At 34.7% G+C, this 121,896-nt stretch overlaps 6 protein-coding genes and 2 long non-coding RNA genes across 8 annotated transcripts; 5 read left to right on the forward strand and 3 right to left on the reverse strand.

Annotated features, from left to right (window-relative positions):
• Positions 1–6,166: 6,166 nt before the first annotated feature.
• On the reverse strand, positions 6,167–6,606 carry LOC123654422. Its single transcript, XR_006743241.1, has 2 exons — positions 6,262–6,606; positions 6,167–6,196 (listed from the first exon to the last, which is right to left on the reverse strand). It is a non-coding gene; the product is annotated as an uncharacterized LOC123654422 (long non-coding RNA).
• A 9,159-nt stretch (positions 6,607–15,765) lies between these two features.
• LOC123654424 (ADP-ribosylation factor-like protein 8) lies at positions 15,766–22,064 on the forward strand. The gene is made up of 5 exons (XM_045590329.1): positions 15,766–16,016; positions 16,598–16,678; positions 19,844–19,917; positions 20,863–21,024; positions 21,746–22,064. The coding sequence occupies exons 1-5, from the start codon at positions 15,894–15,896 to the stop codon at positions 21,867–21,869; spliced, it is 564 nt and encodes a 187-aa protein (XP_045446285.1). The 5' UTR covers positions 15,766–15,893; the 3' UTR covers positions 21,870–22,064.
• A 7,164-nt stretch (positions 22,065–29,228) lies between these two features.
• Positions 29,229–40,643, reverse strand: LOC123654423. The gene is made up of 6 exons (XM_045590328.1): positions 40,541–40,643; positions 39,688–39,867; positions 31,781–31,969; positions 30,994–31,280; positions 30,325–30,487; positions 29,229–30,019 (listed from the first exon to the last, which is right to left on the reverse strand). Exons 2-6 carry the CDS (start codon positions 39,859–39,861, stop codon positions 29,327–29,329), a joined length of 1,506 nt encoding a protein of 501 aa, XP_045446284.1. The 5' UTR covers positions 39,862–39,867; positions 40,541–40,643; the 3' UTR covers positions 29,229–29,326.
• A 10,079-nt stretch (positions 40,644–50,722) lies between these two features.
• On the forward strand, positions 50,723–53,165 carry LOC123654778. Its single transcript, XM_045590663.1, has 4 exons — positions 50,723–50,889; positions 51,186–51,306; positions 52,606–53,095; positions 53,158–53,165. Exons 1-4 carry the CDS (start codon positions 50,723–50,725, stop codon positions 53,163–53,165), a joined length of 786 nt encoding a protein of 261 aa, XP_045446619.1.
• A 68-nt stretch (positions 53,166–53,233) lies between these two features.
• On the forward strand, positions 53,234–54,092 carry LOC123654425. Its single transcript, XR_006743242.1, has 2 exons — positions 53,234–53,274; positions 53,698–54,092. It is a non-coding gene; the product is annotated as an uncharacterized LOC123654425 (long non-coding RNA).
• Positions 54,093–58,273: 4,181 nt separating this feature from the next.
• Positions 58,274–62,431, forward strand: LOC123654779. Its single transcript, XM_045590664.1, has 4 exons — positions 58,274–58,310; positions 58,375–58,450; positions 61,378–61,633; positions 62,336–62,431. Exons 1-4 carry the CDS (start codon positions 58,274–58,276, stop codon positions 62,378–62,380), a joined length of 414 nt encoding a protein of 137 aa, XP_045446620.1. The 3' UTR covers positions 62,381–62,431.
• Positions 62,432–69,405: 6,974 nt separating this feature from the next.
• On the reverse strand, positions 69,406–105,108 carry LOC123654780 (dual specificity testis-specific protein kinase 2). The gene is made up of 9 exons (XM_045590665.1): positions 104,968–105,108; positions 82,889–83,040; positions 76,349–76,550; positions 74,848–74,933; positions 72,041–72,170; positions 71,801–71,926; positions 71,570–71,685; positions 69,973–70,768; positions 69,406–69,924 (listed from the first exon to the last, which is right to left on the reverse strand). Exons 1-9 carry the CDS (start codon positions 105,106–105,108, stop codon positions 69,406–69,408), a joined length of 2,268 nt encoding a protein of 755 aa, XP_045446621.1.
• Positions 105,109–106,138: 1,030 nt separating this feature from the next.
• LOC123654781 lies at positions 106,139–107,161 on the forward strand. The gene has a single exon (XM_045590666.1). It carries the CDS (start codon positions 106,139–106,141, stop codon positions 107,159–107,161), a length of 1,023 nt encoding a protein of 340 aa, XP_045446622.1.
• The last annotated feature ends 14,735 nt before the right edge of the window (positions 107,162–121,896 follow it).

A 121,896-nucleotide genomic window follows, 5' to 3' on the forward strand; every position in this document is an offset into this window, starting at 1 on the left:
TGACCATTGGGTCCTTCAGCACCGTCATCATAAACCGATTTAGGTGGCACCTCAACTTCAGGTTCAAGATCACTGATGTTATGTGTTCTGCAGATATTGTGTAAAACTGAAGTAGCAACAATGATGCTTGAGTGGTGTGTAAAGACAGTCGGATTTTCAAAGACAGTACTGGGAACCGTCTTTTCCAAACTCCAAAACATCTGAAAAATGTATAGGAGTTAATAATACAAGTATAATATAAGAGTTACCTGTTAGCAGTAAAGATAAAATTACCTATCTATATAGGGTTCTTTATTATATTGAAAACAATATATACTCGACAATTTATAATTTTACACGCTTAAGATACAAATATAACACAATTACAGTTCACAGAGTTCCGATTCGATTAACTTATTCACATTACGAGTTTACATAGTATTTACGGGCTCTCTTCTACGTACAGACGTTTATTCCGCGCACACAACTATTCTCTGACTCAACGATTCCCTGACTGACTACTCTAACAACCGGGCCGGGATGCGCCGGCGTCTACCGCGGGAGGTGCAGGGGGGAGAGGGACCGCGCATGCACGAACTTGTCGAAGAATTATTACGCGCTATATCCTCCCCCTCCAAGCCAGCAGGAACAATGGAGGCTGGCTTGGGACCTGTCGATTTGGTTCGTGGCCGACCCTTCTTACGACTGTGGACGACCACGTCGGTATTCCCAACATAAGGTGACAGAAGGCTGACATGGTATTTGCCACGTGATGTGTGTTCTTTATCTACAACCTCGTAAGTGGTAGGAGAAGCTTGTTTGCTGACCCGATAGGGGCCCTCACGCCTAGGAGCAAATTTACTACTAAACCCCTTGGCTGCTTGACTAACACGATGGTTCTCCACAAGGACGAGGTCACCCTCCTCATACGTAGGGCCGGGACGGCGGTGTTTATCAGTGGCCTCCTTGCGAACTTCTTGCTGACGTTCAACTCGCCATCTCACTTCCTGAAGGCGGTGTGCAAAGGTCCGGAGATAAGGCGTTATTTGAGGCACGTAGTTTTCCTGATCAACAATTGTACGCAAATCGTTGACTACATCCACTGGAGACCGGAACTCACGCGCAAAAGTAAGGTAGGCAGCCGAGTGTCCGGTGCCATGGTTAGGCGCCGTATTCAGTGCGAAGCGCACCGCCGGTAAGACTTCAGGCCATCGACGGTGCTCCGGGTCTACGAGCATGGCCAACATCTGTTTCATATCCCGGTTCTTTCGCTCTGCAGGGTTACATTCCGGGTGGTAGACTGGAGATAAATTTTGTGTTATTCCTAAAACGTGCATAGCCTTCTGCATTACGGCAGATACGAATTGTGGACCATTGTCTGAGATAATTCGTCTTGGGAACCCGTAGCGCATGAACACTTCTTCGATAAGCGTTCTGGCACAGTTCTCGGCGTTGGCCTCGACCAATGGGAACAGCTCTACCCATCTACTCGCAGTATCTTCGACTAAGAAAATCCACTTCTCGCCTTTACTTCCTTCGGGTAAGGGACCGAACAAGTCCATAGCGAGGACTTCGAAGCGTTGCTGCGGAACAGGGGTCTGTAATAGGCCAGCCGGCTTTAAATTGGTTGGTTTGAACTTTTGACACAGTTCACACGCTTTTAAGTAATTAGTAACATATGGCCTCATGTTTGTAAAATAGAATCTGTCCTTAATCCTCTTTAGGGTACGTTCCACACCTAAATGGCCAGCGGTTGGGGCATCATGGAACTCCTTCATGATCTCGTCCCGCATTGCCTCTGGTACTACTAATTGTGGTTCTTCAGACTCCCCGTATGGATCAAAGCGAAATAAAACACCTTGCGATACATAGTAACCACGATCTGCCCATCGCGCAGCAGCATCATCATCGTCTTCAAAAGCCGTAAGTATTTTCTTTACTTCAGGGTCTTCGAGTTGAGCTGTCCGTAAATCTTCGGAACTACGATGGGGTAAGTCTACTGAAATTGGACAGATGTTGCAGGTGGCGGCCTCATCTTCATCAAACTGACGAACCGGACGACTCAAGGTATCAGCCACCACATTCACTTTACCAGGTGTGTATTCTACCTTTAGATTATAAGCTTGTATTTTCAGGGCCCATCGCGCCAGACGACCACTTGGAGTCTTCAGGGAAAGCAGCCACTTCAGAGGTTGGTGATCGGTTGCGATGAGAATCTGGGCGCCCTCGAGGTATCCTCGGAACTTGTCTAGGGCCCAGACTACTGCAAGCGCTTCCCTCTCCGTCGTAGAATAGTTCTTTTCCGCTGAGGCAAGTAATCTGCTAGCGTACTCTATGGGTCTCTCGGATTTCGAGTCTTGACCTTGCATGAGTACCGCGCCAATCGCATACGCACTAGCGTCGGTCCGCAAAATGAATGGTTCAGCAAAGTCAGGTTGTCGGAGAATCGGAGCCGACGATAATTTTGTTTTCAGGACCTCATGAGCTTCATTTTCTAATTCTCCCCATTTCCAAGGCCTGTTCTTTTTCGTGAGATCAGTCAGCGGCCGTGCAACTTCAGAGAACTTCGGGATAAACTTACGAAACCAAGCACAGGTTTGTAAAAAGGTTCTCAGTTCCTTCAAATTCGTAGGAGGTTTCATGTCCATTATGGCTTGTACCTTCTTGGGATCTGGTTCAATACCTTGAGTGGTTATAACGTGACCTAAGTAAGTCACCTTCTCTCTGGCGAAAACGCACTTGTCTCTATTGGCTTTTAGGTTAAACTGACGAAGACGATCAAATACTTGTTTCAGATCACGTAAATGAGCTTCAAATCCATCTGAAATTACCAGAATATCATCAAGGTATGCTACGACTGTCATCTCCTGATATCTTGATATCGAACTACCATTTCCAGGTTGTCTGCTTCTCAAGCCAGAACGAAAACGATCCATTAATCGTTGAAAGGTTGCCGGCGAATTCTTCAAACCAAACGGCATGCGGCGAAATTGGAAAGTTCCGAACGGCGAGGTAAATGCAGTCTTGTGCCTGTCTTCTGGGGCTACTTCTACGTGCCAATATCCAGATTTTAGGTCGATGGTAGACATGACGCAATTAGGCTTAATAGAGGCTAAAAGGTCGTCGATTAGTGGAAGTGGATATTTATCCGTTCGTGTCACAGCGTTTAATTTCCGGTAGTCTACACAGAAACGAGGTTCTCCATTCTTCTTTGGTACCAAAACGATTGGAGACGCCCATTCTGACTCGGCCTCCTCTATGACACCAAGCTCCAACATGTTATCAATCTCTTTCCTGATTAATTCTTTCTTTACAGGTGTGACCCTATATGGTGGAGTAGCAATGGGTGCAGCATTTCCTGTATCTATCTTGTGTACTGCAAATGGTGTGGGTCCTCCCCCTACACCGAAGATATCACTGTTGTTTTCCAGGAGTAAAGCCAGTCGTTCCTTTTCACCCTCAGCTAAGAGAACGCCCTCCCCCTCGCGGAGGCCCACCGCGGAGCTAACAGCCAAGCGGTCATCGCGTTCGTATCGTAATTGATGGAAGTCTGAATTGCGTATAGAATAACGATTATTGTTAAAGTCTAATATCATGCCAGCATCCTGTATAAAATTAATGCCTAACAACGATTCAGTAGCACCGGGTAAAACTAGAAAAACAGTCTTAATTGCCACACCCTGCACCTTTACAATTATGGATGCCGTTTCAACAACCTGAACACGGCGAGTACCATCCGCGAATTTTAATTCCGTTTTAATGCTATTAAATTTTTGTCCGTTAACACGTAAATGTTTTGTAAGGCTTTCACTCGCGACACACTGTTTGGCACCTGTGTCCAACAGTGCGGTACCTACAACACCGAACACTTCAATATTAAATATTGGTCTCACTCGCGGACTCAACACGTTATTGTCCAATGATTGAAAAACCGAGCCCGCCTCCGGTGGCACGGAACGCCTCTCCTTGCAGACTGCACAGTTGGATCTAATCACACCGGGCGCACCGCATCCGAAGCAAGTTATCGACGGGCGCAGCTCCGATTGTGCCGCAACTGGTTCGCTCTTAACGGGTTCTGCAGGCGACTTTTTATTCAATAGCTTCCTACAATCCTCTTTGATGTGCCCAAACATTTTACAGAACGTGCATCTGGGTCTGTTACGGTTTTGAGTCATGGGAGGCATTTTATCGGTACTGGTCACTGAAGACGCACCAGCTGATGTTGATGGCAGTGGTAACGAACCACTGTTGTTATTTGATGAGGCAGGAGTAGGCGCGTTATACCTTCTCGCAGACGTACTAGTCTCATCAAGAAGATCCTCTGCTACTCGAGCGTGTTTCAGCATCTCATCAAATGAATTAAACGCGGCCCTAGGCACCCTCTCTCGTATCCTTCTATGCAGTAGGCCGTACACCATATCAAGCTGCACAGGGTTCTCAGGCAATGTGTTCGGCGCTAACTGAGCGATAAGGGCTCTAACTCTACAGACAAAGACATCTGTCCGTTCTACGCCTTGTTCCTTACTAAAAATTTCTCTATATATGCGGTGAGGAGGGAATCGTGGTCCAAACGTTTGACGTAGTAAATACAACGCATTTTGCCAACTGTTGACCGAATGTTTTACGCCTTGCCACCATGTAGCAGCAAAGTCAACCAATAACATGGGTAGACCCCGTAGAGCAATATCGTCCGTTACACCAACACAGTCTTTATAAATTTGCACCGAGTCAATAAATGTTGTGACGTCACCCTTACCATCAAACCTCGACGTACAGTTAGATAAATTACTACTTACAGTTTGTGGAACACTCTGTACGTAGGTTGTCGATCCGTCCTGTACTGGTGGTTGCGAACGCACCGCTTGTAACAAGCATACCAGTTGTTGGTCCGTCATCACAATCGGTTGAGGCGCGGCGGCGGGCGGAGCGTGCCCCGGCTGTGAGAAGCCAGGCACCTCACGCCCGTCCCGCGTTGAGGCGGCGGGCGGAGCCTGCCCAGGCTGTGACAAGCCAGGCATCTCACGCCCGTACTGCAGCAGCGACGGCGACGGCGGGTGTGAATCCGCGGCGGACGACGGGCGTCCAGCCAGCGGCGGCGTCGACGAACGCATGTCGACGAAAAACGCACCTCCCGCGGAAGTTGACGGTACCGAATCGTCAAACTGTTCACCGGCAGCAGAGTACATCTCTGAAGGCTGTTGCGTAGCACGCGAAACACTGTTAGGTCGAGATCGTACCAGCACCATTGACGATTATTCGCTGTACTATACTACTTTAGTTCCAAACACACACTAATAAAGTTTTTAGCTAAATTAGGTTATCTAGAAAACCTAAAATCTAAAGACTAGGACAACTGTTCAAATTAATTACTCGATAAGTATAAGTTCTCGAGTGCTAAACATCGTCACTAAGTCTAGACTTCGAATAAACACTAGGTAAGTACCGACAGAAAGTTCTCGATTGCGAAACAAGCACTAGGAATATGCAATACAAATTGCCCGCTATTCTAATTGTCGTTCGAATAGGTATCCTAGGTAGGTACGCGTGGTAACAGTGCCTAGAATGTAACAAGACGGCGAAAAAAACTTGCACACTATCTTGAAAATCCCGAAATATATCACTGTTTTTCACTGTACACTCTCTGACATCGAGTTTATGTGTTTTCACGTAAATTATAAAGTCTATATCGCGAAAATATGGCCCTTTTACTTAGTAATAGCCCGCACGTGGGACGCCAGATTATAGGGTTCTTTATTATATTGAAAACAATATATACTCGACAATTTATAATTTTACACGCTTAAGATACAAATATAACACAATTACAGTTCACAGAGTTCCGATTCGATTAACTTATTCACATTACGAGTTTACATAGTATTTACGGGCTCTCTTCTACGTACAGACGTTTATTCCGCGCACACAACTATTCTCTGACTCAACGATTCCCTGACTGACTACTCTAACAACCGGGCCGGGATGCGCCGGCGTCTACCGCGGGAGGTGCAGGGGGGAGAGGGACCGCGCATGCACGAACTTGTCGAAGAATTATTACGCGCTATATCTATAGTATTTCTTGTCTTTATATGTGCTTCATTATATCGATGCTCTGGAGGAGATGTAGGATTGAGTAATGGTGTCAAAAGGTATGAAGTGCAAGGATATGCATTGTCCCCAATAAGCCACCTATTGCCAAACAACCCTTCTTCACACTGCACTGCAAATAGGAATCTATTATAAAGCTATATTACATATTTACTAAATAATTAAATAAAAACTTACTTTTTAGCACTGAGTTGTTAAATACAGTAGCATTGTGAGAAGACCCGGGCCATCGAGCAACAACATTCATAAATAATAAGTCTGCATTGCATACTCCTTGAACATTAATAGAAAATATCCCTTTCCTATTTCTATATTCTTCTCCTGTATTTAAGTCTGAAAATATAGGTAATTAGTAGGTATTTTAAAGTTATTTGCAGAACCTATATATTTTTTACTATTTTCATATTAGACACTTATGTATAAACCTGGCGCAAAACAATAGAATATAATAATATTTTTATTTGCAAGAACATGGTGTACAATGGTTTTTCATATTTAACAGTTTCAATAATTCTACTAATGTTCGTGTGCAAATAAATTTGTAATAATATTGTGTGTTTAGTATAAACAATCAAAAGTATCTATTAGTTATAAGTTATTTAGATTACATTCTTTTTTACATGTTCAGTTTCAAACAGTTATAATGGAAAATAATAATTTCATTTTCAAAATAATTAATTAACATAAGACAATATTAATAAAATAATTTGCAATAATATTAGAACTAATATAAACATATAACACGCACATTTTCATTTATTATTAACTATTAAATTTTTACTATAAATATACCTATATAATACTAACCAGGTGACTGTATAGGGACATGTGTGCAGTCAATTGCACCCAGTATCCTTGGGAATCCTGATATTTCATAGAAACCATTTTGAGTGTTTTCTAAGATCCTTACATATTGAGGATATAAGCCAGCTATGGCTCGAGAGACATCTGACACAATCCTGCTAGCTGATGTTTTTTATACCCCAATGAAGTCGGCTACCGATACCAGCATTGTTCCCAATGCATAAAACCTCAGGTTCAGCAATAATTGGTGTAATGGCGATACGTCATTATTCCTATATAAAATGTAATATAAACGCAAGGTATTCGAGTTATAAATATTAATAAAATAACACGTGAATCCACGGCTTTCGTATGTACTTACCGGGAAGAATGTACTCTCAAGTCTGGCATTATTTTTATTAATAACTCGTTTACCAACATTTGGGTCTTTTGAACCAACAATACTGTCTGATTCAAATACTCCAGCTTCAAACATTTCATTATCACTTTCATTACTGAACAGATCCATTATTAATTGATTAGATATTATAAATAGACAAAGATTCATTTGATTATCCTACAAAATCGAGCAATATGTAAAACTGTAACCAAAAAGTCTACCATCTAGTAATGTCAACGAATAACAGTTAACTGCTCTTTAAGCTCTTTTGTTAACTGCCAAAGCGATATTGAAACAATGGTATCCCGGTATACTTACAATTGTATCTTTTTTTAACCGACTTCAAAAAAAGGAGGAGGTTACTCAATTCGACCGTATATATATATTGTTAGCATAATATCGATTATTGTAATACGTTTCGTGACGTCGTGCAACAGTGTTAATAAAAATAGTTTCCTACCCGCTAATACGTTTTGTAACGTCATGCAACAACGTCTATAAAAGCAGTCCCTACCCGTTCAGAGGGCTCTTTTGCTTCTCGGCTTTCGGAACGATAGGTCGTTGTTTCATGACGAGTGCGTTGATCATTTTTATATTCAAAGTAACGGTTGTTTGCTTGGTTAATTTAAATTGTTATTCTCGGTCATTATTTTCGATTAAGTTAGTGGTTAAGGTTAATTTTTGTGATAATTGTTATATTTGTAAAAATGAGTAATAAATAGAAGATAAGTGTTCGGTTTTCTGTCTTTTTTTTTAAATAAATAAGTTTGTTTCTCCTAAAAATATATATTTTTTTATGTATGTTCGGAGATAACTTCTTCGTTTATCAACCGATTTTGATAATTCTTTTTTTTGTTGGAAAGGAGATATCCATAGTTTGGTACCATGATAAGGAAACCAGGATCTGATGATGGGATCCCAGAGAAATCGAGGGAAACTTTCAAAAATCGTAAGGGTGACTAGTAAATTTAATCATGTTTTCATTAAGTACTATAAAGCACTACTATTTTCACCGACTTTAAAATTATAAAATATTTATTTAATCATTTCTGATTAACTAAATCAAAATACGAATTACTTTGTACTAACAATAAGTAAATTTATTTTTCACTTTTTAGTTTCCTTTTTGAAGTCGGTTTTTTTTTTTGTTAATTGCATGAAACTACTTATCTACGGTAAGCAGTGAGCCCCCGTTTAGGGTATATATGTTCTGTGAGTGAGCCATCCGAGAGATAAATAGATCAAATTTCTGGGTTGACATTTCTAACTATCTTTGTTTATTGAAACGCAAAAATGCGCTGACACATATCGGTGGTATGTATTTTAACTTTTAGTAAAGAATAGATAGGTTATTGGGATCGGCCGTTTAACTGTCATTTTCATACGAACTGTTATCTCTGGTAAGCTATCCTCCCTCTCGTCGATAGATAGCTTTGAAGGATAAGATTACCTACCCCACCCCAGCCTGCAAAATAATATTTGTAATAAAAAAAATACTAATCGATAGATTTCCAATAGCTCAATTCAACTACGTTCTCCTTTTAAATTGCTCACCTTAAACTATTTAATTCAAAATCAAAAAAGTCGTTGAAAAATATTCATTTATCAATAATTTCAAACTCCTATATCTTTTGATGTATACAATATTTTTAATTGCTCAATGTGTTAAAAAACTGCTCAAGTTGTAAGATTGCCTATCGTCGACAAGTTTATTGGGTCAGTAAAATGAATGATAGATAGATATTTCTGTCTCTAGTAGGACATAACCAGAGATAGACTGAATATTGGGTTCGGCCGTTAGAGGAGGCCTATGTCGAACATAGAGCAACACGGAGGGAAGTAGCCATTGCGTTTGTTATCGATACAAAGCTGTCTGTCATTTTTTGCGGGGGGGAAATTACACACATGCACACTTTACCTAATTCCCACACAAAAATAATCGTCTGTCACTACGAAACTCACACATACTAAATTAAAATCACACTTACATTTTTCACAGACACCTAGATACATTCTGTGTCATTACAGTCATAGATGAAGTAAAAAAAAAGTAGATAATGCGCGGCCTTTGTTGTTACTGAAGCCACAAAACTCGGCTCCTTCAAGTAAACACACGCACTCACGCACACATATGCATCAAACTACGCTCATTTTCGTTAGTATCTCACGGGGCCTCGTACAGTAACTTTGCCTATGAAATGCCGTTCTTTTGTAATTAAATGGTGCAAAAAACAAAACCAAAGTGAACAAAAAGTCTGAAGAAATATCGTTTCACACGTAAGTACATACAAAACTTTATATTTTTTGTTATTCCAAAATAATACTGAGGTTATTCGGAACTTATAATTTCTATGCCCCGAAATGACGTACCGAGAGAGTGTTACCAGTAATTCTTATTTCCATTAGCCCAAAATGCGGGTAAGTAAATTGTAGGCAATCATAGAAAAATAATTAAGTAGAAAGTCAAAGAGCAACACGGAGGGGAGTAGCCATGTACAGGCGTTCCCCTCTGTCAAGGTATAAGGCCAAATGGCCATATGCAAACAATAAAACTAGTTGCAGCCGCACTGACCACTAGACTAAATCTAGTTGCGCGATTGAATCAACGTCCTTCAAAAAATGCCAAATTGTTCTGTTTTTTGCTGCAAAAAAAGATCTGCCACGTCAAATTTACTAAAACATTGCGTTACCTTTCATACGTAAGTATTTTTTAATCACATTATTACTTGTATACTTCTTTTAAACCTTTTTTAAACTTAAAAATTACAAATATTATCGTTCGTGTTGACTCTATTTGTTTACAAACACAGGCCGCTCGCCCGCATACAATATGCGGATCGGTCGAGCGACTGATCGGAGTCTATTTCCGATAAGTCACTGTCGCCGAGCGTTGTTACCGGTTTGTTTGTAGATGGTTATCGATAAAAACGGCAAAGGCAAAAGAGGAGACAGACATTTTTGAGATTTTGATTTATTTAAAATATTATATTGCTAGCTTTTTTTAATAAACATAGTTATATAATAAAATTGCATTAAATTAAATATAATACACGTATTATGAGTATTAATACATTTTACTAGAATTACTTAATGTGAACTTCCACCATAATGTTTTATATAAAAATTTGGCAGGTTTTCTAAAAATCCCAATTTAAGGGATACATGGAAAAAAATGGTAATAACAGATTAACCTGGACGCCCACAAAAAATAGTGTAATTTGTTCAGATCATATCAATACCACTAACTTTCAAGTGTTGGCGAACAATAGAAGGATTAGTCGAGGGCACCAAACCAACACTAACGCCACACTGTTTTTGTCCCATAATTTTTTTTTGTCTCATGTACAAGGTAATCAAAAATTAACAATGTCCATCCTTTCAGAGTCATCAACAAATCATTTAATCTAGCAGATGACAGGCTATCATCTTATGATGCCATGAGTGCTACGCTCCCTATTCCTGATTCGTTGACATCACAGTGTACATCATCAACTCCTCAAAATGTGGGTTAATTTTAAATCGTTTATTGTAGACTGGCATTGTTTGGCACAACAACGTTGCACCAAACGTATTGTGACATAATTATAATAGTTAGACATATGCTGTCGCGACACTTTTTAACCGTCTTCCAAAAAGGGAGGAGGGTCTCAATTCGAGTGTATTTTTTTATGTATGTTACTTCAGAACTTTTAACTGGGTGGACCAATTTTGATGATTTTTAATTTAATAGAAAGCTGATGTTTATCATGTGGTTGCGCTTAAATTTTATCGAGATCTGATAACAACTTTTTGAGTAACCTTTGATAACGCGTATATATTACGTATATTATATTAGTTGTCGATGTAATTGAAGTCAGTTTTGTTTTCGTTTGCGAGCAAATACAATTATTGTAGATAATGATGTGTTGTACAAAGTCTTACTACATTATATATTTCTATTATCATTAGTTTTTGCAGCGTACGCAATGTAAGGAATTTTTTAGGTTATTTTTTTATCCCTTGGGTTACATTATTGGAGTTTTAGTAAGGATCCCTAATATTTTTGAAAATATAGTATAACCTATGTCGCTCAAGGATTATGTAGCTTCTCAACGGTGAAATAATTTTTTGAATCGGTCCAGTAGTTTCGGAGCCTATTCAATGCTAACAAACAAACAATCAAATCTTCACTCTTTATAATCGTTTATTTTACATGAAGATGTTTGATTTGTAGTATATAATAAATTAAGTCTATTTTTATAATAATATCTTACCTTTGTATCACTTTAAAAACATTATTTCCCTAACCGAGTAGTTGAATTTATCGATAATGCATATCGACAGTTGTTACAACCACGGCTGTTAGCAACTTTTCAGTGTAGTTGCGGCGTGTCATTATACTGTAATAACACAGAATGTATCTATGTGTGTGTGAAAAATGTAAGTGTGATTTTAATTTAGTATGTGTGAGTTTCGTAGTTACAGACGATTATTTTTGTGTGGGATTTAGATAAAGTGTGCATGTGTGTAATTTCCCCCCGCAAAAAATGACAGAAAGTTTTGTATCGGTAACAAACGCAATGGCCACTCCCCTCCGTGTTGCTCTATGTAGAAAGTGGACATCATTATTGTGTTATTTTTTTTATCGTGTGATTTTATTTTATTTTGATTTATTTGGAAAACGGACAGTGTACAGAGACTTAGTTTAAAGCTAATTACATAAAAAAGAAAATAAAAATACACCATTTAAAAGTTTTCTCATATGGTATGTTAACCCGTGTAATTTTTAACTCGTTTGTGTCTGTTTAAATTTGTGAATTAACTACTCATATTTTACTACTAAATATCATGATTTTAGGTTTTCAACGAATATTTTAATAGGAGATAGATAGAATAGGTAGCTGCTGTGCGACTGAGCTGAAATGAACTACAACGACAGCCATCCTCATCTAGTGTGGTTTGTTCAAACCATTTTGATAAAGCTGACATGTACGGTACAAAACGTGGACTTCGCAGAGTACCATCACGTATATACTACTACTTACTACTAGGTATTTTAATGTTGAATTTTTTGTTCTAGGACCTACCGGATGAGTCTAAAATTAGTCGTTAACCAAGATTCAATCTTTGATACACCTAGAAAACATAAACTAAGAGAAAAGTTAAAAAAACAGGAACTTTATTTTAAAAAAAATGTAAAAAAATTAAATCGTTACAGCAAAGAGTTAGACGTCTTTAAAACAGGAACTTGCCCTTCAGAGGAGTCATCAATTACTTAAAAACGTAATTTTCATTGACACAGATTTATATAATTCATTAAATCAAAACATGGCTGCAATAGATTTATTTAACAATTTGAAGCAAAAAAGGAGTAAATATATTTAAAACTATAAACAGATTTTTATTTTCGCATACCCATTTTACCTATATTAAATTAATTGTGTTTAATCCCATTTATTAAAAATTTTAGGGACTTTTTTTAAAAAGTGTCAACACTTCACTCACTCACACATATTTAAAAAAGTGGCTTCACTTTTTTGTTCTAAGTGCGTTACCTATCTATTTTTTTTACTTGATCTATGATTACAGTATGATTACAGAATGACACGCCGCGCCTACACTGACAAGTTGCTTACAGCTGTGGTTGTAACAACTGTCGATATGCATTATCGATAAATTCAAGTATTCGGTTAGGGAAATAAGGTTCTTAAAGTGATACAAAGGTAAGATGTTATTATAAAAATAGACTTAATTTATTAGATACTACAAATCAAACATATTCATGTAAAATAAACGATTATAAAGAGTAAAGATTTGATAGTTTGTTTGTTAGCATTGAATAGGCTCCGCAACTACCGGACCGATTCAAAAAATTATTTCACCGTTGAGAAGCTACACTATCCTTGAGCGACACAGGTTATACTATATTTTCAAAAATATTAGGGATCCTTACTAAAACTCCAATAATGTAACCCAAGGGACAAAAAAATAACCTGAAAATTCCTTACATTGCGTACGCTGCGAAAACTAATGATAATAGAAATATATAATGTAGTAAGACTTTGTACAACACATCATTATCTACAATAATTGTATTTGCTCGCAAACGAAAACAAAACTGACTTCAATTACATCGACAAGTAATACAATATACGTAATATATACGCGTTATCAAAGGTTACTCAAAAAGTTGTCATCAGATATCGATGAAATTTAAACGCGACCACATGATAAACATCAGCTTTCTGTTAAATTAAAAATCATCAAAATCGGTTCACCCAGTCAAAAGTTCTGAAGTAACATACATAAATAAATACAGTCGAATTGAGAACCTCTCCTTTTTGGAACTCAGTTAAAAAGTGTCGCGACAGCCTATGTCTAACTATTATAATTATGTCACAATACGTTTGGTGCAACTTTGTTGTGCCAAACAATGCCAGTCTACAATAAACAATTTAAAGTTAACCCACATTTTGTGGAGTTGATGATATACACGTTGATGTCAACGAATTGGGAATAGGGAGCGTAGCACTAATGGCATCATAAGATGATAGCTTGTCATCTGCTAGATTACATGATTTGTTGATGACTCTGAAAGGATGGATATTGTTAATTTTCAAAGTTGATAAATCAAAGCTTCATTTCACTACTATGACTAAGGTGAACCATATCATATTTACCTTGTACATGAGACAGAAAATAACTTACGGGACAAAGACAGTGTGGCGCTAGTGTTGGTTTGGTGCCCTCGACTAATCTTTCTATTGTTCGCCAACACTTGAAAGTTAGTGGTATTGATATGATCTGAACAAATTACACTATTTATTGTGGGCGTCCAGGTTAATCTGTTATTACAATTTTTTTTCCTTGTATCCCTTAAATTTGGATTTTTAGAAAACCTGCCAAATTTTTATATAAAACATTATGGTCGAAGTTCACATTAAGTAATTCTAGTAAAATATATTAATACTCATAATACGTGTATTATATTTAATTTAATGCAATTTTATTATATAACTATGTTTATTAAAAAAAGCTAGCAATATAATATTTTAAATAAATCAAAATCTCAAAAATGTCTGTCTCCTCTTTTGCCTTTGCCGTTTTTATCGATAACCATCTACAAACAAACCGGTAACAACGCTCGGCGACAGTGACTTATCGGAAATAGACTCCGATCAGTCGCTCGACCGATCCGCATATTGTATGAGGGCGAGCGGCCTGTGTTGGTAAACAAATCGAGTCAACACGACCGATAATATTTGTAATTTTTAAGTTTAAAAAAGGTTTAAAAGAAGTATACAAGTAATAATGTGATTAAAAAATATTTACGTATGAAAGGTAACGCCATGTTTTAGTAAATTTGACGTGGCAGATCTTTTTTGCAGTAAAAAACAGAACAATTTGGCATTTTTTGAAGGACGTTGATTCAATCGCGCAACTAGATTTAGTCTAGTGATCAGTGCGGCTGCAACTAGTTTTATTGTATGCATATGGCCATTTGGCCTTATACCTTGACAGAGGGGAACGCCTGTACATGGCTACTCCCCTCCGTGTTGCTCTTTGATGTCGAAGGACAAGCTGTTTGAAACCGATTGTCGATAACAAACTAATATAAAAATCTTATTATTTCTATAAATTGTGGAACAGTAATAAGGGCTTACTTTATTTTTTTATTTATTTTTTATTTAAATGTTATTGTAAGTAAAAAAAAATGAAACAACGAAATGATTAGGGCTTTTTACATGCTTGACGTTTCGGATACTTTTTAGCAACCATGGTCACGGGAGGATCATGTCGTCATGTCCAGAACCAAATAAACCGCGATAAAATCTGAAAAAGTTGTTTCATTATAATGAGAGAAATTGGCGTAAACATTAGAAAACAATATAAAAAAAATAGATTAAAAACAAATTGATCTTTTATACCATTATATCATTTTAATTTACCAACAATATAAAAGTTTAAGTTAAATTTTCTAACCAGAATTTTAATTCAACACATTTTACATTACATAATTTAAATTTCTGGAATGTACTGATTGTGACTGTTGTTTTCTTTTTCTTTTTTGGTCAAAGATATGTCCATAATACCACTTTGTTAACTTTAGGGAAACCTGTTGTTGGCTATATTATTTGTTGTATGCTTTATGATAAAAAATATTACGTATAAGCTGTTGGTTTTCTGAATAAATAGGTAAATAAATAATCAAATCGATCAAATATTCTACAAACTTGAATCGATTTATCATGAGTATCGAATACCGAGTAAAAACGGGATATTATTTTGTGATGACTATAATTATTTATATTTACGTAATCAAATTACTTATTTGCTATTTTCCTAACATTTCTTTTATAAATTTAGTCTTATAAAACAAGATAATACTATTAAACAATATAAATATATTAAATTATTTACACTTTTAAGTTTTAACTTCGAAATATAGACCTTTCAGACGAAATATTCATAAATAATTACATTAACTAGGAAATAGAAAACAGAAATGGTTTAGATACATTATCTGTGAACGAAGCAGTAACTGAACGCAACCGGTGACTGTCAAATTGTTAAGACGAGCGATTTTTCTAAAAGGCGTATTAAATTTTACTTTTTTCATTCATAAAACGATAGATTATTATCAAAAATGTTAGCTTTAATCAATCGTATCCTTGATTGGATTAAAAGCTTGTTCTGGAAGGAAGAGATGGAACTAACACTGGTCGGCCTACAGTATTCGGGGAAAACAACTTTTGTTAACGTCATTGCCGTATGTATTATCACAAAACAATTGTTCTGTACTAAAATGATGAGTTTGAAAATATTTATCAGTAAATGTAAATCCATTTTTTTTTATACATCGAAAAAATTTTTTTTTCTAGTTGATAGATTTAATTTTATTGTGTGTTAGGAACGTAACTTACGTTTCTCATATAAGAGTCATTAAAATAATCTGTTTCCTTTGTATGTTGATATAAGGAACTGTATAGGATATTTATAAAACGATTATTACCAATAATGATTTTTTCCTCTAAGCTTATTTTACTTTTCTAAATCAAATGAAATGGCACCTACTCACCTTTCATGATTAATTGGTCGATTTTTTAATACTATTTATAAATAAACTTTTATGAGACACTGTCTGTTCTATAGTTTGATAATGAAAAACAAATCAATACTCTTTTTCTTAGGTAATTGCTTTATAACATATATTTTCAATCCAAATTTTCAGTATTGCTAATGAATATTATAAGTAATTCATAAATTTATATTAAAATATGAAAATTTTGTTTGCTGTATGAGACTATCATTACATTTAGATTTACTTATATATTATTAATTTAATTTCAGTCGGGACAATTCAGCGAAGACATGATTCCAACTGTTGGTTTCAATATGCGCAAAATAACAAAAGGGAATGTTACTATTAAAGTAAGTATTTTTTCATTTTTATTGAATGTAAACACAGTGGTCTATTCCTAAGATAAGCAACTTAATAAGTATTAATGCTGACATAATACTTTTTTATATTATTTTTATTGTTTATAGTTGTATTGTTTAAAATTAATTTATGAATACTAAAGAGAGCATGTAGGAGTAATCAGCATTTTGAGTAAAAAGGACAATCTCAAAATATTTTTTTTGGCTTGTTAAATTATTTCTTAATTAGTTTAAAACCATGTATTTTGCCTACATGAGCGAATAGATGCAGAAATTATCAGCATTTTTAGCTGTAAAATCTAAAAAAAATGTCAAGTAGATAAGCAGGGTTGACAGTTGCCAAGTGATTACGGCCTCATTCAAAATAAAGAAAAAAGTAGTGTAAAATCTTGTTAGTTTGTGAGTAACAGGAAAATCAACTTACATTAGGGTAGAATTAGTGACAGTAAAGTAAGTAGGGGTAAGCTATTTTTGTTAGTTTGAAGGTAGGTTTTAGAATAGAAATTGATGCCTAATGTTGGTAGGAGAGAATTTTTATATCACCTTACTTATATTGTCGAGAATTAAATTATAATTATTTAATTAAATAATATATATTATTATGTAATTTTTGGTACTTGCGAATGAGTAATGATTTTTTTTAAATAATCTGTTATATATTTAATACAATGATCAGTACCACAGTAGGAGTAAAGCATATACACTGAGTCAAATGAACTTATGGCGTTACCAAAACAAACGTGTATAGTGCATTATTAGCTCCTTGGCACAGTTTGCTGTGACTATTGTTTGCTATGGGGTTGTAGGTTTGATTTTCGTTCGTCTTGGTGTACTACATATTTCAAATTTCTGTTCATAATCAAGTTCCAAAAAAGCAAAAGGTTCTCAATTTGACTGCATTTTTTACTGTGTGAACTGATTTTGATGATTTTTGATTGAGACAATAATGTGTCTTAAATTGATTTTTTATGTTGTTTTACTTGTTTATTTCATTAAAATAGGTTTTTTCCATTTTTAACCGACTTCAAAAAAGCAGCAGGTTACTCAATTCGGTCGTATATATATATATATATATTTTTATGTATGTTCGGGGATAACTCCGTCATTTATGAACCGATTTTTATTAATTCTTTTTTTGTTAGAAAGGAGATATCCCTAGTTTGGTACCATGATAAGGAAACCATGATCTGATGTTGGGATCCCAGAGAAATCGAGGGAAACTCGAAAATCCGCATAACTTTACTGGGTGTACCGATCTTAATGATTTTTAATTTAATCGAAAGCCGATGTCTATCATGTGGTCACATTTAAATCTCATCGAGATCTGATTACAACTTTTGGAGTAATCTTTGGTAATGCGTATTTACTTGATAATTTTTCGTCTACCGTACGTTGTATTACTTGTCGATATAATTGAAGTCGGTTTTTCTTCGTTTGCCTGCAAATACAATTATCCAGCAAACAAATATTATATTTATATGTACATTTAAAACACAAAATTTAATATTAATGTGTCTATATTAATCAAATGTTTCCGAAAGTACAGGTAATAAGTTACCTTACCTTGCCTAACCAGACTCAGGAACACATAAAAAAGTTCGTAAATATATCAATGTGAATAAAATATATTTACTTTCCAAATTATATTGAGCAAGTATAAATAAGGGGCAGGGAAATTGCTAATATTAGCAAATAAACATTTGAGTATTTGTAACAGATTACACAAATCTCAATGTGACCTTTGATTATTTATACTTCATGTTTTATCTGCCGGGAAATGTGTGTATAATATATAATTTTTAATAATATTTTATTTATTTGCCTCTTACAAATACAACAATTTAACTGAGGTGAGAAAGGTGACCAGAGCTCCTGGAGATCTGCTCCATTGGGGATAGGGTATGCAACACGCTTGCGATGCTTTGGGTGTTGTAGACGTCTATAAGCTACGGTAATTTCATACCATCAGGTGAGCGTATGCTTGTTTACCGATTAAAAAAAAAACGAATTTATTTCAAAAAAATTAAAAAAAAAAACAGTCTTGCATTTATATGTAAAACAAGATTATATTTTGTTATGGGGCTGTAAAATTTGTTTGAATGATCAAATGTAAGGTCTTAGGAAACAAATGGAAAATATTCTTTATAATAAACTAGCTGTGGCCACGATTTCATCAGCGTGGAATTTAACAAAATACTTATTGTTCAATTCGCAGAGCTATAAAAAAAAATCTAAAATAAAAGTAGCCTAAGTTACTCCTTATTACATCATATATCTGCCAGCGAAAGTCTCGTCAAAATTTATTATTAGCCGGAACAAAGAGACAGACAGTCACAAAAATTATAAAAAATGTTATTTTGGTATATGCACCACACGGTTTTTTACTAAATTCAAATATACATACCACCAAATCGCCAACCGCTTTTTACTAAATTCAATTATACACATATTTGAATTTAGTAAAAAGCGGTTATTATAATATTACAAAAAGACACTTCATATTTTATTTATTTCTATAGATAATCTGATTATTATTAAAGACACAAATGCTATAAAGTATGACTCCGAGACTAAGGAGCATTTATGTTAGCCAACTTGACAAGTATAATTTAGTAAGAGTCTTTCATTGTTTCAATCAAACACTTCAGTTTTATATTATTAGTCAAGATGAGTAAACAAAAGGTTTGTTTATGATTGATATTAAAAAACAATGCTTGGTATATAAATTAACCTAGTTTAATATTTTTATCTTTGTGCAGATAACTACACAAAAGTTTCCTACTTTGTTTATCAAAGAATAAACGTAAACATATTCTCTTCTGTAATTTATTTTGGAATAATAATATCATTCAGCCAGTACTGATGGATAAATTGATCAATTCACCCTATAAAGCTGCCCACCCACCACTGCCCCACTGCTGGGCGTAGACATTTTTTTTTCATATATGAAAAGATTCAGAGTTTAATCAAAAACACTGCTACACTGCTGGTAGGTTTTTATATTAACTACCACGAGTAACCACCAGAGCGGTTATTAGCCACCATTGATTAATACTTATTTATGTTTAAAAGGGCATTATTAAAGATAACGATATAGTTAATGATTTTCGTTAAAATATAATGATGTATTAATATAATTATTTTATAATTCTGCAGGTATGGGATATAGGTGGCCAGCCAAGGTTCCGTTCCATGTGGGAAAGGTATTGTAGAGGAGTCAATGCTATAGTGTAAGTATATTTATTTAAATATAATTATAAATATTTTTACGTAATTTATTCTTTATAAAAACTATTTTTTTGATAAAAATATAGGCAGTAATAATACTGGCTGCCTTGACGGATTTCATACAGCCACATTTTTTTTTCTTCATGATAAAATATATTGATGATCTTGTGACAGACCAACATTGAAATAATAATTATTAAATTTGGAACAGTCGCCTGGAAGTTATTTAATCAATCTTTATAGTAATACTAGCTGACCTGGCAAACTTCGTATCGCCTTATTTTTTTTTTTTAAATATAATAATTACATATATCAAAACAAAATATACCCTATCTTTCAAGTTGGATCAAACTGCACACGGTGTGCAAATTTGATTAAAATCGGTTAAGTAGTTTAAGAGTTTATCGCGGACAAACATTGTGACACGAGATTTATATATATTAAGATATCATATTTGATTCAACATGAGTATTTTCAAATGAAGTCAGAGCTGAACTGAAACTGAACTGTTTGAATAAATTATAGATATTAATGTAAACTTATGTTGACAATTTTAGATAATATATTACAGATGATATGCATATTTAATATTATATTTTATGTATTACACTATATAAAAGTTTGTTTATTTTTTGAACATGTAAATTTATACGGTAAAAACTTTTTTGTCAAATTATTGTTAGAAATTTTTATGTTTTTAATTAGGAAATGTTACACTATACAATACGATGGGGGTAAGGTTACCAGTTCCTACATATTTTGTATAATTATTTTATGGTTTGACTAAATCTGATTGATATCTGTAAGGAAATGTATATGATAGAAGCGTGTGTGATGTGAGCACTCTCGTGCTCCGTTCGCCTCGCCCGATCACACTTTTCGTAACACTCTCGTCACGCATTAACCAGCTTACTTCCCAAGTCAAGCAATGAAACTTGTCCCGGTAGGTACATGGTGGACGCCGCGGACCCGGACAAGATCGAGGCGTCCCGCAACGAGCTGCACAGCCTGCTGGAGAAGCAGCAGCTGACCGGCATCCCCGTGCTCGTGCTGGGCAACAAGCGCGACCTGCCGCACGCGCTGGACGAGCACGGCCTCATCGAGCGCATGTGCGTGCTCTGCTTACCGCGTGCTCGTTGTTCACGTTTGACGAATATTACATTATTGCTTAATGTACACCACCACTCTTCATCATCATCATCATCTTCATCATCATCATCATCATCATCACCACGACCACCACCACCACCACCACCACCATCATCATCATCATCATCATCATCATCATCATCATCATCATCATCATCATCATCACTTCAGCCTATCGCAGTCCACTTCTGGACATAGGCCCCCGCAAGTTCGCGCCAAAAATGGCGTGAACTCGTGTGTTGCCCATAGTCACCACGCTGGGCAGGCGGGTTGGCGACCGCAGGGCTGGCTTTGTCGCATCGAAGACGCTGCTGCCCATCTTCGGCCTGTGTATTTCAAAGCCAGCAGTTGGATGGTTATCCCGCCATCAGTCGGCTTTATAAGTTCTAAGGTGGTAGTGGAACTGTGTTATCCCTTAGTCGCCTCTTACGACACCCACGAGTAGAGAGAGGGTGGCTATATTCTTTGCTGCCGTAAATTACACGTCGCCAACCCTCGCCACGATCTCTGGTCACCTTGCTCACCACAGAAACACAACACTACATAAGAGCAGTATTATTTAGATGTGGTAGTCTCTAAGGTTGAAGTAGCTCCCTAGACGAGCTGCTCCAGATTTTGAGCTGTAAAATTCCAGCTGTGCCCCACTTCAACGATGACTCATGTAAAATTTGTCATTTCTAGGAATCTATCTGCGATCCAGGACCGCGAGATCTGCTGCTACTCGATCTCGTGCAAGGAGAAGGACAACATCGACATAACGCTGCAGTGGCTCATTTCGCACAGTAAGTCGGGCAGCGCGCGCTAGTCCGCAGTCGGTCCGCGATCGGTCCGCGATCGGTCCGCGATCGGTCCGCGATCGGTCCGCGATCGGTCCGCGATCGGTCCGCGATCGGTCGGCAATCGGTCCGCAACCAGTCGGCCGTCGGTCCCGCTCAGTCGCCTCGTCTCCCGCCGGATGCGGACTCCTCGACCGCGATCGTTTATCGTTCGAACGCGAAACGGTATCTCTGGTAGCTAGTTTAAAAATATAGTCCGTTGAAATAGATCACTCGTTTTACAAATGAATTCATTAACTTGTTTCGGACCGTTTAGCGCCGTCTTGTGTGGGATTCGACTGGTCTTAATGCGTGAGCGCCTTTTAATCAAATAAATTTCATCAAAGTACGTATCAAAGAGTACGATGTTGTTAATCTTTGATACGCATCTTGGCGTTATTCTCTCGTTGAGTTACAAAAAGGCTTAACTAAATGTCTAATACCACCTATCTAGTTTAATGTATGCTCAAATTCGTGACACACGGTCCGTTATCTGCGCAAAAATGAAATTTAACCTTAAAATTGGTTCATATTTAACCACATATGAATTACCAATCAAAATGGTACCTTAAATACAAGTCTAGTCTTTTTGTAATTCGATGAGATATAATTGAACACTTAGGAATTTAATTAGCTTGAGTCGGTGAACTCTCTAAATTATGTGGCATTATTTTGTATTCATTGATTTTTTTGGCGGTTTTTATACGCGCCGAATTTTTTGAGCGCTTGTTTACTTAAATTAGCATGAACGCAAGGTATTGCCACATTGAAAAATTATATTATCCGAGTTATATTAGCGGCTGTTAGAATGTTATAATTTTTGTAAAATAAATACAAAATATCTCTCATTGAAATAAGATACTTTTGTGTGTCATACGAAGGACGTCTTAGTAATTTGATTGTAATGAGTCATCAGATTAGCTCAATTTTTCGCTTAATAATCATATTGCTTTGTAAGAAAATAACTTTTTCACTATTCATCTTACAAATAAAATTTTCGCAAAAATACTAATCGATAATATTGCAATTTTTGGCAAACTAAGCAACTGCAATAGTCAACTCAGGAGTCAGTCAAGTTTACTATTGGCGTGCAGTAGTTATCCTAGTCTTTAAACATGACCGTAACTGTAAAATAGCCTATTACGCCTAATTTTGTCGAGTGAATAAAAGTGTTGCAATATCAAAAATGATCTATCAGTCGCAATATTAAGGATTTGTATTGTATTAGATTATTTAGATTCTCTAATAATATTAGCATATATACATATAAATATACTTATCTCATATTGTTAGTTAAAATAAGTTAATATAGTAATTATATAGTGTGAGACTAATTTTGCTCGATGATAGCTGTATATAATATATATATAAAAAAAAAACAATAAAATTTTGTTAATATATATGTAGTTTATCGGTTAGATATTGTATTTATCTAAATATTTTAGGGTTGCCATTTTTGTGTATTTTGTAATATAAAACAGAATATTTTCCATTTAAATCTCATAAAAATCGTTTCATGCATGTTGCTAAAATTTACGCACTAACCAGACGTATCTTAGATATATAATTAAAAACGGTAACCCTACATTAGGTTTTTACGATAAAAGTCAGTCACTAGATCATTTTATAACTTGCTTTTTGCACATTGTGTTGTCTGTTAAACGGAGCTGTGTTTGTTTTACACGCGTCAAAATTGGCGCTAAACGCAAATGTTTTAAAAATGTACATTTGAACGTGATATTGGTGATAAGAATACATTCTAAATTGTTTTGTTTATTATATTTTTTCATTAGTTTAATGTAGTTTATTTTTTCATACTGCCAATAAAAAAAAAAAAGAAACAATTGAAATTATTGAAATAAAAGCGCGTTAAATTTCTTCGACAGGAGTGAGTTGAAATATATCGTCGGTGATACAACAATACTGCGTAACTAGAAAAAAAAAAGAAAAAAAATGTAATTGAGATTTCGTGCGTAGAGGCTTTTTATAGCACTTGGCATCGACCCATGAGGTCAGCAGTGCTACGTTCAATAAAAATGCTTCAAATGATGAAATTTCAAAACCGCGGCAGCAACGGTCATATAAAAATATTTGCATAACCGTTTATCTCTGAATGTTTTTTTTTTGTTCGTTGCTCGTCAATATAGGAATTGAATTTAATTAAACGTTAATAATTGAATTGTCGTTATGTTAGTTACTCACTGAAGGTGCAAACAAATTCAAAACCATAATACTTACATTACAAAAGCTTGTGTAAAATTTTAATAACGGTTATGCGGAATCATTGAACTAACAAAACGTTAAAAAGATTAGGGATATAAATAAGGGATATGAATGTATTTGGAGTGGTAAATATGTAATAAATAACAAGATACAAGTTCATGAAATCCAATCTTTCCTCAGACACTTTCAATTGTTGTAGTAAAATAAGTAATAGTTGTAAGTAAAATACTTCAATTTAATTTCAGTTCATTATGTATGAGAAACGAGGCGTAAGTTAAACTAAATCATATAATGTAGATGGAATGATCACTTATATAGTTCGCGTCATGTAAAAAGAACGCTGGCCTTGAAGCTGCGCAGAAGCGATTTATCGGTCTATTTGGTGGTACGGGGTAGGGGGACGGGAGTGTTTATCACTGTCGCATGCTTGCCGGTGTGCTATTGGTTGACAGCGGTTGACAGTTCGACGTCGACTCAAATTATTATCGCGCACAAAAGTTTTAAATTACAAAATTCTCCATTTACTATTTATTTCACTAAAAAACAATTATCAATTTATTATTTTAAACACATAACAACTATTAAGATACGAATATTGAGAGTACAGATAATTATTATTTTTGAATACGACATTTCAATAACTAAAAAATTTGTTATTGCTTTTGTTTAAAAAAAAATTGCGATTTTGTAAAGTGATAATTATTATACTTATTTAGTCCGAATTATTCGCACTTGTATTTCTAGTATTTTTTAATGTACCTACCAATAACCATTATACGAAGCCGCGAGTGAAAGCCTAATTAAAAAATAAAACAGTAGTACTTGTGCGCGAGTATACCCATGCGCAAACGCACCCCCTCCAGTTTCTTTCAGCGTTCTTTTTACATGACGCGAACTATACTTAAGTATAGCAGTAAATCAGAGTTGAAAATTCTGTAATTATTTTCTCTGAATTACCCTCACACTTGATTCACTTTTATCCCAAACACTTCACATAAAACCTTAGTAGATTGTTCTTTTGTTAAATATGAGTTAGTTTACCAATCATTGCACAACAAATTCTAATGACGGTCGACATAATTAACGTACAACTTATTTACTTATGGGATGTAGTGATTATAGATGGTTTCCGGAAAATGCTTTAAAAAGAGATACAGTAAGACTGAAAAAAGTGACTGACTGACTGAGAGTAAAAGAAAACGTAAGGCTATTCTCGAAACCTAGAAAAGACAATTAAACAAGAAGGGTACGATACTAGGAAAAAAGTATATCGGCTTTAATAAATGCGGTAAAATCAGTAATAATTTTTTCTCTCGTGTAAAAATCGTCACTGAGTACTTACGACCTTCTTGCCTCTGTTGGTTACGCGGTATTGCAGTGTCAACGACGATATGCACGTTTGCCCGCCGAGCGGGTGTCGCTAGGAATCTAGATTTATTTTAATTTTAGGTATGATATCACGAAATTCTTATAATTTGTGATATAGATATCTCAAATAACGTAAATTAAATCTGAAATAAATACAAAGTTCACTAAAAATATCATTTAGGCCGCCATCTTGTTTTCGCTATTAACTAAAATGGCAGCACAAGTTGTTGGGAAATTTCAATGAAAAGTCGTAAGGGGAGTTTCTGATTTATTACGTACTTATTTATTGTTACATAAGATGTAATAGAAAAATGTCAATGACAAAAAGGCTGTGAAGAATGTATTACAATTTTTTATAATTCAATGTTATTTGAGATATCCATATCATTTTTTGTTAAGGTGTAATAAGTCACTCTTCTGTTACAAATCATTCTTTTCTATGATGACACAAATCAGTATAGCGGTGAAAAGAAAAATATTAAATTATGTTCTGAAATTGTGTTTTATTTATAATATAATATATCTTAAAGACTGACATTACAAATATTCCTTATTGTACACCAAATATAAACAAAGAAAGAATAAAAAACAAAAAATTATAGGAATGTACAAAGGTGAGGAAAAAGAATGAAGAGATGAAAGCGGAAGGAAGGTGTGATATTGTGTATTTAAATAACAATATATTAATCTAAAATATATAATCTAAAATCCGTCAATCCCTTACTATGTCTGTCTTCAAAAATCGAGTTAAGAACTTTTACAAAACTATGACTTAATTTATTACATATATTCACCATTATTTTCTCAAAACGACTTATATTTGTAGCAAATTAAGCATTTTTTTAATTTCTTCCTTATTATTTATATATAATATTATTTATTTATTATATTATATATTTATTATTATTTATTTATTTATACTTTTTAATACTGTGAGTATTGCGCATGTGTAGATAAATGTATGTATTTATATGGATTGTATATAATATATAATTATATATTATATTTTTAAGCTGCACAAGTCCCTTAAATTCAACAAGCTCCTTTCTGGTGGGTAGTCTGGAAGAGATCACTAACTAGTAATAAGACCGCCCGATTCGATGTAATTATTTTTTCATTTTTTCTCCTTTAAGCTTTATTCTTATGTGGTGTTATATATTACTGTGTGCAATAAAGTAACTTATTATACTGAATGTCACTCCGCCCGCCCAATACATAATAGATACATATATTATAATAACTACTTATATAAATAATATAGTAAATTTACTTATACTTACATATATAAATATAAGCGGGTGGAGGAATACGCCCCGGCAGGGAGATCAAACGGCCGGGGGTTAGGGCTGTAGGCTGAGAAACCGGCGGACAATCCTAGCCGAGTCAAGTAACACCGCCTTCTGCATCCTGGCTGCGAGCGAACCGTCCCGGATCCCCAGTTGCCTCAGATGGTGAGCGAGGCTAACCGGGATCAAACCGTTGGCAGATATTACGATAGGGATTATTTCAGCAGACCCCACACCCCACCTGTCGACAATCTCGTGCGCCAGATCCAGATATTTACGTTTTTTCTCAGTCTCGGCTTTCACGAGGTTCTCGTCATGCGGGACGGTGATGTCCACTAAAAATACCCTCGACCGTGCCCTGTCCATCACCACGATATCAGGCTTGTTCGCCAGTATCGTCCTGTCTGTGGCGATAGGCAGGTCCCAGTAGAGCCGGACTCCGTCGCGTTCGAGTACTGGCACCGGTGAGTATTGGTAATACGGCATCCTCTGTTCCAGGAGACCGTACATAAGAGCAAGCTCTTGGTGGAGAATCTTGGCCACTTGGTTGTGTCTGTGCAAGTACTCAGTATTAGCAAGCGCGGAACAACCCGAAAGCACATGCCTGAGTGACTCACCGGGATGACGACAGGCTCGACAGAAGTCGGGAGTGCCATCCTTCAGGACGTGCTTTCGGTAGTTGTTCGTCTTGACCACCTGATCTTGTATTGCACAGACAAAACCTTCGGTTTCCCCAATAGAGGTCGCCGAATCGCAGCCACTGCACGGAGGCCTTACTGTCCACGTGTGGTGCGTGAAGCGCCTTGTAGAACCGTCCATGCTAACTTATTATTATTATTAATTAGAAAGGACACAAAACAAAACTACGTACAATATTTGTTAAATTTTTATTAAAAGTAGTACAAAACATGTCATGAGTAATCAATAAATTTTTCTCAAAATTAGTAATTAAAATAAAAGAAACTATTTGTTTTGTACCTATATCACAAATCAAAGAATCACGTATCTAAATAATTATAATATCTATACGTATAATAACACAAAATGGTTTATATCTATCTGTACATAGACTATTACGAAAAAAATATATCTTCTAGAGCCAATAGAAGCCTAAAATAGATCATATTAGAGCCAATAGATGCCTAAAATATTATTTCTAGAATTTTCGACTGTCTCTGTTTGTCCGCGTAGCACGCGTATACTACAAAATGATGCAGTTTTAGCAATTGTGTTATTTATATATCGCAGATGTTTAACTTAAAGATGGGTGCTTATTTTGTTTTAATACGCCGTTTAGAACGGCGCAGCCAAAATCAAGTAAACCAGAAATGAAAACGAAACTTGTTTTTTGTCGTATTGTAATCCTTACGACTTCAATTGTAAGCCATTTTAAAAAAAAAGCAACCAGTGTAGTCTAACAGGTTTTGAAGCATTTATCCACTATAGAAAATATAGAATAACCAATGAAATGAATTTTAATTAAAATTATCAACTCATGAAATACAACACCGTACACTATTATAGATGTAGAAAAATATCTTATATAAATTCTATAGAAAACTGTTAAAATATCATTATAATTAAAAGGTATTTTAAAAACATGTTTAAAAAATAATAGAAATACTTACTTCTAGTTCTTACTACAAGTAGAATAACTATATAAGTCTTAATTTTTTCAGTCTAATAAAATATATATTGGAAATATATAGTGTGATGTGTCTTAATAATACCTATAATAATAATTGAAGCACCATTTTGTAATACGATGTTCTGAAGAGATAATACTTATTGTTAGAACAATTAATATTATCTTTATCAGAACTTTTTATTACTTAGAGATAAAAATGATATGAAAATTATCAACTTTTACAATTTTGATTAATGTCTGCAATGAGCGCTCGTCAAAATAGGTTTTTGAACAATGTCACATTGCTAACTTTCGCTCCCAGCAAAAATATCACAGCCAAACTCAGCGGTAATCGAACCCGCAACCCGCGGAGTAGAAGCGGAGCCACCACAAACTGCGCCAACGGGCTATTCAAAATTTTGTATGTAACTCAATAGTTTAATTTAGCAAAAATGACAATGATATTTATCAGTCAATCAGGACACGGTTTATAAGTATTTATATAGCACAGCTAAGGAATGGAACTCGTTGCCCGCGTCTGTGTTTCCCGAACGATACAATCTGGGTGCCTTCAAGGCCAGAGTGAATAGGCTGTTATTAGGCAGGCATGCTCCACCTTCGACCGCATCGTCACTTAACATCAGGTGAGATTGTGGTCAAATGCCTGCCTATTTGACATAACAAAAAAAAAAAAAATACGACTTAATTTTAACTGAAGTCTATGCACACAGAAAAGTAGAGAAAGGTACGACTAAACTGCGGTTAGTTACCAATCATTTTCTAAATATGAGGATGATTATGACATTTTTTAAGAGCGATGTCAGTGACCAAATCTTGAACAGTATGAGATCTCCAAAAGTTGTCAAGCTTGTTCCACAATATTGAATGTTGCACTAACGCATTATTTTAAGAATTTTCGCTTTTACATTTGCGGTAAACATGTTTAAAGTATCAGTAAATCTGATATTGCGTTTTCGGATTCTCTGTTTGTTGTAGTTTTTTCGCCAGATGGTTCTTTTAAACTTCCATCGTCAGGTATAGAACATTTTATACACTTATTTCCCTGCTTTTCCTTTTCAAGTTCAAAAACCTTCTCTTCCAGTTGATCGACTTTCATTGTCAAGCGATCGACTTTCCCCATAAGACTTTTTACAATGTTCAATAAATTATCGTCTTTAGACTTTTCTGGTTTTGGAGATTCAACTTCACTCGGCAAACTGCTTGTACTTACAATTGACGCTTGCCGGCTGACGTTATTAATATTATTAGCTTCTTGTGTTTTGTAAAATTCGGAATTTTTAAACTCATTTATCTCTTCCGTATTTAAGAGAAAGAATGCCGTTTTCTCGACATCGTTCGAATCGATACTGTCGAGTACTTCTTTTAATTTCTTTGCATATAACTGTAGTAGTGACGGTCTCACTCCTTGTATTAAATTGTTGTTTTCGTTCCAGAAATATGGTATTTTTCCATTGTTGACCGCTTTGTAAAGTTCTTCGACCATTTCGCGAAAGTGGACGCTGATTTTTTTCTGCCAGTATTTCTTATCGTTTGCTTCCACCTTCCACATAAATAGCGTCTTGATATAATAACTTGCGATGGCTTTCATACCTAACGAATCACGTAATTTTTTTATCTGAAACAATTTTGATTAAATTTATATAATAATTTAATTATGTGTTCAAGAGCTCTAAATTTTCAATCTTTTGTAAATTTCGGCAACAACAAATCAATTCAGTTGTTATGCAACAAAATCTTATTTTTTATTACTTAGTTAAAACAAATTTACTCAAATATACGATTATTTCTACATTTTTATTCAGTCTATGATTGTCTATTCTGATCTTAGTACAATATTTTTTGGTCCTTCGAAAAATTAATTATTTCAGTAGTTTTTTAATTTTATGTGATAAAATGGCAGTAAACTCATACAAAACCTACCAAACGTATGGTAGTCTTCAACTGCTGGCAGCCCTTTATCATGTCCCGCTCGTAATCCTGAAACGAAAGCCTCCACAAGCGATTCTTCTGAGCTTCATCTTGAATCGCCTTGTTCGGTTTCGGTACCACTAACCACTCCTTTATTTGACTGTTTTCGACGGTTCTGAAATATACCACTTTGACATGATTTAGTCATATTAAGGGTTTCGCCTCGGAATTTGAAATAGTCAGCTGTAAACTTGTACAAGCCTTTATTATGATACACTAAAACTTCTCTCAAATCTACTATCGTAAGGTCCGTCTACAGATATCTAATTTTAAATTAAAAAAAATATGGATTTTTTTTTTTTTGTAAATATCTCATTTCCTATGGTTTGAATACTGTAAACATTGTCTTTAACTTTTGTTTGAACATTTTTATATTTCGAATAGTTTTCGAGATAGAGCCTAAAAAGCGCGCTGTTTTAAACTAGTTTGAGTATCATTAGAGGTAATCGTACGAAGTCTATCGGTCCTGGTTGTTACCATAGACATCTAATAGCGATCGTTACCAATGGCGAGTAATGTATATCCATCAGCCCGCATTGGCACAGCATTGTCAATTATGCTCCCGCACTTTTCCTACATGGAGAAAGTCAAGTAAATTTTAAAACATGAAAATTTTAATACCTGTAGCCTTCTGGCCATCTTGGCAGCATGAACTTAATAACAGGAACAAGGTCTACATCTAATAGAAAATCTTCATCGCCGTCAACATTCCTTATATTTAGAGTGTAAGCTGGTCCCGAGGCTTTGAACTTCATCAAGTACGTGACTCCTAGAACCGTTATCTTCCCGTCGAGTTCGTTAAGGGTCCTCTGAACTATTTTATGCAACCATTGCCGAAATTTATTTTGTAACAAGTACTTGTCTGAATCACGCCAATCCCGAGTTACTTTATGACATGTTTCCCATTCCTAAAAAGAACCCAAGAATGTACAAACTACTTTTAAAGTCATTTGGACAAGAATTTCGGAAAGATATGTCAATTTGGGTCCTTTGCACGTATAAACTGCCTTATTAGATATATCAATCAATTTAAATGACTAAACTAATTCCGTTAAAATTAGCCATTATGTTGTTTTTAACCATTTTATTTTGTATTATACTATAATATTTTTGCGTAACAAAAGGAAGCTTTTCCGTTATGGAGAATGATAAGCCTTTTATGTTGTATTATGCTATAATATATTATCTATATTTTTGCGTAACAAAGGGAAGCTTTACTATTATGGCGAATGATAAGCCGTTAATACCTCCATCTGTTACAAAAATTCTAACGAAACTTGAATAACTAAAATAGAAGCAAAATGTTGTTATTAAAATGAAATGCGTAACCGTGTGTTGTGTCTGGATCACAATACCATGTTATAAGAAAAAAAGTACAACTAAAAAAAAAAGAATATATGTAACATACCTTTTGTTTGTCCAAATTGTCGAATGCTTTAATAATTTTTAGTTTTACAAAACCGGGTTCGTCGTTTTCTATGATGATGCCATTTTCGCCGTCGTCGTAGTTGATGGGAAGCCGAATTACTATGTCCATATCGAATTCATCGAGCTTACTCACTTTTATACCATCGTAGACACTGCCTGCATATAGTACCTGCAGAAAAAATGTTTTGATTTGTAAATAGAATATATATAGATATATAATAAATAGAGTAGAACAGAATAGTGTCCGTTGACGCAGGTTGCAGAGACACTACAATATGCTCCGGCGGTTGTAGAGTTGATTTCGCCCACAGTTATGTGTAATAGATGTATTTAATCATATATACTTATAACGTTAACGTACTCATAAGGTAATAGAAAAAAATCGTAGCTTTTACTCAACTAGGTTGGCAAACAAGCGTACGGCTCACCTGATGTAAGCGATTATGTAAAGAATGTTACGAATGTAAAGCATTGCAAGCGTGTTGCCGACCCTATCTTCAATCCCCTCCAGAAGCTCTGGTCGCCTTACTCACCACATGAACACAACACTACTTGAAATCGGCATTATTTAGCTGTGATTTTCTGTGCCGAGGTACGGTCGTCTTCTAATATATAAAATTCTCGGGTCATGGTGTTAAACGTTGAACTCCTCCGAAACGGCTCGACCGACTTTAATAAAATTTTGTGGCCATATCGGGTAGGTCTGAGAATCGGCCAACATCTATTTTTCATACCCCTAAGTTATAAGGGGGGCGGGGATTAAGCAGGTTAATAACATATATGGCAAAGAAACGTTTGCGGGGTCAGCTAGTATATATCGAGGTCGAATTGAGTAATCACCTCCTTTTTTTGACGTCGGTTATTTGAGAACCTTTCTGAAATTGGTTGAAAAATTAATTATGTATGAATTTTGCTTTTTCGTCTATACTATATAGACTAGTCTATACTGTAACAAGGTGGAGTAGGAATATAATAATATTATGAATATAGAGGTGTAAACGCTATGGGCAGACAATGATTGGCCGACTAAAAATTTTAGTTTTATGCGAAAAGTCAGCGACTCAGCCAAGTTAACCATGAAAACTTTTTGTTCATAATATATTTATGCCAAGTATGTTCGCGCCCTATTTTCGGGCGGTTTCTAGCTAAGTAGCTATAGCATAGTTCGTATATAAGGACAGAGTAAAACTTCAAAATTCTACTAATAAATTTCTTTTACCACTCTTGTACCACTTGCTCAAAAAAGTGACATTCTATGCCACAAAAAGCGAACATGACAATAGTTATTTTTAATCTGTTAAAAACGGAAAGAAAATTGTACTGAATTTCATTCATCCTCTAGGGGGAGAATGTGATTTAAATTTGGAATACTTACCGAAATTTATACTGAACTACATCTGTGTATGGTGTAAACCATTGAGTTTAAAGCATTAAACATCTTTTTGAAAAAGGAATACGCATTTAAATGTACCAAACAAAAATGTAACTCTATCAATAATTGGACCAATGTTTCGAATGTTAACTTTTACTTTTAATTGTCATTATTTTTAATAAATGCTTATCTCATATTATTATTGTGTTAATTTTTTCGCAAATGGTACGAAAAGTAGAGTATTTTCCAGTGGCGTAGCGTGGTTGTCGGCCGCCCGGGGCGGAAGAAAATTTTGCCGCCCCCGTAGGTAGGTTTAGGTATTTCAATTTAAAGTATACTAAAACTTACTTAGCTGAGTGGCTACGACATATAGAATTTAGCCACCCCGTTTCATCCCGTGGGTGTCGTAAGAGGCGACTAAGGGATAGAAAAGTTCCAATAATAATAATAATAATGATAAAACTTTATTTAATTCCATGCAAAATTCATCAATCCTTATCTCCATTTGCAAAATTTCAATCAATTAAATAACAATACAAAATAATTAATAGTACTTATTAGATTTTATTAGATTAGTGATAATTATTAAGTCATACTATTTAATGTAAAATAAATAAATTAATCTAATATATAAAATTCTCGTGTTCGTGTGTTTGTAGTTAAACTCCTCCGAAATGGCTAGACCGATTCTCATGAAATTTTGTGTGCATATTGGGTAGGTCTGAGAATCGAACAACATCTATTTTTCATCCCCCTAAATGTTAAGGGTAGTCCACTCCTATTTTTTTTTATTTTTTATTTTTAGATAAATTATTTATATTTTTATTTTTTTATGATCATCATTATTACAGCCTATACAGTCCACTGCTGGACATAGGCCTCCACAAGTTGACGCCAAAAATAACGTGAACTCATGTGTTTTGCCCATAGTCACCACGCTGGGCAGGCGGGTTGGTGACCGCAGTTACTGGCTTTGTCGCACCGAAGACGCTGCTGCCCGTCTTCAGCCTGTGTATTTCAAAGCCAGCAGTTGGATGGTTATCCCGCCATCGGTCGGCTTCTTAAGTTCCAAGGTGGTTGTGGAACCTTTGTTTTTTATGATACAACATTAAAAAATACATACAACCCTAAATTTTCAACCTTCTACGATCAACCCCTATATTTTATTTGTTAATTATAAACTTTAATTTTTTTGGCAGGATTTTTATTTTTATTTTGTCATGACTTAGAATAAAAAAAATTATATTACTCTTAATTTTCAACCTTTCTACGATCAAGCCCTATTTTTCCATCGCAATTTTTATTTTTTATTATTTTTAATAATTTCCTTTAATTGTGATTTTTTTTCTCAATTCAATTTGATCTCCTGCCTTCGCCGGTCGATTACTATCAATCGATCAGTTATCCCCGCTAGATGTCTGCATTACGTTGTCACCTCTCATCCAGCAAACATCACGGAGTAGGGATGAGAATAAAGCCGGTCTCTTGTCTTACTCACTATACTGTTATCGGCCATTTTTTTTTTGGTTTTATTTGTGTACCGATCGTAGTAGTGACTGTTATACGTATTATTTTAATTTTTCTGTGCACTAAATAAAGCATACTTTCATTGTCTACAACGCTTTCGTTTATAAGTAAATCCCCGTACACTTATATTATAGTAGACTAGCTGACCCGGCAATCGTTGTCTTGCCGCTAAACGCTATTAAAAATAGGAGTTGATGGTAGAGGATTGAAAATTTAGGGTTGTATGTATTTTTTAATGTTGTATCATAAAAAAATAGAAATTAAAAATTTTGTCTAAAAAATAAAAAAAAAATTAGGGGTGGGCTACCCCTAACATTTAGGGGGATGAAAAATAGATCTTGGCCGAATCTCATAGATACCGGATAAGCACAAAAAATTTCATCAAAATCGGTCAAGCCGTTTCGGAGGAGTATGGCAACGAAAACTGTGACACGAGAATTTTATATATTAGATAGTTTATTGGCAAAACAACGTTTGCCGGGTCAGCTAGTTAATAATATGAAATAGCAAAGTTCTAGTACCAAGTTCAACTAGTGAAGCCGACCGATGGCGGTATAGCCATCCTACAGCTAGGTTTTTAAATACACAACCGAAGACGAGCAGCAGCGTCTTCGGTGCGATAAAGCTAGCCCTGCGGTCACCAACCCGCCTGCCCAGCGTAGTGACTATGGGCAAAAACCCTCATGAGTTCGCGGTAGAATTTTAGGCCTTCAGTTCTCGGTAGCCCCACTATTCCCGGCTACAGCAGTGGCCGCGGTAACGGTGGGGCGGAGGGTGCTGAGGATCACCGGGATACGGGAGGCTGCCACTCAAAACTACAGATACTACGTACCGGTTACGTATAATGGAGGCATGTTACGGCTGGACCACAACCTTACCGAACTGGAAGTAAAACCGAGTCTTAAACTTAAACTTCAGTGAAGCATACTGGGGTTGTCTGAAGTTTGAAGAGAGGGCGAAGACACGATGATCCTGGACTCCGGGCACTTGTTCTGCTTTCGTGAAGGGAGCTTTCCCAAGGTGGCGTCGATTTTCTGGTCCACAAGACTCTCACTAACAACGTTGTGGAAGTCAGCAATGTGTCGACCCGGGTAGCGTACCTTGTACTTAAACTCACTGACAGGTACTCCCTAGAAGTGATACAGCTCTATGCGCCGACCTCAGCACAATCTGACAATGAAGTCGAAGCCTTGTATGACGATATTACTAGGGCCATGCATGGGACTACTTCGGCCTTCTACGACGTTGTTATGGGAGCCTTCAACGCTAAAGTTTGAATACAAGACCGCGACGAATCGAGGATCGGACCAACCGGGTAGGGGCGCAGGAATCGTAGGGGGCAGATGCTCGTCAACTACTACGAGTCAGAGGGCCTCTTCTTGATGAATTAATTTTTTTAAGAAGAAGCCCCAAAGGCGGTGTACATGGCAAAGCCCCAACACTATGACGAGGAACGAGATATAGATCATAGCGGATAAAAGGCATATATTCAGAGATGTCTCCTTGGTTAATTGGTTTAACACTGGCAGTAACCACCGGCTATTGCGGAGCACTTTAAATATATACCTCCGAAAAGAGCGGGCCCACTTAGTGAAATCTACTCTCCGACGTACGCTGCCCCAATTACTATGTGGCTCCGAGCAGTTTCAATGGGAACTCCAAAACCGATTCGATTCGCTGGAAACTACTGGCAACGTGGAAGAGATGACCGACAACGTGGTGAAGACGGTGTGTACACTAGGTCGTAGGCACTAAATAGCCGACGAAGTCAACAAAGCAGTCCAACTCTCTTCCGAAGCCTTGGATCTAATGTGGTGGAGGCGCGAGTTGCTCACTGCTCAAGCAGCTTCTCCAGAACAGAGGGCTCTTTCCAAGAAGATACGAAAACTTGTACGCTGAGACCTCCACTGCTCAAATACGAGAGAGATTGCTACTCTGATTGAGCGGAATAGGGATGACTTAGTTACGACTGAGCTACTTAAAGCCGCAGGGCGACCTGCCCTAAAAGTCTTGGCGAGACTCTTTCACGCCGTCACCCACCAAGGTACCACGCCGGAGGTGTGGTCCAGTAGTGCGTTTGGTGCTGTTCTTTAAGAGAGGCGACAAGTCTCTGTCAAAGAATTACACATCGATCTCACTTCTGAGCCATATCTATAAGCTGTTTTCGAGTGTTGTTACGAATCATCTCGCCAGAAGACTCGACGAATTCCAACTACCGGAGCAGCGAGGTTTCGAAATGACTACAGCACTGTAGACCACATCCATACTGTTCGATAGATTATACAAAAGACAGAATATAATCAGCCGCTGTGTATGGCATTTGTGGACTACGAAAAAGTCTTCGACTATTGCTTCTCAAAATGGAAAAACAAAAAATAGTGTTTATCCAAATGTTTTGGATTAAGTTTTAAAATAGCCTAGCAATTAATATATATTTTTTTGTATTAATAAATGAATTTGATGTAATTTTTTTTTTTTATTATTTCACTTTATACGTAGCGAAGCACGTACCGGGCCGCTAGTATTTACTAATTGTTTTTATTATTTAAGTGTTGTTCAATTTTGCCGCCCCCTAAAAAGTGCCGCCCGGGGCGGGCCGCCCCCCCCGCCCCCACTACGCTACGCCACTGGTATTTTCCTCGGTGATAAAGCTGTCTTAGTCTTGGGTGAACTTAAATCCCTCGCTATGCTCGGGAGTAAACCTCGAGTCCTTCATTACGCTCGCGATTTAAATCGTCACCCGCGACAGAAGACACTGCTTTATCCCCTTGGTTAATAATCTACTAATTATGTAGACGCATTCCAAAATTCTATCCATATTTTTATATCATCTACACAAACGCTCCTTAAAAGGACGATATTCTATAATATATAAGCGCCCGAAGTGGTCCACAAAGCAGGGTGCAAAGTGAATTAGTGTTATTAGACCATAACTAAGTACCTCAACATCTTCTAGTTACGAATAAACAAGTACTCCATATTTTTCCCTAAAATAGTGGGTGTTCAGTGGCAAAAGTAGGCGTACATTTTGATAAATGGTCCCCCAACACTAAAAAGTAAATCTATACATATAATAAAATGGTAGGAAAGTCAAAACTGTACATTGAATATTTTTTTAAAAGAATACTTGGGATGTGATCTACAATCGATACCGAAGTCAAAAATATAGTTTTTAGAATTTTTGTCTGTTTGTCTGTATGTATATCCGGGATAAACTCAAAAAGTACCGCATGGATTTACTTCAAATTTGGCACGAATATTATTAAGAAGTCGGGTCAACATATAGGCTACATATTATCATGCTATCACCTACGGGGAACGACCAGTGAACATTTATTTCCCCAACGCATTCTGTAACAACGTGTAATCTAACAACGCATATTTGAATGTTGTTGTTATTATGTTAATAACCATGCTATATAAGCTAGCTTCACACTATAAAAATCACGCAATATAAGTAACTAAGCCAATAAACATAATTAAATGAATATAAGTAGACAAGACAATTTTAAAGCAGCGCCATCTACGAGATTTTCCTGTAGATATGAAACGTAAAGAAGAAACGGGTAAATGAATGTTATTTTAAAAGTATCGTATAACCGTAGGTATTTTTGGTGCTGTATAGCGTTCACGCAGACGACGTCGCGGGCAGCAGCTAGTATTTATAGATTTTTGTGAACTTTTGCTTTGTGCTTGTGCACTCTTGTCACATTTTAAATACAAAATAATAGTTATAAAAATAATACAATTATTATTTCAAGTTCATAACACAAAAATATGAAGGCCTTTGTATTAACTTTTTAAAGCCCTTAGCCCCCTTTAATGCGACCCTATTGAATCATCCATTATAAACTATCTGGCAGAGGCCAGATACCATCTTAATACATAAAGCAGTTTTTGAGATTTTGTGATAATGGCTAAATGATTATAAATATACATATATAGATGATGTTGTTATATGTATATTTATACATAATAAACAAATTTTATTATGATAAGTTTTTATTAGTAAGTAGCTGTGTGCGCGAATTCATCTGCGTAGAATTTACCAATAAAGTTATTGTTCAATTCTCAGAGTTATAAAATAAATAAATTCTTAAATAAAAGTAGCCTAAGTTACTCCTTATTACATCAGCTATCTGCCTCTGTACAGCCTGCCAGCTGTACCTCTGTCTGTGTCTGAAAGTCCTGTCAAAATAGGTCCAGCCATTTCAGAGATAGCCGGAACAAACAGACAGGCATACAAAAATTGAAAAATGTTATTTTGGGATATGTATCGTGTATACAATCCACTCCCATTTTATTTATTTATATAGATATAGATGTTTAGATTTAAAATTAGTATTACAAATCATTATTATAACAAATGTTAGGTTTTTTTACAAGACTAGGTCGACAAACAAGCGTACTGTCCACCTGATGGTAAGATATTTCCGTAGCCTATAGATGCCTGCAATAACAAAAGCATCGCAAGCACATTGCTGATCCTAGCCCTGACCCTCCGCAGGAGCTCTGGCCACCTTACTTACCTCAACAACAAACTACTTGAGAGGAGTATTATTTAACATGGGCCATGGGGCCATGTAGTCGACACACAATTGTTCCGTTGGTGCCGCAGGGACACCACATGACTGTGAGCCAAAGTCAACTTAAAAAATATGACTTAGAAAAATATGTCATATAGTGTAAGGAATAAGTAAGATCTTTAAGAATGGGTATGGTAGTGCAATAAAAACTTATCATAATAATTTTATAAATAAGGACTTTTAAGCTGGCCGCGTGGACTAAACTAGTGAGGCCCAACTGATGTCCTCCATGGTATTCAACATGTTAACTGAGATCCCCAGTCTAGCTACTCTAAACTTTGAGTAAAATAATAACTGCTGTGCTCTTTCAAAATAAAATTACCGAGTTAAATCCTGCGTTTGAATAACATAATATCTTCAAATGTGCAAAATGTAAAATATATGGTAGTTTTAAAGTCTCACCTGGCTAGCATATTTATTAAAATAGTTGCATTGTTCACCCATCTTTTGTTTAAAGGATTCGAAGACACTTTTAAACACTTCCTGTGATCTTTTTAAGTCATTTTCTTTTAAAGCAATAAACTGCTTAAATATTTCACTCAAATATACATCTAAATTCTTCTTTTTAGCTGCCATATTTAGCTGTAAATTATGATTGTTGAAACAATACATACATACATAAAATTAAATCATTAAAATACTTATTTGTTTATATTTTACAACAAATAGGTATAAAATAATATTTATTCATATTTAATTTAATTAATGTGTATGATTTACATTAAATATTTATCATTCAAAATCATTACAGTTTTATTTGTCATCTAAGGAACAAAGATATGATTATAAACAAAATTTCTTTAGGACTAAGCATTCTTTTTACAAAGTAGGTATTTTTTAAAGAAAGTAGATACCTAATACTTTAAAAAAATAACAATTATATTAAATATTGGATTTCTTTTGTCGTTCTCTTTTTTTAAGTACCTATACATTAAAAGTAAAACATATTAACACTTTATTGTATACCAAGCAAAACTAAGTAACATTAACAATCAGTAGAAATATATATTTAAGTATTAGTTTGAACATCATTTACAGTTATCAATTACAAACACATTTACAATAGTTTTGTATACATAACTTCTTTATCAATCTATATTGACATCAACATTTTAAAATATTTTTCTCATATTAAACTTTATATTAAACTTTATTTTATTAATGTAAATCTGTACTGACTACCCAGAATAGAAAATTTAACTGTTTTATTCAGTTATTTGTTACAAACAGAATGATAGTGACATTAATACATTACCTAGGTATTTTATATCGTTCGCCAATTATTCAAGCACTTGTACATAAATGAATGTATAAAACAAAAAAAATAAAATAAAAATAAAAGTCGACGGGTCGGTCGATCAATCAGTCGGATCAATCGATCGGGCCTCTTTCTCCGTGTAGAAGATAAAACTAATATTAATATATATTGATTATTTTATTTTATTATCAATAATAAATCAATCTCGAATTGAACCATTTGAAATATAATAAAAAATTTAATTATAGAGCGTTCAACGAAAGGAGATACCAGATGTAAACAAACCAAATGTCAAGTCAGTCATTAAACTATGCAGGATTTTATGACATTTTTTACTTACAGTCTTGCACAATTACACAAATTTTTAAAAAGTAAAATAGAATGAAATAAATTTATATTTCACTTCAGTGGGTAAATACTGGTAAGGGTAACCGGTAGATTGAATGAATCGTTCGTCGGGCAAAAACAGCGGTGACCCGGTGGGTACGTACTACGTCGAATCAGCTTTATGCACCGTAAAATGGGGTGAATAGACACAACTTTCAACTTCAGCACTGATTTTCTTACATATTTTGTAAAGAAGCTTATTAATAAAACATTGTGAAATCGTGAGTCGTGTTGTAATATACCAAATATGAATCCCAAAAATTAGCGAAATCATGTCTATTATTTGTAAATTGAAAAAAAGTAGGTGGTTTCTATTTACCCGGAAACTGGGGTCAAAAGACACGAGGGAAGGGGTGAATAGAGAAAAAACACTAGGGCTGTCAAATTCAACTTTAATTTATTTATTGAAATAATAAGTAAGAACAAAGACAACATAAATATATGTATATATTTTATAAATCAGTATATATATAAGTATTAAGTATTTTCAGGAACATTTAATTAAATAATTTAGGAATATAAAAATGAGCAGTATATTTTACAAGCAAACAAGCTTAAAAAAATAACAAAAATATAAGAATGTTTAATTCTAACATAAACTATAAAATTCTAAAAAAAACTATATTTGGTAAATAATCTAAGGTTTTCTATAAAATGAGATCAAAAATCACAATTGAAAATAAAATTGGGAACATTGTGATTATAGTAGCAATATAATTCACTTTTGGGGTTTAGTTTTGGAAATTAAAATGGTAACTTGTTATACTACCTATTTAATCTGAATCCATCAATATATCATCCATCCATTTAATATATCATCATCACACCTATAATAAGTGGGCCGCCTAGAAATGGTTTTCGTTGATGCTGTCTCAACAAATGTATTTGACAATGTTTTCTTTAATTCTGCATCGCTCAGAAGAACAATTCTTTAGAATACCTTTTATACTTCTTGCCACAAGGATCTGGTTTATAAATCCTTGGCATGGCGAACGCAATACGATGTAGTGTACCTGTTTGAAATAAATATCAATTATTTAGACTGATATCATTATTATTTACTGAACAGCAAATACAGATAATTATTTAATTTATTTTAATGTTTGAATTTATATTTAAAAAAAAACAGATAACAACTTAAAATGGTTTTCTAATAATTAATTAATACTTATAATATTTTTAAAGCACGTAGGTAGCTAAGTATAATGAACTAGTCTACGATAGACAACCCTAAAAAACGTGTTTCTATTAACCCCTTTCTCGTTTCTATTAACCTCTCACTCGTATCTATTCACCTCTTTCTTCGTGTCTATTGACCCTAAAGGCGTTTCTATTTACCCCTTTCTCGTATCTATTCACCTCGAAATTGCAGAAAAATGCCTGCATCCTGATTTCTCAAGAAATAAGAAAGAAATAATTGAATATTAACAACTTACCTTTGTATTCCTAAAAGATTAGAAATGTATCTTTCCAAATAAATCAATTCGCTAGGTGAAATCTTCAAAGAACTCAATATTGAGCAAAACTTTTCGCAAGGTCTAAAATCACTCTTCACACACGTTCACTTTAACGGCTTTTTTCTTTAAACCATTAAACTTTACGTAAATTTGTGTGTTGTCAGCATAAAGGAAAAATATTGCTCTGTAATTAATAGAAGAAATGAACCTTCAATAATAAGCTGTAGATAATCTAGAGATAACATAATAAAACTTCCAGTTTTGTTTCTATTCACCCCGCGATTTCTATTCACCCCATTTTACGGCATATCAGTTATCAACTTAAAAATGGTTTACTCCGTTTACAGCCGCCCTGTGTTGTCAACCCTAAGAAGCTAAAAAAAACAGCAGCTCACCAATAAAAAAACAGGAGGAAACAGTAGGTAAAGTAAATAAGGAATGTTTCATACTTTTCTCGTATAATTAATATAATTTTTTTACTTATCAGGACACACATATATTGTTATATTTTATTGATCACAATATACCTATTAAAAAACAAAAATCAAAGTACCATTTTCCACTTTCATCCTCAATTGCCTCATCTTTAGTATTTAGTTATTTACAGACTCATATTCCTTCTCAAAATCCAAAGAGCAACACGGAGGGGAGTAGCCATGTACAGGCGTTCCCCTCTGTCAAAGTATAAGTCCAAATGGCCATATGCGTACAATAAAACTAGTTGCAGCCGCACTGATTACTAGACTAAATCTAGTTGTGCGGTTGAATCAACGTCCTTCAAAAAATGCCAAATTGTTCTGTTTTTTGTTGCAATAAGAGATCTGCCACGTCAAATTTACTAAAAGATGGCGTTACCTATAATACGTAAGTATTTTTAATCACATTATTACTGTATACTTCTTTTAAACATTTTTTAAACTTAAAAATTACAAATGTTATCGTGTCAGGACACTCGCCCTCATACAATATGCGGATTGGTCGAGCGACTTATCTGAATCTATTTTCAAGAAGTCGCTGTCACCGAGCAATAGCGTTGTTACCGGTTTGTTTGTAGATAGTTATCGATAAAAACGGAAAAGGCAAAAGATGAGCCAGACATTTTTGAGATTTTAATTTATTTAAATATTATATTGCAAGCTTTTTTTTTAATAAACATAGATATATAATAAAATTGCATTAAATTAAATATAATACAATAATCACGAGTATTAACACATTTTACTAGAATTACTTAATGTGATCTTCGACCATAATGTTTTATATAAAAATTTGGCAGGTTTCCTAAAGATCCAAATTTAAGGGATACATTATTTTTTTTGTAATAACAGACTAACCTGGACGCCCGCAAAACATAGTGTCATTTGTTCAGATCATTTCAATATCACTAACTTTCAAGTGTTGGCGAACAATAGAACGAAATTAGTCGAGGGACCAAACCAACACTAATACCACACTGTTTTTGTCCCGTAAGTTTTTTTAATATCATGCACAAGGTAATCAAGTGTAAATCAGTCCACCTGATATAGTTCACCTTAGTCATAGTAGTGAAATGAAGCTTAGATTTATCAACTTTGAAAATTAACAATGTTAAATCCATCCTTTCATAGTCATCAACAATCACTCTATCATCATCATTCATCTAGCAGATGACAGGCTATCATCTTATTCCTGATTCGTTGACATCACCGTGTACATCGTCAACTCCTCAAAATGTGGGTTAACTTTAAATCGTTTATTGTAGACTGGTATTGTTTGGGACAACAACGTTGCACCAAACGTATAGTGACATAATTATAATAATTAGACATATGCTGCTCATCTGCCTGCTACTCATTTGAAAACTTGATGTGTAAGGTCGATATTTTGATGCGTAATTTAGTTTTCATAATATTCATAGCACAAAGTAATCTTTCCACGGTGACGCTGCAAGTAAACACAAAAGTTTCTGCAGCAATTCAAACAAAGGTTTAACATTTGTGAATGCTTGAAATGTCCTAAAATATCCGAAAAATATGTTTTAGAAAATTTTGTACATGGTTAATTTTGTAAAAATATTTTACAGGATTTCCCCGTGTATAAAATATGAATGTCAATCATATAAGACTGGTCGGGGAATTCCCTCAAATCAGTTGTCTGACTTCTGTAAAAGACCTTGCCATAAATATAGAAAGATATTAAAAGGCTTTAGGGAATCACCCGATTTTAGAAACCAACTATTCTTTACTCTTTACAAGTCATAGAACTTGACTTTGTCGATAAAGAACAGAAATTACACCAAAATGACACACGAAACGATTTTTTTCGCTTTGGGTTAATTAATGGCTTTCAATTATGCCAAAAATATAAACAAGTAAACTACATAATACACAATCTCAATAGTCATCCAAATATAACGCTAAATACGAAGAACATAAAAATATTTCGGTGTATCTATTGTATCCCAAAAAAAAAAAAATGTTTTCTCCATTAAACTTCCTTTCAAGAGAAACTTCTCTAGAATCGTTTTGATTTGATACTCGACCCTGCTGAAAATTCCAGAAAACGAAAATGTGTCTCGTGAAATTAAATAGCATATAAATGTATAGAAGAGAATGCGATGGAATACACGCAGTATTTTGTCTTCACAGTGAAAAAAATCTCTCGTAGGCTACTTTCCAGAAGTGTCACTTGTGCCGTGTCCGTGTGTGAATTGCATGAACACACACATACATACACACTTTTTTTCTTTTTTAAGTACCTACAATATTTTAGGCGAATACAACTACATAAATACTTATTTATGTAAATACTTTTTTATTGTAAATAAATTCTAGATGTGTATCAAAAATGATTTGAATCTTTCAGACGATAACATTTTATCTATTCATAATTTGATAATGATAAGCATATTTTCATTTCTTTGAACTTTACGCATGCAATAATGTTTATACTAATACAATAAAGTTGAATAGTTTGTCTGTTTGTACGCGCTTATTTCAGGAACTACTGGTTCGAAGTAAAAAATTCTTCTGTGTTGAATAGTCCATTTACCGAGGTAGGCTATATAGTTATAGACTAAGTATATAATATTTTAGTAAGGTATTTCCAAACTTTAAGAGATCAGCGAATATAATTATCTAGTTAGTCATACTACTCAATTACTCATATTGTAACTTTCAAAGTAATTAGAATTATACATTTTATATGGCAAACTTATATAAAACAACCAAATTTAACTTACAAACAAAATTAAACTTATATTTGTATTCATCTAAAAATATATTTTAGTTGAATAGTTTTTGTGTCTTTATAATAAATAACATATTTACTTTGTGTTTAGTCAATGAATACGAATTCGTATGTATTATACTAAAGTACTTATCATACATTGTTAGGGGACATCCATTAATTACGTCAGCACTCAGAATGGGGTGGGGGAGGGGTTCAATGAAATATTCCAAAATCTCATTTAAACCGAGAGGGTCGGGGCACTTACTTATATACTCTTTGGGTCGGGGATAATCGAAAATCTCACATCAACTTTAAAAATATGAAATATAAAAAAAAAATATTTTGAATATTAATTTTGCCAATCATTTAGTTTTTGCTTTGAATTTTATTCAATTTAAATATATTAACTACTTACAGTATACTTGATCAGTTTATTATTTCCCGTCAATCTCTATTATATGAGGCGTCAATCTCACGTAAGTGGAGCGGGGGTCCAGGCAAATATCTCTAAATCCACCTAGGGGGGCATCTAAACTGATCGAAAAATAGCCCACGTAATTAATGGATGCTCCCTTACGTCTATTTAATCTTATATTTCTAGTAAGTACTCCAAAGGACGTTAATCTTTTTTTAATTTTCCGTGTTATTTTAAGGTACGTGCTACAAATCTGTATATGTAATGACAAATAATATAAGAAAGTATATGCATAAATTTACATTATGTATCATAAGTAGCCAACTATTTATTTTAATTTTAATGAACGTTTAACTTTACAAAAGTTGCTATATTGATTAGTGTACTGCGTACTTAATTAAAACAATGTCATGTATTTAAATAATAGAGCATTGTTATAGTATAATTATAAATAAATTATAAGCGTTAAAAATTGTTACACGTATTATTACATATTAAACAAAAAGCATTGTTTTAAGTAAAGTGCGGTTGTATTTTTTATCACAAACGGAAACAATAATGAACAGAACTTCTAGGACTGTGCCTTTGACAAGATTGTTTAAATATTCAATAATTTCCCCGTTTCAAACTTGAATGTTACAAATATAAAAAAAAACCTTAAAAAATAAGCTAATCAATCATGTAAAAATTTAATTTTGTCCATCGTTGAAAATTCAAGCTTTTATAATTTAATCAAACCTTAAAATATATATAAAGTGTATTTAATTATTATTTAAATCAAAACTAATGAGAATTTTACATTATGGCAATATTGCAAGAGAAAATTTAAAACAGTACCGCCGTTTATTGTAGATAAGAAAAGAAGGAATGTGCAATAGGGAGTCGTGAGTGGTAATCGGTATAAATATAGAAGTCACACTAAACACTTCAACTGTGACGAATAATCATTTGGCAAGGAATAGATTTTTTGTTTCTTTGTTTTTTGTTTATAGCAAAGCGTTTTGATAAGCGTTATCTACCAATATAAGTGAATAGGTAAGTATTATACTATAAGTGATTATAATATTTTTGAAGTAGGTACTTTATAAGTACATGTTTATTATTAAATACATTACACATATGTATGTAGGTAAATAATACTTGTTAGTAACTTTTTATATTTTTTAACCGATTTCCAAAAAAGGAGGAGGTTCTCAATTCGACTGTATTTTTTTTAATGTATGTTACATCAGAACTTTTGACTGAGTGGAGCGATTTCGACAAATTTTCTTTTAATCGAAAGGTGGTGTGTGCCAATTGGTCCCATTTAAATTTATTTGAGATCTAACAACTACTTTTCGAGCTATATCTAATAATGCGTTTTTACTTGACGCTTTTTTCGTCGACCTACGTTGTATTATACCGCATAACTTTCTACTGGATGTACCGATTTTGATAATTCTTTTTTTGTTCGAAAGGAGATATCCCTAGTTTGGTGTCATGATAAGGAAACCAGGATCTGATGATGGGATCCCAGAGAAATTGATGGAAATTCTTGAGAATCCGCAATAACTTTTTACTGGGTGTACCGATTTTGATAATTCTTTTTTTGTTGGAAAGAAGATATCCTTAGTTTAGTACCATGATAAGGAAACCAGCATCTGATAATGGGATCCCAGAGAAATCGAGGGAACTTTTTGAAAATCCGCAATAACTTTTTACTGAGTGTACCGATTTTAATAATTTTTAATTTAATCGAAAGCTGATGTTTGTCATGTGGTCACATATAAATTTCATTGAGATCTGATAACTACTTTTTGAGTAATCTTTGATAACGCGCAGTTACTTGAGTATTTTTTCGTCGATCTAGGTTGTATTACTCGTCGATGTAATTAAAGTCGGTTTTTTTTCGTTTGCGAGCAAACACAATTATTTCCTATTTACGTTTATATATAATTATTATAATTTTATTTTTTACGCGACTGAAAATATTTTTGTTCATTTTCTAAGTCAGATATTTCTATTCGTTATCTGTAAATGCAAAAGTTGTAGTTTATTAATTATTGATGGAAAATAGGTACCAGTAGCCTGTTTTACTATTAGTAAATTATTTACCAGATAAGCTATCAAAAATATGTAAAACAGTTTCGATTTCCATAATATTAACAATTTAACAAACCTATTTAGGGTTTAAAATGGGTTATTCTTTTATTTTCCGCTATCTATTTTGAACCGGCTTAAAAAAGGGGTTCTTAATTCTGCTGAATTTTTTTGTTTTTTACTTCATAACTTTTTAATCGACTTCAAAAAAAAGGAGGAGGTTATTAACCGACTTCAAAAAAAGGAGGAGGTTATTAACCGACTTCAGAAAAGGAGGAGGTTCAATTCAACCAATATATATATATATTTTGTATGTTCGGGGATAACTTCGTCGTTTATGAACCGGTTTTTATAATTTTTTTTTTTGGAAAGGAGATACCCCAAGTGTGGTACCATGATAAGGAAACCAGGATCTGATGATGGAAACCCAGAGAAATCAAGGGAAACCCTCGAAAATCGTTGTGACGACTACTGCGTTCGTTAATTTTTTTTATCTACATTCGTTGTATTACTTGTCGAAGTACCTAATTAAAGTCGGTTTTTTTCGTTTGCGAGCAAACACAATTACTTATTACTTTGTGTACACATTTTTATAAATCTATTTTTATTCGAAAGCTGATTACGCGTTTTTCATGTGGTCCAATTGAAATTCATTAAAAAACTGAGCGAGATCTGACAAGTAGTTTTTGAGTTGTATCAAGAATGTATTATGTAGGTACTATTTTTGTCGATGCAAATTTAAAGTCGATTTTTTTTGTTTGCGAACTAACATTTATTATTATTTTCGTAACATCTGTACATACAAAATAACGTGTTTTGATTTACTGACTGACTGATTTATCATCGCTGAACGTAAACAATTGAAGTTCAGACTGATGAACTTTAGTTAGTAAAGTTATTTTATGAGTACTTTAGTAGACGCTCAATAGGGTTTAATTGTTTTCATGGAATCCGTCGTTATTGAAGTTAGAAACTGACTAATTTATAGTTATTAAATAAGTAATTAATTATCATTAGTAGCTAATTTGCTGTCTGGCTACGGCTTTAAGTGGGTGTAGTACGAGGCAAATAAGGGATAACACAGTTCCACTACCACCCTGGAACTTAAAGAGCCGACCGATGGCGGGATAACCATCCAACTGCTGGCTTTGAAATACTCAGGCCGAAGACGGGCAGCAGCGTATTCGGTGCGACAAAGCCAGCCCTGTGGTCACTAACGCGCCTGCCCAGGGTGGTGACTATGGGCAAAACACACGAGTTCACGCCATTTTTGGCGTCTTCAATAAGAAAGGGGTACAAAATATTACTTTGTATGAAAATGTTTTGTGTCCTGTTCTACTAGCAACCAATATGTACGGTTACTGCCGTAAGTATAAAGTAGACGTAGTAAACCGCTGTCTCGTTTTGAGCCAAGAAAAGTATGGCTAGGTTTAGGTAGTTTGATACCGTGTAAAAATGTTAGTGAAAGGAGTTACAGGAAACTGCAAGTATTTATAAAATTACTAAACCCGCTTACTAACGATAACATTGTTCAAAGCGAATAGTTTCCGTTTACTAAAGTGTTATTTCATCTTGTATTAAAATATGTATGCAAGTCACGTACTATTTAAATATCGAAAGTCGACGCTAATATTAATTTATAATGATAAGGCTTCGTACAGTTTAGCTCCTCTTTTGTTAACCGACTTCCAAAAAAGGCGGAGGTTCTCAAATCGATTGTATTTTTTTTAAATGTTTCTATATATGTTACCTCAGACTTTTGGCTGTGTGGATCGAATTCGATGTTTTTTTTTTGACGTGACAACGTCTTATAAATCGATGAACACCGGTTGCACGCACGAAAAAGTGTCACGTTCCGCCTGAGCCTGCAAGCTCTTACTAGTCGATGTAATTGAAGTCGGTTTTTTTTTCGTTTGCAAGCAAACAATTATCTAAAAGTTTTAAATTACGAATATTAAAAAGAGAAAATATTTGTTTTTTTGAAATGTTTGTCAGGGTAAACTCAAATAATACTCGACCATGCTTAAAAATTCTATGATCTAACCTTATCTTTTATCGGGAGACAGCATAGCCAACATCATCTAACCCATGCGGGCGACGCCGTGAGCTGAAGGTGCGCGAGTCTGACTCGCTCTTGGCCGGTTTTTTTTTAAATGTGATAGCGAGTTACCGATCGATGGTTCTTATCTATGTTTGGTAAAGATCGATAAAGCAGTTTGAAGAATATCAGCTTTTTGCCTAAATGATGTAAACATATTTTCGGCATAAGAAACAAATAATACGTGGGGGTTTTTCAAATTTATTTTTAAAGAACTGATTAGAAAACACAAACAAAGAAACATTTTTTTCAGTTCTAAAATATTTTACTATTAACCTTTAGATGTGTCTCTTCCTTTTTCAGCGTTGCTTTTCATCGCCTATATCTACTTTTAAAATACGTTTTTATTTTATATTAAACATTATTTTAGTAATTTACGTTAGAAACTAAATGCATGTATTGTCAATTATTAGGATCACCGGAAAATGAACCAAAACAGAAATAACAATAATAATGAAAGACGTGACTGGTCGTGGTGGGAATATGGAGCAGCTGCTGCCACGGCTGCGGCTGTTATAGGAGGGGGCTTATACATGTTAAAGAGCAACACTAACTCTAACCGAGATAATAGCAGCAATTCTAGTAGCGAGGATATTAGTTACGGAACCAGTGCTCAAGGACCGACAAGCGAGCAACGTAGCGTGTTCAACAGAATTGGAGACTTGTTACAACCCCTTGTAGAAGATTCTCCAAGAGAAGAGTTAGTTTTCATTTACATTACATAAACAAAATATACGATTAGTATAAAAAAATCATAGACAATTATTTAAATATCAAGCCTTGTTCAGTCGATATTTCAATATATTTTTATATATTTATAAATAGTAATAGTTATTTTTATATGCCGTTATTAATATTAATCATATTTTCTTAACTTTTTTATTTATTCTATTTTAATATTGGAAACTCCAGTCGCGTGTTGGAGCTGACACACATTTTTTTTAATTTCCTTTAAAAAATTGACCTGTTTGACTTAGTGTTTAATATTTATTACAGCACGGTTCCAGAGTCATCACTGCAGAGTGTACCTTGTATCACGAACCTTAATTCTCTCCTCGCAGACATACATGTACGATACATCGCTCTTAAAAAAGAGGATTTTCAACTTCATTACCGGGTTTTTAACGAAGTCTTATTAACAATTCATCGCAAAATGAAGGAAGTCGATAAGTATTACCATCGGTATTCCAGAAATGTAAGTTTTATAATTATTTTTTTAAATGTTTGCATGTTGTCAAGTCAAATTATTATTTAATATTAGTCAATATTTTTATTAGAATCTATACTAGCTAATATTATAATGCTGAAGAGTTGTTTGTTTGTTTGTTTATTTGCTTGCACGTGCTAATCTCAGGAACTACTGATCCGATTTGAAAAATTCTTTCCGTGTTAGATAGCTCATATTATTTATTTATTATTTATCGAGGAAGGCTATAGGCTACATATATTAAGCTAAGACCAATAGGAGCGAGGCACCAATGAACAATGTTTCAAAATCGTTTTTTTTTTCCTTTGAGAGCTTCCGCTGCGTGCGTAAACAGTTTAAGTGCGGATTAAAGTTAGCGGTAGCCCAAAGTAACTAATCCACGCGGACAAAGTCGTGGGCAGAAGCTAGTTTCTAATAAAACGTGTGGATATTTTTGCTTTGTCTCAATCTTTTTTGCTTCAGCCTGTAATATCCCACTGTTGGGAATAGGCCTCTTTCACCATGTAGAAGTATCAGAGCTCACCACACTGCTTCAATGCGGGTTGGCGAACATATTCCCTACTATGAGTAACGACCGCTATCCGAGGTGCTCTCCGAGGCACGGTGTGGAAACCCACAAGGACTGCACAAACATCCCAACCACGACAAACATCTATATGGCCAATACAAATGTTTGTCATATGCGGGGATTGAACCCGCAACCGCCTGCGCAAAAGCCGTCAGCACAATATGCTGTGACCATTGCGCTAACGCGTAGTCTCAATCTTTTACTTGTTAACTGCTTTTTTTACTTTGATTTTGACAAATTCAAATAATTTACTGAGGTAGGGCACAGCAGGAATTTCCTGCTCAAAATATGGAGCAGCCCGACTGGGGTAGTACCTCGACCTTACAGAAGATCACAGCAAAATAATACTGTTTTCAAGCAGTATTGTGTTCCTGTTGGTGAGTAAGGTGACCAGAGCTCCTGGGGGGATTGGGGATTGGGTCGGCAACGCGCTTGCGATGCTTTTGGTGTTGCAGGCGTCTATAAGCTACGGTAATCGCTTACCATCAGGTGAGCCGTACGCTTGTTTGTTGACCTAGTGACATAAATTATGCAATAATCATGGAATCGTCTAATTTTTTTTTTTTTGATAGTAAGTATCCATTATATGTTATAATGTTTGAATGTTATGTATATTTTTAATGTTAATTAAAATATTTTAGGTCCAATTTGCTGGTAGCCATTATGATGGAGTCCGAATTAAGAAACCTGATGAGTTTGACGTAGACATAGTGATCGGTTTGCCTGTTAATTTTTCTGTTGACCAATTCAACCCCGAGGAGAGTGATATTGTAATTGAACAAAACAGTCCAGGGTTTGTACAACTCCGAGCCGGCCTGCAGTATCAAAAAATATTGGAGCGAGATGGGGTTGACTGTGTCATCAATAAAACGGCGTACCAATGGCTGGATGACAAGAAATATATTCTTCGATCTAAATTTACTAGTTGGTTTAAGAGCGTTGGAAACAGAGCTTTAAATCAATTACCGAAGAGAGGATTGTACCCAATTTGCTACGTTGATGAGGTCGGTTACACCATCCGCACCTCCGAGAGTGGACCGGCTTGGACCTTACTAATAGAAGCTCCAGGATTTAAACTAGACGTTGATCTTGTTCCCGCTTTAAGATTTCCTGAAGATCGCTGGCTGGAGGGTAAATCGTATCGTTCTATTCCACTGGAGTGGCGACGAGGTTATTGGTTGGTTGTGCCGAAGCCCAATAAGGGTGGTAACACTGTACACGATGAACAGCGTTCGTGGCGTGTTGCCTTACAGGACCAAGAGAAACAGTTTCTGAACAACACTTACCATTTGCGGCAGACAATTCGCTTGGTGCGTTCTTTTGCAAATTTATTTTATATACCATTAGGGTAGCAAACAAGCTTATGGTGGCAAACAAGCTTATGGTGGGACGGTTGGAAAGCTTACGGTAAGCAGATACCGTAGTTAATACTCTGTACCAGGATATTGCAAGCGCGTTGCCGACTTTACTTCCGATCCTCCCCAAAAGTTACGGCTACCTTACCTATCACAGGAACACCTCTGTCATCACACATAACAGAACACATCACCATCATACTTGAGGGCTATATTATTCCGCTGTGATCTTCTATTACAGTGAGATACTTTACCAGTCGCTTTGCTCTGAAATTTCTAACAAGATACAGCGTATATATTTCAACAAAATATTTCATCACAAAACAATACTTTATAACGCTAATTAATAAATTAAACCTTATTATCAACTTTTTGCAGATGAAGAAATTTCGCGATGCTCAAAAAATGGATAAAATAGCAAGTTACTACATTAAAACACTTTTCTTGTGGGAGTATCTAGAATTACAAGCAAGTGGTCGAAGCGATATGTGGGAAAAGAGTGATATTACGACGTTATTCAAGCACATGTTAAAAAAATTCAATGCTGCTCTCGATAAGAAGGAAATTCTCTACTTTTGGAATAGACGCCATAATATGATTGAGAATGTTCATCAGAGTATAATTAATGAGTATAAATGCAAAGTTACAAGACTTTTATCCATAATGGATGATTCATGGAGATATAAAGAAGTGGCGAAATATCTTTTGACCGATGACGAATACGAGGAGTATAAAAGATTCCTCTTTTAATCAATAAAATCTAAATCATTTTAGTTTTCGAATTTATTATCAGATATAATAATCTAATGATAATATAATATTAATAATAATCTTTATTTCGGGACTAGCCCATATAGTGTTAGTAACAATGTTTCTTAAAACCTAGTGTTAGTACAATAACAAGTTTAAAATAGTTACATTTAAAACATTTTTGAATATCATATCACAAATTGACCGCTCCAGCGGGGTTCGAACCCGCGTCTCCGACAGACCGCGTCGGTGCTCTAGCCAATTAAGCTATGGAACGATGTACCCGCTAGATCGAAATTTTTGATATGATGATTTTATTTTTCGGTTTTTAGCGAACCGTGGCGCCGTCTATAGTGAGTTCTTTACAAAAACCCGTAACGTAGTTACATTTTGTTTTTCGAATTTACTACTGCTATCGCCCTTACAGCGTCACCGGTGAGAGGGGCCGGGTACTATAGACACCGGCCGCAAAGGACGAAGTGGAGCCTCTAGGAAGGCTTGAAGGATTTATATGTACTTATAGTTTAAATGATTCATCATATCACATGGAGTTTCATCCAATGCCACAGCAATGGACTCTCCCATCTATCTACAAATACTTTTAGAATACCGTTGTCATGTTGTGGCTCCCGCCGATACGCTTAAGTTATAGCGCGCACCTTTTGCGCATAATAGCTGTAAAATCATCAAAGCGTCTTTCCGCGAACATCGCTGAAGCGCTCCTGCGGCACGGCAGCCCCAACAGTATCCTAAACGCATTATTGTATTGTACGCAGAAGTCGCTGTAAGCACGCAAGCTACAGCTGATCCACAGACTGCACGTATAAAATGATTGGCTTTAAATCGAGTTATTTTGACATATTCCGTACAATGTGCAAATCTGCGAGTCAGCATGTTGCAGCGAACTGACAGCGGCCATCGCTTCCTCTATATATCCTTATTATCTCCTAAGTTCTCGGCTAGACAATGACTTGAGCATTTAAAGCTGGTCACCATAAGTAGCGGTGATCCGCAGAGTGATACCTCGGGTATGGTTTTATAGCCTTTTGCACCAGCCTTAAAAACCATGAGATCGCTCCTTTTGGCATTGTACTCTAGTCCTTAAGTATATATCGATGTACGAATTATATGGATTATATTTTTTGAATCTGACGATTTTATTATTATATTAATGCATATTAATAAATATATTTCTTTATACTGTGGAATTTTCAATGACAATAGTTCCTCAAAAATTTTAAATAAAATAATTTATTAAGGTTTTTGAAACACATGAGCATTGTCTTAAAAAAACTATAATTTGAACAATTATCTCATACATACTTTAATATCTACGCAAGTAAAGCAGTTCACTTTTCAATAAATCAAACTTCTATAAATTTCCTAAACACGATTAAAGTTAGCGCAGCGGTAATAGCACTGGCTGTTGCGCTGGCGGTCGCGGGTTCGATTCCCGCTCACGACAGACATTTGTATCGACCGTATAGATGTTAGTCGTGGTCTGGGCGTTGTATTTGTGTATTGTATGTGTTTCCGGACCCCCAGCACAGGAGAAAATCGTACTGGGGGATCCGTTGAGTGTGAAGCGTTTATTACCTAATTATTATTAAAAAGTTTTGTATAACATTTACTTATTATAACATTTACTACAGCTCCGCAGCATTCGCAGTTAGAAAAGTACGACAGCTGAACAACGTCGCTACTGCACGTTTAATAAACTCTTGCTAATTCCATAGTTTAAGTTGTCTTACGATCTGTTACTGTGGGGTAATGCTACAGATGGAGATTTGAGACTGTATTTATTTTTACAAAGAAGTTCTAATTCGCAGCATTCTTATCTTGGAGCTCTACTCTCTGCGGGGTGTTTTTCATAAGGTATATTCACAAGGATGTTGATTAGGTATTTTGATAAATAGTAATAATCGCAGTGTAAATACAAGAAGGAATAATAAAATTGTAATTCGCATCTATAATAAAATAACACTTCAGCCCGTAATATCCCACCGCTGAGGATATGCCTCTTTCCCATGTAGGAAAAGGATCAGAGCTTAATCCACCACGCTGCTCCAATGCAGGTTGGCAGGTATATTCTCTACTATGAGTAACGATTGCTATCAGGTGAACATGATAGCAACCGGGACCGACGGCTTAACGTGCTCTGCGAGGCACGGTGGGGAGACCCACAAGGACTGCACAAACGTCCAGACGATGGGGAACATCTGTATGGCCAATACAAATGTTTGTCATATGAGGGGATCGAACCCGCAACCACCAGCACAACAGCCACAAACCGGTGCTGTGATCGTTGCGCCAACGCGGCGTTAATAAAATCTCACACACAATTTTGCTTTTGTCTCAATATAAATTTAAAGTGTTTAAAAAGAAATTAACAGATAAAGCGTTTTATTCGGTGCAGTATTACATAGATGATAAAGATGTGAGGACTAGTGACTCTGTATTTCAAGCAAGATATTACTAATTTTGTACTAAAACACAACTTATATATTATTTTCAAAAGAGTACCTGCGGAGTTTCTTCCCGATTCTTCTCTGCAGAATCTTCAGTCCGAATCGGAGATAACTTCACTTTTAAAAATAATAATCAGTTAAAAATTTTAATTTGTAAAATGACGATTCCAAGGTAGGATTTAAAGCTTATTTGAATAAAGTTACTTCTGAATTTAATTTTTATTTACGTTAAAAATATTACATTAGATCAGGCTCAAACTTAAATGGGACAAGCATCAGTTGTTAAGAGTTAAGACATAAAAAAATACAGTGTTATTGAGAACCACCTTTTTTTAAGTCCGCTAGAAAATGACATTAATAATTTTTAACTAGACAACATTTTCGTGACGGCGAATATATAGATATATATGATAGATATATAGCTAAGCTCGCGACTTCGTCCGGGTAGAATTTAACAAAAAAGTTATTAAGTTCGCAGTTATAAAATAAATAAATTTATAAAATACTAGCCGACCCGTGCCCACTTAGTTAGGCGTTAACTATTATTTTTGTGATGCAAATATATATAGTTAGCAATAATATATTTTAGTAAAGTTTTCATCTCACTCGCATTTCTTCGACTTGATTTACATATACTATTATTTTACACTGAATTTTTTGTTCAATAATAATAAAATATAGCCTATATCACCCCTGAATAGTGTAGTTTTCTGTTAGTGAAAGAATTTTCATGATCGGATCAGTATTGGCGAAGATTACCCCCTACAAACAAGCATAGTTAGAAACTTTACTTCTTTATAATATTCGTATAGTATTCTTAACACATAATCTATCAGCCAGTGAAAGTCCCGTCAATCTCGGCTCAGCCGTTTCAGAGATTAGCCGAAACAAACAGATAGACAGACAGACAAAAATTGTAAAAAATGTTATTTTGGTATATGTACCGTGTATAAATCCATATGCATTTAGTAAAAAGCGGTTATTTCAATATGACGAACTGACAGTCCAATTTTGTTTATTTGTATATATATGTGTAGATGTAATTCCGGCCTAAAAGAAACTTGTTAAAGTAGGTAGTACTTTATATTGAAATAAACTGACGCAGTTGTCAAATATTTTTGTGATACGTACCTATATTGTGCTTTGTAAGAAAATTTTTATAATATCAAGTATTTAAGAATAGAAAAAAAAGAAAACATTACGTAAGCATATTCATAAGTTTTACTTGTCTCGTAATATTAAAAGAAATATCCGACGAATTCTTAAAAGTTTAAACTGTAAAAGAGCTTTTCTATATTAAAATCTATCGAAAATGTTGTTAAGAACAAGAATTTGTACGTTTTTATTATAGTGATGCGAGGTGACGAACCAATAACCAATCATTGTTTAAATGACTCTGTTTTTCCTATTAAATATTGAATATAGAGGAATTCATTTTGATTAAACTACATTTAAATCTTCAGGTATGATATAATAACTATTACTAAGTTAGAAGTACTAATCTTTTGATGTTTTAATAAAAAGCTCACGTTGACGAGTTAAAATGTAGACACAGTGTTGATTGATCTAATTATCACAGTATAATATCAACATAATAATTATTATAACAATAAACTAAGATTAATAAACAAAAGGTTTATTAATCTGAGAAAGTCTTGCAAAACAATTTGTTAGAATTTTGGTTATTAAATACTATTTATGAATTGTAACTCATAGCGCTTAGTATATAGAAAAGAATGAGTAGCCGTGATGCTTGGGTGCCGATTGCTGCGGGTTTGGTGCTTGGTGTGGGCACATTAGCCGTGGTATACAAAATATTCATAGCGAGCAATTCCAGCTACACTAAAGGTACCAACAAGAACATCGGAGCGTCAAGATATATTTGTTCTTGTAGGAAAGACGGTGAGAGTGTTGTAAGTTGCCAATTCCTAAATAAAAGTTTTTTTTTTTAAGATAATAAATAAACGCCTTGCACTCAAGGGATACTAGGATCCTCCTCGACCTTATAGACTTGTAGCAGTCTAAAAGCTACGGTAATTTACCATCAGGTGAGCCGTACGCTTGTTTGCCGACCGAGTTACATATAAAAACAATAATAGCGAGCATCGAAGAGCTGTTTAATTATATATATTTTTTTCGTAACCGAATACGTTAATTTTATTTATGTTTGTAACAAGAAAATTTAAATAATTTTATTATTAAATAAATAATAAGTAAAATATTTTTTTTACAAATAAACGATAATAATTTTAGTGACAAATTTGGAACAGATCACCTAGACTAGATAATATTTGTTGCACAGTGTAATAAGGTTATTGATAAAAAGTTCAATGACTGAATTGTCCTTAATATTTTAATGTATAATTTTCTGAATGATAATTTTTTTTTTCATAATTTAATTTGTTATCATTAATCCTGCAAAGTATATTTTTTAATGGTTTTCTATGTAGAGACAAATTATTAGGTAGGTAAGTTTAAGAGACTATAGAGTGTTTATTATTTGTTATTGTGCATAGTTAAGTATTATTATACTTTGTCTAGATTCCTAGTTTAGTTGATGAGCCACAAGTACATAATTGCTTCAGTCCAGTCAGTCAGTTCAGCCTATTGCAGTCCACTGCTAGACATAGACCTTCCCAAGTTCGCCAGACATCCCGGTTTTCCGCAATCCTCATCCAGCCTACACTGGCAATCTTACGTAGGTCCAGAGGGGCGGAGGACCTCCTACACTGCTTTTGCGAAGACGTGGTCTCCATTCCAGGACACGTCTGCTAAAACGTCCATCGGTCTTGCGACACAGATGATCAGCGCACTGCCACTTCAACTTGCTAATTCTGTGGGTTATGTCGGTTACTTTCGTTCTCTCACGGATAATCTCATTTCTGATCCTATCTTTGAGAGAAACCTCAAGCATAGCCAGTTCCATTGCACTTTGCGCGATTTTAAACGTAATTGCTTACAAGTGGGATATTTGGGAATAAATAATAGAAAAAAACTTTCCTTAATACACATAAGGTCGTGTGTTCATAATACAGGCAATTTAGACTTTGTTTTAAGTAAAGGCTGCCTGTAAATAAAAATGTATTTTTTTTAAACAAATGTTCTATATATATATTACATGGTATAGCCTGACTGATTCAAACTCACTATGGTGGAGCGAATACTGCCAACTGCGCCAACGGGCGAAGTCAACAACCAAACAAACACGCGTTTTTCTTATATGATACTACCTATCCTACTTTTTCTGATTAATTTATGAATTATTACTTACAACATTAAAAATAAAAATATTTAGAATGAAGTGTTCTAGTTACTATTAAATATTATTAAACAACAAATTATTCAAGATTGCTTTTGAAGCCTATTTGTATAAAATAATTTTTGATTGATTGTTTGAACTAAACTTTATAAAATATTGAGCGCTATTAGATACTCGATTTAAAATTTTATTTATTCTGTAACGGTTTCAGTGTCAACTCCACGGGAAAATGCAGAATCGGTGAATGCGGTTCTTGTCTTATTTCTGTCATTTAAAAATGTCATTGAACGACAAAATTACTTAATGTTGTTTTAAATGGAAAAAAATTACAAATATGTTTATTATTTACTATAAATCAAAGTCTTCATTTACACTTTTCAATAAAGATAATTGAAAAAGAAAAATAAAAAATGTGCGACTGGTTAGTTTTTTATTTTATTTTAAAGTATTGAGATTTTTTTAATGTAGTTAAGAAAGAAGTGTCACACACCTAAATATTTGCATGCTCTAAGAGACGCTATTTGTATATTAATCATCATATCATTTCAGCCTATCATAGTCCACTGCTGGAAATAGGCTTCCACAAGTTCACGTCAAAAATAGCATGAACTCATGTATTTTGCCCATAGTCACCACGTTGGGCAGGCGGGTTGGTGACCGCAGGGCTGGCTTTGTCGCACCGAAGACGCTGATGTCTGTCTCCGACCTGTGTATTTCAAAGCCAGCGGTTGGGTGGTTATCCCGCTATCAGTAGGCTTTTAAAGTTCCAAGGTGGTAGTGGAACTGTGTTATTCCTTAGTCGTCTCTTACGACATCCGCGGGAAGAGCGGGGCTATATTTTTTACTACCGTAGCCACACAGCGATGTATAATTATATCCTAAGATATATTTGAGAGTTACTTTTAAAATGGCTTTTTCATTTCATGTAACAGTGCCTCGGTATTTAAGTGTAGGTACTTATGTATCTAAGGACATTTTCCCCTTATTTCTTAAATCCGTTCCTTGTTGTAGTTGACAATAAAAATAAAAATTTATTTTAGTTTGAGTTGACGACGTGGTGGCGCAATGGTCACAGCAGTGGTTTGTGGCTGCTGCGCTGGCGGATGCGGCTTCGAGCCCCGCACATGACAAACATTTGTATTGGCTATACAGATGTTTGCCGTGGTCTGGGTGTTTGTGCATGTTTGTGGGTCTCCCAACCGTGCCTCGGAGAGCACGTTAAGCCGTCGTTCCCGGTTGTTATCATGAAAACGTGATAGCGATCGTTTCTCATAGTAGGGAATGTATCCGCCAACCCGCATTGGAGCAGCGTGGTGGATTAAGCTCTGATCCTTCCTCTACATGGGAAAAGAGGTCTATGCCCAGGCTGAAGCGTTGTGTTGACATTTTTTTTCAAGTGAAATAGTAAATATAGTAGTAAAGTGAAATATAACACCATCATCAAAAATATAATCATCATCATTAAATATAACATCATCATTTCATTTCATATGAGGCTATATCTACGTAATACATCAATCAGCTTACACGAGATGCCGGTTTAAAACATTCTTTTATTTGATAAAATTAAAATCCTTCTAGTGCTGAAGAGCGAGAGAGACGCAACGCAGCTGTACGAGAATCGCCTCCAGGTGCAGACGTTGTTGAGTCTTCACAGTCATGGTGGGGCCAGTGGTGGGCAAGTTCTGGAGAAGGGGGTGACGCCATATCAAAAATGTGGCTGTATGGCAGCACAGCCGCACTCATGGGCTTAATAACTCTTTTGTATAAGAATGTTGATAAATTAAAGACATTGGTGTGGAAAACGAAAACATGCGAAACTAAGATTGTCAAAAGCGTACGTATAAGTATTAAGTAGTAAAGATATTCGCAAATAGGGAGGGGTCTTTGCTTCGCGTGATTAGATATCTTCAAAGTAAATTGAATTATTAATCTGTATACTATTTTTAATCACGAAATCATTTTGGCGGAGGGCCTAGCTTTTGTAACGTAATATTTGTTAGGTGGTCATTGAAAGTGTGACCTAGAGCACGGTGTAAAGCGCGTGATATAGGGAGGGAGGGGTCCAAAATGTTATAATTCCGTGTGAAGTATTTTATTGATGGCGGCCCATGGAATAGGTAGATGAGCGGATAAAATTGATATTTTTCGGTCCCAGAAAGGATTTCATTGATCTCTAATCAGGATAAATTTCATTAATCCCTAATCTAATCAGGAGTCTTGAATAATTACCATATATAGTCGCTACTGTAAACCTAATTATTTTAAAGTCATAATTAGTACATTTGCAATTGAGCTATTAGCCTCGTAAAAAATCGTAGTATAGGCTCCATCACGGAACACGTATCAAAATTTACAAAATAAGCTGCAGCAGCACGGATTAATTTTATTTGTATGTATGAGTTACCTACAATTTGAAAAAAAAGTGAAAAACAAATTTATCTGTCTATTACATACTTTTGTCCTAGCTGTATGGAAAAAATTAAGCTCAAGTATGCAAGAAGAAGAAGTCTAAATAAGTTTGTCTCCTTTGTTTTAGAAACCATCTGCAGAAAAAATCAAGCTCTGCATTTGCAAAGATTAAACTAACAACTGGCGACAACATTTTAATAATAAATATAATATGTTTAATTTATTTACCTACTTTTATTTATTTCTCCTTAGTCTATAAATGGTCACAGTTTTTTTAATATTCTTAGAAATTGTACCTATGTTTTTGTTTAGCCTTTAACCTGATATTATATTCACGTAATGGTTTGAGATTCGCATCCTCAGCGGCACCGTTTGCGTAATCGTCAATTAGGAACCCTGAAACAGTGTTGATTGACACGAGGTTATTTTTTATCGAATTGTAGAGTTGTCAAGTCCCATAAATATTTGGACGTGTTTTAATCTCAAACGAGTGACATGAATTATTGTTTACGTATTAATTTAGTAAGCATTTTATAAATCTAAGTGGCACAACTGAAAGCCATTAAAAACCAATCAATCTATAAATATAAGAGATCATTCTACTCTCTCTGTCGAACAGAGGTCTACTACCTTGACAAACTCTTTGAAGTCTACCTTTTTTTCAAATTGTCTAGTGTTGTTGTTGTTGGCCCTATCGGCCTTTGCAGCGTCACCGGTGAGAGGGGCCGGGTATTATAGACACCGGCCGCGAAGGAAGAAGGGGAGCCCTCTAGGAGGGCTCGGGGAAGACGCTCGTCCTAAGGGTGTCTCCTAGCGAGATCGCACCTTGGCCTAGGACGTCGTCGGAGTGGAAAAGAAGTCTACCTTATCGGTCATCACGGTCTTATACACAGGTCGGGAAACTACAGGGGGGAACATCGGCTTAATGGTTAAAAGCCGCCAGAGGCATGACGATCGCTTGGTGCTGTGCAACGAAGACAGAATAGCATTCTGTCTCTTTTTCTATCACACGTCACGCATTTATGTTTTAAAATATAATCGATTACAATAAAATGTCAGTCAACAGTCAGTCAGTAACCAATACCATGAAACTTTACTCAATATAAGCAATTACAATGAAGATCGTCACCGCACTACGTGACCGCACACAACGACAGAAATTGGGCTTAGTGTTCTGACCTGTGTATAAGACCGCGTCGGTCGTCACTTAGATTATGTTAGTTTGTATGATTTAGTGAAGTTATAGTTTCAATAAAATCTTTAAAACTATTATCTGAGTTTAATTTTAATTCCTCCGACGGCGGCTTTCTTGATTCCCAAATATTAACATCGTTAGTGTTCTAATAAATAATATAAGCTCATAATAACACATTCTTTGAGCGTCAGATAACTTATCGTTTTGAATTACAAATGGCCTATTGCTTGTGAAATTGGGTTCCACGAAAAAAATATTTATCCACTTTATTATAAGCCAGTCGGCGTCTACTGAAAATTGAGTAAATAAATAGAACCATTATGAATGATTTAGATTAAATTTGATATTAACTTCCGACAGTATTTTGAATTCTCGTATCGTTCATCTCGTTCGTACTTTATAATAAGCCCCAATGATAGATAAAGACAATATAATATATTGTTATTATTTTTCTTGATTTGATTGTTGTTATCTAATTTTATCTATGTGATATGAATCTGTATATTATCTACATTACTGCACTCTCTTAGCCCGCTATGTAACATTAGTTCTCACTATCATAGGTTGGCAGGAAGAGATAAGTCCACCGTCGCTAACTAAATTTGTATATAATTAACTGTACAAATTTTTTAGTGCAATAAATAATATATAATATGTGAGATAACACTTTTTAACCGACTTCCAAAAAAGGAGGAGGTTCTCAATTCGACTGTATTTTTTTTTTATTGTATGTTACATCAGAACTTTTGACCGGGTAGACCGATTACGACAAATTTATTTTGTTTTAATCGAAAGGTGGTGTGTGTCAATTGGTCCCATTTAAATTTATTTGAGATCTAACAACTACTTTTCGAGTTTAGAATAATGCGTTTTTACTTGACACTTTTTTCGTCGACCTACGTTTTATTACGTACGTATTGTTGACCGCGTAACTTTCTACTGGATGTACCGATTTTGATAATTCTTTTTTTGTTGGAAAGGGTATCTCCCTAGTTTAGTACCATGATAAGGAAACTAGGATCTGATGATGGGATCCCAGAGATATCGAGGGAAACTCTCGAAAATCCGCAATAACTTTTTACTGGGTGTACCGATTTTAATAATTTTTAATTTAATCGAAAGCTGATATTTATCATGTGGTCACATATAAATTTTATCGAGATCTGATAACTACTTTTTGAGTAATCTTTGATAACGCGTAGTTGCTTGACTATTTTTTCGTCGATCTACGTTGTATTACTTGTCGATGTAATTGAAATCGGTTTTTTTTTCGTTTGCGAGCAAACACAATTATTATTATTCATTTTAGCCTATCGCAGTCCACTGCTAGACATAGGCCTACACAAGTTCGCGCCAAAAATAGCGTAAACTCATGTGATTTGCCCATAGTCACTACGCTGGGCAGACGGCTTTGTCGCACCGAAGACACTACGCTTTAGTATGAAATTTTGTTGGTAATCAAATAAATAATTTAAAATAACCTATGACGGTTTAAAAGGAACGAAAAAAAAAAACACAACAAATTGAAACAAAATATATTTATTAATACCACCTTTCATTTACAAATTATTTTCTTCAACCGCTTCGATCGGTTAATAATAACTATCGCAAGTCCGGGTATGTAAAAAGACACAACCGTTATAACAATATGTCCCTATTTTGACGTTAGTGCCTTAAAACAAGGAACATTATCATCTATTGTACATAAGTCAACTATACGTTTCTAAATTAGTACCCTGTCACATTAATCCCTCGACAGATACGTTCGAATTCTCGGAACGAAATTTATTTAGATTAATTTAACAAGGTACTACAATCGAATACGTAATATGGACTCTATGTACGATAACTTACGCAATAAACATTGAAAACACGAGTGATTCTAGAAGTAACGTTTAGCCTCTTATATTTAATTGAATAAAATATTCATCAGTACAGCTTGGATTTTTTAAATTATTTCAGACAAAAAAAAATATAAATTTCTAAAATCGCCCGTGTCTTATTAATCTATTCATTATAAAAAATAACTAGTCCTAAACGTTTTGAAACTGATATGCTTAACTTGGTGTAACTATGTCTTTGTAGAGTTTAGTCGATTTTTTTTTAATTCTATATTATTAATAATTTTATAATTGACACGAGTTACACCGTATTTTGTGGCTGCGGTTTTGTGTATAGGCGTATTTATAAAAGTAAATTATATGTAAACGATACTCTGTACTGTATTAATAATACAAGACCATATTGCGTTTAAATTATTTTATAACGGGTATGAAATATTTTTTGTACTGTAACATTAGTCAGTGATGATCAATCTAGAAGAAGTAATAGGTTATTGCTTTGATATTAGAACTGGCTTAGGTCCAGTTTCATCGAGTACTTATAAACCTACCGACAGTTATCTGACACTTTTTTGTAATTCAACATGACTCAACTTTGGACTCAAATTGTAGATTGTGTTGTATAGGGTATCAGAGACTATATCAGCAGCGTGTGATTAAATACGCACCACCCACAAAGCCACATCAGTCGATTGTTATTGCACGATGTCAAAACCGCTTATTCCGTATTAACAGGTACAACTGACAAACAAAAAATCCTTTGTTCTACAACTTTTGCTTTATATCAATATATAAAGACATTAGCCCATTTCGATACAAAATTATACGAACAATAAATTCAATTATTTAACAAAAAAAAATCTATTACAGTTGTTTGAGAAGTTCAGTTTTATTATCTGTACCTATATTTAAAAAATATTACTCGTTTTGCCTACGAATCGTTAAATTTCGAACATGTTATATTCGCAAAACCAGTAGATTATTGAATATAGGAACTGGGGCTTAACAAGTTATAAAGGCGCCAATCATATTTCAGCGGTCGCATCGAACGAATAAAGCGCAATTTATGAAATCAGTCAAGGCCTCTGCTTTAGATATTATTTAACTTACAGTACTAAAATTCAAATTTTAAATGTATAAAGAATCACGTTTTAAAGCATATAGGTTAGCTGCCCTTTTCTTAATATATTTTATATAGTTGGTTAGTTAAGCCTGTTACATTTCATAGTTGGGCATTGGCTTCTGTAAAAAAAATTGTAATAAATATTTATAATTATAAAGCCATTCGTTTGCGACACGGCTTTTCTAACATGAGTAACACCTTTAATTTAACATTGAAATACGAATTATTTCAACAAATATTAGACAAATAAAAAAACAAAGCTTAGTTGCTTCCAAGTTCCACACATTGGTCCAACATGAACACGTTGTAGACAAAAAAATCCTGTTTTGAAATTTAAAACTTTTAAAATAAATTTTAAATTAGTGAAATAACCTTTACATTTAAAAAAGAACTTGCGATAGAATAATAGTTATAATCCTATCTTCTAATTTTAAGGTTCCAATACAAAAATTGTAAATAAATTCTTATGTGACAAAGACTTTGGCCTGAAATATTGACTCAATGTGTACAATTTGGCTTTACATTGTCTTAATACTGATAGCGAGTTCAAATGACTTTCCAAAATCCAGTATAACGTAATCATCTAATCAAGTCTAGTTTCCAGTTATTATTGATTTTTATTAAAACTTTATACATTGTCAATGATACAGTTACGTATGATTATGATTCATAATTGAATTTATAAGTCGTAAGATCTTTGTAATTTTTTCTTTTTCTATGATCTCTGATTTCTGATTTGATTCTTTGATTTTATTTTTTTATTGGTCTCTGTAATTGCATTTGAAATGGATCATCAATGGCAATACTCTAAAGCGTTTCTGACAGTTCTAAACTTAATTTTATTGACGGCTATAGATATAAAATTTTAACACACTAATAAATCTAGAAATGTTCGACACATTCCCTTTCGAGTTTATTTAAAATACAGCACAATAAATATAATAGAAGTGTATAATGGCAACAAATTTAGTTCTATATATTATATATTACAGTTTTAAATATAAAGAAAAAAAAAAAATCACAAGCAAAGGAAAAAGAAATATTGTGGACTGTGAAAAAAAATCTGACATAAGTGTATGTTTTAGAAATATTATTTTCAAACAATGGTGAAAAATTAATGTGCAAAATAAAACTAACGCACTGGACGGACGCAAAATTGCTTTTTATCCGATTACACTTGAGGGAAATTATATTTTAAGAAATGTTTATATTTTGTCTATTCTCTCATTCTCTTTACACGATACATCCTCAGGATTTTCTACGCGATAGTTCCGAACGAAAACATTTAAAAAAATCTACGTTCTTCGATCTATTACCGTTAAAAATAATATGTTATCTTTTATATGAGATTTGAAATATAATTTATTGTTATTTTTATTTGGCACTGTTTCTTCAACTTTATATTTGTATCAATAGGGAACTCCAATTATGAATACAATTCTATATGAATGATTTTTATTTATTTACAGATTGATTCCAATACCCTGACGTACACACGATTTGATGTTATGACGAGCAATATACATAAAATAAATTTTATTTACAAAAATATATGTATTTCGAATCGATATCGATCGATTATTTCGATAAAAGCTTACGATTATTTGATTTTTCGAATAAGTACCTACAATTATTTAAATCGTAAACCATTCAAAATAATCGATACGTACGAGTTAATCGAACGTGCATTATATATTCTCTTGAAATCGATTTGACACATATTTGTACACAGTTAAATTGTAACTCGGATTCGGTTTGGAAGAAGTATTTTCGGATAATTCTTTAAAACATATTGACGAAATGTTTAAGTCTATGGATATATTTCGAATATTTTCTGAAAGATAGCAGTTTTATATTTTTTATCATCCAAATTAGTACTATCAATAATGTAAATAAATTCCTAAAAAATTGACAAAATCTGATTACGTCGCTTTCAAACGACTGATAACGATTTGTAAATTTGTCTATTTCTGAAGTAACTGAAATGGTCCAATTAAAAAGAAATTGGTCCTTCTAGCCGGACTTCACAAATATACCTTTGTTAGAACTAAACATTTTTGAAATATTTCTATATATTTAGCTGCATTTAATATACTCGCAATTTTTTATATAATAATCACAAGTAAATCGACGGATTAAGACACGCTCAAAAGACTAGTAGTGTGTCTTTTTCATCATATATTTTTCTTAAGGACGAATTCGGCCCGACATAGTATACATGTGGTTGATTTTTTCTATAAAATAAATTAGGATATATGAATATTTTAGGATAAGAACTTAAAAAATCTAAGGCTCTGTTTTAAGATCGACGTACATTTTATACACATAGAGTCTAATAATAAATTTATTTCTAGATAAAACTTTATAGGTAAATCAGTAATTAAAACGTTGCCATTTGCGAAGAGTACGAAATTATTATGACGGTTCCAACCTACATTTATTCCAAATAATATTTACAAACTTATAAAGAGCTGGCAAGTACTAATATAATACTGTATATAAATTATAAATATGTTAACGGAAATAACCTAAAGTTTACTATTTACAGGCGTCCTTTACACCGCTTATAAGTAAGAAAAAGTACATTATCCGGTTCACCTAACCGATATCGAGAAATATTTTGGCTAAAAACCTACAGTAGAGGCCTCTAAAATGATAGGCCACGGTTACAGTCCCTCCAAACACCGAACCCATATAACCATTTATTACCGTAACGATATCGTCTACGATTGACTGCCTAATATTTCTTTATGACGAATGCTTAATTTATTTACTCAGTCGAACGTAAACACGAGAGTTTTCTCGCTCTCGAGCTGATGCGACATTGATCTTGTAAATGTAGCAGGCGCGAGCGGTCGAGCGACGAACGCAGGCACGCGGTGAGCACGTGACAAGTACTCGTCGAGCAAGCGGTGAGCACGTGACAAGTACGTGTCGAGCAAGTGGCGAGCACGTGACAAGTACGTGTCGAGCACGTGGTGCGTTACGGGCTCTCAGTGGTACATGGAGCTGCGTCGCTCGAACTCGCGCGGGCGCCGTTACGATTTCTTATCGAAGAGCGGCAGTTTCGAACGCACCGCGCCCTCGCAGATCATGAGGCGCTGCGCGGCGCGCGTCCCGCCCGGGGCGCCCGGGGCGCCGCCCGGCGCGCTCGGGGGCGTGCCGCGGTGCTTCACGTCCACGAAGTACTCCTTGCCGAGCATCGTCGGCCCGAACCCACCCACCTTCAGCCGCTGCCCCTTGAACGCGTCGCACCGGAAGTCGGCGCCCTTCCGCTCGAAGTAGTCGACGATCTTCGAGATCTGAGCGGAGCGCACGTGGCGCGGGACGCGGTCGTCGTAGAGGCTGTCGGAGCCCAGCGAGGCGACGTCCTCGGAGCTGTCCGTGTAGACGCTGGAGGTGCGCTTGCAGGCGGCCAGCAGGTGCGCGGGGAAGGCGTGCAGCGCGCGCGCGCCGCAGCCCGCGCGCCCCGCCGCGCAGCAGCAGCGCGCCAGCACGTGCGCCTCGCGCTCCTCCGCCGCGCCCTCGCACAGGAAGGGCGACCAGCCCGCCTCCACCTCCACCTCCGCCTCCGCCTCGGCCTCGGCCTCCGCCTCCGCCTCCACCTCGTCGTCGAGGCTCCGCAGCGAGCTGACGGCGGTGGACAGCGCCGAGTCGTCGGGCGGCGCGGGGCGGCGGCGCAGCAGGCGCTCGTACACCAGCAGGCAGTCGGCGCACACGCGCAGGCGCCGCTCGCCGTCCGGCTCGTCGTCGCGCTCGGCCGCGTCGCGCCGCCACCAGCGGCAGCGCCGGCAGCCCATCAGCGAGCACGGGCACACGGCGTCGAGGCTCGGCGGCGCGCACAGGTCCTCGTTGGCGACCGAGAAGATGCCGCTCTCGCAGGAGGCGCGCCGGCGGAGCTCGACGCTCGAGTCGCTCTTCGGGTAGTCCAGTTTCGGCGGCGGCGCGTCGTCGAAGGGCGCGCGGCGGGCGAAGGTCGGCGAGGGCGGCAGCGAGGCGCAGCGCGGCTCCGGGGGCAGGTCGCGCGGCGGCTCGGGCGGCGCGTCGCCGCTGGAGCAGCGCGGCGGCGAGCGCGCGGGCGCGGGCTCCAGGATCTTGTGCACGCCGCGGAAGGTGTGCAGCGCGCGGCGCGCGGGCGCGGGCGCGGCGTGCGTGTCGCGCAGCAGCATGATGTGCGCCAGGCGCTGCAGGCGCTGCAGGCGCGGCGGCGCGGGCGGGGGCGCGGCCAGCGCGCCGGCCGAGCGGTGCGGCGGCGCGGCGGCCGGCCCGCGCCACGCCCACTCCAGCTCCGACAGCGAGCGCCGGTGCGCGTGCGCGCCGCCCTCGGAGCGCACGCGCTGCGGCCGGCGCCACGCGGACAGCCCGGGGCACGAGCGCGGCCCGGACGAGTCCGCCTCCTCGCTGTGGGACGATAGACTGCGTTTAGGCCGGTGCCTTTGAAAATGGTAAAAAGTAATAAAAAAACGACGCGAGGAACCCCCGGTCGGAACGAAATTCTTTTCGCTTTTTGGTAGACATTTGCTGTACAGTCTTAAATTAATATTAAGTAAGTAATACACAGTAGAATAGAAAAATTTCTAATAAAATATATTTATTTCTATGATTGAAAATGATTTAATTTAATAAGTAAATAGTATATGAAACACACAAAGCTTTACATTGAATAAATAGGTCAATAAAAAAAAACATGGTAAATTTAACACTGAATCATAGAGGATAATTAAGCTAATAACAAACACAAATTAAGGAACTGCATAAATTTTATTTTATGAATTATATATTTTTTTTAATTTAAGAAAAAACATTAATATTCATTATAAAAATAAACAGAAGTTAAGATATATTTAGTCATCATTTTCGATCAAAGTAATAATAATTGGCTTGTGGTAAGTACAATATGACACACATTTGAAATCTAATTTTATACTATAGTGTGTAGTATAAGTGTCGAGAAAAATATTGTTACGCTTTTTCCGATCTCGCTCCCATCCCGCTCTGTGCGTGTACAGCGCGATTAGGAACTTCGATCCAAAAATAGTACAGGTGAAATCCATTACAAAAGTAAAAAAAAACATATTTTTTTTATAATTTCTTACGGATATACACCCTGTCCCAAATTTTTGTTTGATCTCAAAAATTATCAACTCTGCCCTAGTTAAGACAGACAGTTATACTGTGAAGTCGATTCTGTCGAGTACGGACCTGTCGTAAGAGTTGTTGGGCGTGTGACACTCCCACGCGGCGTCGTCGAGGCCCTCCTTCACCTCGGCGAGTTTGCTCACTATCTCCGGGAATAGCGGCCGAGCTTTGGGCTCGTACTGAAATTAATAATTACATAAATTTCTTACTTTTCTCCCTGCAAATATTTTAGGGGTCATTCGTGATTTAAATAGTACGACTTAACGTTATGGGCACTGACTGAAAAACACTTACAATGCAGCAATTGAAAGCGAGCCGAAGAAATTCTGGTACGGTATCTTCGTCGCAAAGCTCGACGAATGCCATGTAGTTGAGGCCGAAATTGTCTGTCCGTGGCAATACATCTGGATCGGCATCCACCTACGAAAAATAAATTATTTTTAGAGAACCTATGCGACGGAAACATGTCATAATAGACCGAAATTTACATAGTTAACTTTATCATAAGGAACATAAATCGGTAAACAAACTCACCCTCGCTATAAGCTGGCACAAAATAATTCCGTACGAGAATATGTCTGAGCGGTTGTCGTACCACCGGCCTCGTAGACACTCTGGTGACATCCACCACGGCGAGCCGACGCTCGGTAACCGATAACCGTTACTGAAATAAAAAAAAACAAATTAGTTTTAAAAGTTGGGTTCCTCCTGGACGAAGCTAATTAATGAAAGATAAATTCACAACAACTCCATACAACTCCCATAAAAATTGGATGAAAGGTTTCAATATACGTTAAGTCATTTGTTTGTTGTTCAGCTCATCAGACGTAGTTGTTATCAAGCACAAACACAAGACACGATCGCAGATATATCATAAGATGACCACTACCGAATCGAATGCTCTTGATTTCAATACACTGGGATTTATCTTACAATATTTACATTTATAGCATCAGTTACATTAAATTTTCTGTGACAGCATATTTGGTTGCGGATTAGTTCATTTATCGAAACCGTTAACACAATAAAGTTTTAGTTGGTTATTTCTAAACCTAATGTTCGGTTAACAGATGCGCTTTGAGCTGGACAGTTTAAAACCAAAGACACGTACCAGATAACGTTCCAGATGTCAAAGTACAGTAAGTAATATAAGACATAGGTTTCACACATTCAAGGTTACTAAAACTAGTGGTCGTCCAGTGGTCGAAATTCGACTATAATAATTTTAAATTATTTATTAGTTTGAACATTATTAAGGTCCTGTTGTCAAAGACTATACTTCTATAATAATAATCAAAAGAGTATATAATATGCGTGTGTGTGTCTAATACATGGTAGTGGGTGTAATGTCTTTTTTTATTGATTTAATGTTTTTTTATGAATAATTAACTGTAATAACTAGCCCGTTAACGTAGTTTGTAGTAGCCCTGCCTTCTGTTCTTAATAGATTATATGTAAATGGCATATTTACAACCTTTTTTGTTGGTTCGAATAATAGTCACGTAGTAAGTGTAATATAGCCGAAATATAGGAAACCCAAAATTATATACAGAAAACAAGGTATCTTTCCCCTAATACGCATAAATCATAATATTATTATAAAATAGACAAGTCTCGTGGTGGAAATGTTCACGCATAAATAAAAGTGAAGGGTAGGTAGGTCTTGTGAAACGGCACCTTGATGAATTGCCTAAACTTGACAAATGACCCGTTCCGCCACATGATATCGGTTTGTGCACGCGAAATGGCGTGACGCGACCCATTCTTACTTGCGTACATGCGTTTAATTATTATCAATGCACTCGGGTTAGCTTCTTCTCTGATTCGAGTATTCTCTGTTAAAGTTTATAGTTGACATTTTTTTAAAAGGGTTATAAGCAAGCATATGGCTCAGCTGATGGTAAGCGGTTATCGACTGCAAAACTAGAAGCATCGCAAGTCACCAACCCTAACCCTCTTCGTCCATTGAAACTTTGGCCACCTTACACACGATAGGAACACATCACTACTTGAGATAATATTACTTGGCTGTGATCATCTTTAAGGTTCAGGCATTTCCCCAGACGGACAGCTACTAATTTTGCGCAAGATATTCTCTGCTGTACTGTACTGTACTGCGGTCACCAACCCGCCTGCCCAGCGTGGTGACTATGGGCAAAACACATGAGTTCACGTTATTTTTGGCGTAAACTTGTGGAGGCCTATGTCCAGCTGTGGACTGTATAGGCTGTAATGATGTAATGATGATGGTGATAATTCTCTGCTGTGCCCTACCTAAACGGAGACTACGAAATATAGAAATTTCGAGAACCATAAAATTGCAATAGTAAAAAGTATAAACTTGAGGGTTTCTTCATAAGGTTTAACTTTTCGATTTTAGAATTAATTTTTTGGAACTGTTGCTGTTATCTAGATTTGTAATTGCTTGCATTTTTAGCCAACCTTCCCAGTACCCGACTTCAATCTGTATAATTCTTACTAGCTGACCCGGCGAACTTCGTATCGCCTAACAGTGACTTTTAAGTATTATCACAAATCTTTTGTATGGTAGTATAGAAAAGTGTTGTTTTTAGACTTTTTCAGAAAATTAATTTTTTTTTTTTTTTTAGAATTTATCGCTCCGTAAGAACCATCCTCGTACTTCAAGGAATATTTTAAAAAAAGAATTAGCGAAATCGGTCCAACCGTCCTCGAGTTTTGCGCTTAGCAACACATTCAGCGACTCATTTTTATATTATAGAAGATAATTTGCTAGCTATTAATCAATTTTACATTTTAAGAAAAATTCAGAAACTGCATCAACAATTACCATATACAATAACTCTCAATAAATATAGAATTCCAATTGCTTGCCAAAAACCTTTATGTAAAACTAAATTTAAACAGAACTATTTCGTATGTCAGTATGCATTAATTTTATAATAAAATAAACAATTTAAATATCTAGCCACAAATTAAAGCAACTTATGTGGTAACTAAACTTCTGCTATCTTTCAATTACTATGAAACGGAAATTTCATTAGAAAGACAAAGTTTATAATGCGTAAAAATTTAAATATTTAGTTTGCTAATTCTCATTTTATGCATTTCTTATTTTAACGGTTCCACATCCTAATTGCAGGGTTTTTTATATAAGTGCTCACTTATTCACTTTTACACAGACACACAGACACACAGACACACAAACACACATGCACAAATCAAATATTTTATACAACAGATATTGATTAACATTGTAAGCCTCGGTGGATGAGCTACCCGGTAATACAGGACACCACCCAGTAGACTCAATCTCACTCAAATAGAGATCAATAAAATATTTAGCATTTATTTTCACTTACATCGGATGAGGTATTCTAGCAGCTAAACCGAAGTCTGCTACGACGGCGGTGTACTCGCCATCTCCAGTCTTTCTTAATAATACATTCTGAAAAAAAAGTTAACAATTATTGATAAAAATAATAATATTGACTAGCCCGTTGGCGCAGTTTGTAGTGACCCTGCTTTCTGCTCCGAGGGTTGTAGGTTCGATTCCCACCCCGAGTCTGGGTCTAATATAAATATTTATTTATATATTATTTTTATTTTATTTTATATATTTATATATGTATTATGTAGCTATACCAGTCGGCTGTTATCTAGAACACAAGCATTAAGTTGCTTACTTTGGGAACAGACGACCGTGTGTGTATTGCGTAGATATTTTTATAAATAAAAAAAATATTTTTTTATTGTTTCTTGCAATGTTTATAAAATGTTAGACCAAATCTTGCAAGCAGGTCATGGTCGGCCGTGAGGAGAATTGGAACGCCGTTTCCTCCTTCTGCAGCCCTGTAATGCTGCGGAAGGAAGCGGCAGAGCGGGAGCGGGAACAGGATCCGAACTTGCTCCCGATTCATCCATGAGGATTCATTGATGGGTTTTACTACCACTAAGTTTATTTTCTTCTATTCAGTGCATTGAAATAAAAGGTTGTTTTTAATTTTTATTTTATTTTATAGTAATTTATATTGGATCTTGCACTTTCGACGTTGTAGCTCCTAAACATAGTAATAAAAGGAAGAGGGTATTCATGCTGTGCTATTATAAAAGGTTTTTTAACCAAGCTGTGGTTGCTTTTGAGGGTGGTAAGTGGTGCAATTGCTCCGGGCTGTGTGCAAAAATGCGAAAAAATAATAGTTTTTTTCAATTTTTCTATTTTCTACAAAAAGTTTTTAGAAATACTAACATGAAGGTTTTTGTCTTGATAGATAGATAATATTAGAGATGTAGGGATTGGAATTATTTTATAAAATATGGTGCTTAAACTTAGGGAAGAGTTCAAGACTAACTGTTGCATAAATATACGTATATTATATAGGAATATACTTAATTTTGAGACTAATACAATTTTATAAGACCAAAATCTCAACTCAAATCAATTTAAAAAATGAGATTTTGTCTTCCATATTTACGATAAATCTAACAGCAAATTGAAAAGACTAACGACAAAAGTTCGACATCAGCGATACGATTCGTAACATTTTGAGAATACTAAACAATTCAAAATGAATATATTATATTCATTTATTGATTGATTCAGTCTAACATTCTACTGCTGAGCCCCCACACCTCTTTCCCCATGTAGGAGAAGGGTCAGAGCTTAATCCACCACGCTGCTCCACTGCGGGTTGGCGGATATATTGCCTACTATGAGTGTCTATGATAGCAGCCTAGACTGAAGACAGAAGATCCAGACCGGAAACGGATATTTGTAATTGCACGCAACGCACACCAGAGCGGTTGTCGTATTATACATTTATTTATAAAGAATTCACTTATCTGTTCTAACGTTACACGTACCTTAGTAGTAAGGTCCCTATGGAAGACTCCTAACGAATGCAGGTACTTCATCCCCTCGGCGACGTCAGTGGCCAAGGAAATTCTCAATGACTGCGGCAACGGCTGCAGCGGCCTCCCGAGGATAAGCTGTTCCAGCGACCCGCCCTCCATGTACTCCGTGAGAGCGTGTAGCTGACCCTCGTGGACGCATGCACCCATAAATCTGAAATTTTAAATAAATAAATAAATAAGTGCTATGTCATAAATCAGTATCCTATCTTAGTTTAGTGGCGCTGTATATCACATAAATATTTTACTATTTTTATAGTAAAATTATATTCTTAAAGGGTAACTGAGGATTATTTCTGATCTAATCAATTTATATGTCAAAGCAGTATTATTAAAAAAATCGCATTACAAAATATTAACAGCTATAAATATTAAAAAAAAAAAGAAAACTAAGCACACCCGTCACTGTCCTTAGTGGTAAAAGTATGCAAGTAGTGTCAAAGTACAAAGCACTTGTATGGCGTGTAACGTAACAAAAATGCAGGGAAGTCAAAAGCAGAAACAACGTTCCACTTGAGACGACATTCGAAACACATTTTGAGGTTCAACGCTTTTGTTTTACAAAACAGTGGGCATGAAATGCTCGGGGGTTGAAACACCTTTGCATTACGAGATGAAACAATGAATAAAAAAAAAAGCTATCGCGAGATATTTTCTATTGACATTGCTTTTCTCTTCAAGATTATGGATTCTCTTCCCGAGTCTAAGTATATTATTTATACTATATAAGTAAGTATTATAAATGTATATGTACATTTATTAAAATAATATATATTTATAAATATAATATCATCAGTTGGCTCTTACCTAAAACACACGCATTAAGGTAACTTTAGGAACAGACGATCATGTGTCATTAAACATATTATATATAAGCCGTGCTCCGCGGATTTACTTGTCGTCATTTATTGAAATATATTTTAAGTTAGAGAAAGTTACAAATCTGTGCAAAATTTCATTAAAATCGGTCCAGTAGTTTCAGATGAGATTAGCCCGAATAAACATCGTGACACAAGATTTTTATATTTACGAGTATAACATATAAGATAAGATAGAAGAAGAAGATCTATATTTTAAAAATTTATATTTATTTCGCAAGTAGAAAAGGCAAGTATCCGTATCAAAAAGAATATTTGCATCTAGGGCAAAGCTTTTTTTTTATATAAATGGGGAAATGCTTGGCTTTGAATATTAAATAAGATGGTTAAAAAAACATAGGGCATCATATAGGCATCTTTCCTCACATGTGCCAAGTATCCCCTGAAGCATTTTTAACGTTAGGCTACTATTCGCCACAGTAGGCAATTATCACTTTTTTAGAGGTCAAATAAAAGAAGATTTACTTAAAATACAAACATTATTTATATTAAGAAATAGGCTATTATAGAAGATCAACAATCTACATTTTGATATAAACTTTGAATACAGAAATATTAAGAACACATCTTTAATAACAGCATATTTGAAAAGTGGTACAACTCTCCGGCTTTTACCCTTGTATTAATTTATACTGTTCAAATCATTCCTGTGTGTCCAGAATTGTGATTTAATTCTACGAATGTTGTACTATAATACAGAAAAGTGTGGTATTATAAGAACAGGTATCAAGAATTATTGGTCAGAAGTAAAATATATTTTTGTGTCAGAAAGTGTTTATTAAGCAACGTTTGATCGTAAAAACGGTAATAAAAATCATTTTACGACTCATGAAAGTGAAACTATCATAAGTGAAGATATTTAGTGTCAACCAAAGCACCGAAAATTGAAGAAGTTAAGCTCAAGACCCGTCTGGTCCAATAATTACTAATATTTGCTACTACTGAACTGAGGTTAACTGCTGAACTTACTTGATTATATTTTACATCAGGCTATCCTTGTCTGGACCAGACCTGGTTCTGATAGAGCTTGCCGGATCTAGCATGCCTCATTCTATCCTGATCCGGTCCAGATGCATGATCTGGTTGAGCCTGACCTTTTTACTAGTCGGGTCTGTATACTACTAAACTTGACATACTGTGAGGTTTCAATTAAAACTACACGTAGCAACAAAAATGAAATCTTAACTGAAAGTCCGTAGACGTACCACTCTTAGGAGAAGGACTCCTTGACTTATTGAAGAAATGTTCGAACTTAATCCAACCCGCTGGTCCATCACAAGTTAGTCAATAATATTTCTATTATGAGTAAATTGCTCTTATGTGTTTTTATTGTTACAATCGAAGCCGAACTATTCATATTATCCAATATCAACAAACTAAGAAAAATGTTATATTTTCCTCGTTTATTTTTTCGTTTAAATTCTACTAATATTGGCTACGTACGTTATATACCCTATCTCAAAAAACGGGCTACCTAACTTCAAAGCGCGTTCAACTAAACAAACTCTTCCAAACAACCAATTTCAAGCTTAGTAACGTTAGTAAAAATTAAAAGCTATAGATATTTAAGTAAAAACGTTAGAAATACACACGAAGACTATCGACGCTGAGTGAAAGTACGAGACCTTCCTAGGAAGTCAGCTGGAGGCACACGGATGTTTTTACTAGTGGAGCTGTTTGAGTTCGGCCGTCTTCGTCTCCCTAACTTTTATATAACGTAACCGTACCACAACAATGCATTATGCAATTCCGCGAGTACCTACATACAATGAAAACGTTATTTTATTTAACAGTTATACTCAACTGACTTTGCGGTTGTAACTGTTTTATAATATTTAATAGGTTCAAATCGATTCGTTCGTTTCGATACGATATAATTGGCTGATGAATTGACGGTATCTAGTGCGACGAAATTTAATTTTTGATTATGTTAGAAAGCCACTTTCAGGCTATAAAAATGCTACTATTACGGTAAAGCATAGAAGCGAGTGTTATCATGCAATTTTTGACCTAGACTATGCATATTAATTCAAAATATAAGAGGTCCAAAAACACGACACAAATATACCTAAGTCACAATGGCGTCAAACTTATAACACCCATCTTTTGCGTGTAAGTTTTGCGTAAGTAAACGTTTGTTAATTATAATTATTCATAATAAAGAAACAGCTCTTTCGGAGGACGGTCCTCCCGTGGCTATGCTTGCTGGAAATATCCGAAACGTCGAGCGTCTAAAAAAACCTAATAAAGCGCGATGAATTCTGAAAAAGTTGTTTTATTATAATTAATGAAATTCAGGTAAATATTAGAAAACAATACGTTTCTTAAGTTTGTATAGTCCGTTTTTTTTTTATATCCCACTAGGTCTACAAACGAGCGTACGGCTCACCTGATGGTAAGAGATTACCGTAGCTTATAGACGCCTGCAACACCAGAAACATCGCAAGCGCGTTGCCGACCCAATCCCCAATCCCCCCGGAGCTCTGGTCACCTTACTCATCAACAGGAACACAATACTGCTTGAAAACAGTATTATTTAGCTGTGATCTTCTGTAAGGTCGAGGTACTACCCCAGTCGGGCTGCTCCATATTTTGAGCAGGAAATTCCTGCTGTGTCCTACCTCAGTTAGTCCGTATGGTAATATAAATATTTTCACTTATTTTTTTTTTTTTTTACTTTCATTTCCTTTCATTTCTTTAACGGATTTTACCCACAAGCAGACTAGTCTAAGATTAAACATTTCCTATTCTAAAGAAATGTAAAAATGAGAGCTCATCTTTTATCACAGTTGAATTGCATTCATGCACCGCTGAGATGATGTAACGGTCTGAAACGTTCATTCTGTTTGTTGAGTTGCGTTGCATCAACGTTATCTTAAAATACTACTCTTATAAAACTGTTATATTAACTAGTAGGCCGCATTTTGTTACCGCTTTTTTATACTTAGCACGATAAGATTTTATTCACATCTATATATTAATACATGAAGCAATAACTTTGTAACCCTTTTTACGAAAATTGTGCGGACGAAGTAGTATGAAATTTTGTACACTTATAGTTTATATAGAAAATGAGTGCAGAATGCTAATATTTTTTTAAAATGATGCATAAAAATATATTAAATCAATAAAAAAAAAACATTACAAACACTACCATGTATTTGACACACACACGCATATTATACTTTTTTGTTGATTGTCAGTCTGTAGTCAAATTGAAAAATTAAAAAAAAAAGGTTCTTTATTTTCATTATTCTCTTTAATTTAATTTTTTAATTGTGGTCGAATTTCAACCTCTGGGGGACCATTAGTTACAATAATTCTGAATAATATACTGTTAAAATAGTACTGTAAAATAAATACTGTAAAAATTACAAAACTAAACAAACATCGATTTCCATACTTTTTACTATCCTGTTATATCGTCTATATTTAGTTTACTTTAAAATAAATAAAAAGGTATAAAATTATACAAAATTGTCACGATTCAGCCTGTAACGCCCCACTGCCCGAATGCTGGGCATAACTTTAACGTGCTTTTCGAGGGATGGTGAGTAGACTCACAAGGACAGACATTCAAACCGGAAACAAATATTTGTACACGTACAAATATTCATTCCGAGCGGAAATCGTACCCGCAAACCGCCGGTGTTAAGGCGCCTACATGCACCACTACACCAGGGCAGTTGTTCTCGAAAATATTATTAAACAAAATTTAAAGAGAAGAGTAGCGAAAACTAGAAGTTCTTTCTGTTTTTAAATTCGGTTACAAATAATTAGGTACAAGCATTTTAAACAGTCTAAAAAAACTTTTTAAAGCTCTTATTTGAATCCTTATTGTTGAAATATACGGTCTAAAAGATTTGAATATGTACAAAAGAGGCAGGTAAGGAGGCAGCATGGTATAGAGGCAGGTATGGAACCTTCGCTATTGCCTCTTTATAACCGTTGTAATAAAATACAATGAAAAACATTTAAGATATTCTAAAATATAACGACACACACATTTCACAGTAATTACTTAATTCTTTAAATAGCATCAATACAAAAAGAAACTAAGAAATGTCGACGAAAGCCAAGAATATAGACGATGAGAATAATATTATCCAACAGTCGCATAAGAGGTGCATTGTTTTTATTATATGATTCGAGATAAGCGAGCAGGAAATGAACTGAAACGACGCCATTGTTCGGTATTTTGTTGGTATTTCGTAACTTGTTACGTCGTCTCGTTTACAGGAGGCTTCGCGTACTGACCCGGCCGGTGAGAGCACGCCTGCTAGAAGTCGTTCCTTGTTTACTTTATATGTAGGCTGGATACAAGCGAGACGCGTTACATTAGGCACGTGCCAAGTCACACCACATTTCTAAACTATAGGTATAAAAACAGTCTGATAGTATAGCATAGCAGTATGTTAAGTTCAGAAATATATCTGAAATATTCCTCAAATAAAAAAAGTTAAGTAATCATTCTAAAGATACACCTAAGGTAATGTCAGAGTACTGTGTGATGAAAACAATTATCCCTATGTCTTGGCAATCTTTTTAAAGCAAATTAGTAATTGTCATTATAAATCTTACGAGACATTGCAAACTGAACACTGTATTCAAAATAACACTGTCTTAAAAATAACAATTGAAATCCAGGTACATTTTAAAATTAAATATTTCGAACTGTTCATAATAATTACACTAGCACACCTTCAAAATAAACGCATTGTTATCTTACACGCGCATGTACCTTATTTACATGTTCCTTATTTACATTATATTTCATCACACAAGTAAATACACTCTGCAGTAATTTGTTCAAGTTACAACCGCTGTCATAACTTACGGACATTGATAAATAGCACGATTCTCTCCGTAATACAAATAATGAATTTCATTTCCACAAAGTGCCTAAATATGTCCGACTGTTCGGGATCGTCACGAGGTATATAATTATTAAACTATTGGTATTAATAAAGGTTATTATCCAACTGCAAATTCCGAATCTACTCATACTCTATAAGGATGTATGATATACTAGCTTTTACCCGCGGCTTCGCTCGCATTGATTTATATAAAAATTATCCTATGTTACTTCTAATACCCCCAAGAATATGTGTACAAAGTTTCATGGTGATCGGTTAAGTAGTTTTCGCGTGAAAGCGTAACAAACTTACATTCACATTGATAATATTAGTAGGGATGATACATGTATATCCTCGAAGAACACACTTCAGCAGTGTATCGTACAAAGCCTTTTTCAGTACCAGTAATGGGTACACAGTTGCTGTTAGGATGATTTCACAAATTATGTTATGGTATGTGAGACAGGGGTTCGAGTTCGTTAAACGATAAATAAATAAAGGTACCGATATTGGCACGGAAACGTTCGTGCAATCACGATACTGTTATCTTTGCGTTGTTAATATTACCGGTTTCGAGTGATTTGGTTGTGTATGTACTTTTATTTTGAAAAAAAAAAAACAATAAAATTGTTATTTTTCAAAGTTATCGTCCAACGGTTGCCTGGTTGCTTTATGTGATAAGGCCGCCTTTTGGACTTTTCTGTTTTTGTAATTTAACTGGAGTTAATTCGGTTTGTGCTGTCAATGACATAACTCACCCAAGGATGTAGGGATGTTTCAACTTGTTCATGAGCTGAACCTCCCGTAGCATGTTGGGACGGTTCGCCCTCTGCTGATTCATTTTCAGAACCATCACTTTGCCTGAAGTCTTGTGGGTCACCTGAAAGAAAGAAGAGATATCTGTTAAACACTATACTTTAAATGGCCCAGTGCACGAATTGAGCATAGGTGGTCAATTGACAATTTTAGTTTACATGCCCCTTTTTTGTTAAATTTTGTATTCGATGATAAAGAAAAATATCCTGAAAATCTACTTTATCTAAAGATAGTTTGACAAATATTCACCAATCTTTATTTGAGCAGCGCAGCGTGGCGGAATTGGTCTAATCTTTCTCCTTTATATGAGAATTGGCTTGTCTAGCAAAACATTTACAGCCTAAAGCATTTATACCAAAGTGAAACCTTTAATCTATATACATGTTGCAGTCAGAACTCTTAACCAGTCAAAAGTACTATTGACTAGCGAAATCAGTCAAAAGTACTTTTGACTGGACAAGTTGGTCAAAAGTGGTTTTGACTGAAAATTATTGGTTATTAGTACTTTTGACTGCAAATTCGCGGTTAAAAATACTTTTGACTGACGCTCTCCGTCAAAAGTAGTTTTAACTGCAAAAAAGCGTCAGTCAAAAGCAATAGTGCAACTCGTTAGATGTGAATAAATTTAGTCAAATGATCCTGATAAACCATAATAAATTTATGCCTGAGATCTTCTTGCGACTGTATGTCAATCAGATCGACTTGGCAGCGGCTGTTCATTTCAGTGTGCAGGATCGGTTTCTAAACCTGACCTATCCTTTTCTTGCTTTTCTTCCTATGGCATACTTCGCACATTGATAAATATATATTAATAATTTCTTTTGTAACATTAGCGTACTTTTTTGCCGTTTCATTCTGAAGTCTATCGCGACCACCATGCCCTATAGAAAGAAATATGAGCAGCATCAATAATGTCGTAGATTTCCTCAGCCGGCAAAAATATTTGACAGGTTCTGTGTTTGTAACTAATTTTTTATACCACAAACTTCAATGTGTTAAAGCGTTGTAGTCTACTGTACTGTAATGGTGTTTCCTTTTCAATAAATTTCGCGTCTTCCACATCCATTGCAAACTTTTCAAATTTTTCTTTTGTCACCACATTGAAATGACTATCTTTCATATCTTCCATCGCTAAAATTCTTTGCAAAAAGCCTTCTTTCTTTTCGTAGTCACTCATTTTTGTTCTAATATCAGACGTTCTCCACTAATAATGAGTAATATAAAAGTTTATATGTGCGTTTGTCGTTATTTTTATCGACCACCTTCACTTTTTAAGAGTTTGGACTGATACAACCAGTCAAAACTACTTTTGACGGAATCATTTAGTCAAAAGTACTTTTAACCAGCTCCATTGGGCAAAAGTACTTTTAACTGTTATTTTAGTCAAAAGTATTATTGACTAAAGCAAACGGTCAAAAGTACTTCTGACTGATTTTGCTAGTCAATAGTGCTTTTGACTAGTTAAGAGTTTTGACTGCAACATACATATATAAATGAATGTTTATCTGTATGTTCTTTATAGAATCGTATACTATGCATTTGATGATGTCATGATCTTCAGCAATGTGTTGTGCATGAGCCCACAAAGGTTTCTGAGTTGGTATGACCAAATAAATTAATAAAAAAAGGCGTAGCAACGCGCGCAGGGATCAGCTAGTCTTTGATACATTATTAAAATTGCAAAGGGAAGAAATTAAAAAAAAAAATCACTTCAGTTTTCAATATGAAATAAAAATAAACAAAATTAAAAATAATAATTTTCAGATACACAAAGGAATTTAAATTGGACGAAACATTCTACGTTTCATCGTTCAGTTCTCGGTATCACGATATGGTATTACGAGCGTTGTAGGTGATTGAAGGTCAATGTCGAAATAATGAACGTGTCAACAGCGTTACAAAACATACCGAACGTAAATTTATTAATAGCATACACTACTTGTTAGGTTTTATATACCTTTGATAAATCTAAATATATAAATTACGCGTCACATTGTTTGGCCGCGATGGACTCGCTAAACTATTAACCGATTTTAATCAAATTTGCACAAATTGCAGTTTGTACCAACTTGAAAGATAGGCTATATGTTATTTTGATATAATATGTAATTATTATATGTAGAAAAAAAACTAAGGTAGTATGAAGTTCGTTAGGTATTAGGCTAGTATTACTATACATAATTATATTACTATCTTCTAATATATAAAATTCCCGTGTTGCGGTGTTTGTAGTTAAACTGCTCCGAAACGGCTTGACCGATTCTCATGAAATTTTATGTGCATATTGGGTAGGTCTGAGAATCGAACAACATCTATTTTCATACCCCTAAGTTTACAGGGGGGGGGGGGGGATTAAGGGGTCAATTAAGGGGTGGGTCAGCTAGACACAATAACACAACACATACAAATCAATATACATTGATTTGTTTTCATTCGATATATTTAAAAGAAACGGAACTGAATCAGTCAATTCCTAATAAATAAATTAAGAAACTACTGGACTTATTTTAAAAGCAGTTTCATCAGGATAATGTTACGTTACCTCTGAGGGACATAGGCTATATTTTCAAGGGAGTATACTGTTGAGCCAAAATCGTCTAACTCACGTAAGCGTAGCCGCGCCCGGAAAACTATTCATTTATTAACCTATTTTTTGAATAAACGCTCTTTAAAAATGTTTTATAAGATAAATTGTAATGTTCGCTGACTTCCAAGTAATGTTCGGGAGAATGTAAATGAATAAAGAAAGCTCGTTTCGACTTCCGATTAAATGTTATGAACATGTTTATATGCAAATATTTATTCTCGGAAGTCTTCGTGATTAGATTATCAGCTTAAGCGTAACTATGAAAAATTCCAACTTCTAAGAAACAGAAAAATTATAACATTAGATAGATAAGAAAGCATACCTAATAGGTATTGCTACAAACATTGTAAGTACATTATGTTTTATAAGAGCAGCTACTAAAAAAAAGTTATGTCACGCAGATAGTCAAATTTAATTTGCATTTATAATTAACTAGCGAGCCGCCCAGGCTTCGGACAGGTACATTTCTCATACTAAACATAAAATATGAAATAAATATTTGCAACGTAAGCGCAAAAATATATGTTTATTTACGACATCATATTGGAAACCTCTACAACTATCAGTGTTCCTCTACTATATTATGCATGTATTATACATCCTTACTATCCTCTATCCACGTATTATATATCCTACTACTTTCTTCTGGTATCACTCTATTTACTAAAGAAAATTGCATCAAAATCTGTTGCGTGGTTTTAAAGATCTAAGCATACAGACAGCGGGAAGCGACTTTGTTTTACTTACTTTTTGATAAGAATTAAAAAATATTCGTCAAAATTATATTTTTTGTCATTAAAATTATCTCAAACATCCTTGGACCAAAAACTTTCAATTACAATAACACATTAAATAAACATAACTGTAAGGCGATAGTTGATGCCTCGATCCAATATACGTCGAATTTATTTTTTTGATAGAATTGGAAATTTTAAATAGAAAAACATTAAATGAGCAGTTATCTTCCATACCTATATTATCTGCTCTAAATATGTATCGCTCAATCATTGTCTACATTTAAGTTCACTACATTTCTTAATTTTATTCGCTCTCAAACGCCATCTTTCGGGTCTGTAGATAAACGTCTGTACAATCGTCTCCCTGTTTTTCCGGCTCCATTCAAAGCTGAAGTTGTCTGGAGGTCTACTAAAATATATATATTATAAATAACCGGTATCAATACACAATCAATAGTAATCATATCTTTAAGACAAGATTCTAAAGATAACATCGTATATTTGTCTGGTTTCTTCTAGATATTTCTCAGAGTATCTCGCTCAAATGCACTGGGAAAGTGATTAATAGCGTGTAGTACGCGACCGCCAGGTCTTACGAAATGATAGCGAGCTCCAAGTGGGACCGTAACAGTATTCCACGCCCACGAACCTCATAACGTTGCATCAATACGTGCATAGTAATGCAACTAATAAGTTGGGCTTGAAAAATAGAAATGGAAATTTTGACTGCCTTATTCCTATGTAGCCTATTTATTGAGTAATTTCAAAGAATATTCAAATATGTATATAACAACATTGTAAATATCAGCAGCTCTTTAACGCTTTATTCATTCCCTTAATTTTTATCTCTACCATTCTAATATGCTTTTTTGGAGTCTGAAGACAAGCGTTGTGAGTGGCGCAAGTTGTTAGTATTTCTCCTTCAAAATATTTTCAATTTAATCAACACTAGCAAACATCGAATTTGTTTCAGTTTATTACCAAAAACTATTTTTTTTAATTTTGTAAATTTACCAAAATATTTTTAGTACTTAAATGAAAAGACAGCATATGGTATTAGAGTACAAAATAATTTCAGTAAAAATGATAATTTTTTGCTTATTGATCACTAAATAACCATAACAGTAAATTGAAAATAAAACATCGACCTCGTAACTTAAACAAATATTTAAAAATCACGGCCAATTTACTTAACCATATTTGAAATATATTTAGACAAGCTACAAACGATGACTTGACAGAGCTAAATAATTAAATATTTTTTAAAACGTTACTCTCGAGATTGACCAATACGTATTAAAATTAAAAAGGTTCGCATTAAATAGTATACTGAACAACGTTATGAGGCTGTAAAAACATCACTTTAGGGCTTATATAGGTTGAACAGTAACTAACAAAGATTTTGACCAAAATCATGATTCTGTGTTATGCTATTTCTGTCCATGTGTCTGGAATCATTAGACGCTACCGAAGTATTTCCGTATAAATACTAGAGGTCTATATCGTCCGCTCCGTGAGATAAACCCTATTTAATTAAAGCAAATAAAGCTGTACCAAAGGTCACCTAGACCATTTATAAACTTAGAACAATTCTAACTTTTGATCAAATTGAATTGTCAAGAAAAGAATAAAAATTGCTGGGATGATTAAGACATTTTTCTGCGAAATTCAGACAACACAAGATGCTTCTAATGTTTAAATAAAAAAGTCAACGACCCAATAAGTTGTTAAGCTCTTCTCGACGTACCTGCGAGTTCGAGTGATCACTTGACACGTTTTGAAACGAAACGCCATTGTCTTGAGCGCTGAGAACTATTGAACTTTAAACCAATTAGATGACCGATATGGGTCACTGGGTTGGTATTGTAAACGATTTTATCTATTCGTCCCATCTTGTAACGTATTTCTAACTAATCATTAGTAGGGCTTTTATTCGCAATGTTTAAAATTGGATAAAAAAGATTCCTATTTTTTAGAATGGCGATTCGAAAGTACTTTTGAAGCCTATTTGAATAAAGTTGTTTTTGATTTTTTGAGTACATTAAGTAAATGTTTTATCAGTTGTAGGAAAAGTTTATAGTTAGCACATAAGTAGCTGACATGTCATCAAAGACTTTAACAGTAGAAGGCCCTTAGGGCGTGATTCGACAAAAACAATAAACAAAAGTTTTTAGTTTCACAGGTAGCGAGTAGAAATATTTCATCATTATAGCCTATACAGTCCACTGCTGGACATAGGCCTCCACAAGTTTACGCCAAAAATAACGTGAACTCATGTGTTTTGCCCATAGTCACCACGCTGGGTAGGCGGGTTGGTGACCGCAGTACTGGCTTTGTCGCACCGAAGACGCTGCTGCCCGTCTTCGGCCTGTGTATTTCAAAGCCAGCAGTTGGATGGTTATCCCGCCATCGGTCGGCTTCTTAAGTTCCAAGGTGGTTGTGGAACCTTGTTATCCCTTAGTCGCCTCTTACGACACCCACGGGAAGAGAGGGGATGGCTAAATTCTTTAGTGCCGTAGCCACACAGCAGTAGAAATATTTAACAAAGTAAAATTTGGCGGGGAAACAAAAACATATAAAAAACTTCTATAAAACTTTATTATTTGTATATATATTTCGTATATACTTATCTTCGTTTCTAAAGTTTACTATCAAAGGCAAACGCGAGGTGGGAAAATGACTTTGGAATGATATTTTATTTATATTCTCTTGGATTTTGATTCCATTCTATTGACAAACACTTTTTACATAGCAAACGAGAAATAACAAATATGAGTTTCCATTAAATGTTTGCAAAGTGAGAGGAGTCAAACGGTATAAAGAAGTAGGAGAAAAAGAGGGCGTAAAAAAGGGGCAGGGAAGATGATAGCTTATGCTCTCTGCCTTACAAAAAATAGGTACAATAGCCACTTCAGGCAAATCTCTTCATATATTTTATAACAATATTTTTTCCAAACCAACATTAAGATAACATTATAAGCACAGTAGTCAGTAAATAAAAAGAAAAACTGTATTTATTTAAATTCAACTCTTTCACAGCTTTTATGTGAGTTGCAGTTATCAGATTAAGAATGTGTGGAATGTCATAAGTATTAACAAATAAAGATTCAACGTCAGAAATAAAGTCGACGGTCATGAGCTGATAAGATAAGAATTCAGCGTACCTAGCGAGGATCGCCTATCTAGTTTTCTTCTTGTTGTATTAATTTATTATAAAGCATTGAATAATATCATGCAACAATATTATTGTTGCAACAGTTGCTGGTTTTGTACAATCGAAGTTTTGTATCTGTATTTTGGCGTATCCATACAAACCTTTTATAATAAAATAATAATCAAACCTTATGTGACTGTATCAATAGGCTTTTACCTAAAACAAAGGCATTAAGTTGCTTACTTAAGGAACCCTAATGTTTAAGTAAGTAACCTGGCGATCTTTGTACAGCGATATTTTTTTCTTGAATATATAGGTTTCTTTCTTTTATACGAACCTTGCTCTGCCAGTAACAAACACAAAACAAATATTATCCAATTTTGTCGTACAGTCGTTGAGAAGTTATGCAGCGTATACAACTATACATGTCGGCGATTCATTTTTATTTACATAGATAGATAATTGAAAATACCCATTCTATCATGATCATCATTTCAGCCTAATACAGTCCACTGCTGGACATAGGCCTCCACAAGTTGGCGCCAAAAATGCAGTGTGAACTCTCATGTGTTTTGCCTATAGTCACCACGCTGGGCAGGCGGGTCGGTGACCTCAGGGCTAGCTTTGTCGCACCGAAGACGCTGCTGCTCGTCTTCGGCCTGTGTATTTCAAAGCCAGCAGTTGGATGGTTATCCCGCCATCGGTCGGTTTCTTAAGTTCCAAGGTGGTAGTGGAACCTTGTTATCCCTTAGTTGCCTCTTACAACACCCACGGGAAGCGAGGGGGTGGCTATATTCTTACTGACGCAACCAGACAGCATAGCGTGATGCTTTTTACCGATCAATAAAATTTAGAAAGGTTTATTATCGACGGATATTTATAAATTCTGTAATATCTATAGCTAGACGTTCTACTTCTTATGTCCATAACAAGTTTTGATATTGTGATTCGCCAGTCAGTCAGTCAGATCAGCCTATTCCAGTCCACTGCTGGACATAGGCCTCCCAAAGTTCGCGCTACACATCCCGGTTTTCCGCAATCCTTTTTTTTACCTGGGGAAAACTCGTCATGGATACCCTCCAGCGCGGGGGCGCCAGAGGGTTATGTCAGACTCCTACTGACTATAACCCACCACATGTGAGCAGTCGTCCGCCTGGGTGGGGCGAGATGGGCCAGCCTACACCGGCAATCTTACGTAGATTGTCGGTCTAACAGACCGGAGGACGTCCCAGTGATACGTTGTGATTCGTGTTTCATAGTTATTCAGGGTATAACATACCATGACTGGGAATTCTACTCATATGGATCGTATTTAACACCCTTATGCTATTCTTTTTAATTCCATCGTTCTAATTTGGAGTTATTTATTTTTTAATTATTCGAGAGCTTCATAATTTAATTATTTAGTGTTGTGTGTTGAGTATAAATAGTTCGTATTCATATTCATAGGTGATGCAGATGTCCATATAGTAGTGTAGGCGTTTGGGACGCGTGTTTCCGGACCAACGACACTTCATTCCGGGGCCGTTGATTACGGAACATATAATTATTCAACGCCACTGACATTCGTTATAAGCATTACAATAATGTCATGTCATAATATTATGTTATTTGAATTGACTGCAATAATATCAAGACTAGCTTATTAAGTTTATATGAACTTGATCATTACAAATATCTTCTTGATGAACCGTTATTATCACTCGACATTGATTGAGTTATTTTCATTATTTACTCGCTCTGGCTCGCATCGTTGCTGCAAGACGTTTCTCGTTCAAAGCATATAAATAAGGATTTCGTCGATATTGTTATTTGTCATGTACCATAAAAAAACGAGCCAAGTGCGAGTTGGACTTGCGCACCAAGGGTTCCGTACAAACAAAATTATTAAAAATATTTTTATTATATGATGTAACTGTGCTGTGTGGCTACGGCACTAAAGAATTTAGCCACCCGTCTTCCCGTGGGTGTCGTAAGAGGCGACTAAGGGATAAGAAGGTTCCACAACCACCTTAGAACTTAAGAAGCCGACCGATGGCGGGATAACCATCCAACTGCTGGCTTTGAAATACACAGGCCGAAGACGGGCAGCAGCGTCTTCGGTGCGACAAAGCCAGTACTGCGGTCACCAACCCGCCTGCCCAGCGTGGTGACTATGGGCAAAACACATGAGTTCACGTTATTTTTGGCGTAAACTTGTGGAGGCCTACGTCCAGCAGTGGACATAGGCTGTAATGATGATATGATGTAACTAAAAATTATGCTTTTCGCAATTTTTCCTTTGTCTGCGCTATAAGACGTTGCATTGTACTACATTTCAAGATTCTGAGTTCACGGGAAGATCCTGTAGGTTTTGATCCCCTTGCGAGTGTCGAAGTTCTAAGGGAGAGTAGACCTGAGTATTTATTATAAATTTCAGCTTGATACCTCGACGCGTTCCTGAAAAAAGGGTCTTAACAGACAGACGGACAACAAAGTGATCGCATAAGGGTTCCGTTTTTTCTTTTTGAGGTACGGAGCCCTAAAGATGCATTTTCATATGTAACTATAAAGCTAGTTTTTTTTTTTTTTTTTTTATTTATTGGAACCACAAACAAGTTTACAATAGACATTAACATTAAATGTAAGTATTACAATTTAAGTTATTGCAAACTCAACACTGATGGTCACATTGAACATAATCAAATTGCAAATGGTGAACCTGTCTTACAATTCATTGTTTCTATAATTGAATTTGATAAGTCTTAATCAAAATATATAATACATATGTACTCACATATAGATATAGACTATAAAATATATATACATATACATAATATATATATATACACCCACATACCTAAACATATACAAATACACTAATATAGTAGTTTTAAATATTCTTTTATATACATACATATTTTCTTCAACATAGGTATATTATGCGTGTAAGTGACTTGTGCGTTAAGGTTGTCCATTCAGAATATTAATAATCTGGCTCGTATATGCATCATTACAATTGGCAAAAATGTCTAATGTATAAAATTTACTATTATATGTATCAAACATTCGATTTAACGGGGAACGGATACCTGCATTCGTACGAGATCGCTTCACTGCAAAAAATTGGTAACGGCGGGATGGTCGCAAATGAGCGCGAGAAGGCACAGAATATCTAATTTTGCTTACAATGTCCATGCAATCATACTTATTATTACAAAGATCGTAAAGCAACATAGCTTCTAGTTGCAGTCGTCTAGATTTCAAGTCGAGCAGTTTGTAGTTCCTTAAAAGCGACTCATAAGGTATACGTTTACGACAATATTTGTAATTCATGTGACGTAAGAATTTTTTCTGTACCCTCTCTAAACTTTTCTCATATTTAATGTATAATGGATTCCAGATAGCAACGGCATATTCAAGTTGCGGCCTTATTAAGGACTTAAAAAGATACACGAGTGTGGATGGTTGTCTAAATTCAGTAGAGGACCGCATGACAAAGTTGTACATTTGAAAGGCTTTACTAATAATGTTATCTATGTGAGCGTCAAAGTGCAGCTTGTTGTCTAACGTTACACCTAGGTCTCTTATATTTTGTACTTTAACAATATCTGTGTCACAGAGGGAATACGTGAAACTGCTTATCGTTTTTCTCTTAGTAAAGCTTATGCTTTTGCATTTATTGAGGCTAAGCTCCAATTTATTTTCATAGCAGTAGGTGGTGAATCTATCCAAATCTTCCTGAAGCAACTCGTGGTCTTGGTAAATGTTTATTTTTCGATATATTTTTAAATCATCAGCGTAAAGAAGAAATTTACTATTAGGGAAGCATTTGTTAATATCGTTTATGAAAATGACAAACAGTAACGGACCCAAGATAGATCCCTGAGGGACGCCTGAGCTCACACTTGATGTAGATGATTCATAACCACCAACCACCACCCTCTGTGTTCTATTAGAGATGTAAGATTTAAGCCACCTCCAAAGATTTCCTCTTATACCATTATAAGCAATTTTTCCAGCAGTATACGATGGTCCACTCGATCAAACGCCTTGCGGAAATCAGTGTAGACACTATCGATTTGGGTGTTTGCATCAAGTCCATCAAATAAATCAGTTGTATAGGTCAACAGATTTGTTATAGTCGAGCGTCTTTTCACGAAACCGTGCTGCTGCTGTAGGATATTATTGTGCATGAAAGGATATATAGTAGTTAGTTAGTTCAGCAAATACATACACTCTGGAATATTTTTTTATTTTTTTTAATGAATATTTTATATATTTATTTTATACTCGTATATTGAAATTAAAAAGTGAATATAAATCCCGTGTCCGGAAACACAGTGAAACGGGATTCAAAATCGCGACCGCTAGCTATAAGTTACTGTGACCACTGCGCTTACTCTTCACCAAAGTTAGACTCTACCGTCATATTTCTCAATATTAAATTCAAAATAAAAGTCCGTGTCATACAGACATACAAACGGATACTGATTAAACGACTTTATTATATATTTAAATTTTATCGTATATGACAAACACACAACAGACACTAAAATACCTATAGTAGCCATATAGTATATAGACAGGGCTCGTGCTCGTAGCTTCGTCTCGAGGTAGCACTAGACTTACATAGAAACTTTGCATAATTGGACTACTTTATCTTAGTAAGGCAAGTGAGAGATCCGGAAGAGAACCTAAAAATCTACCCTCACTTTATTCGCCTTAGTACACCTCGTTGCAACTCTGTTGCGAAGTTAAGCACGTGACTCGCTTGCTATCATCGCAAAATAAATTTTGATTAAGCCTTATTCATTTGCTATTAATTATTATCAATATAAACAGACGCAATTTGTTTGTCACCTTGACATTTGAACGATTTAGCAAGAAATACGTGACGATAATATAATAAAATAAATTCCATCAATTTATTGGACTACGAGGTAGTTATATAAGGTTAATAAGGTAACTAATGATAATCGAATTTGAGATTATATGGCGTGTGGAGCTAAGACCGTAGAACGGTGTGCATTGCAGGACGGTCGTTATTAAATGTGTTTTTCTACAGCGCTGTAATATATATTCAAACGACTGAGCAAATATATAAAGCAATAAATCTATAGTGTCGTAACTTTAAAGCCTGAAACAAAACTAATGCTCATTAGAACTAAACTAAAATGTATTACACGACATCCTTGAGCAGATTTCCTTTTTTTTTTTAACCGACTTTCAAAAAAGGAGGAGGTTCGCAATTCAACTGATTTTTTTAATGTATGTTACTTCAGAACTTTTGACTGGGTGGATCGATTTCAACAAAAAAAATTTTAATCGAAAGTTGGTGCGTGTTATTTGGTCCCATTTAAATTTATTTGAGATCTAACAACTACTTTTCGAGTTATATCTAATAATGCGTTTTTACTTGACTATTTTTTCGTCGACCTACGTTGTATTATACCGAATCACTTTACTGGGTGTACCGATTTTGATGATTTATAATTTATTCGAAAGCTGATGTTTGTTTCGTGATCACATTTAAATTTCATCAAGATCGGATTACAAGATTTTGAGTAATCTTTGATAACGCGTATTTACTTGACTATTTTTTCATCTTCTTACGTTGTATTACTTGTCGATGTAATTGAAGTCGGTTTTATTTTTCGTTTGCGAGCAAATACAATTATTATTCCTGAAACGATGTTGACAAATACTAACTAACTTTTAATATATTAACAACTGTCCAAGTATTCAATTTAGTTCGATTAAGTTGAATATAAACTTGACTACCCATCTTTGATTCTCAACAAATTTTGGACCGCTATATTTATGCAATTATCTATATAATTTTCTTGCCTTCTTAGACGTGATAGGAAACTCCATCGTGCCCATAATACTAAACTAATAAACAAATATAATTTCAGCCTATCTCTTCGACACTTACGGAGACCATAAGCGAGAATATCTGATTATATTTGATAAGGGACTCTCTCTACGTACCGTGGTGTCTTTACCGGGCATATAATTCGAAAGCAATTTTAACCGAGGCACGTTTTCCAGTAATTTCCATAATTGAACTCTTTCAACACTGTCGCCGCCGCGGTATGGTTCAGTTGACCCCAACTACCGTAATGTGCCATCCCGATACGGGTATCACGACACCATCGGAATTGTTACTGATAGACGTAACTTGTTTGCCATCGAGATTTATTCGAGAATTTATATCTGAGATTTACGATTACGATTACGTTTTTTTTTTTTTTTTTTTTATACGGGGAATATTCTTCTTTTTATTCTTATTAACTTGTACTTTTTGTAGAATTCATATTCAAAGTCAGTATAATGTTTATTAGTACAGAAATTATTGACATACGACCCTCAATAACTAATGCAAATAACTTGAATCGTAAACTATAGAAACCTTTGAGAGTAGAGCTCATTTCAATAAAGTGTACATAAAATCTTATAAGCCTTAATTAAAAAAATAACATTCGAAAAGAAAAGCCATAACAAATAAAATTTATACACTTATATTTATACGTTTTTAATTATTGTGTTTGCTCGTAAATGAAAAAACTAATAATAATAATAATAATGCTTTATTCATAAAAATATTTACATATAAAATAATGAGTTCCCTGGTTCTTGTGATAGGCAAAGCCTGTGCCACAATGAACCAGTGTGCTCTTCCATTATTGATTTCTAAAGCAAACTTTAAATTAACTAATATACCTTTAAGCAAACTAGAAAACTGCTTCAATTACATCGATAAGTACTACAACGTAGGTAGACGAAAAAATTCTTGTATAAATATCACGTTATCAAAGATGACTCAATAATTACTGCTCAGGTCTCGATCAAATTGAAATAAGACTACAAGACAAGCATCGGTTTTTGATTAAAATAAAAGTAATTAAAATCGGTACCACCAGTAAAAAGTAATGCGGTATAATATAAAGTACGTCGATAAAAAATTGTCCAGTAAAAACGCATTATTAGATATAACTCGGAAAGTACGTAAAAATAAAAACAGTTGAATCGAGAACTTCCTCCTTTTTTGAAAGACGGTTAAAATGTTAACGTGCACTCTTATATTTAAACTAGCTGTTCGCACAGTTATATAAATAAATTTCTAAAATAAAATTAGCCTAAGTTACTCCTTATTGCATCTGCTATCTGCCAGTGGAAGTTCCGTGAAAATCGGTCCAGCCGCTTCAGAGATTAGCCGGAAACATACAGACAGACAGATAGACAAAAATTGTAAAAAATGTTATTTTGGTATATGTACCGTGTATACATCCATATACATTTATTAAAAAGCGGTTATTTTAATATGACAAACAGACACTTAAATTTTATTTATTTGTATAGATTGTGTGCACTATTAACTATAAACGGCAAGGTTTATCAATGTTTTTTTTTTGATAAGCATATATCAACATTTAGACGGATGCATTAGACATTCCTTCGAAATGACATAAGTAAAAACGCCTTTCTAACTAAACAAAACCATAATAAGCAAACAATACTATCCATTTATGAGCTTATAATTATCCAATATTTAATTAACACTATCATACACTAATTAGCTTTGTATTGTAGTCAGACAGATTTCTAAAACTATAAAGCTGAATTTCTCTTTAAGTAAAGTTTATGGCTATAAAAGACCAAGACACGACATTTGCCAAAACTTACCGAACATATTTTTACAAAAACGATGATTGTCGAGGAATTTTTGTAGTGTTCAGAAAAAAAAACCAACAGATAAACCGTTTATTGCTAAGATCATTTATCCAAAATCTATATAATTTTTTTTTAGCTAAAACGCCACTAAATTACCGGTTTTATAAACCATTACCGTATCACAGAATGCTATAAATTTATTGGTTCACTAACACAGTTCGTCCCTTGATAATGTTCGCCGGGAACACGATTAGACGCTAAAAACATTATATTCGTGACTCATAAGCTTAATAAGTTCATTGGTGCAGACAGCACGTGGCCGTAGTCATGCGAGCGTACTAGCACGAAATATAGACTTGGATATTCGCGATAATTTACATAGTAGTGTATGTGTATCGTAAATCACTGCAATACGTAATTATTTGGTAGACAAAGATGCTCTGTTAAGGAGAATGAATATTGAGATCATTATTAGAAATAATCCAAAAACGAAAAAAAAACCGACTTCAATTACATCGACAAGTAATACAACGTAGATCGACGAAAAAATTGTCAAGCAACTACGCGTTATCAAAGATTACTCAAAAAGTAGTTATCAGATCTCGATAAAATTTATATGTGACCACATGATAAACATCAGCTTTCGATTAAATTAAAAATTATCAAAATCGGTACACCCAGTAAAAAGTTATTGCGGATTTTCGAGAGTTTCCCTCGATTTCTCTGGGATCCCATCATCAGATCCTGGTTTCCTTATCATGGTACCAAACTAGAGATATCCCCTTTCCAACAAAAAAAGAATTACCAAAATCGGTATATCCAGTAGAAAGTTATGCGGTATAATACAACGTAGGTCGACGAAAAAAGCGTCAAGTAAAAACGCATTATTAGATATAACTCGAAAAGTAGTTGTTGGATCTCAAATAAATTTAAATGGGACCAATTGGCACACACCACCTTTCGATTAAAACAAAATTTGTCGAAATCGGTCTACCCGGTCAAAAGTTCTGATGTAACATACATAAAAAAAAAAAAAAAAAATACAGTCGAATTGAGAACCTCCTCTTTTTTTGGAAGTCGGTTAAAAAAAAACAACGTTTTTTTCACTACACTTTTAACTTCTATTTCGGCTTCTATTATGAAAGTATATACATACATATTTCATTTTTTATCCATAATATAAGTTAGAGTATATATATAATTGTAGACATATACTAATATAGATGTTACTATGCTTGTTTTTTTTGTTCGAATAAAACTTATTAAAAAAGAAAAATGAGAAAAACGTATTTAGAGAATAAGGCGATTAGACTTTTTTTTAAATATTAACATCCATGGGCTCTTAAGTGCCCATACCATTTTTTAAATTTACATTTTAATTGTCAAACGTTGAGGCGTATTGGTTTAAACATTGCTTCAAAATTACGAACTAAAGCTTAGTATATGTATATATATATACTACACGCTCTATGTATTACTATTTATAACGTAGATGCTTTATACATTACGTTAATATTTATATCTTCATGCTCTATAATATCTATTCACCGCATTGTCGACGTCCACCATTGATCCATACTCATTTTTCTAAAACATGGCAATTAGACTAGTTCTAGGGAACTATGTCAGGACAAGTATAAAAGTAATAAAAATTCAAATTGCTCCCTCAATAGATAGCATAAACGCGTATTTCTGCCTCTATTAGTAAATATTTTTTGACAATCATTAATGAGCAAAAAAAAAAGATTTTTTTTTTTAAATTATTTATTATTTTTCGTTCTGGAAGTCCTGTTCCATGATTTCGTTAAGTCTTAAAAATTTTCGCAAGAGCCTTTCGTTTCAATTTAAAAGCGTCTTGAAAATTTATGTGACATTGAGGGTCAAGAATGACATTGTGTAGTAAGAATTTTGTGTTTATTGGTTTTTGTCTGCACGAGGGTCGGTGACCGAGGTATGCAAGGTCATAAAGTGTAAGACGAACGCACAAATACATAGTTAGGAGCATTTTGTTAACTACGTATATACTAGTTCAGTTAGTTTTTTATCAAAACTCAGATATTAATTTTTAGGGGTTTATGGATATGCTTAATCTAAGTAGCTACTAGTAATAAAACGTAAGAATTGCTTTTTCGTTTATTTAAATATACAAGTAGTTAATTATGAAAAGCAGTGCAGTTATATATGATAGTAATGTTTTAATAAATATAGGGTCAATTTGTTTTCTTCTTCTTTTTGTGTTAGAAAGAAATAATTTTTATTGAGGGAGGTTATAGGCTACAAAATATCACCTAATGACTCTCGGAAGCGAGGTTATAATCATAAAAGCAGCGAATATCTGGTCATCTAATTGACCTTAAATCATCAAACCAAAAGGAAAAACTAAAAAATGACATAAATAACAAGAATCAAAAATTGATAGCCAACGCAGATAAAGACGCGTGGGTGTACGTATATTTAAATATCCGTTATATATCGTGACACTGTATACCAACGCATCTCATTGAATATTTTAATATAAAAGCTTAAAAGAGAACTTTATGTTATAAAATTTATAAAGTCGTAAAAATCATATAATCCCATATGTGGCTGGTGTACTAAGTGTCAAGTATGCCAGTATGCCAAGGTATCTAAATCGAAAAACCTCTTCGTACTTACTCAATATGCAAAAAATTATTAATGTAAAAATGAAACAAAAAAAAAAAACTGAGACGAAAATACTTTTTGTTCAAAAAATGTAAAGTAAATATGGTTTCAGAAGAAAGGCAACTCAACTATGTGGCGTTAGTGAGGACATAAACTTACAATCCTTAGTTACGAATGATGTTAATAGCGATGGTAGTCATTTATGGGCTTGTATTAAATTTTTGGAAATACTATACGTTAAATTTCGAATGTAGCCTGATGTTGTTCTAAGAGCAGTTCTGGGGCCCGTTTAAAGTTACACGTCGATGTCTAGCAACTATTGTCAATATAATTTATCATTGCTTTTCCTAACTAGAGGTATTAGTACAATTTCGATATAAAGTTGAAACAAACCCTATAGAAATCTATCGTTAAAGTTAGTGTAGAATGTAAGCTTTTTTGTTATTATTACGAGTAGAAAATAGACCTTAAGTCTATAATGATAAGCCTTTACTCCTTTAAACTTAAAATTAGAAATAAAGCATGTTTGAATATTTAGATTTTCTATTTAATAACATTTATTGCTTGTTTATGTATACGCTTCAGCCTGCAATATCTCACAACTGGGCATAGGCCTTTCTCTCTGTAGAAGGATCAGAGCTTAACCAGCGCAACAGGCACAAACAGTGCTCTGACAAGTCAAGTTATTATTCTATTTTAGTCAATATTTTTATTAGAATTTCTAATAAAATATGTGGATATTTTTGCTTTGTCTCATTCTTTTTTTTGCTTTAGCCTGTAATATCCTACATAATGTTGGGTATAGGCCTCTTTACTGATGTAGAAGTATTAGAGCTTAATCCATCACGCTGCTCCACGGTAACAACCGCACCGACAGCTTAACGTGCTCTCCGAGGCACGCTAGGGAGACCCACAAGGATTAACAACCAAACCGGAAATAAATATTTGTATAAACACAAATATTCACTCCGAGCGCGAATCGAACCCGCGACCGTCGGTGTTTTAGGGGCTGCTGACACGGCACACGCACCATTACACCATAGTGGTCGTCGATGTCGTCGTTTATGTATAGGTATTAGGTATATATACATATATATGCTAATTGATATAAAATATCTGAAGTGCCTTTTATATGTTAAAAGCATTTGTCTAAGGTATTACTTTAAGATAAAAACTGCAGCCTGTCTCACACAGAACCGTATAACAATATAATATACTTTCATTATATATTAATCACACTTATGCATACAAATCGTGTCATTGAGTCTCGAATTAATGCCTCGTTATCGTCGACGCGATAGCCCTATCTGTGTTTGTACCGATCTTTTTATAGCTGCATGTTGATATTGTATTCTGTTATATTTACTATGAATCATTTGAACACTTAATCTTTTGTTCTGCAGTTAAATGTTTTGTTTGCGTATTTCATTTCGTAAATTATTTGTTAAATACAAAAACACTTGAAAAGTATAATATATTTCCTGCATGTGTACACATACATGCTTAATTATACACATAATACAATGGAACAGATTGTGTTTTTGGAAAAATAATTAATTTAAAACTTTCCTTTTTGTTCTTTCTATACCCGAATTTCATTAGTTGCTGAAGACGCTGTCATATCAGTATAACCAGTTGCTCATGAAATTACAACACATACTTATAATTTTAATACTTATTTTCAGACAGAAATTAGTATTGGAACGGTGGTCATGAAACAAAAACTACAATACAATTGCGTTCTAGGTACACAATAAGCAGTCTGTACAAATACTGAAGATATTCATGAAGAAAATGTTAAGATCGTATACAAAGAAAAAATCGTATTTTATTTGAAAAAATATTTCAACTATATAGCTAAGTAAAATGTGAATATGCGTTAACTACTTGTATGGGAATTTCTAGTTTTGCAAAATTCACGTAAAGAGTACAGGATCGTGATGAAAATAAAATAACGCGTGAATCCAAGAGACTACGGCATTCAAGAAAATGTTATACCGAAATCGTTTATATTAAAAGTATAATAAATAAACAGTAAAACCAAATCGTGAAGGATAGCCTTCCGACTTCATTATGTTTATTGGAAATACGAATGTCTTGAAGGTATTCGAGTAACGGTTGCCGGATCGCGAAGACGATAAGCGATAGCCGAGCTCGCCCATTTAGAAGTACCAGAATAAATCATGGTAATCCATTATCTATAATATAAAAATGAGTCGCTGAATGTGTTGCTAAGCGCAAAACTCGAGAACGGTTGGACCGATTTCGCTAATTCTTTTTTTAAAATATTCCTTGAAGTACTAGGATGGTTCTTACGAAGAGAAAAATTCTAAAAAAAAAAATTAATAAAATTAAAGAATCGACTGATAGGCGATACGAAGTTCGCCGGGTCAGCTAGTTTAAAATAAAAAAATATATAGAAAACAACACAACATTCGGAAGAGGTAAATCTGGAAAGTTGACGTTTAATGGGAAAATCTGGTATTGTATTAAGGTCCTCAAATAACGGGTATCGAGTCGTGCCGACAATAACGTGGACTCCATGACGCTTTAACCACGCCGCTGTCGCGAAGGTGTTACCGGAATAAATTATTAGAATAGACCTTATATAACGAAATGCTAATATAGGTCTTTGATTTGAAATTTCTGCAGACCATTTTTTATATAGCAGATAATCTCAAACAGCGAGCAAATCACAAACTAGCAGCGATTTTTAAAGCCAGCGATTTATATAGTATGTTTACAAATAGTAGTTTTGATTGAACTAGTTTATTAGATTCTACAAGTTCCGGTCACAATATGTTAGGAACACAATGGGAAGATAAAAGATTACCGTGTATGTAGGTCGATATGAATCACTATTATCAAAACTGCTTTGTCACAGTGAGAATGTACCACTGTATTCCTAGCGTCGAAGACATTTCAAATTGTGTTAAGTACGATATGGAATGTGTGAAATAGTTATGTTTGATTATATTTAAATAGTAAATGTAAGTTAGGTGTCAACTGCCAAGATGGAATTCGCACATGTAAGAGAAACTTGGAAAGTCGAAATTGATCATTTTGAAAACATGAAAATTATACCTTTACCAAATAAAGACAGAATAAAGAAAGAAAAACAAATAATTGATTATTTAGAATACAATTTTATGATCAATAAATATTAGTAATTCATTCAAAAGCATCACATTTTAAAATGCGTGTTTTGAGTAGGACGTCATAAAGAATATTCAAAAGGTGTTTCAGATGCACCGGCAGCGGTTTAGAACAGCTATTCTTGTCCAACTAAAAATACAGGCATCCAACATGGCGCCGTGGGTGATGCAGTTTTTATGCATGTCGCTAAATATTTTAGATGAGACATTCTATCGACGCAAGTAACGCTTTCGGCGCAAGGGCTAAAATAGCTTGCAGGTAAGATCGCATTCCACCACGTCTGGCGCGGATTATCTTCACTCCGAGTAATTTTCGTTGCAAATTGATTAAGCAGAACTTTGATTCCATAGATATATTTTTCTTTATTGGCGAGGGTACGGTTTCTTTAAAGTTAAATAACTTTCGATTAAGAGTGAGAGCCATCTAAGAAATTACACTTATTTACTGCAGAACTTTCTTTTAAAATCTGGGCTTATACGCGATCGATAAGCGCACTTACATTTATATTTCAATAATATTATACTGCGAATTATTCTTGTCTATTAATATTGAGATTTGGTACAAGCTAACGATTAATTTAAATTTTCCAATAACATAAACAACATCGTTTGAATTTGTTTCGTTGAAATCGTTTCTTAATAGTTCATTAAAGGCGATTCGCGTCGTAAAAGCAAATTGCAAAAACAGAATCCCATGCATTCTGAATTCTTGAAAAAAATTAAGAAATGTCTTTTCTTTTAATGTCTGACCGAAATGTGAGGCTTGGCACATATTTGAATTTAATGTTGCGAAAATATAGAGACAATCGTTATCGTGGCTTTAATTACTTGATTATTATTAGGACTTAGTATTCCAGTTTCCAACGTCCAACAAATGTATAGTTGTTGTTGCCTTATACGTGGATAAAATTAACTGTATACTATGTTTTCGCAAATTAAATGTAGTACTTAGAATCAAAGTTGTATTTGAATTGACTTTGGAATATCACAGCTATATTTGCAAATGGTAAAGGCCTTAGCGATATTTTGTTATATCATTAAGTCTGATACTTTAGTGTAATCCCGTTGTCCATTTTCTATTCTGACGGCATCTCCGGCACCTTACCGTAATAGACACGCATTCCGCTATAAGGAGGATATTCTGCGCGTACGCTCAGAATCCACTTTATCCCAACCAAGCATACTTAAACGTCACACGATTACATACCTTGTACTCCTGTATTAACGGTTAAAATTGCTTTTCCAAAATTTGTAAAGATCAAGAGATTAGACTCGATGTTTCTGCCTTAAATTCTGTTTATTGTCAAAGCAATTTGTACTCGTTTATCGACTAAATTCCGTTTTATAGACGAAAGCTTTTATCTAGATTTCTGTTATTTTGACCTAAGCTAAGTTTATTTATACGTTTCATTCAACCTGCCACTTGGCTCAAGTCGGCGTGTGCAGAAATTTGTACGGTCGTTAATTGTGTACTGGTGGCCGATGCCTCGCAAAAAAACTTTCACAATTTTAATAAGTATTGAAACATTTTGCGTAACGAATGGTACGGAATGTATTGTGGCGGTGCTTTATTTAAATGTTCACATTATATAAATTGCAGTATCAAAAACATTTACGCGGTCTATTTAAAATAAATTCATATTAATTGCTGTAAAATTGATTGCCAAATATATAGAAAAATAACTTTAATAGCTTAGTTTGACACGTACAATATTTTTCAATAATTTTGGTTATATTTTTAGCTAACTATTATTATTTAATTGAATTTTCTTTGTCCCAGTATAATCTCCATCACAGTAAGTAAAGCTTTGCGGACGACGGTAGAAGAAATGGCACAAATCGATTCCGTTAGCCATCATACGCCGATATATCTCAAGTTAATTTCAGCGGAAAGGTATGGTGTACCGCGCCTTTCACTTCACGATACGAGACCGATACGATACTTTAAAACTAATTTTATTCTACAGAAAAATATATTAACAAAAACCAAGTGACAAAGTAAATTCCATTTATAAATTTTTTATTTATTAATTACAGTAAAAAGTCACTGAAAATAGTTTTTTTAGAAATTTCTATCGAAAAATCAAACCAAGTATTTAGCAGTCTCGTCACTATCACGTCGGATCGGTGGGAGCGCCGGCAGTTTCATAGAGATGGACCGGTAACAGTAAATGGCCCGGAACGTTCCAAGGCCGACCGTTTCGTTGTCGATCGCCGTACTCCTTGGCATTCTATCGATAGTGGGTTGCGGTTCCGTCGATAGCCATCGAGGAACATCGCCTCGGTCATATCGATTAACATTGAATCGATACCGATTAGACGTGGCGTTTATAGATGAAATTGATTGCGTTATCGTATTTGTTTAGCTTGATTTTTTATAACGGGTTTTATCTGTATGTTCAAGAAATAATATCCTATATTTTAATAAAAGCTGGAATATATATATATATATATATATATACAGGGTGTCCCAGAAATCAACGTCAAGCCGGCAATGGGCGATAGGCCAATTGATGGTGGTTATCAGAAAAATAAGAAAAAAAATATTTATGAATAATTTAAAAAAATAATGGCTTTTTAAAAAAAATCGAGAAATCGACACCCTGTGACAGTCTTTCAAGCTTTGTGACTAGAAACCTTGACTATGCTTTGTTTTTTTTTGTGTAACGGGTCCCTGAATAACTGTTTTATTAATTGTAATCTAAAATTAATACAAAAATGCCTCAGCTTTAGAAAAACATCATTTTATTGCGCAACCATTACGCAAAAAAGATAACAACATCTATGTTTATGTGACTGTCTTGTAAAAAAAATGTACTACGCTCTTTTGGCAAGTGGCTTTAAAAGATGGCGCATTTAGTCTGGATTCTAAAATGGTATTACATTTAGTAGTTTACACCTATAATTCGGTAGGAAAAAAATGTAAACCAAATGAAAGTTAATTATTTTTATATCACTCAAATTGCTATGGACCGCGTTTGAGTACGAATGCTATAATATAGTGACCCTATTGTGCCGTGTGTGAGCGAGACAGACAGTCATAGTATTGTGTCTTGTGTGAGCGAGACAGATAGTGACGCCACCATGATGCATCTGCCATTTTGTGTTATACTTTAGTACGTTACGCTTCTTCGTTTACTACGCATCTTTCTGTGTTCGTGTTGATTTCGTACTTACAATTTTGGATTGTTTATTGGACTTTTTTGTGTTGTGATCTGGATTTGTTGTATAAACGTTTCGTTTGACACTGAGTGTCCGTGATGCCGCATCTGTACACGACGGAGGAATATGCCAACATGCACCTCATTTATGGAGAATGCAGATACAATGCTACTGCTGCGGCTAGACTCTATCGTGAGAGATATCCAAATCGTGAACGTTATCCGGATCATCGAGTTTTTATAAATGTGCACCGGTTACTCTCAGAGGGTCGATTCCCCAACCAAGTGACTAGTGAGGGAAGACCGAATACTTCTAATGAAGACATGGTCTTGCAAGAAGTCAGTAGTACCTCAGTCCGTTTAATTGAAGCAAGGACGGGGGTGTCAAAAAGTACAGCACACCGAATTTTAAAGAGAAACGAGTTTCACCCGTACCATGTACAACGAGTACAAAGTCTCCTGCCCCAGGATTACCCTGCAAGGCTTGCATTTTGTCAAACGATGTTGCAAAAGTATAGGGAAGATGAATCTACCCTAAAAAGAGACAGATACATGAATCTGCATAATCTGCACGAGTGGCATTTGGAAAATCCACACTTAATGCGAGAAGATCGATCTCAGTATCGCTTTAAAATAAATATGTGGACCGGCATTTTAAATGGAAAAATTATTGGGCCATTCGAGTTACCAGAAAATTTGACCGGCGAGGTTTATCTGGATTTTATAGAAAACCATTTACCAAATTTACTGGAAGACGTCTCACTTGACATTTACCGAAGCATTTGGTTTCAACAAGATGGCTGCCCAGCACATTATACTTGCTCAGTCAGAGAATTTCTCGATCTAGAATACCGAGGTAGATGGATAGGACGGTCTGGTCCAATTTCGTGGCCAGCCCGTTCACCGGACTTAAATCCAGTCGACTTCTTTTACTGGGGAACGTTAAAAGAAAAAGTATATTCTAAACCACTTCAAAGTTTAAACGAATTACGAGAAAAAATTGCGGCAGCTGTTGAAGAGATCAACTCGAAAAGCTACGCTCGTCTTGTAAACCGCTCTTTTTTAAGAAGATGTAGGGCTTGCATTTCGGCCGAAGGCAAACAATTTGAACATTTGTTATGAATGAATAAACTTTGATTCCAATAACTGAATTTTATTTCAACCGTATTTTTTTTGTCCTAATTTAGGTAACAGTCTTCTAAGTCTAGTGCCACTGTCTCGCTCACACACGACACAATAGATATTATAGCATTCGTACTCAAACGCGGTCCATAGCAATTAGAGTGATATAAAAATAATTAACCTTCATTTGGTTTACATTTTTTTTCTACCGAATGTTAGGTGTAGTCTCCTAAGTGTACTACCATTTTAGAATCCAGACTAAATGCGCCACCTTTTCACAATACTATGACTGTCTGTCTCGCTCACACACGGCACAATAGGATCACTATATTATAGCATTCGTACTCAAACGCGGTCCATAGCAATTTGAGTAATATAAAAATAATTAACTTTCATTTGGTTTACATTTTTTTCCTACCGAATTATAGGTGTAAACTACTAAATGTAATACCATTTTAGAATCCAGACTAAATGCGCCATCTTTTAAAGCCACTTGCCAAAAGAGCGTAGTACATTTTTTTTACAAGACAGTCACATAAAGATAGATGTTGTTATCTTTTTTGCGTAATGGTTGCGCAATAAAATGGTGTTTTTCTAAAGCTGAGGCATTTTTGTATTAATTTTAGATTACAATTAATAAAACAGTTATTCAGGGACCCGTTACACAAAAAAAAACAAAGCATAGTCAAGGTTTCTAGTCACAAAGTTTGAAAGACTGTCACAGGGTGTCGATTTCTCGATTTTTTTTAAAAAGCCATTATTTTTTTTAAATTATTCATAAATATTTTTTTTTTTATTTTTCTGATAACCACCATCAATTGGCCTATCGCTCATTGCCGGCTTGACGTTGATTTCTGGGACACCCTGTATATATATATATATATATATATATATATATATATATATATATATATATATATATACATACAAATAAATGTTTCAGACTCAACAATGTCCAATCGATTGAAACTCTTTGTCGGCGATCCAGGAACACACGCTATAAACACAAACGGCTAGACTATGACAAACATCTATATATAAAGCATACAAGTGTTTGATGTTATATCTATGGGCGATCTAATACAAGCTACAATACCAATTCAGAGTTAAGCGATATTTTATAAGAAAACTTATTAAATTATTAAAACGAGAACAACAGTTACGCCACTAACATCCCAGTGCGAGTTCACATACGAAATATTAACAACTATTTCGAAATAATTACGTAAAAAAATATAAATAAACATTTAAACAGTATACAAACTTAAATAGTATCGCGGAAAGGGAAACGACATTTGAATTGGATAATGAGAAAAATTACAAAAAAATACCTTTCTAATAATGATTCTCACGTTTCTTCATAGAGCGATGGAAGTTATTATACATTGTAAAGGATATTATCTAAAATGTGTTCGTTCATTAAATTGTTGTTTTAGAAATTATATAAAGTGTTCTGTAATATGAGTTCCGCAGGCGTAACATCTGTTAGTGTCGTCCGCAATTTAATTTAGCTCCAAATTTACGTTCACACACTTTTGAAAAAAAAAAAAGCTTCGATGCGTGAACTAGTTTTGAGTTTGGAACTCGTACTGAACTCGTTTGGAGTTTTGTAATTATTGATATTTATTATAGTTATCATTTGATGCACCTTTTATTGGACAATGTTTAATTGTCTCATAGAGGAAATTCTTTTATAGTTTTTTTTATTTACTTTGATGATATAACTCCAATTGGTGCTCGAGTATCTTAGACAAATTGATATGATAATGTAATTTATAATTGTTAATTAGTCTCAATACAAAGCTAATGTTAACTTTACTAGGTTTCTTGTTGTCCTTATTATATACTCGTATTTTTTGGAATTATCATATAAAGAAACCCCGACTCACGCATCGTAGTGGATTAATTTCTAAACATTCTCTTTCATAGAAGAAATTAGTCCAGTTGTGAATTGTTTATAGAATGCAATGCAACAGTACTCATATAGTACAGCACTGCGCAGCAAGGGCGGCATTGGAATTCACACACACATATTGTGCTACACAACAGTACAGGACGATCGCAAAAAACTTTTAGCTAATCTTTATGGTTTTTTTATATTCTCATCACATCGATCAATAAATAGATAATGTGATAAAAACCCGTTTACAGTTATATTTAAAGTATTATTTCGCGACATTCGATTGTATATTTTAGTTGCATCGTTATTATATTAGTTGCATGCGTTTTCTAAAGATCATATTTCTTAGGAATTTGTTACAATGTGTGGGCCTGCGTATCGTATAGCGAGCTGAATTATCAACGCTCTAGAAATTTCGAAACTGAAAATATTTGGACTTCGACTACTGACCTACTTGTTCACATGTTACGATTTAAAACAACAATAACACTTGTAAATAATTCTTACAAGTTTATTCCAAAATAATGCACATCTCTTTAAATTTGTAACAAAGTAAATTAAACCTGAATCAATCGTTTTAATCAAATTATCCAAACATATTTTAATATTTAATTTTTTCATTGTATAATATTTTCATTAATAACACAAAGCATCATTTCGTCATGACAACATTTTTAGGTATTAAATTAAAAAAAGCTAGTGATTTTATAATAAAACCTTGAAGAGAAGAGCCAGTTTACGTTCAAAGAGTTTACTTGCATATCGAATTCTTGTAAACTAACAAATAATTTGAAATGAGGAAATAGAATCGGGAGAATTTCAGCAACAAAGTCACGGAAGGTTTAAGAAACATCTCATATAATTAAATGTAACTGGCTGGTTAAAAGTAAATTTCGAAAGTGGGTTAAGAATGACAAATAGATTTAAAAGTAAATTATGATGGATTGAAGATTATAAATGTGTCAGGAACGCTTTGATATGATTTTGTTAATTTTAAATTACTAATTTTAAATACGTATATGTTACCGACAATCTGCGTAATCTGGTATTTTACGTAATGCCAAGACAATTGATAAAACGCCTATTTCCTGCAAGTTCAAGCAAAGTATAAAATGTAATTTTTTATTTACTTTGTCGACGTTGTTCTCTACAAAATTAAATATCTAGTATCCGATGTTTTGAATAAGTACGATTTATCGTAATATTTTTGTAACGTTTTAAAATATATGAGTTACATATTTCATCGGCAATAAATATGATGATTAAATGTTCCATTTTTATTTTTATTTTACGGCTCACCTGATGGTAAGCGATTACCGTAGCTTATAGACGCCTGCAACACCAGAAGCATCGAAAGCGCAAGCGCGTTGCCGACCCAATCCCCAATCCCCCCAGGAGCTCTGGTCACCTTACTCACCAACAGGAACACAATACTGCTTGAAAACAGTATTATTTAGCTGTGATCTTCTGTAAGGTCGAGGTACTACCCCAGTCGGGCTGCTCCATATTTTGAGCAGGAAATTCCTGCTGTGCCCTACCTCAGTTTCCATATAATGCCTGAGTGTACGCTTTGCCGGTAACGGATGCATATTCCCTTCGGTAAAGTTCTCTATTTATATTTTATACATAACAAACCTCTGAGCTAATTAGAGCAGAATAAATGAGAGTCAAACGGCGTAATATTGCTCTTTTAGAGAAAATAATAAATATATTTTAGTAAGCTACATTCGTTTATTTCATTTTATTCGACACTAGCTAAGTTAGCGAGCCGACAGACGTTGCCCTAATTTACAACAAATTGTTCATTTTTAATTCCGTAAGCACCTTCTACAAAAAAAAAAAAAAAAAAAAGCCGAATTGGTCCAGCTGTTCTAGAGTTATGTGTTAGAAGAAGCACATTTAACGATTCATTTTTATTTTTAATGATTTTCATTGGCATTTGTTAATTTTATACAATGAGGAAACACTTGTACGACTTGCCTTACTAGTACATTTTAGAATTAATTTAGTAATGTATGAATTCATTCGGAATAAAAAAACGGCAAACAAAATATTGCAAATAACTGTTGTTACTGCGTAACGTTGTAGTCTTTTGTTATATGTTTGTGCATTAAAAAAAAGATAAGTTAAATATCTCTTAGTTTCACAAAAAAAAAAAAAACAATATTTTAGCAAGAACTAAATTAAAATTTATTTTTGTTGGAAAGTTAAGTGTTTTGTACAAAATAACATTAAAATAAATAATTAATCTCGAAACTCATTCATTATTCTCCAGGAGCGATCCTTTGCTCAAGGTTTATCCCTTGCTTAGCTATTTATTCGTGGAGCAAAAATACAAAAGTAGAAAAACCTACAAAAACTCTTTTCAAAGCACGTATGCTTTGATACAAAGGAAAAAAAAACACCACTTCAGTCAATATCGCGTCGTCAGGAGCAGAGTTGAAGGAACTCTGCGAGATGTAGCTGATTGTTATCGTGATAAATTTTAATGATTCAAGGTTTGATAAGAACATAAAAAAAAAAAATTGGTGAGATCATTATATAAAGATCAATATAATCAAGGAACACTCTTGATTGTACGGCTATGGGTACTACAGACGCCGAAATATCGGGATTTATATTATAATTAAAAAAATATTCATATCCCTCTAGTAACGGGCTACCTTATTGTAAAAACAAAAATTTTGGTTTCGGATCTTGAGGTAATTAAGATGATTTAGTTATATGTACTTGATTAAATCCATACTAATATTATAAAGCTGATAAGTTTGTTTATTTCAGGAACAAGTGGCCCAAATGGAAAAATTATTTTTGTGTCAGATAGCCTATTTAAGGAGGTAGGCTAGTTTTTCCTCAAATTAACGCTAGAAAACCGCAGGGCAAAGATAGTAAGATACAATTAAGTAACTTTATGCTAATTAGTTGCAACATAATGTTGTTAGAAGAGCTTTATCGTCTAAACATTTTTTTGGTTTTGGGTCTTGACGTATTTAATACAGTTTGGCTTTCTTGAAGGCATTGATATAAAACTGATTGTACGTTCACTTTCTCAATAATAAACGCGTCCCGAACAGATGACTTCTCATTGTAAATACGAATTGTTTATTTTCGTGCCGACGTCGAATTGTAAGCAAGAATAAACAATAACTGCATTGATTGATTCTTGAATACTTTCGATTTCATTTGATTGTTGAGATGAATTGATTGTTTAATGTACTTTACTCAACGGATTTGTAATCAGGGGATGGTTCGTTGAGGTTTTTGTAATACTTATTTAACATTAGACACGCTTCCGTTTAAGTTTTTAAGAATCTCGAATAGAACGTGATAATACGGGTAGATATTTTTACATCGCGAATAACAAATCTACGGTTTACGTAAGTTTTATTCATTGTCCATTTGTCTTGCAAAACGTTTTGAGCGTATTTTGTAGCAACAGTATTATTTAAATAATGAATCCAGACTTTCAAAGGTTGCATAGACATAGAGTTATAAAGTTCATTAGCCTGATAGCTTGTATTGGATTAGGAGAATTTCTGAACCCGTCTGGAACGAAGGAACTAAAAAGCTAACTGTGTGGGAAAACAGGAGTGAAACTCATTTAGGACGACAAAGTTAAGTTGATTAAGCTCAGCGAGATTTAATTCTGAATGCTTTCAAACTTTTGCATTGCGCGTTTTATAGCGAATCTTAATTTAATAAAATTAAAAAATTGTTTTTAGACGTATCGGTAGATTAGATTTAATTCTTATATCTTTGAAAGTTTAGATTAAAAGACAATAAACGATTTAGTAAACAAATCAATTATTTTAATGGTAATATTTATCGCTCATTTGGATACTATAATTATGAAATTATGTTTATGATATTACCGAGATAAAAATTACAGACGAAATCACACAATAAATTATTATTTTTATTAGGAAAGTGACACTAAATTAGATTTACATTTTTATTTTAAAACTAGCTGTGCCCGCGACTTCGTCCGCGTTGAATTTAACAAAAAAAGTTATTGTTCTGTTCGCTGTTATAAAATTTAAAAAAAATCTAAAATAAAAGTAGTAAAAGTTACTCCTTATTACATCAGCTATCTGCCAGTGAAAGTCCCGTCAAAATCGGTCCAGCCGTTTAAGAGATTAGCCGGAACAAACAGACAGACAGACACAAAATTAAAAAAAAAAATATTTTGGTATATGTACCTAACTATACATCCATATGAATTGAGTAAAAAGCGGTTATTTTAATATTACAAACAGACACTCCGATTTTATTTATTTGTATAGATAGATAAGAATCTTTTTATTAAATCAATATTTATACGAAACTACGGCATGCAAAAACTAAAAAAAATTAAATTTTAGTCTCTCTGTATGCATCTAAGTGTTTATTGTAGCTAATCTCTAAAAAAGGCGGGATTAATTTATTAGGACTCATACTAGCATACATTTGATTTAAATAGTGTTATAAGTACATAGTACCAACAGCTAATCATTAAAAAAAAGAAGAATTCTTAGAGATTGATGTTCAACGGTACTTTATGTGCGTCAGTCCGGTGCATCCTGCGTCTTCGACGTCCTTCGGTGCTCAGCAACACTTATAATTAGATCTTGTTATGCATTTCAGAATTATCGATTGTATTGTGTCTGCTGTTGATTGATTGAAGAGCCGTTAACCACTGAATAATTATTATTATTTGTTATTTTTATGTTCTGATCAATATTTTTATCGTACTATTTAGAAACGGCTTTTAATATGTATACAAGTTTTTGTTAAAATTCAGGTCAAGACCATTTTTAAATTTCATCTTTAAATTTTTCAAGTTTAAGAAAAATTTGAAAAATGAAGTAATAATAATATAACAAAAAGTCAACAACTATCAAGATTAGTCAAATGCTATTGAGAAATATATCAAGATTAGTCAAATGCTATTTATTTAGCTTAAAGGTCTACGGCTATTGATTTGTAGCGTTATGAGCTTCCGTAGCGTTCGATTTGTTTACTACAGATTAACATAAATCTTTACCGTAGCGCTGATGATATCGACACGTGAAACTTACCTGAAAAAGAAAATAAAAATTAGAATTTTTAATATAAAATTGTAAATATGAAATCTGTATACTATATATTATTTACGAAATATTATCTGTCTTATTGTATGTACTTTCATATTTCAAGGATAATAGCTCAATAGATTTCCATCGAGAGTGTTGAGAACAAACAATGCTCTAATTTGAATGCCATGCAAAAAGTAAGCGAATTTAATTGACAGACCACTTGATCCCATTTTAACGAACCGAATACAAAGGAGCAATTCGAAGCCCTTTGTTGACAAGAGCGAACATAGGCACACCTAAGACCTATTGTGATACGAGATTTAATCTTTCAACAGTGAGAAATACGTTGTTATTTCAGAGTGTGACGATTTAGACTGAGAGTAGTATGTTTAATTTTAATATAGACGGTCCAGTTGATGGGAGGTGCGAATCGCGAATGAGTCGGGAGTTTTAATTTTTGAAAAGAATCATGATCAATATTTAATGTATGTACGCGCGTACTTTTCGAATGAAAATTCTTTTTTGTTGTGATCCTTAGTCACGAAAAACGTTATATATAAGAACATCGGAGAAAATCGATATATGTAAGAGAAAAAAAAATGTATGGGTCCGAAGCTCATCAGGTCAGCTAGTTTTGTATATAAAAAGGAAATTCGAACCGTCCTTGAATGACAGCTAGAGTGAGACAAAAAAGAATCGCTAATACAGTCAAGATAATCACGTTACCGGAACAATTTGAACTTACGTATATCAAATTTATTTATACATAGGTACATATAACACAAAGTAAACTAATAGTTTTATGAAGTAAAACTTTTTTACGCACCCTTGACTCGGGGAGTATGCTGGTGAATACTTGACGAGAGCGTTAAGAAAAAGTGTGATCGGGCGAGGCGAACGGAAGTTGAAAGGGAGATATTTTAGATGAAGCTAAAGACGTTTTACTTCAGTCGTGTTACCAAAAGGTTCTAAAAATTAAAAATGTTCTTGTTGAAATATAAAAAAAAAGCCGATGACACGTTGTATTGAAAGCTTGTATCAACGAAAACTAGAGACTGGGGTATTTGGACGGACGCCCAGTAGGCTATGTTTGATCATACGGAACACATACACAGCGTATAGTTAGTACTTAGCACTACGGTAAACTCCGGTTAGTATTATTCAGTTATATTTAATAGGAAACTATCTTCCCATATTGATTATTAGGCATAAATTTTACATTTTGCGACGAATTCACATGTCAAAGCCTCATTGGTCTCCGGCGCGGCAGTGGGTGTAAATTATGACGCTCGATAATAAGAGGTACGGTTCTGATGCAACTTCCTCAGCACCCACCGCTGTCGAATGAATAAACGGAGAAAACAATAATGCTTCTGTTTTGCAATCGATCGCTGAATATGCATTACGTGAAGTTCGCGATGCGTTTACTTTGCAATTAAATAGCAATTAAGCCGCCGTGTGAAGGCAAAAATTGCCGTCGTGTGGGCAAAAAAAAATTTAGCTCAAAAGGAAGCTACTCACCTTCTTCCTCCTATGTTTCCGTAAATGTATAATTTGAATTTAAATAGCGGATACGATATCAGACAATAGGTTAGTTTTTAAGGTCGTTTGTCTATCATTGGCAGAAGTATAACTTAGTAGCTAATTCAGTATTTGTGATCCAAATCGAATGCTTCAATCTTATCTAATCAATAAATTCAAATAACAAAATTAATCGTAGTTAAATCCCAATATCTCCATCTCAAGACTCGGCATACAAAAAATACTCAATGAATAATAAAACAAGTGAGAGTGCGCCGTGCCTTAAAAAAATAAATAGAATACTTTTAACGTCGAAAAAAACGAAAGTGTTTCAATAAACAAGTAAAAAAAGTACACCTAGATATTTGTGTGAATGAAACTCACAGTAAATACATATACTACTCGTATACGAGTCTAGTCTATATAATAGTCTAGTCCGTAGTTGTAGTTTGCAGACTTTGTTTGTGTTTGTGTCTCTTCAAGGGTTTGAATTTCACCACCAGTATGGTTTTAATATCCATTTACTTTATATTACCAAAATCACTTCAGCCTAATACAGTCCACTATTGGACATAGGCCTCCACAAGTTCGCGCCATGGCGTGAACTCATGTGTTTTGCCCATAGTCACCACGCTGGGCGGGCGGGTTGGTGACCGCAGGGCTGGCTTTGTCGCACCGAAGACGCTGCTGCCCGTCTTCGGCCTGTGTATTTCAAAGTCAGCAGTTGGATGGTTATCCCACCATCTGTCGGCTTTTTAAGTTCCAAGGTGGTAGTGGAACTGTGTTATCCCTTAGTCACCTCTTATGGCACCCATGGGAAGGAAGGGGGCTGGGTTTGCTGTGTGGTTACGGCAGTAAGAATATTACCAAAATAATGTAGTCATCGGTTACCTAAAACATGCATTAACTTACCTTATCTTTTACATACTGTTTGTATTTTTATGAAACGATTTAAATCAACATTGCCAATAGAAGGGCTTCAACCTTTATACGAGTTTATGATAATTGGTCTGTAATGTAACGCAGGGACAGATAAGAAACTGGTTCATATCCTGCCGATGCTATCACGTATCTATAACTATATCGAATTGCTCATCGTTCATAATTATTATACTGAAGAATCATCGATGAACGAATACTTTACAATTATTAAGGAAAATTTCACTTCTATTTGTAGTCACTAAACCTGCATGTTTATTTCATCTACAGTCAGTTTTTTTTATTGTAAAATATTTAATTTCATATGAACTAAATACCATACCAGACCTACACATATATAGTCATCCTAGACCAAACTTTTACCAGTTAGCAAAAGTCCCAACTATGACAAACTGCTGACGTGCTGGATCTCTTCCTTTGACGGGACGGAGCTAATTCAACTAGTTTGTTCCACCGTGTTTATGTAATCGTATCTCAAATTTCCATGAGAATAAACACAAACTAATTTACACACAATATGTCCAGCTTCGAATCAGCAGTCGTTTGGTATCGATTTCCGCGTTTATAACATAAAAAAACAGTAGATACAATAAAATTATTGTACCGTTAAACTAAATTCCCACTAACAATAGCGTTAATCAGTTGCGGTAAATTGATTAACAATTTCGATCGAAAACTGCTGTATTTATAATACCAGTCAATTGCAAATTGAATAATATTTCATTTCATAAATTTTAAGGTTGAACGATAAAAATATGTCACGAGCAATAATTCTCACAAAGCAACCGGACCCTAGACGTTTCAAGTTTCATAGGCCAGTTGACCAAGTTGATGCAATAGACGCAGTGCGAGGGCGTTGATGGCGCCTCAGTCCTACGCAGCTAACGACACAGGTAATATACATTACGGAATCCCTAGCACGTTTTACGATTCAACGCATAAACGCTTGGTTTGTTACATTATTGTTATCAGGTCTTTGACACATTCTAAGACAATGGAAAGTAAACATTGAAAAATAAATAAACATAACAAAAGCCTTACACTTAACGGCAACCACTAGAATTTCCCAGTGGTGATATACACAGAACACAAGCGCCAACGTCCAGACCACGGCAAACACTTGTAAGACGTATGCAAATGTTTGCCATTACCGGGTATCGAAGCCGCGACCTACAGCACAACTAGTGCTGTGACCAATTGACCAAGCCCCAACACGTTATCAAATACTTCAGAGAAGACCAAACGGAGTTATGATATTAATTTTTCTATTTATAAGGAATGCGCATTTCCAGGTAGAAGCCCTCAACGTGCCGGACAACGCCCTTGACCGGGCTTACTTCCTTTACCTTGTACCTACAAAACGGTCCTACTTCATAATCTAGACTAGTTTCTTTTTATTAAGGAAGTCGATAAATCATTCAAACAACATTGTCGAAGTGATTTAATGATGATATTATCAATATGATTTATATTACTAATGTTAAAATTAACCATATTTGTTTGCAGAACAGTTTTAGTAGACATGATATTTGTAAACTCAAATACAACAAAAATGTATATGGCAAGAATGGGTAGTATGTATAAGGTAATAAATAAATAAAATATATCGTGGGTTGAAACCCACACAATATCAATGTCTAAAACAGAATTTTATTTACTGACGTTTGTGTTATACTTACTTGAAAACAAAATAAGAAAATAAATAAATTATATTCAGTTTTTTAAATTTAATCTTAGCACTACTTAGTTTAACGTAAACTATCGAGACGCAGACGTCGAACTAAATATTAATGCATAATAATATGTTTGAACAGCAGCTATAACAGAAAATCGTGCAGGAGCGAGAAATTTGTGAGGCAACGCTGTCGTTAGCTGACAGTAAATTGAGATAATAAAGCACTATAATTTGAAATGAGAACAAAGAGAAATGGACTTTATTAATAATAAACGTGATTAACATTATTAAAGAATCGATTTAAGTAAAACAAGAATTATGACATATAGAAATAAACGATGGAGGTTTTTTTTTTTACGACAATGCTCCTCAAGGAAAACATTTGGTTGGATACCAATTAAAACTTTTTAGTTCATTTCTTACAATTAGACACAAATTACAATTGGTAAATATCTAAAAAATTGCGCTAACTTCATGTAAAATAAAGCTGTTAATGTTTAAGAAACAACGATTTTATATGGATTACGTGTGTGATTTCTGGTTTCATGAGAAGTATTTTCCCGTTTCTTCTTTTGCGCATAACATATATTTATTGAAAAAAGGTATACAGTATTAAATATAAAAACAAAACAAAATAAATAGGAAATTTTTAAAAATTTTAAGTAATAAAATTAACTGCAAAATTGCGAATCAAGGTCGCCGTTAGACACATTTAGTGCATCGGCGTATTCGCATTATATTATAGAAGAGATAACGTCCAACGCACGAGCAGGTGCGCGCTTGTTTATTTACGTACAAACTGACTTAAATCGACTCTTGATCATTTAGAACGGAATTCTCCAACAACCCCTTTCGAACTGCACACCCACTAATCGTATTTAACGAGAACCAGAACTCTAACGTAATTTAATCAAATAAATATTTTTTTTTTCCAATCAGAACCGCATTTTCATCTCGAACTCAATGTACGTATAAGACCAAAAGTCATACCAGTTTAAAAGCTCAATCAAACTTGTTTAAAAAAAAACGACTCTATTTTCTATTGACAATCATATTATCATCTAAATAGGACCACATGACAAACACCAGCTATAGACCAAAAAAAAAAAAAAATAGTCAAACACCCGGTAAAAAGTTAAGTAAGAGGTGACAAAAAATACAGTCAAATTTAGAACCTACTTATTTTTTTGAATTCGTTAAAGATTTAATGATTTATAGGCAAGTTTACGTATAAAAAGTAGTAGAAAGCATCAGAAGTCATCGGCACCAGAAGTAGGGCCAGAACGGTGGCAAGGTCGTTCGCTACTCAATAATAGTCTCGCATCATGAAGTAACCATTTGTTTATTTATATTTTTTATACGGGAGTCGTTGACACCGGCGCGGCGCCGCGTTCGATATAATTTATTGCTATTATCACGTGTCGCGTGATTCACATTACAAATAATAATCAAATATATAAAAATCACGCGGTGTTTGTCTGTAGTACTCCACCGAAACGAATCGACCGATTTTGAAACTTTTCGAGTATATTTGGTAGGTATAAGATTAGATCAAAACTATAAATCCAAATATCGTTTTTTCAAACTTCACGCGTTTTACAGTTGGCAAGGCAGGAAAGTCTGTCGGGTCGGTTAGTTTATAGAAAATATTTTTTTCGTCAATGTAAATTTAATAATACCAGAATTATTTTATGGATTAACGAAGCGAATCGATTTGTTGATTACCCGGTTCAATCAAGCGTTGAAGGCCGCGATCACATAGCCGATGTTTTTTTTGTGCAAAAAAAAAAAAAATAATAATAATGGAATTTTATAATAACCTGTACGCAAGAAATGTTTTCTCGTATTAGTTTTTCCTTGACAAAGTTGTAGAAGTATGGCAATGCTGTCAAGATACTACCTATGATACGTAAGTAAGAACAGATGTCAGTATGAATTTTCCATATTTAAAATGCAATTCTTATGACCTTGCCTCCTTATTTCCGTCATTCATGTTATACTTACAAATTGGATCTATACAAACGTTACGTGTGCAAGTTATTTCTTGTTTATAGGAAAATACACTTTAATGACTGATCATGGTTTCATTGTCATATCAATGATGTTCTAAGATGTGCGGAAATTTCAAATGTAATCATTATTGTCAGTTGCAATTATAAGACCAGCCGGTTTTCACTCAAGTTTGTTTCGCTGTTGAGAGTTTCAGCATGATGTTTTATAGCTGGTCTTTAACAATCATGTCTTTAGAGTTGATTCCGAGATAGCGTACAGATAAAACGAACAAACATTCTTACTATTTGTTCCTTATGATATTGAAAATGAAATGAAACTGACGAATAAATATTAAAATTATACGCTTGGGTATTTTTTCATCATTTTTTTTTTAATATTTTCCGTTCCATTTGACTAAACAATTTTATTAAGTTTTGCGGATCGATGCAATGATGTAAAATGTAATGGAAGTTGATAATAGCGCCGTTCCGATTTACAATTCGTTATACCGATGAAAAATTTAAATATGGAAGACACTACTTTACGGTTTTTTTCCCGTCAATTTTATTAAAATTGGAAAAAAATTAGGAACCAATTATTTTTATTTTTTTAAATTGAGATCTAATTATCGAAACGTTCTAAGTATTGCAATCTCTACAGATGCAAAAAATCGATGATGAAAAAAATGGATATAAATTCGATATTCCAATTTTCAAACTTAAATAACAAATTCAAACTTAATTATAAATAAAAACTTATTATTTAAGTAAAAACTTTCAAAGAGCTCAAAAAATCAGTTCTCTAATTATTTCTTTACCCAAAGGTTTGATTGCGTGTAAACTACTCATCGGCGTCGCGGGCGTAGCGAAATTTTCATGGCCAAAGGTCACGGTAATATTGAGCACGATCGACACTTCCTATATTTACTGAGGTCGAAGCCGTTTACTTAATATACGTAATTGACATATAAAATAGAATTGATTGAAGATTGGCACGATTGTTTGACGAAGAAATGTGAGACGTGTTTATTATAGAGGAAGTCTTGTCACACGCACGCGTAATAGCAATAACTCTTTTTTAATTCTTTTAATGAAGAAATTGAAAGATTCATTAAAAGATAAATTTAAAAATTATCTAGATTTTATATCGATATCAAAATTTCGAAGTCGCAATTATTTAAAAAGGTCATTGTATAGGCTAAACTACACCAAAATAAATAAAATGAAAGAATCAATTTTAATTTTCGTATACATATATGTTTTATTAGTCGCATTGGTTTGAATAGTTTATTATTTAGGCAAGGCTGTGATCGTTACAGATTCGATTTGAGCAGCTATTTGTTACAGACGGGCAGCTCGAGGTCGTACCCATGTGACTTTACATCACGTTAACCGTTTTATTTATACACTAGTCGAGCCCCGCTGCATCGCCCGATCTAGATACGTCTCTTGTTTACTGCCTCTGACTATTCAGAATTTTACTGAGGTATATAAAGAATGTGATACAGCGAGAGGCATTAAATAGAATAAGTTTATTATTTTTGCGTCGTTCTTTTAGATGTCTACCTCGTGCCTAAACAACTGTTTCCATTTGACTTTTTTTTTGAATTTACTTGTTAAGAAATTATACATATAGTTCCCGAGGTATGAAAAAA

The sequence above is a fragment of the Melitaea cinxia genome, chromosome 6 (genome assembly GCF_905220565.1).
Source record: "Melitaea cinxia chromosome 6, ilMelCinx1.1, whole genome shotgun sequence".
Lineage (NCBI taxonomy): Eukaryota > Metazoa > Arthropoda > Insecta > Lepidoptera > Nymphalidae > Melitaea > Melitaea cinxia.

Bases quoted from the DNA above. Each gene is read 5' to 3' on its own strand.
- LOC123654780 (XM_045590665.1), bottom strand. From the start codon at position 105,108: ATGCCAAGGAGTACGGCGATCGACAACGAAACGGTCGGCCTTGGAACG. The intron at 70,769-71,569 runs GTCCGTACTCGA...ATCGTCCCACAG, and splicing joins CCCAACAACTCTTACGACAG to CGAGGAGGCGGACTCGTCCG. The intron at 69,925-69,972 runs GTGGAGGCGGAG...GCGGAGGTGGAG, and splicing joins TGCGGAGCCTCGACGACGAG to GTGGAGGCGGGCTGGTCGCC.
- LOC123654423 (XM_045590328.1), bottom strand. From the start codon at position 39,861: ATGGCAGCTAAAAAGAAGAATTTAGATGTATATTTGAGTGAAATATTT. The intron at 31,281-31,780 runs GTATGTTACATA...GGTTCTTTTTAG, and splicing joins ACAATTTGGACAAACAAAAG to GAATGGGAAACATGTCATAA. The intron at 30,020-30,324 runs GTAGGTTTTGTA...AAATTGTTTCAG, and splicing joins TGAAGACTACCATACGTTTG to ATAAAAAAATTACGTGATTC.
- LOC123654781 (XM_045590666.1), top strand. From the start codon at position 106,139: ATGCCGCATCTGTACACGACGGAGGAATATGCCAACATGCACCTCATT.
- LOC123654424 (XM_045590329.1), top strand. From the start codon at position 15,894: ATGTTAGCTTTAATCAATCGTATCCTTGATTGGATTAAAAGCTTGTTC. The intron at 19,918-20,862 runs GTAAGTATATTT...TTGTCCCGGTAG, and splicing joins AGAGGAGTCAATGCTATAGT to GTACATGGTGGACGCCGCGG. The intron at 21,025-21,745 runs GTGCGTGCTCTG...TGTCATTTCTAG, and splicing joins CACGGCCTCATCGAGCGCAT to GAATCTATCTGCGATCCAGG.
- LOC123654779 (XM_045590664.1), top strand. From the start codon at position 58,274: ATGAGTAGCCGTGATGCTTGGGTGCCGATTGCTGCGG. The intron at 58,311-58,374 runs GTTTGGTGCTTG...GAGCAATTCCAG, and splicing joins TTGGGTGCCGATTGCTGCGG to CTACACTAAAGGTACCAACA. The intron at 58,451-61,377 runs GTAAGTTGCCAA...AAATCCTTCTAG, and splicing joins GGAAAGACGGTGAGAGTGTT to TGCTGAAGAGCGAGAGAGAC.
- LOC123654778 (XM_045590663.1), top strand. From the start codon at position 50,723: ATGTTAAAGAGCAACACTAACTCTAACCGAGATAATAGCAGCAATTCT. The intron at 50,890-51,185 runs GTTAGTTTTCAT...TATTTATTACAG, and splicing joins GAAGATTCTCCAAGAGAAGA to CACGGTTCCAGAGTCATCAC. The intron at 51,307-52,605 runs GTTTTTAACGAA...AAAATATTTTAG, and splicing joins ATTTTCAACTTCATTACCGG to GTCCAATTTGCTGGTAGCCA.